This window comes from Mirounga angustirostris, unplaced genomic scaffold (genome assembly GCF_029215605.1).
Source record: "Mirounga angustirostris isolate CCGP_5_RB_7025 unplaced genomic scaffold, mMirAng1.0.hap1 SCAF_10, whole genome shotgun sequence".
NCBI classification, from domain to species: domain Eukaryota; kingdom Metazoa; phylum Chordata; class Mammalia; order Carnivora; family Phocidae; genus Mirounga; species Mirounga angustirostris.
Window position 1 is genome coordinate 84,483,027 of NW_026991718.1, and position 144,179 is coordinate 84,627,205.

General features: G+C 42.6%; 1 protein-coding gene across 1 annotated transcript; it reads right to left on the minus strand.

Annotated features, from left to right (window-relative positions):
- Positions 1–33,246: 33,246 nt before the first annotated feature.
- On the minus strand, positions 33,247–113,128 carry ST6GAL2 (ST6 beta-galactoside alpha-2,6-sialyltransferase 2). Its single transcript, XM_045885301.3, has 6 exons — positions 112,653–113,128; positions 66,593–67,594; positions 57,367–57,464; positions 55,849–55,950; positions 53,353–53,527; positions 33,247–34,825 (listed from the first exon to the last, which is right to left on the minus strand). The coding sequence occupies exons 2-6, from the start codon at positions 67,536–67,538 to the stop codon at positions 34,554–34,556; spliced, it is 1,593 nt and encodes a 530-aa protein (XP_045741257.1). The 5' UTR covers positions 67,539–67,594; positions 112,653–113,128; the 3' UTR covers positions 33,247–34,553.
- Positions 113,129–144,179: the final 31,051 nt, after the last annotated feature.

The following is a 144,179-nucleotide window of genomic DNA, read 5'->3' on the forward strand; positions in this document are numbered from 1 at the left end:
AAAGTCAATTTTAGAGTTCCCTCTGGGTCAGAAGAGGATCTTTCTCAAACTTTGAAGCCGAACTGCTGGCTACAGGCCCTGTTCTCCTCCAGGAAAGATACCTTGTGGGAGAGATTGCTTTCATTTCTGTCTTTTGAGAGAGACTCAGTTTGACAGCCTTGTGATCTTTTTTCTTAATCAATCTGCTCTTGACATTTAATATGAGCTAGATGTTGATAGCAATGATAATTACGCATTTCTGCTGCATGGGTAATTGCATGCCTGAGGAAGAGACAGTGAATATATGAATAAAGATGATTACATTTCTTTTTCTTCTTGGATATAATAGGTGAGTCTCAATTCTAATGATGTGCCTCATGAATCTCTCCTGAAACATTCCTGTGGTACCCATACCTCCATCTCTTATGTGAGCCTTTCACACCTGTCCAGTGTTGCTTTACCTGGAGTTTGACCTCAGCACTTGGTTGCAAGCTCTCACAGGACAGAGGTAGTCCAGCAATTTCTAGCTCCTACCTGCCATCCAATGCCTCTCCCTGCACTGTGCTCATAGAAGGCCCTCAATACATGGTGTTTTGAATGAAGAGCTGAATGGAGGCATTTCTATCTCCCTTAGTGTGAACCAATGTCCGATGCTTCCTTTACCCCTTGACAGCTCATCTTTCAGGAGGTACAGACTCTGGGGTGTCTGTAAGGGACAGACACAGAGTCCGCTGGGCAGGTGGCCACAGGAAGCTGAGGGTTCTCTCTGTGACCCAGAGCCTTTGCTCTTGAGCTATTGCTGCTCTTCCCCTCCGTCACTCCACCCCTCTTATTATGTTCATCCTTCAACGCTCACCATTCACACCTGAAGTTCTGCCCGAATACCCAAGCCATGGCTCTCCACAGGATGATAGACAACCAGCTGTCTCTGATAATATAGGTAATAGGTATGACATAAAGATACGTTAACATATATTTTTGATCTTCAGCATTCTTATTTTTAATATTTTGGATTCAAGTGTAGAACAATATGATTGTTAGTATTGTAACAGAGATGTCCCACTTCATTGGCTTAGGGTGCACATTAGATCACATTACTTTTACTCATTAAATTTAATCCCTAAGAGCCCCCACCCCCTTTGGATGCCAAACCCAGGAAAGCTTTTTTCTCCCTGATCTCCTGTGTGTTAAATGAAACCCAGAGGTCAGCTCTGGTGTTGAGAGTCTTCCAGAGAAAAGTGGGCAATGCACCAAAGCAGAATCTCTTAAACTTCCGTGCGTGTGAAGCACCGAGGACTTGACTGAAATGCAGGTGGTGTGAGTGAAATCGAGACTCAGCACATCTGACAGGCTCCCAGGGGATGGCCGTGCACTGCTCTGTAGACCACACTCAGAGCAGCAAGCCTAGAAGTGCCTGTCCCGGCAGGCTGGGCATCCCTGTCCCCGGAACCCAGCTTCCTGGCACTCGGGGCCTTCCCTGTCCGTGGGGGGATTTGCCCTGGTGGCCGAGCCCTCGGCTGCTGCCACTGTCCTGTCAGCGATTCCTCAAGGCTTTGCTAAAGGAAGCCTCTGGCCCACAGAGCTGCAATCACTCAGTAACACCGAGGATGTCATCTCCACCTCCGCAGCTTTATAGCTATGTGGCGTCTTTAGTACACACACGCACGCACACTCACACTCTTTCCCCAATGGAAGCTCATACAGGTAGCCTCTCCAACATCATCAAGAGCTGTGAGCAGGAGTCTTTTTTCTTCACAATCTAGGCCCTGAGGTTGAACCAAGGAACATTCTAGACTTTCCTTTATCCTGTGCTATAGGGGACTTTGGGGGCTCCTGGTGTCCTTGCAGGCCAGATTTCTTACACCAAGTCATCTCAGTCCATCAGAGGCATGATGACAATATTGAACCTTAAATGTTGCCCCCCGCCCCCGGAAGCTTCTGTGCTTATGCGTGTACCCCTCCCAGGAAGCTGTGAACTGAGCTATGAAGGGAATCCTTCCTAAAACCCAAAGGAAGCCTGGTTACTTTTGTTCCCTGGACAATATCTGTCAACTTCTTCTATAAGTACATGCCACAGGAAACACATGTGCACTTTCTCTCTCTCTCTCTCTTTAAAAGCCAGAAGCAGAATTCTTCTAGATTTGTGCTTTATAATTTGGTAGCCACTGTCATGTGCCAACGAGCCCTTGAAATGTGGCTACTTAGAATGGAGATGAGCTGTAACTTTAAAATCCATGCTGGTTTAAAGACTTACTAAGATGGTAAGAAGAATTTTTAGAACATTGTGGAGTATCTTGTTCATAATTTTTATATTGTTTACCTGTGGAAATTTCCTATACTTCGGGTTAAAGAAAATATATTATGAAACTTTATTTCCCGTGTTTCTCTATTTTTTAAATTTAAAATCACCTTACTGAGGTATGATTGACAAGTGAAAAGCTGTACATATTTAATGTGTACAACTTGATGAATTTGTAGATACGTATACACCCATGAAACCACTGCCAGTCAATGTCATAAACATACCCTTCACCTCCACAAGTTTCCTCCCATTGTATTTATTTATTTAATGGTAATAGCACTCAACAAAAAACTACCTTTTTAGCTATTTTTTTTAAGTAGGCTCCACACCCAGCGTGGAGCCCAGTATGGAGCTTGAACTCACCACCCTGAAATCAAGACCTGAGCTGAGATCAAGAGTCAGATGCTTCACCGACTAAGCCACCCAGGCACCCCAGCAAATTTTTGAGTATACAGTAGTTGCCCCTTATTTGGGAAGGATACATTCCAAGACCCCCAGTGGGTGCCTGAAACCATGGATAGTACCAAACATTATCTGTACTATGTTTATTCCTAGACATACATACCTATGACAAAGTTTAATTTTTAAATTAGGCACAGTAAGAGATTCACACCAATAACAATAACATAGAACAATTAAAACAATATACAGTAATAAAAGATATGGTCTCTCTCACACAAAATGTCTTACTCTGCTGTGCTCAGACCTCTTCTTGTGATGATGGGAAATGATAAGATGCCCGCATGATGAGAGACAGTGAGGGGAATGACATAGGCGTTGTGACACAGCATTAGGCTACGACTGACCTTCTGACAATAAGCCAGAAAGAGGATCATCTGCTTCTGGACCCAGCTGATTGCAGATAAAAATGGAAAGCTAGACAGCGGAAAAGAGGGAACTACTGTAAATACAGGCACTGTGCCGAACGGTGGATTCTAGGACTTGTTCGTCCCCCATAACTGTAACATCGTAGCCTTTGACGGTACCTTCTTCCCATTTTCCCTTCCCTCAGCCCCCGGCATCTGCAAGTTAGTGATGCAAACCTTCTCTGTTCCTCCTGACCTTCAGGAGAGTTTCTGCCCGGAGAGTTTTCAAGGAAAGTCAAAGGCAAGGGGCTAGTTCCAGCTCTCTGTGGGTGTGAAGTGAAGGTACAAAGCCACAGGTTACGAAGTAGAGATGGGAATTCACAAGAAGCAGAAAGTCCAAGTCAGAGACCACTAAGGACCATGTGAGTCTCCAGAAAAATGCAGAATCCCTGGAGATACTACTGGACTCGGAGAAGTTGTGGGATTGGCTTGTGGGTCTTGCCAGCAGTGCAATCTTACAGAGGGGGCCCAGTGAGATGCCCTTCCCTGGACTCTAGGGGCTCTACTAGGGGACACAACATGATTTCTGACACTGTTATGGAAATTTGCAAATATTTGGCAAAGTTGAAATAATTTTACAAATGAACACGTATATATCCATTACCTAGCTTCTACCATTAACCATAACCTGAAAAAATTACGTATCCATTTGATTATCTAATCCTCCATATATCCCTCAATCCATCTTATTTTTGATGCATTTCAAAGTAAACTTCACTTATCCGTATACTTCCCTCTAAATGTTTTAGCATGCATATTGAAGCAGATCAGGATATGTCACCCCAAAATACGCCACCTTGGAATAAGGATTATTTTGAGCTGAAGTCAATTGAGAATCAAGAAATGTATGAATAATTCTCTTCTCTCCCCTTTTCTGCCTAAAAGCAGGGCACAAATTTCCCTTTCCTAGGGTTTCTCTCTCCCATACCAGGAAGAAAAGAGCAACGTTTGTTGCCAGAGATGAAGAATCAGCACTGAGATTAGTCTGCATCAACAGACCTTACCAAAATATCCCTTAACTTCCATCAGTTTCCTGTAATTACTTTCTTATAATCTATCATCCCTCAAACCTAAACTTTTTAAAAAAGGTACATAAGTCCCTGAGTCTAACTACTTCTTTGAGTTTCACTTATTTCCTCATGTGTAAAATGTTAATAAAATGTTTATTTCCCACCCCAGTTAATCTGACTTTAGTCAGTTTAATTTGCTGACCTCAGTCACGAACCTAAGAGCGTAAAGGAAAAGTTTTTCCTCTCTCACAAATATCATTAACCAGCGTTCAATATAAGGTGAAATTTACATACAATGAATGCATAGTTTTGACAAAAATATACACCTCTCAATATATGGAAAATTACATCCCCCAGAATGTCCCTCATGCCCTTTCCCTGTCAATCCTCACCCTCATCCTCTAGAAGCAACTACCTTTCAGATTTTTTCTGACCATAGATTAGTTTTGTCCTTTCCAGAACTTCATGTAAATGGAATCATACAGTGCACACTATTTTGATAAGACTACCTTTACCCAACAAAAATTTTTGAGATTCATCCATGTTGTTGCAAGACACAGCATTCTAAGTCAGCTTCCATCACTAAAACAAGCTCAGTTTTATTTCTACCCACTAAGCATGCGCTATGGAATTTTTTTTTTTATTAGGGGAAATGCATTTATTCATCCTTTATATCGCAACACAAATGTGATTTAAGTTTTCTTATTTGTTCTTTTATTTATTATTGAAGTACAATTGACAGTGTAACATTATATTAGTTACAGGTATATAACATAATCTGGTATTTGTATATACTATCAAATGATCACCACAATGTCTAGTTTCTCCCATCACCATATAAAGTTATGTAATATGCAATACAACATTAATAACTATATTCATCATGCTGTACATTACATTTCCATGACATTTATTTTATGAATGGAATTTTGCACCTCTTGACCTCCTTCTCCTCATTTGTCCACCCTCCCTCCCCTCTGGTAGCTACCAATGTATTCTCTGTGTTTATGAGTTTTGTTTCATTTGCTTGTTTTGTTAGGTTTCATGTATAAGTGAAATCATATGGAATTTGTCCTTCTCTGTCTGGCTTATTTCATTTCTCATAATGCCCTCAATGATGTCCATCCACATTGTTGCAAATGGCAAGATTTAATTTGTTTTTAAAGCTGAGTAGTATTCCAGTGTGTGTGTGTGTGTGTGTGCGTATGTGTGTGTGTGTGTATCACATCTTCTTTACTCAGTCACCCACAATGTATACTTTTGTGGTTTCCATATCTTGGCTAATGTGAATAATGCTGTAATGAACATAGAGGTGTATATATCTTTTTGAATTAGTGTTTTAATTTTCTTCAGATAAATAGCTAGAAGTGAAATGGCTGGATCATGTGGTAGGTCTATTTTCAATTTTTGAGGAACTGCCATACTGTCTTCCATGTAGCTGCACCAATTTATGTTTCTACCAACAGTGCACAAGTGTTCCCTTTTCATCACATCCTCACCAACACTTGATATAGCTTGTCTTCTTGATAATAGCCTTTAGACAGGTGGTAAGATGATACATCCTTATGTTTTTTTTTAATATCAAATGTTAGACTGATTTTATTTAATTCATTATAATTTCTAAAAGAATGCAATTCTTTTTTTCTTTTGTTTGTAATTTTCTTTTTATTATGTTATGTTAATCACCATACATTACATCATTAGTTTTTGATGTAGTGTTCCATGATTCATTGTTTGCGTAAAACACCCAGTGCTCCATTCAATACGTGCCCTCTTTAATACCCATCACCAGGCTAACCCATCCCCCCACCCCTTTCCCCTCTAGAACCCTCAGTTTGTTTCTCAGAGTCCATAGTCTCTCATGGTTCATCTCCCCCTCCAATTTCCCCCCTTCATTTTTCCCTTCTACTATCTTTTTTTTTTTTTTAACATATAATGTATTATTTGTTTCAGAGGTACAGGTCTGTGATTCATCAGTCTTACACAATTCACAATTCACAGCGCTAACCATAGCACATACCCTCCCCAATGTCTATCACCCAGCCACCCCATCCCTCCCACTCCCCACCACTCCAGCAACCCTCAGTTTGTTTCCTGAGATTAAGAATTCCTCATATCAGTGAGGTCATATGATACATGTCTTTCTCTGCTTGACTTATTTCGCTCAGCATAATACCCTCCAGTTCCATCCATGTCGTTGCAAATGGCAAGATGCCGTTTCTTGTTTTTTTTTTGTTTTTGATGGCTGCATAATATTCCATTGTATATCTATACCACATCTTCTTTATCCATTCATCTGTCAATGGACATCTTGACTCTTTCCATAGTTTGGCTATTGTGGACATTGCTGCTATAAACATCGGGGTGCATGTATCCCTTCGGATCACTACATTTGTATCTTTGTGGTAAATACCCAGTAGTGCAATTGCTGGGTTGTAGGGTAGCTCTATTTTCAACTTTTTGAGGAACCTCCATACTGTTTTCTAGAGTGGCTGGACCAGCTTACATTCCCACCAACAGTGTAGGAGGGTTCCCCTTTCTCTGCATCCCCACCAACATCTGTCGTTTCCTGACTTGTTAATTTTAGCCATTCTGACTGGTGTGAGGTGGTATCTCATTGAGGTTTTGATTTGGATTTCCCTGATGCGAAGCGATGTTGAGCACTTTTTCATGTGTCTGTTGCCCATTTGGATGTCTTCTTTGGAAAAATGTCTGTTCATGTCTTCTGCCCATTTCTTGATTGGATCATTTGTTCTTTGGGTGTTAAGTTTGATAAGTTCTTTATAGATTTTGGATACTAGCCCTTTATCTGATATGTCATATGCAAATATCTTCTCCCATTCTGTTGGTTGTCTTTTGGTTTTGTTGACTCTTTCCTTTGCTGTGCAAAAGCTTTTTAACTTGATGAAATCCCAATAGTTCATTTTTGCCCTTGCTTCCCTTGCCTTTAGTGATGTTTCTAGGAAGAAGTTGCTGCAGCTGAGGTCAAAGAGGTGGCTGCCTGTGTTCTCCTTTAGGATTTTGATGGACTCCTTTCTCACATTTAGGTCTTTCATCCATTTTGAGTCTATCTTTGTGTGTGGTATAAGGAAGGGAAACTGGTAAGGTCCAGTTTCATTTTTCTGCATATGGCTGTCCAATTGGAAGAACAAATATTGTGAAGATGTCAATGCTACCTAGAGCAATGTACACATTCAATGCAATCCCTATCAAAATACCATCCACTTTTTTCAAAGAAATGGAACAAACAATCCTAAAATTTGTATGGAATAAGAAAAGACCCTGAATAGCCAGAGGAATGTTGAAAAAGAAAAGCAAAGTTGGTGGCATCACAATTCCGGACTTCCAGCTCTATTACAAAGCTGTCATCATCAAGACAGTATGGTACTGGCACAAAAACAGACACATAGATCAATGGAACAGAATAGAGAGCCCAGAAATGGACCCTCAACTCTATGGTCAACTCATCTTCGACAAAGCAGGAAAGAATGTCCAATGGAAAAAAGACAGTCTCTTCAACAAATGGCGCTATGGAATTTAACATAAAAATATGGATATGCCCATAGTCCTTTGTACCCAACTGTATGTTACTGACATTGATAATAGTACTTACACCCCTAAATATACCACTTCGTCATAATGCCACTTGGTCATTTACTTTAAGCTGAAGGAAATTAAGAAAAAGCAGTTATAGGGATGGCCTTCTGACTTCTTCCTTTCTACCTAAAAGCAGGGCATACATTTTCCCTGAGAATGAGGCCCTCCCCACAGCAGGTAAAGGAGAATATCCTTATCACTGGGGACAAGGAGTTGACACGGAGGTGGATCTGTACAAAAAAGCCTACTAAAATTACAGTAGTTTCCTTGTACATTTCCTAGTCACTTTCCTACAACTTGCCACCCTTACCTCAAACCCCTTTTCCCTTTGTCCTGGCATGTCTGCACAGTTATCATTCTTTTTGAAAAAGGCATATGAACTCTCAAGCTTATCTGCTTCTTTGAGTTTTCATTTCTTATATATGGTGGCTTCCTTGTTCATGCACAAACATCATGTCAAATATGATCCATATGCTTTTCTCCTGTTTATCTGTCTTTTGCCACCATGATTCTCAGGACAGCCACAGACCCCAAGAGAAGAGAGGAAAACTCTTTTCCCCTCTACAGCTGGAAGAAATATCTGTGGCCTCCATAATCTCACTTCAAAAGGTACATAAAGTACAAGAATACCCAAACATCATGTATTCCTTTTGAAGACATTTTATAAATTCCTCAGCCATAAACAGACTGCAATGATTCTTTGTGTATTTTATTTTTATCATATCTTTATATCATTTCAGAAGTTTGTTATCCTCTATGCTGAGTAGAACTTTATCAAAAGCTGCCCCGTCATCTAATATTCTAAAACTGGAAATATACTTTGCCCAAACCCTCCCAAGCTATATGAAGGGTGTAGACCCATTATCCTCTCTTGACTTTCATCTTTCAGAATGGACACATTTCAGCTCTCCATTCCCTTGAGCATTTGATTGCCCTTCTATAGATTTGTTATAGTTTTATTATGCCTTTAGTCAATATGGCAATCAGCTAATGGATATTTATCATGGGTCTCCTATGATTAACATGCTATGGACATGGTGAATAAGACAAATATGGTCCCTTGGGCTGCCTAGGTAGCTCAGTTGGTTAAGCGTCTGCTTTCTTCGGCTCAGGTCATGATCTCGGGGTCCTGGGATTGAGCTGCACGTCAGGCTCCTCGCTTAGTGGAAAGTCTGCTTCTCCCTCTCCCTATGCCTCTGTGCTTGCTCACTCTCTCTATCTCTCTCAAATAAATAAATAAATAAATAAAAATCTTAAAAAAAAAGACAAATATGGTCCCTGCCTACATAAATCTTGATTGATTGATTTTTTAAGTGGGCAAGGTGATATGAAAGAAGAGTTCAGATGCGATGAAAATGTAAAGCAAGGGCCCTAACTTAGTCTTCCTGAGAAGAGGCATCACGCAAGGATGAGGATGATTGAAGTTAGGTAGTCAATGCAAGCATTCATCAAGCTTCAGGAAGTTGTCTCCCACAGTTGCAGAACTGGGGAGCAAGCCCTTGGCTGACACTTGACCACACAGCATGAAGCAGTCTGCTGAGTTTTGGGCTGCCATGATTCTTTGCCACTTCTGGTTTGGTGGTCAGTGATTCCTAATTCTCAATATTACTCCTGGAACATACTAGGCATGCATGTATTAAATGACTTTCAATGCTTTGATGGTTGCAAAAATAAAAATGCTACTTTCCATATCCACAAGGCTTTAATCTGAATGTGAATAAATATGGATGAGTAGTAACTTGTGCATATATTGAAAATATGCCTTCTTGGAAATCTATTACTTTTTTCTCATTCTAGAAGTCTCATCAAAGACAATGGAATGCAGTAGATTTTAAGGATATGCATTTTACCAAAGGTATCAAAGTCATTACTTAATTTCAATCCGTTACTTGAAGAATGTTGTAAAAAAAAAAATCTTGTGAATTGACTCTTGCAAAGTTTGTAAATGATTTCCTTCTTTCTTTTTTCTTTTTCTTCTTTGTCCTTATATAAAGTAGCCAAGTGTTATTCCTATAAGCTATAAATTCTAACAAAGAAAATCACATATACTTATGAACTTTTCTGAATTCTCAACATGGCTTGCTAATCCCTTAAAAACAGTTCCCTCTTGATCTGAAGGTAATGGCAGCAATAAAAATACGCATTATAGCATCATTCAGAATTGTTTGTTTTGTCTTGAGTCCCTCCTGAAACTCCTCCACTGGATTAAGTGATGATGATAACACTCAAACACATACATCATGGAGGCGGGGGACAAAAGAATCCTGGGCAAGACATAGATGATATTCAATTGGGATTTAAGGTTAGATGTGGGAACCAATGATCCAGAAAACAGACAGGGGAGGCTGCTTGTCAATCAATCTGCTGCAGCAGCAGGTGTGAGCATCCACAGAGCAGGGGTCTTAGTTGGGTAGATGTCTGTGCCAGAGTAAGTGAGTGACAGACCAAGACAGGATGGAACAGCCTCCACTCTGGGAAGTGGGTGTTGTCACTGCTTGGCATTGTCTCCTTTTGAGGGGAGTGGTCCCATTTATTTAAGGAAGGAACACTGTAGACAGAGTTAATAAATGCCTAGAGGAGCTCTGCAAATTTTAAGTACACACTGTGGTGTGGTTTTCTTTGTTGAACTATCATATATTGAAATTCGGGAAAGAAATCACCCAGTTGATATAGCACCAGTGTCCTAAGTCACCTGAAATGCATGTTGCCTGCCGAATTATGAGAGACTTCCAGAATTCTTTATTCAATAAACAAACATTGATTGAATGCTTATCTTGTGTCAGGTTTGGGACAATCTTTTGTCCAAGTTGTTAAACAGAAGGGAGGCAAGAAAGTAAGCAGGAAGACCAGATAGAAGGCTCCTAAGTATTTTTCAGAAGAGAGGATGATGTTCAGGATGTTACAAAGGGAGAACAGCCACATTTGCTCATGGACTGGCTATGGGGTGTGAGAGAAAGAGGAGTCAAGGAAGACTTTATTGTTCTTATGCTGGGCAATAGAAGAAAGGAGATTGTATTTAAGATGGGGGATCTGTGGGAGGTATTGAGGAGAAGATGGAGAGCTCACATTGAACATGTTAACTTTGAGAACTCCACTAGACATCCAAGTAGAGATGTCAAGAAAGCATTTAGATATACAAGTCTAGAACCCAAGTGCTGAAGGATCGCTTTGGGGTTTATCAGTGCTTAGATGGTATTCCAAGCTGTGAGACTGGATATGTTACCCAAAAAAGTTATTCAGCTTAGTATTTGAAATGCCTGTTGAGTTGGTCCAATTAAAATGAAAAGGCATATTAACTTAGAAAATCACTACCCAAGGAATAATAAAGATAGAATTTATAATTGGGCTCTTGAGAGTGGTGGATAGATTCGTAGAAGACTGGAGCTGGGAAATATCTAATCCCAAAGACACACAGTGCTCATCTCACTTATGCCTGTACCTCAAAGTATCATAGAACACCCAAAACATAGTCAACACCCATCAATATCTGATGAGTGAATGGATGGTTGGTTAGGTGGATGGATGGATGGATGGATGGATGGATGGATGGATGGATGGATGGATGGATGGTTGGATGGATGGATGGATGGATGGATGGATGGATGGATGGATGGATGAAGCTTGGTGGAGAGGCAGTCAGGCTTCCCAGAGACAGGGCTGGGCTGCTTGGGTCTTTCTCACAGTTCTTTACTGGCTTTTTTCTTAGTTATTTGTGACCATTTCTTAGGATGTGAACTCCTTTCTCTTATTCATGGTGTGAAATTAACCCTACTGTCTCCTTTTCTCTCATAATAGGAATCCACGCATGAACGCTTGGAATCACCAGAAATCACCAGAAAGAGAAGGGGTGAGTAAGCCAGAAAACCCCTAGAACAGCTCTGGGGAAGCAACACTATAGGGTCTTATTTCTATAGTCACCTCTTATTCTGCAACTGTAGTTCTCAGTGAGGAATAGCAATGAGCTGAGGCACGCTGCTAATTTGCCAGATCAACATAACCTCTAGGGAGAAAAGTAAAAAAGCATTCCTATTAGCTTCAGCATTGGGATAATTTGAATCTCCTTCTAAGATGTCTTTCCCTTTTTTGGTTAATTACTGGGGCAAACCTTATTTTCTCTTTAAATCAAGGCTTGGAATGCCTTTAATTCAACTGGGCTGTTACTGGGAGTCTTTCTTCTGAGAAAAAATAAACCTTCTTGGGGGCTGTAGCTTTGCCACTAATCTCAGAGACCATCGTGTCGTGTCGGCCAGCCCGCACTGTGGAGGGGCAGCCCCCCACCGCTTCCTGCCCTGCTTCCAATTAAAAGGTGAGGATGCTTCTGTGTACAGTCACCACTCACTTCTGTTCCTCCCGAAAACCATCATCTTTCCTGTGCAATGTGAAGTGAACACTGTTCAGGACACTTTTGGCTTTGTGTTGGCCAGAGCAGATGCTCTGTGGGCTCTCATCAGGACAGCTCTTGCTTGTTGAGCATGCACTGTGTGCTGAGCACCTTCTGAGCACCCTACCCAGAGGTGATCCTTGAATACAACCACCCCAAAGGTCGGTACTATGGGATAGCGTGACTGCAGAAAAGGAGAGGGAGGGGGCTTACACAATTTACCAGCTGACAGGCTGCTGATGCTGGTGCGGGAGTAGACAAGGCTGCAGGATCCAGACAGTAAACTCAGAATCACAGCAGGTTGGTCCTCACATGCTCTCTACTTGGACATTTTATTTGTTTGGTTATTCAACTGGACTGTCGGCTTTTAGAGGTCAGGGACCCCGTCACAGCACTCATTCTAGGGCTGGGGGAAGCCACCTCTGCTAACGTGGAGCCAGGCACTGGCCAGACGCCCTGCCCCCGGCCCCTTTGCATTGCCACATGCATGGACTGTACTTCCTATGGAAACTCCTATGGCTCTGCAATCCCCCCCCTCTGGAGAGCGTGTTCCCTGAGAGTGCCATCTACAGCTTTCTATCTACCAGCCTGCCTCTTCTCCTAACTACTCTGCAGAATGCTGTATGTACCATGTCCTCTTACTCGTCCTGGATTTGCTGGAGGGGGTGAGGAAACGAGAGATGGTGTCCACTGAACAACTTTTTGTTTACACATATTTATATCTCTCCTGTAAGACCTCCAAAGAGGAGTAACTTTGTGTTTTTCTTCTTTATCAGCTTTATCTCTTCTTTATTAGCTAGAATAATACCTGGTACACAGTGCATGCTTAATACTTTTTTTCTTGTGTGAATACATCACACAAAAATTCACTTGAAATTTTTTGGTTTGTTAAATGCTGATGATTCTTTTCTTTTTCTTTTCTGGTATGTTCCCTTTCCATGGCTAGGTGATGAAAACCAGCATTCTATTCAAGAATTTTTTTTTTTTTAAAGAGTGTGGGAAGAGTAAAATGATCAAAAATGAATTCAAAACCGGTGGTCTTAATTGGGGCACATTTCATAAACAACAGAAAATAATACCTCACCAATAATTTTAATATTTTACCACCTATTGTTATAAATTGTGGCATTTCTTAATAGGTATGCATATATGCAGTTAGTGCTCTTATGAATGCAAAGCTTGGCCTTATAATTGCATATTACTGAGCCATCATGATTAATGAAATGCATGGAAAGAACATCAAGAACAATGCTATTTCATGATAGAGAATAAAGCTGCTTAACTTTCTCTATAGAACTTCTGATGAATGATGTGAATAGAATTTTACCAAGAAACTAAGCTGAGTTTCTAGTTTGAGTCTTATTTTAAAATTCAATACACCACAATAAGAACTCACCATAGACCTTTTGTGTGCTGGGCACTGGAGATACCGTCAATAACACCATGAATAAAACCCTCAGGATGCTTAGACCTTACACTTTCCAACATTATTTACAGATCAGGGTTACATAAAAGAAAAGAGATAGCTGTTTGAACATAGATCTTTTGAAACACAACCAAGGCAGAAGTATTTCTTTTTTTTTTTTTTAAAGATTTTATTTATTGATCTGAGAGAGAGAGAGAGAATGAGAGAGAGAACACGAGGGGAGAGAGGGTCAGAGGGAGAAGCAGACTCCCCGCTGAGCAGGGAGCCCGATGCGGGACTCGATCCCGGGACTTCAGGATCATGACCTGAGCCGAAGGCAGTCGCTTAACCAACTGAGCCACCCAGGCGCCTAGGGCAGAAGTATTTCTATGCAAATAATCAATTTTAATTTCTTTCTGATATGTGGCTTTGTGGGAGCTGGGAGATAATTTTCTGGGTGCATGAATCTTTTCATTGTCCTTTACCAGCATGGAGAAAGAAAATTAACATTTATTGAGCAACTACTAGCTCATGAATGATAGTGATAAGGATCACAGAGAGACTTCTAAACAATGCAGATTCCTGGGCTCTGCCCCCAGAGGTTGTGATTCAGAAGGTCCAGCGAGCTGGCCTGGGAACTGAATTATGATGTGAGTGGCCTGAAAATATTACGAAAAACACTTTGTCCCCCCGCAGCTATTAACCAAATTGACTCTGGCCTTGCCCGAAGAGACTAGCTCCTGATTCTCTAGGTGCCCTCAGCATAGTTTCTACTTCTCAAACTGGTGCTTCTTCCCTTACTCCTTTAAGACTCCTTTTATTTCTAAAACCTAGTACCTTCATTCCCTCTGCTGTGAACTGTTTGCATTATGTGAAGCCAAGGTGTCAGGAGTGACCATGGCCTCACAGCTGGCCTGGACTGCAATGGGATCCAGACACAGATGCCCTCACTTACGGTGTCCCCTGGCCTCCTTGGGAATCACAGGTTCAGCTCGCAGCCTACTCCCTCACTCAAAGCTCCCCCACCTGCCTGGTTTCTCAGCTAGTACCAAGCCACTCCATTCAGGCACTGGGGATTACACCTTCCTTTCTCCCTTGGAAGGTGTTTGAAGAATGCAAATCAAAAAGATTTTCACATGAACATGGATCTCTTTAAGATAATAAAAACACTATAATACCATAAATATAATACCAGTAACATTAATGTGAGCATTTATTGAATACCCACTGTGTCAGGCCCTGTGTTGTTACCTTGTTTCTTCTTCACATGGCCATGTGAGGTAGCTCTGTCACTGTCCCCACATTACAACTGAGGGCTTTGAGGTTCAGAGACCTTCATTGCTTTGTCCAACTTCAAGGAAGTAGCAAACTGAAGGAAGTGTCTCCAGCAGAGCAGTTTTAGGCACTGGAACACAAAGGGGCTATTTGGAGGCAGAAGAAGCCTTCCAAGTATGAGCAAAATTGTCATTGACAGCTGACTCATAAGTTCAACCTTGATTAGTGGCCCCGGAAGTCAGGAAAGCATAAGGAGACAATCAGTATATTACTGAAGGGAGTGTTAGCTGGAATTTAAAAATCAACCCCCAGATACATAATGGCTTACAACAACCTGAGTTTATTTCTTGCTCATGCTCCAGTTCTGAGTGGTTCTGGTCACCGGGGAGCTTGGCTCCATGCAGCCACTCAGGGGCCCAGGCTGAGTGCGGCTCTGCTCTCTTCAACTTTCAAAATTGCCCTGATCATCTCTATCCAATCACGGAAGAGGACAGAATCTGGAGCATCACACAAGAGAAGGGTTGGGTCCCGTCACTTCCTGTCCTAATCCGTTGGCTGGAACTCAGTCACATTGCCCTACCTATTTGTAAAGGAAACTGGTAAATCTTGACTAGCTGAATATCCAAAAGGCAGGACAGAACAAGTTAGGTGTGAAGCTGGCCGTCTCTGTCCCAGTCCCTCTTCCTACTCCCCAGATGTCGTTCATATCTTGTCCTTCTATAGAACACACCCCTTCTCCTCTCTAATGGAGACAATTTAAGTCCTATCCTGCCCTGCGTCAGGCTTAAAGTCCAAGTTCTCAGGGTGCATCCAGCCCACTCCAGTAGATCTGAATGTAGTTCCATATGGTTTGACTAACTTAAAGACTTTTACTACCCCTCGTCACCCCTGCCACACTCACTCCTAATGCCGAAGGAGGGACAAGATAACCACAACAAAAACGTCCCATTTGGAAAAGGGAAAAATCTGACACACACAGCATTTGCTGAGATGATGAAATAAATCCTTTCAGGCAGGCATTACAAGGTCCCTCTGCCTTAGCATGGGGCAAAGTTCTTTGATTCAACACCATTTCTCCTCTCTAGTCTAGAAAGAAATGCCTTGCCCCCTGAGTTCTGTGATTCTGCTTCTGTATGGGTTTTTCTTATCCCCTATTTTATGTGTTCACAATGGAAGGGAACTTCAGGGTATCAGACAGTGGAGGGGAGGAAAACAACACTTTTTCCTCTCCTCTTTTATCTTTCAGTGACTGGGGCCCACAAATTAAACTGACAAGAGACAGATGAAGAGGAGGAAAGGTCTATTATGTATGCATACAGAGGCTTTCATAGAAAAGGAATGTAGACTCAAAGAAGCAGTCAGACCCAGGGGCTTATATTCCATTTTAACAAAGAGTGATAAATTCTGGAAAAGTGACAAGACAAAGGAAAGGGGTTTGGGCTTTAAGGGATGGTACATTGTGGGAAGGTGAATACAAGGGTGAAACTAATGGAAGGTGAGGATTATTTTAGGAAAGTTTGCTATGCAGATCCAACTTGGCGCCAACTTTCTGTCTCCAGGGATGGTGATGGTTGTTCTCTTCCTGATATGGGAGAAGAGGAGAAACCCCTTCACAAACGGAAGTTTATGCCCTGCTTTTAAGCAGACAGAGAGACTGCAGAGATCTTTTTCTATATTCACTGCTTCTTAATGGCCTTGAGCTCAAACAATTCTTATGCCACAGTGGCATATTTCGGGACAGCATGTTCTGGTCTCTTTCAGTAGGACTGTGAGCTTTCATGGCCCACTTTCTGCAAGTTGGGAGGCCAAGATTTCTTCAAGGTTCAAAGGCTTTTGGTTTGGGAACTTTGTTATTTTGTCTATTATCCTTGGCAAGGTAATTCTTCTAATCCTTACGATCTGTGTGAGCCCACTTTGTTCCACATGTCAGGAGCCCCAGGACACTTCCTAGATATAATTCTCAAGACTGCATTGTTTTTTTTCTTTCTGGGTTCCATACCTCTTTCAATATCATGGCAAGGCCACTGAAGCAATTGCTTGGGGCCAGGCCACATCCTTGATCTGATACTTGCCACAGGGATGACTCACTTTATTTAACTAAGGCTTAACGAATTATTATTGCCCAAAGCATTTCTTGGTCTTTCTTCTAAAAGTTTGGAGTCTAGATGTTATCAGCTGTTTTTCACCCTGTTGAGACCCTATATTTATTCACATACTCTCCTCTCTTTCATTTGGCTTGCAAACTGGCCAGACTTTACTAAATTAATCTCTTTCTTGCAACACATTGCTAAATGCAGTGAGAAACAAGCAGCACCCACGAGTGTTCTAGCTCTTTCCCACCACTTTCCATAGGGTCACAGGCTCTAGAAGTCCTCAGCCAACTTTATCAAGTCTCGTTAGGCAATAATTTTACCAAATGTTTTGTCTTGAACTGACAGGATCTATATCGTTGTGGAGCTCAGACTGATAGCAGTTCTGCTATTTTCTTTTCCTTTTTTAAGATTTTTATTTATTTATTTGTCAGAGAGAGAGAGAGAGCACAAGCAGGGAGAGCAACAGAGGGAGAGGGAGAAGGAGAAGCTGGCTCCCTGCTGAGCAGGGAGCCCAATGCAGGGCTAGATCCCAGGATCCTGGGATCATGACCTGAGCCGAAGGCAGATGCTCAACCAACTGAGCCACCCAGGCATCCCAGTTCTGTTGTTTTCACAGGACTTCTCCAGCTGGTTGTAAAAGGGGGAGGAAGAATGCTTATGGGAGGCTTGTAATGACCAGGCTGGGATGTGGTGGGCATCGCCACCACTCACACGCCATTGGCTACCCTCAGTCCTGTGACCACACACAAATGCTGGGGACATTGGGTGATGAAAGCTAGCCAAGCGCTCTGTGTCAGGGTCCCTGGAAAATGACTCATGCCCAGTGACTTCCTGCTCAATCCACTAACATCTGAGTCTGACCACCTTTTAGCCTCAGGAGCACATCTTCATCCTGTGTCAGAATTCAGGTCAACCTTGCCCCTCCCTAATGGATGTATGCTCGAGTTGAGTACCTGGGCTGAATGTGCTCCCTCTGCACAGCAGGGACTGGAGCAGCTCCTTCCTACCTGACAGATGAAGACTGAAGTTCATGTTTTAGTCTCAGAGTAAATTTTGTAAATGCCTGGAGAAGAGAAGAATGTGGATTTTGGAGAACATCTAACAATGTTTGCTACACCTAGAAAAAGAAGTTTGTTCTCACTACATTTGGACGGGCCTCAGGACATCAGAGGAGCAACTTTTGATCTCCCTAGAGCTTTGGGGTATTGTTTTTGTCTTTGGCTTAGTGGGATGAAGGCTGGGGAGAGGAGTTTATTCTCTCCAGAGGCATCTCACGTGTACTTAGGTACTCCTCTGCACTGCCTGCACCGCAAGCTGGGGGACCTTCATAAACCATCAACCCTCTCCTTTGGGAAAGGAATGATAAACTTGACAAGAATTCTTTAAATCCCAAGTGCTGCCTTTTGGAAACTTCTTGGTCAGTTGGCAGTGTCACTATCCCAGTGACCTCTCTGGGAGCTGTGATGGCACATTGAACTCTTTAACCTCCTAGAGTGCCCCCACCCCAAGCACCAAATCAAAATGTTGAGGTCTGATCCTGCATGCGCATCTCATTAACACCTTCATCATTCTTGATAAGCATGTAATTGAGTACAATGAATGTTTTAGCGTGAATCATGGCAGACTATGCACTTGGGGACTCCAGTGGGACAGCTGGGGAGGGAAGGAACATGGACAAGGCATGGATTGTGGTCATCAGCCTTGAAGGATTTGAAGTTATTTCTCAGTGACATGCCAGGACCCACTGCCAAGACCCTAGTCTAAGGAGAGAACATCAATCAAATCCAAATTCAGATTCTGGTAAATCATCTACGCTTCTTTTGGATAGAAGAATAGCTTTTCAGTAATAAGAATTTAAATTCTGGTCTAGCCTTTAAAAGCAGAATTGCTCTAATCAAAGAAATGAGGTTGGAAAAATGCATATCTTGGGCCAGCACACATACGTTCATGTTCCATTGGTCTACGTGAGTCATGTGACTGAAGCCCGCAGTCAGTGAGCTGAAAAGGGGTGCCAGTATTTTGCTTGTGGTTTATGAAGGGTTCCTCGACCCACCTGTGCTAATTCCGGGTCAGAGCATATGCTACATTGCTGTTACCTTACTGATCCTGCCATCTGTAACCACAGGGAAACTGGTGAAACCAAAGGATTCTGAGTATAACTAAGCTTCCTGCACATAAAATGAGTTACCTGGTCAGAAGCCTTGCCCTGTGAAGTGGTATTGAGACAGAGAAACTAAAAGGACCCCATGAAAAACTGCTTTTTTTGGCTCTTTTTCCTACTTCTATGGTTGCTAGGACCTACACCCCTGCCTTACACACACCTTATAGAACAGATAATGTATGTCCTCCTTGTAAAGGTCAAGGAGTTAATGATTTCTTGGGAGTCTTCCAGCACAACAGATAACATCTAAGGAGTGACCACGTGGGGTTGTCATGAATGTTTTCTAAAACCCCTGACTCATCAAGACCCCTGGCTCCAGGGCACAAGTGACTTATAGAAGACCCCTAAACACTCGTCTTTGTTTCCAGACTACTTGGAAGACACATGTATCAGACCACCAGACCACCAGACCACTGTCCTCAATAAAAACCCCAGGCCCCAAGCAAAAATGAGACTCACTCTCCTTTCCTTTCTGAGTCTCCCAGATGCTCTGTCTGTATGTGTACTCTTCCTATATCTTTAATAAACTCTGCTCTTACTTCCTCTCTGCTCGAGTTTGATTTTTATACTGTGAGACGCCAGAGATCCTCTTGGCTGGTCCTTTGGGACATCACTCTGGGTCCTCCGACCCAGCCAGCCAGCCTGCATCCATTAGACAGCAGACGAGGTTTTTAGAAAAGTTCACAGATAGAGGCACTGGCAGACTATTGCAACAGGGAGTGCAAATCCATATTCTGTGAGGGTGAGAATTCCAGTGGAGAATCCTACATCCCTTCCTTCTCCATGATGACCAGGGGGCTAGCTGGACACCAAGAAGACAGAAACAAGAAAAACAGTTCAGAACCATATTTACCTGTATTTTCTCATTTCATGAAAGAAGATTCCTGCAATTTTGTTTAGATCACCTTGAAAACAAATCATCACCACAAAGACTTAGTTTTATTCCTACTTTTGAAGTTTAAACAGATGAAACCTCTCTTAAAAAGTGGCCATCTTCAATATCTAGTGTCCATCAGTGTTTTCTATTAATGATTTAGATGTATTAGACTGAAGAGATCAAAATATAATAATGGTAATACCACCACCACAAATTCATATTCACTAGGTGTTAGGCTCTGTGCTAAATAATCTACATGCACTGTCTAACTTCATAATTGCAATAAATCAGTGAGTAGGTACTGTTATCTCTATTTTACACGTGAGGGAACTGAACTTGAGAGAGTAAGTAATTTATGCAAGGTCACCTATCCAGTGTGGGCGGCAGGGACTGAACCTTGCCTTTCTTTTTTTTTTTTTTTTTTAAAGATTTTATTTATTTATTTGACAGACACAGCGAGAGAGGGAACACAAGCAGGGTGAGTGGGAGAGGGAGAAGCAGGCTTCCTGCTGAGCAGCGAGCCCGATGCGGGGCTCGATCCCAGGACCCTGGGATCATGACCTGAGCCGAAGGCAGGCGCCCAACGACTGAGCCACCCAGGCGCCCCGAACCTTGCCTTTCTAATCAATAATGTGATTCCAGGTGCTTGTCACAAGGTGTGGCTGTTGTTGCTGGTGACATTGCCGGAGAGCTGGGTGCAGTGCTAGCCTGTAAGACTGTGGATATTTGGGGGCTCTAATTTCCAACGCACTTGGATCATATAAATGGAGAAACAAAAAGCAGGGTGTGGATTTTTCCTTTCTGACAACCCATACCACAAAACCTATGCTCTTTCCGCTAGACTACACACGCATAGCGTAATATATACGTGCAAACATATGTACACATATATACACGTATATACAGATGTATCCATAATGCAGGCGCAGACCCTCTGGATTGGAAATTAAAGCGATCGCTTAGATCCCCTCACCCTTATGTTCTTGTCTTTTGCCTACGATCTTGTGCAGTTTTTTTCAAACTGGGATCACAGACTCATCAGCCTCCTCAGATGTATTTTCAGGGTTTTGCGTTTGCTGTATGTGTATTTTAAGTTGTATCGCTTTCATTTCGCTGATGGTCAAGAAATAGGTGTGGTAGATGGAAGGTGCCTGCAAATTCCTTGGTGTTCTTCCCATTGAGGGGTGGGGTCTAATTCTCCTCCCCTTGAACCTGCTTTAGTGACTTGCTTGACCAATAGCAGTTAGCAGAAGTGACATTTTGAGGCTTCTGAAGATAGAGCATATGAGGCCCTCACCTTCCAACCCTGGCCTCTTGGTGTATTCTCCTCGGGGGCTGTGGGCGGCTTTGATGAAGTCTGCCAACCCTCCGACCGCTATGCTGGAGACACCCCATGGAGACCCTCCGGCCGACAGTCCCAGCTGAGCTCAGCCTTCCAATCATCCTTACAAAGTGGCAGGTGTGTGAACGAAGTCACCTCGGAGCCCCTGGAGCAGCCCATCCACAAGCTGAGTACACAGAGCAGAAGAACCATCAGCCAAGTGCTGCATGAATACGTGACTGATGAAATTACAAGATTTAATAAAATGGCTGGGCTTAACTCTCTGAAAGTTAATTCTTAGGCAGCTAAATAGATAACTAGCCCAGTAGTACACATTTATTCTAAATCATCTCAATCCAGATCTACAAACATTTTTGGTAAGCAACAAGATAGCAAATATTTTAGACTTTGAGAGACACATAGTCTCTGATATAATTATTCAGTTCTCCTATTGTATCATTAAAGCAGCCATGGGCAATATGTTAATTAATGAGCCTGGCTATGTACCAAGAAAACTTTATTTACAAAAACAGACAGCAAGCTGGATTTAGCTGCAGAACATCCTTTGCTGGCCAAGCACTGTCATATTTCAGTATTTGCTCTTTTTTTTTTTTTCTGTTAATATTCAAACTGGCATCATGTAGCACTAAATGAAATGTGGGTTATCGAGACAAGAATGCAATTTAATGCTAAGATGTAAAAATACACTATATAAATAAATTTTACATAGAAGAAAGTGACAGGAGACTTGGTCTATAATGGGATGGATACAGGAATTTTAAAGGAATCTGCCCTATTGCAGTCCATATCCAGTTTGTGTGATTCAGCTTTAACAAAACAATATTATGTCACATTAATGCCACTAACAGGGATTTAATTCATTTAATAGCTTATTTCTATTTAACTAAAAAATGTTTCTGATGTATAGTTGTATGAAAACTACAAACACAGGAATTTGCCTAGTTTTATATTGAGGCACATCACGGCATTATTATACTAAGGATAAATTGAGCTGAGGGTGGGAATCCAAGAGAATTTTTTTCTTTACGAGTGCTCTGTACCTTCTCCATGTGAAAAATACAAGAAATACTGCCCTTAGACCTCATGTCCCTGGTGTTGGTCATGGTGGCAATCATTCATTGACCCGTGTTTGGCTAGCACATGCTGCTGCATTTTCAATGCCTGTATACAGTATCTCCACCTAAGGTGCTTCCAGAACCTTCCTTTGATCCAGAACTTCCTATTTGGTGCCCATTTCAGTTGGCTTCCATAGTTCCAACGAATCTTTATAGTTTCTTTTCTGTCTGGTCTGGTTAACACTTTGGTGTAAGTAGTTCGTCAAATTACATTTTCTAAAATCCTGATACCACTCTGAATTAACAGCTGTTGAGCCAGAGACATTACAAGGCTGCTGTCTTCCTGGGAGCACACAGCTAGACTACAACCCCAATGCCTGCAATCAGGCACAGGGCATGTGATTGATTTAGGGTTTGGGGACTGTGGGCAGAAGTAAGACACACCATGTTGAGGCCACTAAAATGTCCCATGGCATCCTGCCAGCACAGTCTTCTCTCATCCTGTGGGGACATGAAGAGAATGCGTGGAGTGCTCTGAAGCCCTCAGGGGATGGAAGAGCCTCAAGTCAGAGCGACCTATGTCCCTTTCACCATGAGGAAGGATGTCAGACAAACAGCCTGTGGAACTTTCACCTAAGCAAAATTCAAATCTGATATTGGGAGTTGTTCCAGCCAATAAATAGAGCAGTCATCCCTAATTTACAGGGAGAAGCAATGGTTACTGGTACTCTCCTCTAAGTAAAGTGCATCATCCATGTTCTTCTCTTCAGTCTTTGGCACCGAGTATTGCTCGTCAGCTAATGATGCCAGCAGATGAGCAAACAAATAAACAAGAAGTGAAGGAAGATCAATTGTAAACCTAAGATATACATTTTCATTCATAGCTCAGCAATTTGTTTTATTGTTCTTCAGGTATGCCCGTGGTTATAATTTTGTATTGAACACATATGAGAGACAGACTTTCTGAAGAAAGAAAGCTTTTCTAGTATATCAGATGAATGTACATATTGATATTTTAAGGTTTCACAAAAGCCTTCAGGTGTGGTAGAATCATTCAGTTAAAGCATGCCCTGAAGAGGGACCAAGTCCCTGAACCATGACTATTTCTGATTTGTGTTTCATTCAAAACTTGGCCATTTTGCAAATTTGGTATGTGGTGATAAAAGCATGAAACAGTAATTTAAGGTTCTCCCCCCATAATTCCTAGTACTCAGCTCAGGGGGTAAGGGCATGTTGCCATCTTTCCTCAAAGATGGAATGTAACTGTAAAATATAGAGAAATGAAGAGTCAGATATTTGGCTTCTGATTTTCTTTAGCCACAGTTGGTTTTAAGACAGAAGATTCAGAAGACTATACCATACAAAGAGCTAGTTTATATCTATATCTAGATTGGCTGAAGGTTCTCTAAAGTGCGGGTGAGGGAGAAGCTAGAGTAGAACCAAAGAGGTAGACACTGGTGGCCCAGCACCAAGAGCCATTTCCCTGCTCCTCCCTCCCTAGGCTGACTCCAGATCAGGGCAGTGAAAGAATCCCAAGGTGGGTTTGAATATCCCCAGAGAGAGGGAACACACGACTTGCTTGTCCTGGGGAACCATGGGAGGAAGCAAGATGTAAGGCACCCCCTACAACTGAGATGGCATAGAATAACAGGCACTCTCTACTCCCCCCTTACCCCAATCTCCAGGAACAATCTCCAGTCTACTTTCTGTCTCTATGGATTTACCTAATTCTGGACATGTCATATAAAAGGAAACATAAAATATTTGTCCTTCTGTGACTAACTTCTTTCACTTGATACAATGTTTTTGGTTTCATCCATGTTGTGACATATATGACCCCTTCATCATTTTTTATGGCAAAAACAACAACAATAACAACAACATTACCTTGTATGGATATACCACATTTTCTTTATCCATTCATCAATATGGATATTTGAATTTTTGTACTTTTTGGCTATTATGAATAAGGCTGCTATGTATATTCATGTATAAATTTTTGTGTGGATATATGTTTATAATTTTTTGAGCTTTTCATTCATTTTCTATGCTTATTACAACAAATTACCACCAATACTGGCTTATAACAAAAATTTATTATCTTACAGTTCCATAGTTTAGAAGTCTGAAATTCATCTCATTGGACTAAAATCAAGATGTCAACAGAGCTTCATTCCCTCCTGGAGGCTCTCCCTTCCTTGCCCTTCTCAGCTTCCAGAGGTTGCCCATAGTCTTTGGCTCATGGCTTTCTTCTTTTTCTTTTTTCCATCTTTGGGCTATACTTTCTTGTTTGTCTTATGTCTCATAATCTTTTGTTAAAAACTGGACATTTTGAATTATATAATATGGCAATTCTGGAAATTGGATTCTTCTGCCTTCTCCATGGTTATTTATTTTTGGTAATTGTTTAGTGACTTCTCTGGATTAATTACGTAAATTCTGTATTCCTTGTTGTACACAGCCATTGAGGTCTCTGCTCAGTTTTAGTGTTCAGCTAGTGATTGGGCAGTGCTTTTCTTCAGTGCCTTGAACCGATAAGTCACCTAGCCTTTGCCAAGGGGTCTGTGTGTGTACTGAAGCATGTCTTCAACACTTGAATCTCGGGTTTTTTTCTGGGCATTCACACATCCCTGCACATGTACATAGTCTTCCAGATTCACAGGAAGATGTCAGAGCTTTTTCAAAGCCTGCTACAGACAACTCATTCCCAGTTTTTTTATTATAAGACTTTGGTCAGCCTCTTGTTAGCCCCAACTGGTATCACTATCTCAGACAGCTGCCATGTTAAAGAATTGCTGCTGGTTGTTTTCAACAAACACCCTAGTGATAAGGTTGTTAGCCCCAGATGGCTCTGAGTCAGGAAAAGTACTACAATCTCTGAGAAAGGTATTTTACAGTTGCAAGAAAGGTCAAATAGTGATGGTTTTCTAGGACTTTCCGGAAGCTCAAAAGCTGTTCTGACCCTTGAGTGGCTGCTAGCATTCTGGTTTTCACAGCTACCATAGTTGTGAGGCTGTTGTTCAAGACTCTCAGGGAGCTGGAGTGAAAGGGAAGAGAATAGGGCAAGGTAAAAATGCCACAAAGTTCACTATTCTTACTGAGATTTAGACATTCTTCTTGAATAAACAGTCCTTGGATTATTGTCAACCCTTACTTAATGTCCTAGTGTCTGAAAAATGTGATTCCTACAATTTCTTCCAGTTCTTGTTGCTTTTATGGAGGGAGTGGATTTCTGGAGGGCCTTACACTGCCATATCAGAAGTGCTCTTCCGCAGTCCAGAATTTAAACACAATCTTGGGGAAAGAATGGGATTAAATCCAAGAGAGATTAGAAATACCGCTTTTCATAATTCCAAGAGTTTTTCCCCTCATATTTTAACGTCGCAGAAGTTGAAACGCAGTTTGCAATCACTATTTGCCAGCTAGGAGTCCTAAGAATTTGTTCTTGTCTCCTTGTGGACATTAAAATTGCAGAATGCATCAGTAGCTCAGAAGAAAATCCTAAAGATGATAGTAGAGCTCCCTTTATTTTTATTATTTTTTAAAGATTTTATTTATTTATTTGACAAAGAGAGGGAGAGAGAGCACAAGCAGGGGAGCAGCAGGCAGAGGGAGAAGGAGAAGCAGGCTCCCCGCTGAGCAGGAAGCCCAATGCGGGGCCCCAATCCGAGGACTCCAGGATCATGACCTGAACTGAAGGCAGATGCTTAACTAATGCCACCCAGGTGCCCCTAAAAAGTGGTGTATTCAACATTACTTCTGATGGTGCAGAGAACGACTGTGGGTCAGAAAATCATAGTAGAAATTAATGACTCTTATCCAAAAAGTGATTAAGAAGAGAGCCTCTGAATATGAATGTTTTAAGGATACCTTAAATAGGGGTGCCTGGGTGGCTCAGTCAGTTTAGCATCTGCGTTTGGCTTATGTCCTGATCCCAGGGTCCTGGGATCGAGACCCGCATCAGGCTCTCTGCTCGGCAGGGAGCCAGCTTCTCCCTCTGCCTCTCCCCCTGCTTGTGCTCTCTCTCAATCGCTCTCTCTCTGTCAAATAAATAAATAAAATCTTAAAAAAAAAGAATATCTTAAATAATCTGTTTCACTTATATTTACCTTTTCTGTATGTACAAGCATGATAATGTAATAAAAATTTGTCTAAATAAGCCTAAAAGCCTTTTCAACCAATTTACAAGTTCAAAGTAAGTATTGTTTTCTGGAGATTTAATGTGAGCACAGATGCTGCAGATCTTCTAGTAAGCATGTTAAAAAGGTATAAAGGAACAAATAAAATTAATTTTCATGTATTTTTATTTAACCCCAAATGTCTAAGATACCATTTCAATGTCATCAATATAACACAATGATTGAGATATTTTACATTCATCTTTTCACAGTAAGTCTTAGGCATTTAGGGTGTACTTTACACTTCACATCTCAAGTCTGATGAGCCCCATTTCAGCTGTTCAATATCCTTATGCGGCATATGGCTGCTGTGTTGGTCAGCACACACCTGAGTTTTCACTAATTTAATTACAGCATTTTTCTCTGTAGTGGTGCATCTTATACTTAAGGATGTTTTCGATGAGATGAAATATGGTGGTTTTTCCCTTGCGCTGGGAAGGGGATTCAAGACAGAAATTAAATTTAGTGATGGAGAAAATAAAGTTACGGTTCTTAGACACACCTGCCATGTAGGTTAGATGAGAGCTGTCCGGGACGCCATTGTTGGCTCGGGATTCCTAGGTCAGCTGAGTCCACCTCTCAGAGCCCCTCTGGTGAGGCTGCCTCGGTATCATGGCTGCTGGGTCTTCATTACTGCCACCCAACATGGCTGCCAAGGTGTCTGCATGTCTCCCCCTAGAAGCTCCGTGCAGGGCTCACTCAAACAGGCTTCATAAATGACAAGAAGCGCAGTTCAAAAAGTACCCTCCCCAATGGCTTCAGGCCAGCATCGTTTTTTTCTAAAATAGCCAAGGGGCATGCTGTTGTTCTAATCCCCCCACCCTCCACCGCCACCCCAGCTGTGTGAGGATCAGGAAATCAACGACAGGAAAGTATTTTTCAAAGTCATTGGTTTTTTCTTTTACTTTTACTTTTGTGATCAGCTTCTCAGCTGGCATCTCATTTTCCAGGTTAAGTATTGTTGTTTCTCCAGTATGATGCAATTGAGTTAGGACAGTAGCTGGGAATAGTCGATGAAATGCCAGTCCTCCATGCCTGCTTTCTCTACCCCACATAAGAGACACTCTACTTGCTGGGTGGGACACACACAGAGACTGGCTTCTAATAACAAAATAAAAGTTGTACTTGACTGATACATGTAGTTCAGATGCATTTCAGTGTTCTGAGGATTTAGAGAACGTGAAAAGCCTGGATCCTCTGTTAATCTCCATAACTTTCATAGCACAGTTTCTCAAAATATTCAAAATATAATTGTCCTCCAGAACTGAGACCTTGGAGTATTGGGATATGGGATACTTGAGTATTAAAGCAGTATCTCTAGGTACTAGAGGCTTCTTTAAAAAGCCTACCATAATGGTTCCAAGCATGAACTGTGAAGTCAGACAAGGATTGCAAGCCTGCCTCTGTCATCTGCTGGCTGTGTGATTATAGGCCGATGAGTCAACCTGAGTCCCAACTTTCTGGGGCTAATAAGATATCTACCTTAGAAGGTGATTTTGTGAGGCCTAAATACAACCATCTACCACAAGGCTTGCCTAAATTGTTCTTGGTAAATTGTGCAGTGGTCCCCATGATCCCCAGGGGATATATTCCAAGACCCCAGTGGATGCCTGGAACCAAAGATAGTACACACCCCTATAAATACTATATTTTTTTATACATATCTATGATAAAGCTTAATTTATAAATTAGGCACAGTAAGAGATTAACAATAACGAATAATCAAATAGAACAATTATAACAATATATAGCAATAAAAGTTATATGAATGTGGTCTAAGTATATGATTGTGCTCTACTCACCCTTCTTCTTGTGATGACATGGGGTGATAAAATACCTATGGGCCGAGATGAAATGAAGGGAATGATGTAGGCACTGGGACATAGCGTTACTCTTGACCTCCTGGTGGTAGGTCAGAAGGAGGATCATCTGGTTCTGGACGGTGGCTGACTTTGGGTAACTGAATCATGGAAAGCAAAACCACAGATAAAGCTGGGACCACTGTATTTATAATGGGAGGTGGGCAAACCTTTTCTGTAAAGGGACAGATAATTCATGTTTTAGGCTTGGCAGGCGGACTATAAGGTCTCTTTATATGTGGCAGCATAGACAAGACGTAAACAAGGGAGCATGGCTGTGTGCCAATAAAACTTTATTTACAAAAATAGGCTGTGGGCCACATTTTGCCAATCCCTGCTCCCAGAGGGGCCAGCAGAGGTTGAGTGCAGGAGGGCCTTCCTCCCGCAGGGTTCTGTGCTCCAGGCTTTCTTGAACACAACATTTCAGTAGTAGGGCTCCCTTAACCCTTTGAGCCTTTAGCCAGGAGGCAGTTTTGTTTCTGAATGGATGCTTTGTTATGCAAATGGTGTTGAAGATCCCTGGCACTTAGATTTCCCTCCCTCTCCCTTTCACTACCCTGACCTTCCTCCCCATCTCCTTCCCCCTGTTCTTCCTTCATCTCTGTGCCTGCTACCTGGCACAGAAGTAATTCCTGGTCTTCCCTGGCAGTCCTGCCAGGAGCATGCAGGCCCGAGAAGCCGCCAGCCAGCCTCCTGGGGAGGCATCTCTTCCCCTGCTGCTCTCTCAGTGGGGGGGGGGAACAGCCTTCTAATCAGGGCCCTCGGAGCCAGGCCTGCGTTTTAATCATCTGGAAGCAGGCAGTCATCTTGTGGGGAAAGAAAAAGGACAGGAACCCAAAGGTGGTGGGAGGACTCTCAGATGCAGCCCAGCTGCCCAGCGTGATTTATGTCTCCCGAAATCCCCAGCTGCTCACAGCAGTCCTCACCTCAAACACCCCGAGCGCCTCCTTTCAAGGCTTCCTTTGCACTGTACCCAGAAGGCACGAATGACTGGGAACTTCTTTCGAGGAACCTAATGAACCAATTTTCCCTTCACACGCAAGCATGAAGATCCCAGGGCTGATCTGACACTGTAGCAGGGTAAGGCGATTTCACAGTCCCTAGTCCTTCCTCTATTAACTTATGGGTGTTTTCTAAGACCTGAAGCCCTGTCAAGCTGGGGATGAGTCTCCCAAGGCAATAAATTAACCGAAATGCTGGGCTACTAACTCAACATAGGGATATGGTAGCCTAAATATGCTTTTCCTGCTTGTTTTTGCCACTGTGGATCTTGATCTTTGGCAATGAGTCCTTGGGTGAAGAAGACTGAGGCTGCCTCTGGTCTCAGGCCCAGGCCGTGTCCATACTCACAGTTCGAGGGCCAGCTGCTGCTACTTCATTTACAATTTCCTAATTAGCTTTCGGCTTTGTGCCATGTTCTCCTAGGATGGATCGTTTTCCTGCCACTCGCTCATTTGTATCTGCAACTTTTACAAATGAAAACAGAGAAACTTCTAGACAAATGAAAACATGTTTTATTTACAAGAAAAAAGTCTGTACACTGTGTATACATAAAAATATACAAAACCAAAATAGAAAATATCAAAGGTGTTAAAATGTATACAAACACTTTTTAAAATGTGACTCCTGGAAAAACCTCAGGCCTTAATTAATTTGAAGAGTACACACTGAGGTTTAAAAATTACCATACAAAAAAATTCCCAAAGCTGTTAAAAAAAGTTCACTGGTTCCCACCGGAAAAATTTCGTAAGTATTTTAGCTAGCATAAAACAAGATGTGTGGTATCAAATATGTTAGGTTTTTAGCATTACCAGTGCAGTTAATTTGTTTGAAACCTACCTGGTAAGAAGACTGTTCTCCACAGAACCAATATTCAGTTTTTCCCCCTAACCTCGTAAAAGCCATGAGCTATAATAAATAACCTTTTCGTCAATGTTCAGTGTTCCATTAGGCTTCCAATGAAGCTATGATGTTCAGGTAGTCGTTCTACCTGCTCAGTGCCTTTTAAATATTTCTGCCATATTTTATACACACCCAGGGTGTGTAGAATACCAGTGTGTGGGAAGACGGAATTTTTTTTAATAGGACATCTAATATTTGCTTTCTTCTATTAAAAAATTGGCATTTGCATAATTAAAATAAAATTTACTGTAAAGTCTTCAGGAATAAAGTTTGATGAAAAAAGACAATATAAAACCAACCATGTGTGTAGATATGTATATATACAGTTATATAACTATATCTACATGCACACTTTCATAACAAAAGAAAGAACTAGAGCAGTGCCTTTAATTCTTTAAATTCTATTATTCCAAGCTTGTAGAGGACTATGCTGGACTACTATTTCTTACTAAAAGGCTTCATTCATTTAATAAAACAAGAATCAGAACTTATATTTTATCCTTGAATTCACAGAGAGATACCTTTCATTTACCAATTGTGTAAATAATGCCCAAGTGACAAGGACATGCAGGATATTTTCACAACGGAAATGTCCAGAGTACAAAAAAAAGAGTTTGAACTCAGGCACATTTTACCTAAGCAATTGATCTCTAAATGCAGCTGCCTTCATTGGCTGTAATAACTGATGAGTAAGAGCTCCAAGCTATCAGAAAGTGGCAAGTCGAATCAGACAACATGACAGAATATAGAGACTATCTGGCCTGTCATGGATTTCTTGATAATTTCCTCCTCCCTTTCTCTGTCTCTTCCCATAGCTAAGCAGAAATGGGACCAGGTCACTTTGCCTACCAGCCTCAAACACGCACTGTGTGTTGATCTCTAAGAGAGGCTGGAGAGAGAACTTTCATCATGTCATTTGTGCATAGAAAATGCTTCCATCATATGCCATTACTCACATGAGACTGATCCCACTTAATGCAGCCAAACAGGACCTAATTAATTCGCTGGTTGTAAGTGCTCCTGCCTGGAAGGGTCAGCCAACCACATAAGGTATTAATCTGTTCCACCAGAATGAACTGGCTCATAAACATGTAATGGAGCAACCCCGTGGTAGCTTTAAACAGTTACTTTTATTTCCCAATTTTGAAAATACTAACGATTATTTCAGCATTGCTTTGTCCAGATGCTACAGCTACAATGACAGATGATTACTGGTGAGTTCAGGATTGATTAAATGTCTGGCTTAGAGAACGAGGGCACGAGACATGCGAAGGGCTGTGACTGAAGCAGGGCTCCCAGAACTCTGCATCCAGGCAGAAAGAAAAGACCCAGTAATTGAAACATACACCAAAGTCCCTCACGTGGCGTAATACATGCCCTTGATGTTGCATGATGCATATATGCAAATTTTAATTGATCGTCTCTTGGCCTATGCACACAGTTCTGGATAAAAGCAGCCCTGTAAGGACTTAGTGGGGAAGGTCAGGTACACGGGGCCAGCACGGGTATTCCCTGTGGACAGTGAGCATCGGACACCTGTTAAACCCACCCTCATAGCTGGTAGAGAGACTGGGGAACTAGTTAGCAAGAACCTAGATAAAAGTGAGTTGTCATTCTTGGTCAACATTTGTTTCTTTGTGATAACAGCAACCACAACAAAAGATGGAGTGAAATTATCTTGAGACACCTAATGGCTTCAGGTTGCACCTTAAAAACTGTATCAGCGTCCCCTCCAGAAGGGGATGGAGCGTTTTGGGAGGGACAGAGCCTGGGAGAAATGTACTAGGATAGCATTTATTGTCCACCACTCCACGGAAGAGCTGTGTGTTTACAGCAGTTCAGTAAATGTTGCCTAGAAGGACTTAATCAATGTCTGGCAAAATACTGCCACTTAGGACCAATTTAGTTAATACTAGATGCAGTCATCATGTTAACTACAATAGCCTGATATTTTTGGGAGGCTAAACAATTTAAACTTTCAAATAGAAGAATGCCCAGCCACGCTATATTAATATGTGTACCACATTTTCTGAATGTTTAACAGACCCTGATTCCCAAGAGTCTTTAAGGCCATAATAAATTCAAAAATTTTAATTAGATTTCCTTTATGCTCTTCAGTCTTTCTTATAACATCAGTGAGACTGAAAGGACCTTTTAAAAGTACATGCGTTATAACAAAATGCTATTTAAAAATCTTTGAAGTGTTTGAAGTGTTTTCTGGGGCTTTTGAACTTGAATATTTATATTGACCCCCAATGAATTTTCCTCTCACCAAGCTCTTATGTCACCAAAGGGGAATGTCCTGGGTAATAAGGTCGGAAGGAAATCCCCCAGGAAGACTGTCAGAGGAACTTCAGTGTCATGGACATTTGAAGGCAGAGCTGGAAGGTCCAGGGAGAACCAAGGCCATGGAAGCACTGCTCACCGTGCTCAGATTGACCTCATGATCTGAACTCCTTACTCACTACACGTGGGGACAAGACTAAGGTCTTTCAGGAAACCAGAGAAAAAAGTGGCTTGACTATGTCAGCTCACAGATAAGCTAATGTGTAGGACAAAATTATTGATTTCTTCTCATAGATCTGGAAAGAAAGCTCTCAAAATGGGCTTCTAGTGGATGCTGTCATGATTGAAACTTTTTTATTACTCCTCTACTTCACTATTATAATAAGCCATAGGAGATGCCTATTACCCAACACGATTTCTGGGGAGTTAGACTCACCAAACAGAAGCTGTCAATTTCTGTAAACCATTCTTGCTCAAGAAAGTAGTTTTGAGAGCACTCAGGAAAAAACCAATCCTGGAACAAAAAAACTTTCCCACTAAACTCTCCTGACATTCATGCACTTGCAAGGGAGAACACATTTAATTTAAAAAGTCTTACCTGTACTGCTGTGTTTTGGTTACATAGAGAGAGAGCATGTTCAATTAATGTATCCCAAAATGTTTGTTTCACCACATTCATAGCAAAAAAATTGTATTTCAATGCATCAGTGATAAAAGTTGAGATTAAAAACAGAACAAAACAGATCTGAATATAGCCAATGTATTGGGGTGATAACTTCCTCCCTTCTAGCTGGCTTTGCCTCTTAAGCATATAGGTATTTACCTTGTTGTTAAAGAGCAATGTTTTCACACAATTTTATTTAATTATATGGCTTGTATGTGGCCGACATAAAATACATCTGTGAAAACAGGGACAGGGTTCCTCAATATCTGTCTGCAGAGAGAATTAGTGAAAATCCAGTCCATCATTGCTGGGGTTCCAGCAGCTGATATGGACCTGAAAGAAATCTCAAGAGAGATAGGTGTGCATCCCTAGAAGCACAGAGTGAAGGCTCCGCATTCCCTCCTTCTAGACTGCGTTCCCTCCTTCTAGATCGGAAGGAAAGAGCCCTCCCCCCGGGGGAGGGGGTCACAAGTGTCCCTGGGTGTAACAGTGTAAGGTCTGTGGGGAGGACTGGCAGCTGAGGAGGTACAATGCAGGAAATCTGGAGCTGGGAACATTCTGGCCCCGGGCCACCCTGCAGCTGGGTGATTCTGTATTTACTTGCCAGAGCAAGAAAATACTGCAGGAAAACAAAGTTTCTCCTCTGTAGTGCTATCCCAGGGTTGGCTTTTTCTTGGACTGCTCGAGATGGATGCTTTCTGGTTTTAGAAATCTGTCCTGATACACAAAGAACAAAGCTTTGGTGGGCAATGGGAAACAGTGGGGGAATGCAACAGTTTGTAAACATGCGCATCTCTCAACATATATGGGGGATTTTGATGTTAAAATAAACACATCTGAGTGATAATTCAGATGCTTGTCATAAAAGCTAGGATCTTTAATAACGAATGAATGTACAAGTAACACAGTAGGTGCTACAGATACTGTACCTCAACAAGAGTGTATAAACCACTTCATAACATCAGGTACATCACGGAAACCTGTAGCCCAAACCAACCCTCATCAGGGATGCCCACGGCATAAGAAAAGGTTAACATTTCTGGAGGTACAATACCCATTTGTCATTCGTTTGCCCCCCCCTCCTTTTTAGCATTTTTTTTGCATCTTTCTTGAGCATTTTTTCCTTTTAAATTCCATTTCTGTATTCAAAGCAGTAATAAATACTCAATGGCTTAGAAAAAGAAGAATTCTCGTGGCCACCGCTGCGTTACAGTCTAAAGGCTGAAGCCTACATTGCCTAAAAGAGATCTTCAAGTATTCTCCTGTGACTCAGAGCACAACAGTAGTACCTTATTGCACATCGCTTCTCAAGAGCCCCTCTTCAGGAGGGCGGCCCGGCGGGGTTGGGCGCGGGGCAGCGCACGGCCCGGAGCCCGGGCAGGACCACCTTGCCCTTGCGGTGCAGGTCGCCCAGGGCGCCGGTGTTCAGCCGCTGCACCAGCAGCTTCTCGTAGAGCAGCGGGTGGTAGGCGCCGAGCGTGCACGCCGCGTCGTAGTACAGCTCGTGGTAGTGGCACAGCTCCGTCTGCCGGACGGACGGGATGTACTCGTACACGTGCACTTCGCTGCACAGGGACATCATGATGAGGATTCCTGCGGCGGGGAGAAAATTAGAAGCCGCTGAACAACTCCAAGCGGGAGCGAGGATGTTTTGGAGCGTGGTGGTGGGAGTGACTGCAGGATGCACACTTGCTCTGCACTCGTTTCCTGTTACTTATACATTTGCAGTGTTGGAACCTCCAGCAGGTGGCCTGTCTGCGGTTCATGGGGTGCGGGGGCCTACGGAGATGTGACACACATTCACAGGTCCGGTTGATTATCGTGGGCGGGGCAGCGAGAGAGGAGGAGACAGAGGTACTGAACTGAACAAGACGGCAGTCTAGTGAGTGACAGGTCTGAATTCCCCAAATTGGACTACCATGCGTCACAGTCCACACGCAGGTCCTGTTCTCATTTGCGAGAGTAGTTTCCAAAGAAACAGGTTAGAAAAAACTGACTATAAAATAGTTGCTTGATTATAACTGATTATAAGACAGTTGTTTGAAAAGAAAGAGATGGGATTGGGGACGCAGATGTTAAGATTCATATTATCAAAATTATTTATCTCCCTGGAACTGTCAGTATTAAAGTTGCTTTAACTAACTTTCTTCCCTTCCTTTTCTTTCTTCTTTCTCTTTCTTTCTTTCTTTCTTTCTTTCTTCTTTCTTTCTTTCTTTCTTTCTTTCTTTCTTTCTTTCTTTCTTTCTTTCTTTCTTTCTTTCTTTCTTTCTTTCTTTCTTTCTCTTTCTTTCTTTCTTAATGTTTCAAATAGAGACCCATCAAACCTTATCCTCACTGAGCAAATCTAGTTCTTGATCTAGAAGGGCTAAATGGCTTTCTTTCTCCCCAGCACCACCAATATCTTTGTTGATATCCTTTAAACTTTAAAAAAATATATGCTTATCCCTTTTATGAAAGAAGGATCCTTTCTTATGAAAAAACATAGTCACAACAGTTAGATCCTGTTAAATGGCAACATCTATCTGCAGAGGACAATCATATTTCTAATTAATAAACCATGAAAATCCTCACAACCAGAGAAAGTCATGCATAAGGGCCACCGGGAGAGAAGAGGGAAGGGGCTGAATTTTGCCTGGGGATCCAGAGGAGTTGCTCAAGGAGGTCAGCCTGAACCTCCTCGGCTGCCTGGCAGACAAGGGAAGGGAGAGAAACAGGAGAAGGGGTGCTGGTCCACAGGTGACAATGGCATCCTGTTTAGAAGCCTTAAAAGGTGTGACTTGAGAGCCAGGACACAGTATTGGGGCTGAAAATAAAACACATTCCTAACAGAGAGAAGGAGGTGCTTCAGTTCAAATTCTAAGAAGCAAAACTGTCCTCAAGAGCTCTGTCAAAACTTCAAATTACTGGTCTGTTCCTTTCCTTTTCCTCCCACAATCTATTTCCTCCTCCTCTTCACTGGCTGACCTACTGCTGGGTTGAGGCCCCTTCCTTGGGATGACCGAAGGTGACAGCGATTCAGGGGGAGCCAAGGACCAGCACTTCACTCCTGAAGTCACCGAGGAGAGTGGTTTTCAACACCTAAACATGCAGCACAGGCGATAAAGAAGTCTCTTTCCTTCTGATGAGCAATTACTGCTCTAGAAATATTTTTTCCCTCCTCCTCATAAAATCATCTACTGATTCACATGGTGAATGAGAAAGCCATGTGCCCAGGGAGCATTAAAATTGCCCCTTTGATCCCGGTTACTTTACACTTGCAACAAACAAGAACCCCTTTGATGTGTGTGTTCTTTCTCGATGAGCGTCACAGGGCCCGTGTCTATGGAGCTGAGGAGGGCGTCGGGGTTTTCTAAGCAGGAGCTATGGAACAAGGTCTTGTATGGCATTGCCCTGAAGCAGGCAGCCCTCCCTCCCCAGGGCATGGTGTGATGTGCGGAGGAACCACATCAAAGGATCCTAGACACCCCTTGCATACTTAGACGCTTTCCATTAATACAATTAATAAAAACAACTTTCAGTTGAAGAGGTTTCAAGGGTGTCTTGCACAAAGGCATCTCAAAAGCTAGCAATGGAACTGTACGTAGAAACCACAGGTCTCTGTTAGCTGGGCTGTGTTGTGAGCCAAGGACACAACCTCCTCCCTGAGGGCTGAAGTCAAACGTGTAAGAGCTGTCACCTTGCGACTCTGGTCCTTAGAGTGGATGGCTTTCAGAAGTTAACCTTATACTTCAGAAATGTATTAGCCACATTATTGGCCTTCCTCCTAAAGCAGTTCTCAAACTTTGGCACGAAAAAGAATGATCCGGGCAGCTCGCTAAATGTCCATTCCTGGGACTTGTCCCCATTTCCAGAGATTTGGGTTCCTCTGGTTTATGCTGGGGTCTAGGAAACTGCATTTTTTAACAGATGTTCCTAAGCTATTTGTGGTGAAGGGCCATTTGGGGGTGGGTGGAGGAAGTCCAATCTATCATAGACCATTACTTTTGTAAAATACAGTACAATGATTTACTAGAAAAATTATCACATATTTGCATGTCATTCTATGTCAAGTTACTACAGAAGTTTGTAAATACTTCCAATTTCTACAATGATCTACTTGTAGACCAATGATAATGTTTCCAGACCAATGCTGGTCCACTTCCCATGCTTTGAGGACCATCTTTGAGGACCATGCTGGTCTAATACAATATTCTTTGAAGAAGTCTGCTCTAAGGGATTCCCATGCTATTTACTAAGTAGCTAGACATTCTACATGTTAGATTAAATCTAGAGCTGAATTGCCACCCACACCCAAGTGAGAAAATCCTTGGGTAGTTTCTCTAGTCCTTGCTATTGTCTTGGTCTCAAAAAGCAACTACTAAGGGGCACCTGGGTGGCTCATTTGGTTAGCGTCCCAACTCTTGATTTTGGCTCAGATCGTGATCTCAGGATCATGAGATCAAGCCCCACATTGGGCTCTGTGCTAGGCATGGAGCCTGCTTAAGATTCTCTTCCTCTCCCTCTCCCTCTGCTCCTCCCTGCTCATGCTCTCTCTCTAAAAAAAAGAAAAAAAAAAGAGCATCTATTAAGATCTTTGAATCTTTTTTTTTAAAGATTTTATTTATTTATTTGACAGAGAGAGGCACAGCGAGAGAGGGAACATAAGCAGGGGGAGTGGGAGAGGGAGAAGCAGGCTTCCCGCGGAGCGGGGAGCCCGATGTGGGGCTCGATCCCAGGACCCTGGGATCATGACCTGAGCCAAAGGCAGACGCTTAACGACTGAGCCACCCAGGCACCCCAAGTTCTTTGAATCTTAATAGATGTTTCCGAGAGAAAATTTTCACTCTTGCTGCTGGTTAATTATTACATTTTTTTAAAGATTTTATTTATTTATTTGAGAGAGAGAGCAAGGGTGAATAAGCACAAGCAGGGTGAGGGGCAGAAGGAGAGGCAGACTCCCCGCCAAGCAGGGAGCTGACTCAGAGCTCGATCCCAGGACTCTGGGATCATGACCTAAGCTGAAGATAGACGCTTAACTGACTGAGCCATCCAGGTGCCCCTAATTATTACATTTTAAGCCATGCGTTTGCTAGATATACAATATAAATTTTTTCAGAAGACTAGGCAAGAAGTTAGTTTCACTGCAAGTAAATAGGTACATTTTAGTGTTCTCATATATAAATACCTTGTATTTGAAAATAACTTCTAGAGCTTCAGAAATGCAGAAACTTGGCAGTTAGTTCATGATAGTCCAAAATGGATGCCAAGAGAGGTTAAGAAAGTGTGGGTTCTTGCCTTGAGTTATCTGCACAATTCCTCCTGATCTTTTCCCTATCTGATACAGACTTAACAATAGCAGTTGTCCATCCCATCGTGCGCTCATATGAACTTGTGGCTTCCGGTAACCGTGAGCCTAGAGCATCCTAAGACTTACTGGCAGAATATGCTCTACATGTTTAAATGGCAGCTAGCTGTAGTGTTAACATCACAACTGGTACGGCAACCCCTTCAAAGGGAAGGGAACATTAATTTACAATTTGTTGGGCACATGTGAAAAGTGGACCAGACCGATGGAACCAAAGCTGCAGAATACTTTTCTTATTTTGAACTTTTTTCAGACAGCATGGTCAGTTCTTTTGGCATATGCATACTCTGCTTTTCCATTTATTCAGGCCATTATTACACATCATTTTGAGTTTAGATTCAGACTCTGTCATATAATAAATACTGAAAATCACTATTACTAAATGTGGTCAAATCTATACATCAGTTATCCAATGAGTGAATAGCCACACACAAAATCCCAAAGACGAAATTTCTTCTTGTTTTGCAAAAAGGAACTAGGCAGACATCAATATTTGGAGTTCTAGAATAGCCCTGGTACAGTTCACAGGGTGTGTGTTAGGGAACAGGGCATGTGGGTGGAGACACCGCAGTGAGGCAAGGTTGGGACAGGGCTGGGAAAGATCAAAGCCTTCACATTCTGCTGGAGGCCTCTTCAATTAAATTCAACATTTATTAAACTGGGCACAGTGCTAATCATTGGGGGATTAAGAGAAAGTTTCTTTAAGGAAAGAAAGAAAGTAAATTAAAGAACTAACCTTTAAATTTTAAAAAGAGGTAGTGAGCACCAACCTACAATTCTTTGGATGACCTGAAGAAAGTGTTTTACAGACTGTACTGGGAAAAAATGTTTGAGCCCTACCACCAACATTGCTTCTGTAAGTGTTGTGAGGCTGAGCCCTATTATCCGCTGGCAACACATGGTCCTCAGACATCCTCTGAATTACTACCAATAGAGTACCGTGTTGAGGGTCCCCAGCCCGCCCCCAGGTTTGATGATTCACTAGGAGGACCCACAGGTCCCAATATTTAGTGATATTCAGCTATGATTTATTAAAGCAAAAGGATACAAGGCAAAATCAGCCAAAGTTCAAGGGGAAACTAAGGCCAAGTTTCTACTCCCAATTGAGTCACATGGGATTTGCTTAATACCCCTAGCAACACGTGAAATGCTGCCAATCAGGGAAGTTTTTGAGAGACTCATTACTCAAGATTTTTGCTGGGAACTGGTCGTGTAGGCAGTCTCTGCTTGGCACATACCAAAATTCCAGACTTCCAGAATGAAAGCAGGTGTTCAGCATAAACCATACTGCTTACATAAACAGTCTAGGCATGGTGAACTACTCTTACAGTTATGGGGTTGGGAACCTTCCCAAATCAAAGATCCCAGATGCCAGCCAAGGGCCAACTTTGTAAGCATGCCTTGCTAAAGATCAGCAGTCAAGCCTGCCAGGTTAAATCTTTTCTGCAAAGATACCAAAAATGGATAAATTCAAAGTATCATGTTACTTCATAATCAGTTCTCCATGCCAGACCAATATGGGGAATTCACATCTGGTTATGCTAAAAATGTTTTTATTCTTTTTTTCATTTCCTCTCTTAGGACTGCTCAGGATTACCTAAAAATCAAAAAGAATATAAATAATTTAATGCTATGCTACTTGGTAAAGAATTTCTAAAAAAAAATCACTTAAACTTTTATGTTAAGTAATTTTAAGGACTACCAGAAAGTAACTGCTTTCATCACTAATAAAATTTTACTGCTTTCACCTAGCATTCAAAGAAGAATTAATACCAATCCTTCTCAAACTCTTCCAAAACACAGAGAAGATCGGAACACTTCCAAATTCATTTTACGAGGCCAGCATTACCCTGATACCAAAACCAGACAAGGACACTGCAATAAAAGAAAATCACAGGCCAATATCCCTGATGAACATAAGTATACACATGCTCAACAAAATATCAGTAAACCAAATTCAACAATACATTAAAAGGATCATACACCACAATCAAGTGGGATTTGTTCTAGGGATATAAGGATGATTCAGCATCAATCAATCAATCAATATGATAGGCCACTTTAACAAAATGAAGGATAAAAATCATATGATCATCACAGTAGATGTAGGAAAGCATTTGATAAAATTCAACATCCATTTATGATCAAAGTTCTCAACAAAATGGGTATAGAGGAAATGTACCTCAACATAATAAAGGCCATATATGACTAGCCCACAGCTACATCATACCCAATGATGGAAAGCTGAAAGTTTTCCTTCTGAGATCAGGAACAAGACAAGAATGTCCACTTTTGCCACTTTTATCCAGCATAGTACAAAGTCTTAGCCAGAGCAATTAGGCAAGAAAAAGAAATAAAAGGGATTCGGATTGGAAAGGAAGAAGTAAAACTGTCACTATTTGCAGATGACATGATACTAGATATACAAAACTCTGAAGACTAGACCAAAATCTGTTAGAACTAATAAATGAATTCAGTAAATTTGCAGGATATAAAATCAATATACAAAAAAATTTGTTGTTTCCCTACACTAATAACAAGCTATCAGAAAGAAAAATTAAGGTAACAATCCTATTTACAATTGCATTATAAACAATAAAATACCTAGGAATAAATTTAACTAAGAAGGTGAAAGATCTGCACACTGAAACCTGTAAGATACTGATGAAATAAACTGAAGAAGACACAAATAAATGGAAAGATGTTCCATGCTCATGGACTGGAAGAACTAATATTGTTAAAATATCCATACTACCCAAAGCAATCTGCAGATTCAATGCAGTCCATATCAAAATCCCAGTAGCATTTTTTTCCACAGAAATAGAACAAAAAGTTCTGAAAATTTGTGTGGAACCACAAAAGACCCCAAATAGCCAAAACAATTTTGAAAAAGAAGAACAGAGCTGGGGGCAACACCCTCCCTTGATTTCAAACTATGTTACAAAGGTATAGTAATCAAAACAGTATGGTACTGGCATAAAATCGGACACATAGGTCAATGGAACAGAATAGAGAACCCAGAAATAAACCCAAACTTATATGGTCAAATAAATTCCAACAAAAGAGCCAAGAATATGCAATGGAGGAAGGAAAGTCTCTTCAATAAATGGCATTGGGAAAACTGGACAGCCACATGCAAAAGATGAAATTGGAGTGCTATCTTATACCATACACAAAAATTAACTCAAAATAGATTAAAGACTTGAACGTAAAACCTGAACCCATAAAACTCCTAGAAGAAAACAGGTATGAGCTCCTTAACCTGGGTCTTGGCAATGAATTTTTGGATTTGACACCAAAACCAAAAAGAAACAAGTAGGATTACATCAAACTAAAAAACTTCTTCAAAGCAAAGGAAACCATCAACAAAATGAAAAGACAACCTACTGGACAGGAGAAAATATTTGTAAATCACATACCTGAAAAGGGGTTAATATCCAAAATACATAAAGAACTCATACAACTTAATAGGAAAACCCCCCAACAATCCAATTAAAAAATGGGCAGAAGACTGAATAGACATTTTTCTAAAGAAAACATACAGATGGCCAAGAGGTACACGAAAAGATGCTCAACATCACTCATCATCAGGGAAATGCAAATCAAAACCACAATGAGATATTATGTCACACCTGTTAGAATGGCTATCAACAAAAAGACAAGAAATAACAAGTTTTGGCAAGGATGCGGAGAAAAAGAAACCCTTGTGCACTGTTGGTGGGAATGTAAATTGATGCAGCCACTATGGAGAACAGTATGGCGATTCCTCAAAAAATTAAAAATAGAATTACATTATGATCCAGCAATTCCACTTCTCATTATTTACCCAAAGAAAATGAAGCCACCTGGAAAAATATCTGCACCCCTATGTTCACTGCAGCATTATTTACAATAGCCAAGATATGGAAACAGCTTATGTGTCCTTGAAGGCATTACTAAGTGAAGAAAGGCAGACCTAGAAGGTATTACGCTGCATGAAATAAGTTAGACAGAAAATGACAAATGCCATGTGATCTCATTTATATGTGGAATAAAAACAAACAAACAAACAAACAAGAAACAAAAAACACCCTCATAAATACAGAGAACAGATTGGTGGCTGCCAGAGGTGGGAGGGTGGGCAAAACAGGTGAAGGGGGTCAAAAGGTACAAACTTCCCGTTATACAATAAATATGTCATGGGATATAACATACAGCATTGAGACTGTAGTTAATAACACTCTACTACATATTGGAAAGTTGCTAAGAGAGTAGATCTTAAAAGTTCTCATCATAAGAAAAAATTCTGCAAACCAGGCATGGTGATGGATGTTAACTAAACTTACTGTGGTGATCATTTTGCAATAGAAACAATCAAATCATCTTGATCTACACCTGAAACTAATATAATGTTGTACATCAATTAAACCTCAATATAAAAAATTCCTGCTTTTAACATGAAGCCAGACTTTTAGATAGGCAGATGAGTATTTAGAAACTTTTTAATGTATTTTTCTAAGCCAATCAGCTGGGCATGTAGTCAGCTTTTTAAAATCTTTAAATATAATTCAATTAACATTCAGTTTCTTTGGCCAGTTTTTATCAATGAGTCCATACTAGGGATTCATCTAAAGAAAAAAAAAAAGGCGCACATTTTTTTCTGGGCAATTATGTCTCAAGAAGCATTCATTTGCCAAATTATATGTCTTTAAGTATTATAATGCAATGTAATTATCAAACCAATTAAAAAGCATTTCAACTGGTCTTAATAAAATGTCACATTATATGACTAGCAGTATAAACACTTATTTGCTCCAAAATCAGCATAAAAAGCAAACTGCAACCCATGTGCAGAGTATCAACAAATTCTGAATTAGGTTTCCCCTATAAAACTCTACTTTGCGTATCTAGCTTTGCATTTGATGTGTTTCCCCATCTAGTATAGTGTAATCATTTATAGCCTTGACTTTAACTGTGATTAAAATTCTCTTGCTTTCACCTGGCAAAATATTTAAAGTAACATCCAAAATCGTTCAGAATGATAGAATTTTCTCCTTAACGAATATATCCTTTCAACACATGGCACAGAAGCTATGGATATAAAAAACACAATGTAAGTGACAGACAAAATACTGGCCTACATCAGTTCCAGTTAACATTTGAACATACATCATATGTAAGGTAAATTAGGAATTTCTGAGAATGACCAATACAACACTGCAAAACATATTTCCGAAGGAAAGGTTAGAGTGAAAGAAAACCTAAGTGTATGGAATATGCCAGTCTAATGGAAATCTAGCAGCTCTGTCAGGTTTCCCCATAAATTCATCATGAAATAGGAAATCGTGAGAACTATACTTAGGATTATTTAAGAGCAAAAGCAACCCTTCAGGGGAGAACTCCAGAAAATATTTGTAATTAAAAGGTGGTTTGGAGACTTAAACTTGATGTACTATAGCAATAGTTTAAGAAGCATCTACCTTATTAGATAAAATCATATCATGCAGGTGTAATACTTGAAGGCCAATTTTTCACTGATTTATATTGTATTATTTGATGGTAATACACATTCAGGATTCACTATTCATAAGGAAATGCAAAAGTTGTTCCTAATCAATATAATTGTGACGTATTTTACACAATCATATATATGAATATTAAATGGCTGATTATTTTGTGCTAAACATCTGAGTTTGGGTGATATACTGGAAAATTAGAACCCCCAAAAGCAATACAAAATGGAAAAGAAAGTTATGACTTGCATTTAAGCCTATTATTCTTATGCATATTTAAGATTTCATTTATTTATTTGATAGAGACACAGCAAGAGAGAGAACACAAGCAGGGGGAGTGGGAGAAGCAGGCTTCCCACAGAGCAGGGAGCCCAATGTGGGGCTCAATCCCAGGACCCTGGGATCATGACCTGAGCCGAAGGCAGACGCCTAACGACTGAGCCACCCAGGCGCCCCTCTTGTGCATATTTAAATAGCCTGAAATTATAGTGTCTGCATTTATGAATTCCAGAAATATTAGTTATAATTATAATCAGTAGTGGCTGCCTTTTAAAAAGTGGCAGGATGTGCTGGTGGTTTGTACAATAAAAATAATGTCAATTGGTCAATTGTAGATTTAAGTAGAGAGTCTCCCCTCTCTGTGCCACTGGTTGGGACCTGTGCTGCCAGGCTTGTCTGTCTGCTGGTCCTCAGGCTATGAGCCAGGGATGGTGAAGCTGGTGCCTCCTGGCTTGGCTGGATGCCCTACTGCATGTAAGTGACAAACCAATCCAGCCATGCTTTATGACCCCAGGTGAGTTCACTGACCTTCTATAAAAATATCTCTCTTTATGAGAACAAAATGGAAGCCGTGGGATTCCAAGTAAATTATTCCTTATCCTCAGTCAGGCTAAGGTACAGTCAAAACGACTTCCAAGTACCAAATAACAAGGTAAATCTCTAGTATCCAACTAGGGATGAAAGAGAGAAATGCTACTCACATGTGCATGAATAGCTGCCCAGTGGGCTGAAGGTAAGGAACCTAATTAGATAAAAAAGTTGTTCCAAAGAAAGAAGTCCTTATGGATCCTCAAAATTAGTTTGATCCATGTTACTTCCTTTTAATTTAAAAAATGCATGTGCTGTCCACCAGGGCCAAGAATCCCTTTACTGCTTCTCTAGAGAAGAGGATGGTTCATGTACCACATTCCCAGTGTATCTACCAGTGTGCCTCTTTCTGTGAACTGTAAGGCTCCAATCAGAAAGTCAAAGAAAAAGCAGTATGTCAGTGTGTAACAAACTGACATCAAAATATCATACATACTCTTTGCTCGGCACTAATACTCTTGGGAATCTATCTTAGGAAATGGTTTAAAGGAAGCAAAGTCTATGTATTCACATACAGAATAAGCTCTAGTATTTTTTGTACATAGATACAATGATGACTCATTAATATAATTGTTTGAGAATATCAAATACTCTGAAACAACTTAAATACTCAACAACTAAAGAGAGGCATAAGTTATGATATTTCTATTTGATGTACTGATATGGCCTCTGTAATATCAAAGAGAACAAGTCTATTTGTTTGATTATGTATCTTTTTTTTTAAAGATTTTATTTATTTATTTGAGAGAGAGACACAGCGAGAGAGGGAACACAAGGAGGGGGAGAGGGAGAGGGAGAAGCAGGCTTCCCGAGGAGCAGGGAGCCCGATGTGGGGCTCGATCCCAGGACCCCGGAATCATGACCCAAGCCGAAAGCAGACACTTAACAACTGAGCCACACAGGCGCCCCTTGATTACGTATCTTAACAAAAGAACAGCATTTTTATATTTGCGAATATGGTCTTATTTGACCGAGCATAACGTTTTAGATGAGAAACATCACAGTAACAGTGAACAGAAAACATTAGCTATTGGGCTAAGCACATGATAATTCACATATGGTACTTCAAACATAAAGGCACCACCTGGATCTTCATTTTCTCGTTGAAAGAACTGAGGCTTGGAGGTTTGGAGTAACTTGCTCAAGATCACATACTTAGTTGACTGGTAGAACCAAGGGTTGGTGTTGGTCTCTGCAGAGCCCAAGGTCTTAACGACAGGACACAGCACACACATCTAGTGACAGGAGAAGACGTGGGCATCCTTCTACATGTGAGACCAGCTGAATCAGAGGTGAGAGTCTTTAAGGTGGCATAAATCACAACTTCTCATTCATTTGTTCATCCCTTCATTCTTTGAGCAAACATTTACTGTGCACCTGTTGCATGGTACCACACACTGATGGAAGCTCATTCATTACAACAATTTTTTTCTAAGATTTATTTATTTATTTGAGAGAGAGAGAGAGTGTGTGCACCAGCGGAGGGAGGTGCAGAGGGAGAGAGAGAGAGAGAATCTCAAGCAGACTCCCTGGTGAGTGTGGAGCCCGATGGAGGGCTTGATCCCAGGATCCTGAGATCATGATCTGAGTCAAAATCAAGAGTCAGATGCTTAACTGACTGCGTCGCCCAGGCACCCCTCATTAAACAATGTTAAGAAAACAGAACTCTGTGGTCATGATTTGGAAGAGTATAGACTAAAATACAACCAGATGGCAGTACTGGAGGTGGTGGTGGGATTATCTGGTGCTTTAAAAAACTGTTTAAATATTTAGTTATAATGTTATTTTCCCCTTTGTATAAGGGCCCACTAAGGAGACTTTTCTGTTACAATGAAAAATCTCATAAAGCAAGACAGCCAGTCTCTTCCTTCAGGTTTCGTGAAAGCTTTGGACCAATATCTATGTTGGGATAAATAATATCTAAATCTCCTTAGACTTATATATGTTAATAATGAGATTTCTTGAGAAGTTAGTCAAGTTTTCACTGATTTTCACATAATGATCTTGTTAACAAAAGTGAGAATATATTTACACAGTTACACTAAAATATTTTGAAAGATAATTATCACTAATCAATGTCCAACTTTGAGTTAGTTTTCATGTTTAATTGCAGTGAATATTCATTTCTTTAGCAGTGACTCTTCAAAATATTTTGTTTGGTAGAGTAGTTTGGTAGTAATATCGGTTTGATGTTATAAAAAAGGGGAAATCATAGTTTAAAATATTCATTTAGAAATATGAGAGTACTACCTTCAGTATATATCATAGATATTAAATCTTTAATAAGTATCTTATTAAATAAAGCTTGCAATGAAAGTATAGTTTAATTCACTTGATCTTAAAATGTATTTACATTGTGTCAATATTATAAAAACTGTTCACATATGTTCTCTAATTTAGTTTAATTATAAAGAAAGCATATTAAAATTATTAGCTTTGATAAGTCCTTTATGTATGTGAATTAGAAGTTTCTGGGGGTGCCTGGGTGGCTCAGTCTGTTGAGTGTCTGCCTCTTGGTTTCAGTTCAGGTCCTGATCTCAGGGTCCTGAGATCGAGCCCCACATCAGGCTCCGTGCTCAGCAGGGAGTCTGTTTGAGATTCTCTCTCTCCCTCTCCCTCTGTCCCTCCCTCCACTTGCACTCTCTCTCTCCCTAAAATAAATAAATCTTTAAACAAACAAACAAACCGAAAAAGAAACTTCTGGGATGCTTTTCCAGCAATAAAATGAGTTTCAGTGAAGAAGCTCTCAGAGTTTGTTTTCTTCAATGCTAGGTCAATGTGTTTGTCAAGTCTTACACAACTTACTGCTCTTTCTTTATAATCAGAAAAGGCAGTTCCTATTATTTGTAGATAAAACAAGAAGAATTTATTTAGGTGCAAGTGAAATATCTGTGCCTGAATCTGATCTTACTAGGACATCTTGCCCATAAGAAAACTTCTCCATAAGAGCTGATAATACACAGATCCCACAGAACCCAGGAAAAATTACAATGCATACTCGGGTATTATGATCAAAGACAATGCTGATACAGAAATATTTCCAAGCTTGCTCTAAGGAATATTCAGAATGGTGCAGTGGACAGAAGTAGCTTCTAGACTCTTCTTCCCTTCAACACTGTAGTCTCCCCTAATCCTGCAGATTCAGTTACTTACAATCACCTGCAGTCTGGAAGCAGATCCTCCTGACATACCATCAGAGGGTCAGTAAGTGGCCAAACGCCAAGTCCCAATGCCCACATCATTCCCCTCACTTCAGCATGTGGGCATTTTATCAAATCTCACAGCAGCACAAGAAGAAAGGTGAGTACAGTACAATAACAGAGTTTGATAGACTGTATTCACATAACTTTTCTTGGGATACACTGTTATAAATAATTTATAATTTATGAATTCAACTTCTTCATCAGTATATATGTACAGGAAAAAACAGTCTAAATAGGGTTTGGGACTATCTGAGGTTTTAGGCATCCACTGGGGGTCTTGGAATGTATCCTCTGCAGATAAGGTTGGGGGGGAGGGACTATGTATTTCTTGCTCTCTTTTCCCCACAGAAAACACACATACCCACCATAGCTCCTATCTACCAGGCAAGCCCTCGAGATTTATGTTCCATCAAGGAGACGGCTGGTCCAGGGTTAGGGGTTCCTAATGAAGGTCCAAAAATGATGTCATGCTTCTAGAATGGGAGATGTTGGCTGAACCATCTGCTTGAATATTCCTGAGGATGGTTTCCTGCAATCAATTGGAGTTGGGACCTTGCTTATTGGTGCCAAAACTTATACCCAAACAATCAGTATATGTAAAGAATCTGGGTCCCAAGATGATAGAGTCAACCAACCAACCAAACAAAAATCCACTTTTAAGAAGACATTTACAGCCAGCTGTTATGTATGACATTTCACGAGTTTTCAAGACATGAAAGAAGTCCATCAGTAATGATAAGAGTAAATTTTTTAGCTATGTCTTCAAAGAAACAAAAAGAATAATGTATTGGTCGCATCCTGTGTTCTCCTGAGCCAAATGCTTATCACCTTGATGGCACGTCTATCAATACAGGATCTGCAGACCAGATTTCTAAAGTTCCTTATAACTTTAAGATTCTAAAACGCTAGAAAGGTGGTTCTCGAAGCACAGAACAAGGACCAGCAGCATTAGCATCACTTAAGAACCGGCAGAAATGCAAATTCTCGCCCCTTCCACCTCCTCAGAAACTCTAGGATGGGCCCAGGTGTCTGTGTGTTAGAAAGGTGTGGGAGCCAGGCTTCAGCAGGGCCCCCAGGATCCCTACCTGGTGTTCCCATCTTGGGGTAGTTCCATCCCACAACAATGGGACTGACTGATGTAACAAACAGAATGTAGCCACGGGGATAATGTACGACACCATAAAAAGTACCGTGGCCTCCTCTTTGCTCTCTCAGATCGCTTGCTGTAGGGAAGCTGGCTGCCAGGTTGTGAGGACTTCCAAGTACACCTAGAGAGGTCCCTGTGGTGAGGATTTGAGGCCTTTGGCCACCAGCCATCTTGTGAGTGAGCCACTTAGAAAACAGAGCAGCCAACCTATGTCCGGACAGCTGGAATGCGACCTCATGAAAGAGCATGCTGAGCCATCCAGCCAATCTGCTCCCACATACTGACTACAGAAACCACAAAATAATAAATGCTGATTCCTTCCAGGAGGTGAGTCTTGGGGTACTTTACTTCATGGCCTTAGCTAACTAATACACAAATCCTCCAGGTGATTCTGACATATGCTGAACTTGAGAACCACTGAGCTAAAACATTCATTCATTCTCCAAATAATTATTTCTTGTACTTCCTATGTGCTGGGCTATGAGCATGAACATGATGGGCAAAATAGACACTTCCCAGCCCTCGAGGCAGCCTGTTCTTTTCCTTCATTGCACAGTTTGTGATTTTATTTTATTTAGGGAACACACACTTCTGTAATGTGGGTCACCCACTGCACCGTGAGTTCGTGGTGAGCAGGACCTTTGCCTGGTTTCTTTCCCACTACCCCTGGGCCTTGCCCTGTGCCTGCTACATAGGAGGTACTTAATTAATATCCACCTAGTGGCTTTTCCCTTCCATCTTCCCCACCTTCCTCCAATATGATGAACTGAGGCCCCAGGAATAGGCCTCTGAATAGCAACCAATCACAATACATTTAAGGGGTTCTAGGTGTGTTCCCCTGGGAATCTAACGGCCATTGGCTATAAATTTCCATAGAAAGAAATGTCTTGTGTGTTCAAAACGGTCAACTTTTAGAGTCCTTCTATTTTACACATGCAGATTCATAAACACATACAAGGAAAATATATGCAGTGGGTTTAGTAATAGAAGTAATTAAATGTGAGACTATTTTCCTGTACAGATGCGCACTTCAATAAAGCACAGGAACTCATCTTGCTTTACCTCCGGGTGGAGCCCTGGGCTGATGAGGAAAGCAGAATATCAGGAAATTACTCTTCTCTGATAGAGGACGTCCTGCTGACCTCCATACTTGCGCAGAACCCTCTGCTGTGCACCCAGAAACATCCTGATCTCACTGACCAGCTCTATGATGGGTTCTTCTGTTCAGTAAGGGACAGGAGAGGTTAGTGTTGGAAATGATAAGGTGGTGAGATAAGAAGTCAATAGTTTTTTTTTCAACATGACCTTAGAACACGAAGGAGTATTTAGAGAACACTTTTTTTTTTTTTTTTAAATGTAGGCTCCACACCTTGCATGGAGAGCCCAACGCAGGGTTTGAATTCATGACCCTGAGATTGAGACCTGAGCTGAGATCAAGAATCAAATGCTTAACCGACTGAGCCACCCGGGCCCCCCTGGAGAACACTTTTTGATAAGAGAAAATAACTCACTGATTTTTAAAAATTCTTATGGCAGAAAGTTTGAGATGTGAGTGACATCATTTTACCAATACTTAGGAACATCAGAGAGGTTATAAAACAGACTCTGGCTCTCAGCATATTTCTGAGCAAGATTCAAGAGGAGGCAGGCCAATTACAACGTCCGCGGGGTCTTCAGAGGGCGAATGGTGCTCTGCTGAGCACAGCTCACACAAGCTGCCTCTCCTGCCCATCCTTCGTGAGGGCTAACGCTGAAATCTGGCCGGGGACAAGAGCAGCAAACAAAGGTGATGATGGCGGGCTGTGGCTTCTGCAATATCGGTGTCTCCAGTCGCAGAGCAGAGCCCACCCAGTGGGAACTGAGACTTCCATAATTACCCGCTTGCTCTTTCTCATTCTTCTGTGACTAGCAGAACTTCACAGTGCCATCCTATACAACTGCGTGTGATGATGGAGATGGTCTCCCTCTGCACTGCCAGAGCACGTGGCTACTAAGAGCTAGAAAGGAAGCCAGTGCTTCCTGGAGCTTCCCTCTTATTCAATCCTAATTAATTTAAATGTAAATAGCCCCCCGTGGCTTGCAGCTGCCAATCTGGGCAGGAAAGTGGTAGAAAACAGTAATCATGGCAAATGGGTGCACCAACTCATCTTGAAGAAGATTTTATCATTCTCATCTCTTCTAAGAGAACAGGGAGGCCCACAGGAGTGATTGACTTGCCCACGATCAAAAAGGTGGTAAATGGCAGAGAACAAGTCACGCTTCACCTGTCCGCCCCAGTCAGCACTCCTGCAACGCCATCAGACTGCATTTCCCCTTCTTCACGTAAAAGACGCCTCAAAGGCAAGCGTCAGTCTCTGAAAACTCCAAATTCTCAGTAAATAGGTATGAAAGGAAGCTAGCCATATGCGGCAGGATTCCGTCCAACAAAAACACATGGGAAAATGTTTCTCTCCAGCTATGAGGATCCAACTTGAATCTTTCAAACTATACTTTGTGGTAAGTATATCTGACAGCCCCCACTGTGCTCGAAAACTTTTGCTCCAAGCAAGTGGTAGCCCCATGAATTCGTGAGAAGGCAATAATACGAAAAAGATTTTATTAAACTTCTGCCACATCCTATTATGCTGTCTAAGCGTGATTTTATCCCACTTAACCTTTGCTGACAAACTAGATTATACTTTCTTTCCTAAATCAACAGGGTCCCATAAAATTGCACAAAAGATAAAGTACCTAGCATTTCAGGACTGATTTGGAAATAGAGTGTCAAAGGCATGACTTTAAAAGGGTGGTTAGCTATGCCTGAGGAAAATAATCTGCAGTCATATTGTAAATTCTGTCTTGAATTCTATGTAAAATATTTCACATTATTGTAATACCAGAAACTCACTCCAAAATCCACAAGCCTCAGTTCAGATACTTGAAGGTCCTGTATCCATAACCAAACCACTACTATCTCCATAAATCTCTCCTTTATTCACAGAGACCCACAGCACAGCCCAAATTAAGATGCAGTGTTGTAAATTCATTGAAATTAGGGTGGAGAACATCACAGTTTTTTGTGGACAAAACTAATATCCTTTGGTTCTATTACAGCTTTCATATTGCCAAGGGGATCGAAGCTATTTCTTAATATTACCCTACTTGGGTAAAATCAAAGAGATAATGGGATGATTAGCTGAGGCATAGGTAAGGAAATGGGGTAAGACCACAAATTTTGAGGATCAAAGTATGGTTGCAAAAAATATATATAATAAGCCAAGTGTGATGATCCTGTTAGATAAAACAATCCATTTTTTAGATTAGAGCTAGTGCACTCTGGTAGCAAGAGCTGTAGAAGGTTCTAGAATTATTCTCATCAAAGCCTGCACCTCTTCTCTTGCAGCACATGACACTATCGTACGGTCACAAATTCACCTCCTCAATCTGGCATCATGTGAACAATGTGAATGGGTAAGTGGATGGTGGCTCATAGATGACCCAGGTGGGGTCTATGTGTCCTCCCCTTGAATCCCATGGGTCCTTAACTATTCTGACCCACAGAATACAGTGCAAGTGGCACTGTGCAGGTCTCTAGGCCTCAGTCATAAGAAGCTTGCCGGGATCCCCGAGTGTCCATTTAAGAGGCCCAATTACCCTGAGACCACCATATAAGAGACCACGTGCAGGCACAGAGTCAACATTCCCGGCTGAGCCCACCCTCCCAGCCATCTGCACCAAGGGGGCCAACCATGGGAGGGAAGCCATCCCAGGAAGCAGATGAGTACCACCAAGTGACTCTCATCGATGCCCATGGAACAGAAGAATCACCCAGCCAAGCCCACCAAAATCAAGACCCACAAAATCATGACAGAAAATAAAATACTTCTTGCTTTACACCCTGAAATTTGGGGGGTACTTTGTTATGCACCAATAGATAATCAGAACAGAGTATTTCTACTATCTTCAGCTAATCTATGCTTCCTCTAAAACCACCTTCTAACTGTTCCGATTAAATAACGTAACTGTACATTTACTAGATACGAAGCCTAATCCTGCCGGCCTGATCATCCGTTCTTATATACACCTACCAATGAAGCCGGAAGATGGTGGGTTGGGCTGAATCTTCTCCTTGGTGTTCTCCTGGATAATGTCCCAAAGCTGCCATATAAATTTTGGATGAAGAATATAAAATGGCTGATTTGGGTTTCTCTGACGGTGCTGAACATATGGAGTGAACAGGTTGTAATCTGGCTTCTTGTACCACTAAGAAAAAAAAAAATCAACACAATCAAGTACAGAGCACCACAGTGCGAAAAGGAAACAGGGCAGCACCCAGGTGGGGGCAGAAGCTCCTTCCAGGCTGAGGGAACAGGAGGGGAATGAGGTGGTGACTGTCGCGTCTTTAGGCACTGCCTCACTGGAAGAGGGAACCAGAACAAAGAAAGATAGGGTTCCAGCCCTGGAGGATGGTACTTTGTTCTTTAGTGAAATATGGGAGATGAGGTAGGGCAGGGGTGCCGGACTCTTCTGTAAAGGCCCAGACAGTAAACACTTGAGGCTTTGTGAGCCACACGGTCTTCTTCAACTAGTCAATTCTTCTGTTGTACTGACAAAGGCACAGCAGAGAGAGCACGAATGGGCATTACTGTATTCCAATAAAACTTTATTTACAAAACAGGGCCACATTTGGCTGATGGCTGTAGTTTGCTGACCCCTGGGCTCAATCAGTGTATTTCAAAAACATATTTTCCTTATCTAATGTATAGTGACAGAAAGCATGCCAGTTGTTGCCTAGGTCTGGGGCCTGGAAGACCCCAGGTGGGGCGCCAGGAACTCTTTGGAGTGATGAAAATATTCCATTTCTTAACTGTGGTGGTGGATACACGGCTATATAAATTTGCTAACACTCATCAAAATGTATACCTCTACTGATTATACATACATTATTGTATGAAAAAATGCACAATAAGGTTGATTGTTTTGTAAATGTCTTTAGAATGTCTCGGGTGCCGTCATGAAATGGGATTTGGAGGTCTGTGGGGGAGATACTTAGCTCGTAAGGCTCTGAGGGCCCCATTATCCCTTCGAACTGACACCTTGGGGAGATAGGAGGTATATATCAATCCCAAGTAATATTCCCTGGTTGGATGGGTTCTGTGGCTTTAACAGTTTTGAGAAGGACTAGGCCCAATCATCTGTAGTACACTTTGCCCCCAAGCCGAGAGGCAGCAGGAGGGAAGCAAGAGGAGTATGGGCCTCAGTTTCCTCAGCCCTTCCTCCTCCAGAGCACAGGCCACACAGAAAGCAGCCCTGCTGCCTGGACTTTGGCACAGTCATGCCCATGTCCTTTGGGTTTGACAGCTCTGTGCCCTGGGCTTGGCTGCTTCCAAAGGAGGAAGAAACAAGGACCAACAGCTAGAGGTCTGAGTCTGTCCACAAACAGCAAGAGATAGGTCAGAACTTAAAGCTAGAGAACTTCAGTCTGGAAAGGAAGCTGAAGAGTTCCAACATGCATTTCACACTTGATTCTTGGTAGACGGTACCTGTGAGAATCAGCTGGAGAGCTTTCTCAAAAAAATACACACTCAGGTTGCAGGCTACATGTCTGGAAATGGGGCTCTGACAGATACATCTGAAAAATCCTCTCCAGGTGATTCTGGTTTGTACTCCTAGTTAACAACCAGTTAGCAATCGTGCTAGGTAAACGTCCAGCTTGGTCTCAAGATGAACAGTGACCAAACACCCCCAGAGGGACCCATGTGACCTTGGACAGCTGCTCTCTTGGAAAGTTACCTCTTGGTGGAGCCAAGAGCTCCCCCACCTTTATCTTAAGAAGGATGCATTCTCCTAGGTCATGGCAGAACAAGTTGAAAGACACTCTTCGGCACAGCTGACAGCACCTTTCACGAGGCTAAACCGTCATACATATTTCCCAGCCCTCCTTAAAAACTGCACTGGCTTTTCTTCCAAGTTTTCACCAAAGTAACTAGCTGCTCCTTTAGATAGGCAATGATTTGCCAGAACGCCATGAATATAACTTGCTTATATTTTGATGGCTAGTAATAATCTGGTTTACACTACACCATGTAAAGTAAAAAAGGGTTTAGAGGCAGAAGCCAAAGAGTGGCACACTCCAGGAAAGGCTGTAACAGGTTACACTTAAAGAATAATGAGCTGCTGATTCACAAAGTTTAAATTCTCTTGACAAGCACTTTGAATTTATTTCAGAAGGTCTTGTAACTGCTTAGAAGTTAAAGTAACCCTATCACAATGGAAACATTCTGAGTTTACTCCACCCAATCTCTAGTGAAATTAGGAATGTCTGAATATTTAGACACTGTAATTTTTTTTGGTTTTTAAATCCTCGAGAGCAAAAGCCCTTTTTCATTAGATAGATCATGTTCACCAAGTATGCCCTGGGAACCGGGTATCAAAATGGTATGAATACACATGTTATTTAAGTAGCGCCCGTGAGTGGTTTCATTCTGTGAAAGCTTAATCCTTGACTTGCTCCCATTATTAATCAGTCAAAGGCACTGTCTGACTGTTAGGGTAGGGGCACTTACCCTAAAGAAAACACTTACCAGATTAAGATTTGCAGAATAAGGAGCAGGGTCCCAGGCCACCAAAATGACATCTTTATATAATGAGCTGTCAATGAAGTGATGGTTGGGGTTGGTCAGAATCTGCAAATACAAACAAAAGTCATTTTAAAATAAGTGTTTGGTTCTTCAAAATTACATCTTAAAAAAAGATGAAAATGTAAAAAAAAAAAGAATCAGAGCAAAAAAAAAAAAAAAAGTTGTTCAGACTTTGTCTTTTCCTCCAGGGGATGGAGAGAGGTGAGCATCGCACGCTTATGTGTGTAAAGAAATGTCTGGGGAAATGAAGGTTAAAAATAAAATCCACTGTCTCCTCCATTTTCACCAGCACCATCTTCATAGCTGATGGCATCGAATCAACTTCTGAAAGATGCAATGCCCTAGCTAATTCGGCACCCCAGCATCATCTCCAGTTACTTTCACAGGTGATTGGAGAGGGAGGTGCAATTGTGGATGACCTGCCTTATGAAGGCGCCTCCAGAGGGCCAGGCTCGGGACAAACGGAACACAGACAGCCGGCGGACGGATGGCAGCCGCAATGTGACTTCCTCCCTCTGTGTCCCTATCTGGTCCTGGAGGAGACCAGGAGATACCTGCCAATCGTCTTTTTAAACTACAGTTTTGGAGGGAAAAAAGTATTGGTTTTCATCAGTTTTCAGGGGCAATTTTTCAGTTTTCGAGATATACTTTCTTTCTTCATATTTGAAGATTTCACAAGCCAGGGCGTATCTTACAGGGGACACGTATTTCAATTTGGTGGGGTTGATAATGTTGAAAAGCTGGGAAGCTGTGACTGAATGAATGGTGGCTCTTACAATCGATGGCATCTGTGAAGTAAGGAAATATGACGATTGTTTCAGGGTACCATGCAGAAAGCTAATCTTTCCTTCTGCAAGCAACCTGTCATAAATCATCCATCACCTCATGTTCTTTCTATATAGTTTGAAACTCTGGGAACTGCTGTGGTTTTGAGAGTAATTTTGCTTTGAACTTGGAAAGTATTCTTATGAAGAACACCAGGAAGAGAAATACTTAACAAAACAATCCATTTTTTTTTTTTTTTTAATTTTTCAAATGATGGACTAAAGTTTGCAAGCCACCTTACTGACCCTTGGATTTTGTAACCTTTGCTTTTCTCCCCTTCATTGCTGGCCTTTCTCACCACTGCGATTTCTTTTAAATTTAACTGTCTTTTCCTCCATTCATAAAATGCAACATGCTAAATCTATGATTATGTATGTACCCCTGTGTATGGATAGACACACATATTTCCATATGTACACTGATTTTTCCTTTTAATCTTATTTACTCATTTCTTCCTATTCATGTCACACATAAGTTCTATTTATCTGCATTTTTTTCTCTGTTCTTTTTAATTACAAGACCCATAGAAATAAGCAAGACCATAGTCATGAATAAATGGGTAATTTCTCTTCACTCATCCAGTTAAACTATTTACCTATAAGATGTACTTCCATGAGAACACACCATCCATCTTACCTGGGAATTAATGATGCGCACAGTGGTTTTATTTCCAACATCTTTCTCATAGCCGCGTGTAGGAGCAGAGTTAAATCTCAAAACTGCGTCATGAGAATCTAAGGACACATAAATGACAAACTTACTGTACTTTTTGCTGTCGAATCGACATAATTTAAAAAAGCATTAAAGCAAAATTTTCAATACCTGAAGCTAATAGAAACAACCAATAAAGTTAAGATACCCATACATATATTTTTCAGTATAGTGTCTATTTAGAATGGGATCCCGGCTAGGGGACAAATCAACATGGAAACATAGGACCATTACAAGTGGTCCTATGTCATCCAAATGTTAAGCTATATTTAGGTACTTGTTATGTGTTCACATTCTTTAAAGGTGACATGCTTTATGCAGCCATTCTCTGAAAGATTCCAGAATATTTCAAAGATGGAATCTGTGGGAGCATGTAAGGATATTGCACATGGGCTGCTTGTGTGGTTCTTACTGCTTGGAGCATGGAGGCTGCTCATGGTGCCTCTAAGACCGCGGCCGGTGCCAAGACCAAGGGCATCTCTCACACAGAAAGAGCCACAGCCTTTAATGCGATTTCTATACCTTGGGGTACTGGTTTGTGCTTAAAAAGAAAACCAGCCCTCGGGCGCCTGGGAGGCTCAGTCTGTTAGGCGTCTGCCTTCGGCTCAGGTTGTGATCCCGGGGTCCTGGGATTGAGCCCCCTTGTGGGGCTCCCTGCTCCGCGGGAAGCAGGGAGACTGCTTCTCCCTCTGCCTCTGCCTCTCTCTCTCTCATGAATAAATAAATAAAAATCTTAAAAAAAAAAAAAGAAAGAGCCCTCTATAACACCGTATGTTAACTATACTGGAATTAAAACTGAAAACTTAAAAAAACCCCAAAAAACCTGGCCAGGATTTCTGTGCTTCACATACTGCTGCTGCTGGCCAGAAGACCCACGGGGGAGCAACCGAGAGCGTTCTGCGTTCCCAGCACTGGTATGACGTCCCGCCGCAGCCCTGCCGGATGGAAGCACCACCGATGGTACTGGCTGCCAAGGCACTTTGTCTTCTGTCAGGGCACACCTTGGTTCACCGAGCCTCAACTACAACATAAATCTATGTCTCTCTTCATTCAACTTGACACTTTTTTAGTTCTCGGAGATCCTGGGTGAAAACAAAGCTCCCATCTCCTGGAGGCCGACAAGGACACAAAGAGCTACAGGTAGAGGAGAGTGGGGTCACCTGTCTATCCGATTAAGGGATGGGAATGGGGACATGTTCCCTTCCCACAAAGCAGTCTATATGCATACATATGTCTGGGAATTTCCTGAGCCAGCTACTGTATTGCCCAGAAACCAGAGTTAATCAGCAATAAGGGAATTTCTGTGGGCTATCTTTAGCTTCAAAAATTCCATGCACATTTCAAGTTTAACTTGGTTGGAACAACAACAATGCCTGTGTATGTGGGAGAGAGAGAGAGAGGTAAGATTACGTATTTCTGATTTGCCAAAGAGCCTGTGGATGTAGCCTGCATTTACTGTGACTATACCCCATGCGAGTCCCTAAAGCAGCCCATCTTCTTCATTTGAGTCCTGCTATCCCCTCTTGAGTAGTCTCCTTGGGAGAGACCTTCCTATTCCCTAAGTAGCAGAGACTCGGCACACATGTCACCATTAAAACAATGTTACATTAGGTACCTTTCTTGAGCTTCTGAGCTCTGAGCTCAGAATTTATGTTCCAGTTTCGAGCACCAAAATTAAATAGAACACAAAGAATGCATAAAGGATTCCTGGCTATGCCATTAAAAACTTCTACAGTGTTGGGGATGCCTAGGTGGCTCAGTCAGTTAAGCATCTGCCTTCAGCTTAGGTCATGATCCCAGGGTCCTGGATCGAGTCCCACATAGGGCTCCTTGCTCAGCAGGGAATCTGCTTCTCCCTCTCCCTCTGCCCTCCCCCTGCTTGTGTTCTCTCTCTCTGTGTGTCAAATAAATAAATAAAATATTTTTTTAAGAATTCTACAGTGTTCTTTTAGGGTAACCGCTGAAGGTGTCAGCAAGCTATGACCTGTCACCTGTTTTAGTAAATAAAGCTGTATGATGACACAGACATACTCATTTGTTTATCTATTGTCTGTAATGGCAGAGGTGAGTTGTGACAGTGACCCCATGACTCACAAAGCCTAAAATATTTACTACTTGGCTCTTTAAAAAAAAAGAAAGAAAAAGAAAGAAGCTTGCCAATCTTTACGTCCTAGGTGATCCATGCTTTGCATATATGATGTCAAAAAACATGAACACTTCTTATTTTCTTTATAAGTACTTGTTCACACATTTTTTATAATGAATGTTTTATTATTTATTTTTATTGAATAGTACTTTGTCATAAAAATTCAAATAATATTTGCACTAGAAAAATTAGATTACCCAAAGCAGTGGTTCTTACTTTTGGGTGTTAGAACACTTTTACACTCTGAAAATTATCGAAAACCCAAAGTTCTTTTGTTTATTTGGATTATATTTTTCAATGTATGTCACCTTAGAAAGCAAAATTAGAAGACGTTTATTTATTTAAAAATAAAATATTTTTATGAAAAATAACCATATTTAAAAAAAATAGAAGACTGGCACTGGTTTAAATGTTTGCAAATTTCTCTAATGCCTGGCTTATCAGAAGACAGTTGGTTTTTCTTATCTGCTTCTGCATTCTATCTGCTGCAATATATTGATTTACTTGAATTATGTCAAGACTTAGATATATTGTTGAAAATGTAAGGAGTACTTTAAGTCTTTCCAGACTACTGGGAATATTCTTTGATACTTCATCAAAACTTGACAAATGCTAGTTTCTTTAAAAAAAAAATCTTTTGTAATATGGAATGTGAAACAATATAAATGAACTTTCCATGCTCTGTTCCATTGAAATCCAACCAAATACTTCTTCTTGCTCTCAAAATGGGAGGATTCACCCAGGCACGATTTTGTAGCATTGAGCAATGATCATTTGGAGCTATCAGTTCAATCAGTTATGCAGATCTTCCAAATATTGATGCATTTCACTATAAAGTATCCCCCCAAATCACATCAGTTAAATCACCATGCATCTCATCAGTCTGGAGTATGGGAGGCTTCCAAGTTTGAAACCATGTGTCCATAGGATTGATGAGGTTGAAACTGGCAGAAAGTTTAAAGCTTGTTTTTCAGAAAATTGTTTCCCCCTAATCAGCTATTGTGTCTTTTCAGACCCCACTAACAAGCCCACTGTCTGTCTCTGCAGAAGCCTGGACTCAAGGTCAACTGATACGGTTCCAGCCTATGAACAAAGGAGGCCCCACATTCCTTACTCAAGATAATAAGCCCAAGACCCCATCCAGTTTAAAATGTCTCTTGGAGCAAACCCATAGCCCCTTCTCCTTGCCTGAAGATAACCTCCTGACGTCAGGGGCTGAATGCTGCCTCATTCTGATGTTAAGTCTACACCCAAAGTGAACACGGGATGTATGTTACATGTACGTTTGTTCAATGTGCATGTTCCATCTCTCCTTATGAGCTGTCGTAAGTTTCCCTGATCTTTTCATCAATATGTATGCAATTTCAACCCCTGTGATTATAAAAAACTCATTCTCTCTCCCTTTGGGGAGGCAGATTTGAGGCTTGTCCTCTCCTCTCCTGGTTTGCCTGCATAAATAAACCCTTCCCTTGCTGCATACCTGATGTCTCAGTGATGGCTTTGCTGTGCATCGGATAGAGGAACGTGGGTTCAGTTCCAAGTTCATGGTTGAAAGCTTGCATTTTATCACTGGCAAAAAATACTGTCAGCTCTTTTCCTACAAGTGACAGGTTCACTCAGATCCTTTATGAGAAAATATCTACCAAATATCCAGGTCTGAATAAAGTATGTCTATCAGTCATTTGTTTCAAGTAAAAATTGCATTTCATGACGCTAGTGCTGCTCAAGACTCCAACCACACAGGGGCTTGTCCACTGTGTTGGTATGCAGAAGTGCGTTTTCACTTTATTGCCCATTTTGTCTTAAAAACACATGTAGTCAAAGATGGATATTAAATAAAACCAACATTCTTTTCATTTTTTTCCTGTTTCATCAAGGACATCCATAAGTGAAACAGGCACTCGATTCTCTTCCTGCTGAGCATGGCCGTGCAAACCAGCAAGACAACTAGTACTGTTGGGTAGGAATGCCTCATTTACACTAACCAGCAGTTTACTCACCTCTGTCTCTGCATCACCAGTGTGAATGTCAAACAGTCCAGAAGATCCCTGTGCATTATTATAAAGAAGTTTTCACCTCATGAGCCCCTGAAAGGGTCTTGGGGACCCCAAATGTGAACCACACACACTATGTGAACTGCTGACCTGGGGCAACCTTCTCCTGAGGCAGTGACAAGAGGCTCCAGACAGTGAGGTGACCCTCAGGAACTAAGATAATCAGGACAACATGAGGATGAGAAGTGTGAGGCCCACACTCCTGAACCACAGTCCTCCCACTAAACCATGCTGCCCTTGGACACAGCCTCTGTCTACAGCGAAGGTGAACAAGCCAAGGCTCCCAAGCAGGGGTGTATTTCAGATTAATTAGGTAGAAATTCCAAATCAACTGTATCGCCCCTGAAAATGTCACAGCTTTGAAATGCCAGAATGCTACACTGAGGTGTGTCAAGCCTTCCAGCAATTGCACAGGGCACAGGGCACAGAAATGGAATCTGGCTTAACTCCTCTGGAAGTGGTGGGAGTCTAAAGAGTTAAAAGGTCAATTTTCGGGGAGGAGGCAGGGAGGTAGAGACGGAGGCTGCTATGGATGGAGAGTGAACCTCCTCAGAGCTGCCAGTAGGATCAGGATGGGCGGGGGGAGCAGGTGTGGGGGGGGCAAGCCCAGAGTGTGTCTATCATGCAGACATGTTTTGTAAATATCTGCCTCGCTGTGCATCTCCTTGACAATGTGCCTGAAAAACTAAGCTGTCCATTCATATTTACAAAAGGAGGAATGGATCAGACAACAAGCACACGGGGAATAAAGTAAAGCCTCATTTCTGGAGAAGGCATTTCCAGGGTAGAGCCATTTCGTGTTGACCTTGAGAACCAAGCCAGGCTACATGCATTCACTGAAGGAAGATTAAAAACACCCTTTAAGGAGCAGCCAGCCAGGAGGGCACGAGCACTGAGTCACTACCCTGCCTCGGGCACTGGCCCCACGGTTCCCTCCCTCTTTCCTGCGCTCCTCCAGAGCACAAAATCGGAAATGGCAAGGGAGCAAAAGCCTCCAGTCTTTAGGGAGCTGCCTGCCAAACAGATGATTCATCCCTCTCGAGACTCTGCCACCCTGGCCTGTCTCACTTCTCCCTGGGACTGCTGCAATGTGACGGACTTCCTTTGTGCCCTCAGGTCCAGGCTCTGGAACACTCTCTCTCAAATGAAAAGCTGACCCATCACTTCCCTGCTTCAAAGATCTCAATGCCTCTCTCTGCACCACGAGTGCAGGGGTCAGAGTTGGAGTTTCTGGAGAGGGAGAGTGGGGTTTAATGGAGTCCAGGCTCCACCCCCTGTGCCTCTAGGTGCCTCCATAAAACAGGAGTCATCATATCCTTGGCTTGCAACACTGAACACAAGAGCATTTAGAAACAGGACTTGGCTGCAGTAGATGCCCGGTAAGTGGCACCTTTTATTACAATTATTATGTGAAGTCTGATTTCTGAAGAATGATGCACGAGGACATCGTGAGCTGCCCGCCTGCCGCTTATCTATTCAGGTCCCTCCCCACTCCCGGCCCCTCGTGCTGCCTGTAGCTCTCACACACCCCCCATCTCCCCTTCCCCTGTGCCCTTCTATGTACCCCCACCTCCCACCCCCAGCGCTCCTTGTGTTGTCTCACCTCCTTGTTATCCTGGCCTTTGGCTTGGATTTCCCTCTTCTGGGCACTTCTTCTTAACCTCCTCTCCCTACCGGCCATCAGCCCTCACAGTGGGTTAGGGTTCTGTTGTCATTTCTTCCCTGTCAGTCTGCATATCACTCTGTCCTTCTAACCATGGAACTGGAATTGCCCATTAGAGTCATTCTCCCCCCGTAGACTGCAGAGGATCTGAGGTCTAGCTCTGTGTCTTATTCATCTTTGCATCACTAGTAGGCCTAACATAGTATCAGGCTTTGGTGAGTTGGGGAATCAATAAATAATCGATGCTTTTTAAATGACTATATGATCTGCTTTCTTACCTTTTCTTACCCTTTAAGGTATCAGGATATGCTAAACCCCAAGCTCTTACCATCAACTACTATATGCCCCTACACAAAAACAGTTCAGTTTGCTTTTCAGTAACATTCAAAGTGGAGGTGTTTACAACTGCTGCACCGTTTTCAGAAACAGTTATACGGTGTGACTCAAGTCTAATAGGGCCGGGAAAGAGGACTGCACGGCCCGCCTGAGCCACCAGCAAGGGGTGCTAGAGGGCAGCCGATAAGCAAACCTGAGGAGGAACTGGCTCTTCCTCTCAGAGACCCCTGGTGGCGGAGTATTTATGGACAGTACAGCCGGGAGGGGCCTCCTGGCAGGGAGCTAGCCTCCGGTACTTCCCTAGCTTCTTCCTCAGATTTTCATGAGACCATGACCTTTTGTAAGTCCTTTGATCTTCACTTAGCCAATTTCACAAGTAGATTTCTAGGGACCAGGATGATTTCAGCTAACTAGCAGAGCAAGCCCCAATATTCCTAGTTCCCTGAAGGAGTCCACGGCATGAATTTGTTTTTATCAAGAGGGCCATTAACAACTCTGTTAATAAGCACGTATGTATCAGGAGAGTAGGAAGGAGATATGTCAGCACCTGGCAGGCACAAGTGCTGAGATGAAGAGACACTCTAGCTTATAAAAAGGAAAGACTTCTTTGTTTTCTCACATTGAACTATGCTCTAATTATGTATCCTTTAAAAAAAAAATCTTTATTTTAGAGACAGAGAGCACACGAGTGGTGGAAGGGGCAGAGGAAGGGAGAAAAAGAGAATCCTGAAGCCAACTCCTCCCCACTGAGCGTGGAGCCAGGGCGGGCTCGATCCCAGGACCCTGAGGTCATGACCGGAGCTGAAAACAAGAGTTGACTGCTTAACCGACGGAGCCACCCAGGAGCCCCTGATTACGTATCCTTAAGATGGTAGTACAAAATTGGATTCAAAGGAACCAAGGCAAAACAATAAAGAGAATTGCTTAAAATTTCTGAGTGTGTTCTTCAATTATGAGTCTATAACTCTAATCATGAAGCTTCACCTAAGTGCAGACAATATAAATTAAATTTGGATGCTAGAAACTAATAAAGATATAAGTGACATTTCCCGCTCCCTGGAAACGTTAATTCCTGGTTTCTTTCACGCTCTCTTCCAAATTCTGAATAGTTTCCAAGACTCTGGTCAGGGATATTTATGCCAGAACAAAGAGCAAGAGAAATCTCCCTGACGTGCAAGAGTAATCCAAATATGCAACTACTACGCAGAGGTGTTTAAAATAAGGCAAAACAAAACCAGAAGCAAGTTACTGCCTGCTTTAAAGCGTAATACTTAAATTCCTTCTTACGTTATTAATAATGGTCCTCGGAAACGGGGAAGAACTTCACCCCAGGGAGCTTAAAAACACTGTTCTTCCCTAATCAATTGCAGACTGTTCCGCTCCAGCTCTGGCGGCATGTGACGCGTGGACAGTGTTATTACGAGCCCGCTGTAATGTCAGCATGGGGATACTGGGACCCTAGACCTCAAGCCCATACTAGTGCCTACTTTTTTTTTGACTTTTTAAAAATTTCACATTCAGCTTCATTCCCAAGAACATCTGAGAGGAGGTCTGGGTTGTGGAGTTGATTACAATGGCATCACCCCATTTCAAGACGTCTCTGGCTTATCAGCCATTCCTCTGGAACACATAACACTAATGGACCCAAGAAACAATGGTTATTCCTTTCGAACAAGTGGGCAATGCCCCTGACTCTCACTTCCAGGTGAGTTATGAGCTATAACTAACACCATCTACTGTGAGAATGTAGTAGACACAGTTGTTTTACACTGGGACTTGAGGCCAAGGCTGTGTCTGATTCATTTTTCTTTTCTTGGCACCTCGCTAACCGGTGCGAGGTCAGAACTCCTTGTTCCAACCGGAAGGGCTCTCCTCTGAGCCCACAACATCCATTGAGTCCCCGGGCTAACTAAAATTACCATCATTTGTACTTCTCTTTGGAGAACTGTCACTGCAGTAGGGACTAAACACGTGTTTATTAAATGAGTGAATGAGTCTGAAGGGTCAAAATGCTCGCTCAATGGTGTGGCAATGGAATGAGCCTGGGAACAGAGGGATGTCTAAGGCCTTACAGCAAAGACTGAAGTTTCCTGGGGAAGAAGGAATTCTGTTTCCAGTGCAACAGAGAGTCCTGCCTCAATTTTCCACCTGCTGGCCTGCCCTACAGACTTCAGGCTCCAGACTGCAATCTCAACTCTTACCTGAGTTTCCAGCCTACTCATCTGCCCTACAAATCTCAGACTTGCCAGTCCCCACAACTGCAGGAGCAAGTCGTTAAAATAAATCTTTCTCTCTAATTCCCATCAGTTTGTTTCTCTGGAGAGGCCTAATACAGGAACTGTGACCCAGATGTTCTCCTGGGCTCTTGACATGGCTCTGAAGGCAGAGTTCAGAAGGAAAGATAGACGCCGAGGTGTGGTCCTGTGATTTACCATCTTGGAGAAGGGCCCTGTGAAGTGCACTGGCCCTCACCCAAAGGGTGGATTGCGCCAACCGGTGCGAGGTCAGAACTCCTTGTTCCGACCTGAAGGGCTCTCCTCTGAACCCATAACATCCATTGAGTCCCTGGGCTAACTAAAATTACCATCATTTGTACTTCTCTTTGGAGAACTGTCGCTGCCTCTCTGGTCCTCTTGCTCCTCTCCCATGATCCTACCACGTATGGGTTCATCAGGCCTCTGTGGGCGAGGTTGGGAGCCTATCCACGTAGAACATAGGGTCTGCAGGAGACGAATTCTGAGCAGCGCCGGCCTCCCACTCTAACACCCAGCTGGAAGGGGAAACACCTCTGCTCTAATCTCCACTCCCCCCGCCCAAAAAAAAGACCTCCGCTGGCACCTCCAACAGGCTCATTCTGCCCCAGGGAGACTCCCCGGCTGGCGTCCGAAACCTCGGGCGCTGAGCCCGACCGGCGCAGCCACCAGCCCGCGTGCGCACGGTGGCGAGACCCACCTATCTCCTCGCCCAGGGAGGAGTTGAGGATGGCGCCGGCCGACATGACCACGGCGCAGCTCCGGAGGCCGCGCGGGTGCAGCTGGCTCAGCGGCACGGCGGGAACCAGCTTCTGCCAGCCGAGCGCCGAGAAGGGCGCCTCCTTGCCGTCCAGCGTGCGCACCCGCACCCGGCTCCGCAGCGCGCACAGCAGCTCGGCGCGGCTCAGCCCCGCCGCCCGCCGCCCGCGGAAGCGCACGCCGTGCTTGTTGGCGCTCAGATAGTCCTGCATGGCCTTCTGCAGCCGCGGGTTGAGCATCTTGGACGAGACGTTTCCCTTCCAGAGCCGGTGGAGGAAGGCCCTGGACATGGACGAGTACAGCCTGTCCCCGTCGTCGCCGTCCTCCAGCACCAGGCTCCCGCCGGCTTTCCGCTGCCTCTTCCCCGCCCGCCTTCTCTGCGCCTGGCGGGCTGGTGCAGCCCCCTCTGACCGGCCTTGGTCCCGGGGGGAGAGGGCTCCCGGCGTGCCCTGAGTGTGGCTCTGCAACCCTGGCTGACCCGCGGCAAAAAAGTAGTCGTCGTCCTCCGGGTAGAAAGCACTTTGCGATTTCCTCCCGATCGGGGATGAAAAGAACTCTTCGTCACTTTCAAACCCATCCTGCACCTGGGCCCACTGCGACAGGTCGCCCGGCGCCCTGTGGAAGGGGCCCGACGGGCGTCCGTCCAGCAGGCCCTTGTGTGCACCCACGCTCTGGAGCAAGGAGGGCTCCTGCGCGGCGCCCATGATGGCCCTCTGCTTCCCCTGCATGGGCAGGAGCCTCCTGGTCTCCAGGAAGGAGAAGGAGCTGGGTGCAGGCTCAGCTGGGTTGCTGTCGGTGAAGTAAATGAACATCACCACGAAGAGGAGCCCCCAAGCGAATATCCCGCAAAGCATTCGTTGTCTCCATTGCTTCAAGTGTGGTTTCATGGCAGGTCCCTGGGGTCAGCACCTTGTGTCCTAAAGCGGTGGGAGTCCGAATGAACCTGAAAAACAGCCAGGTCTACAGTTAGCCACCTGAAGTCACCTGCTCCGATGGTGCGGGCGCTGGGGACAGTCTGGCCTGAGCAGAGCTTCTGCGGGGGAGGGTTAAAAGGGGCATCAGAAACCAGGATCATCTGAGAATTTTGACTAAATTCAAGTGTCACATCCCCTCCCACCCCCCTTCCCCAGACCGGACCTCTCTGCAAGAGGAGGGGTCCCACGGAGAGTCTTGGGAGAGAGGTGGAGGAGTGGCTGTATATTTGGAAAACCTCTGGAGGTATAACCACCTCCCCACCCTGACAGCTGCTTAATTGGGGCCCATCCCAACAACCTCTCTCTGCAATTGCCTTTATAGAATTCCATTTGGTAAAACAAGGCAGCTGAATTAAGAAGTAGAGTTGGCCCTCTCTTCCCTGCTTTATCAGAACACCAAAGGTTCAGTTTCTAAGGGCTGACAACCACATCAGATTCTTCATGGTCTCCCCCAGGCCCTGGAGGCTGCCAGGAACATACCAGAAGACCACCTATGATCCTGAATAAGCAATGCTTCAGAGACTGTGGCCGTGGGCCAGTGTTATACCAGAGTGCCTGTGGACTTCAAAACTACACTCAGATAAATGCCCTCCTACTTCATCCCCATCATGAGTCTCTGATGGAATAGGAGGGAAGTATGTTAACATTTCAAATAAAGGAGGAGATGAGGAGAGAGCTTGCTGTTTCTAGATGAGCCTCCAACAGGGAAAGGATGACAATGGAGGCGGAGATGAAAAGTATAAGATAAAATGTAAGACAGAAGGAACCTCTCCTTCATACACTACTGCAACCCATGTTTATTGCTACATTGCTGTGTGGGATAAGACAGTAATAAGAAATGTACCTAAACTTCAGGAATGTAAGCAAAGCCCCCCAAAGAGGAAAAATATAAGGCATGTGTAATAATACTGGAGCTTACTGGAGCCTAACAATGAGCACAGGGCCCAACGCAGGCAGACACTGAATAAATACTGGCTAAAAGAATGACATGAGCCTCTGTGTGTGTGTGTGTGTGTGTGTGTGTGTGTGTGTGTTGGGGGCTGGAGGCTGTGTGGGTGATGGGATTGGAAGTAGGGAAAACTTAACTGAACAGTGATGCCATTCCAGCCATGGGAGACCTCACAGACCTATCTGGATGTCAGAGCCACAGGTTCTGTGAGAAATGGGGAGGAGTGAAGTTTTCTGAGCAAGGGCATACCGTGCTGGTTGCATGGACTTTCAGATTTCTGTGTAGCAGGTAAGGGGGACAGGGAGGAGTGTAGGGAGGCAACACAGGGCTCAAGGGGGTCATTAGCAGAAATCAGACACTCAAAGTAGATGGGGAGGAACTCAGAGGGGTACTCCTTCCTTAGCATAGGCTGATGGATGCTACTAAAACTCAAAGGCATGTGAGGTGTGACCAAAATCCAACAGCTGGGGTTTGCACTCAGGTAACTCCTATCAAAGTGAGTGATACCGACATAAACCTAGTTACCGTGGAAGCTACACACTGTCTTTGGTGGTTAAAAAGATACGCCAGTGTAAGAAAACCACATTTGCTTTGTGGCTCTGTAGCCGATTAAATATGGACACAGATTCGTTGACTCTCTTCCCATTGAGAGGTGGGGTCTACGGCTCCTGTCCTTGCATTTTGGGGAAGACTCTGTAACTGCTCTGATCAGTTACTGGGCTCAGGTCCAGCAGCTTCCACTGCCTGCTTCTTAAAATGCTCATTCACAGGGGGAAGCTAGCCACCAACAAAGACATCTCTCTGACCTGAGTCCACCATGCAGCCAGGAAACCCAAGCTCGCCATGTGGAAAGGCCACATGGACTGAGCGATGCCCAGACGCACCGAGCTGTTCCAGCTGTCCAGCCCCCGCACCAAACGTGAAGAGTGAAGACGCCCTGTTGCATGTCTAGGCGAGTTGAGCTTTCAGATGACCTAGCCCTGGCCAACCTCTGACTGCAACTGCAGGGAAGACCCCCAGTGAGAACCCGGCCGAGCCCAGTCTGCCCACAGAACCAGAGTGATACTGATAGATGGTGGCTCTAAGCCGCTAGGTTTTGAGGCGATTTGTTATTACATCAGCATAGACCACTGTGACAGGCGCTAACAGAAATGTGAAATGAGAAGTGCCCCAGATGCTTCCAACACTGGGGCATCCTTGAAATGAGAGTCTAGCTTCTCAGAGACGATTTGAAAAGCTATATTCAATTACATGTATAAGTTGTGGCTTTTAAAAAGTGTTTGCGGGGCGCCTGGGTGGCTCAGTTGGTTAAGCAACTGCTTTCGGCTCAGGTCACGATCCTGGAGTCCCGGGATCGAGTCCCGCATTGGGCTCCCTGCTCTGCAGGGAGTCTGCTTCTCCCTCTGACCCTCCTCCCTCTCATGCTCTCTCTATCTCATTCTCTCTCTCAAATAAATAAATAAAATCTTAAAAAAAAAATAAAATAAAAAGTGTTTGCTTTCCCTTGTATTTGCATAAAGGCAAGGCCGTCAGTTTCATTTACAGTCAAAAATCAAACACACATGTACGGAACATGCATTCACCAAGCCAGACATGCTGATGCCAAGAAATTTACATAGAGGAAACAATGCCAGCAGTTAACCTATGTGCCACACCCCATGCTTAGCACTCTTCCTCCAGTACCTCATTTGCTCCTCCCAGCATCTAGCGAGGTGGGAAATACTGCTATCTCCATTTTGTAAATGAGGAAACAAAAGCTCAGAGAGATTGAGTAACTTGCCCAAAACCACAGAGGTAGCCAGCCGTCGGCTTGACTCCAGCCCTCACACTTTTAACACTAAGTTCTGACTCCATTTGATCATACCAACGGAAGCTACAAATAAGGCTCCTTAAACTATCTGTGGGGAAGGATCATTTTTACCCCTCCAAACTGTCACAATCTGATACTTTTATATTTCCATTCCTGAATGTCTTGGCAAGGCCCGATTGCTGTAAGAGATGCTAAATGCTTACTACCAAGTTCCGTACACATCTCATCAGGAGCTGGTAATGAACAGTTTGCAGACGTGCACAGTCTTGGGACCACACTTTGAGGAAGAATCCACTAAATGATCTTTCTAAACCTGTCCCACCCCGGAGCGCATGCTTCAAACTGTAACACCTAACCTGAAGATCTAGAAGCTGTTTCCAGGATTTCTACATTTCTATTAGAAATCAGAAAATCACCCTCAATGACAGTTATTCTGTCTTCACCCCAACTGAGCACACTGAGTACAACTCCGACGCTAACCTCTGGAGTTAGCACCGGTCCACGAGTTAAGGACTCAGTCCCAAAAGACTGCCTGTGCTTCAGACCGCAGCCTTAAGTGGGAACCCCAGGCCACCTGTGCATAATTATGAGCGCTTGGCCAGCAATCTGGGAGGTTCCCATGACACCCCTCAGGTTCCATAATTAGCTGGAATGAACTCAGAAAGGCCCTATACTAATGGCTACAGGGTTTTTTGTAAGGTATACACGTAGTTCGAGGTCTTGGGGGGTGGGTCCCAAACAGATTCTCTCCCCTCTGTCTGCGGTGTCGGAGAACATCACCCTCTCCCAACGTCACTGTGCTCATTAACCATGAAGCTCCACCAAGCCCTGGCATCCAGAGATTTTCCTGGGGTTTCATTTGCTAGGCATGCCTGATTGAATCACTGATTTAAGCATGTGATGGAATTCAGTCCCCAGTCTGCTTTCTGCCCCCAGAGGTCAGGCTGGCCCAAGGTCTTGCTGGTGACCAGCCCCCATCCTGAAGCTATGCAGGGACCCACTTTGACTGTAAAGAGTCACCTCATGAACATAACAAAGACACTCCTGTCACTCAGGAAATTGCCAGGGTTTTAGAAGCCCCATGCCAGGAACCGAGGAAAAAGACCAGACAAATTATTATACCACAATAAGGCTGTAGCTGCTAATTTAAAATGCAGTCTTTTTGCTTCTGGCTGGAAATCCTCATTACTTGGTTGTCCCATACTGAACAACAGCTCTGGGCGCTTACTTGGTGGATTATTAAAGAATGGGGAGTGGAGGTTCTTTGTTCAGCATTTGCTTGAGAGACTATTTTTAAAACACAGAGTCAGAAGGGGAGGGGTGTGCACAGGATTACTGTGGGGGAAATGATGAAGAGGAAGCCTTGATCCTTTGGGGAGGACCTAGAAACCTCTGGGCCTGGGGTTCAGAGCTGAGGGTCCTGCCTCCCCTCCCCCCATGCCAGATGACAGATGACCCTTAGCTGCTTCGGAACTTCAGAGTGGGAGTATCAGACATACAGACTTCATTATACAGAAACGCCCAGTTCCCAACTGAAGCAAGCGAAGACTTTTTTTTTCTCTGTGGGGAAATGACAGACATGGAAGGGAGGGAGAGCAGGTCTCGAGAAAAGAAGAGCCTAAAAGGGAAAAGCAGGAGAGAAGGAGCTGTGGTGGGGCCAGGAGCCTGAGGCAGATTTTGTTCTCTCTGCCCACTTTTTTGGGAAGTAGAAGGGTGGGATTTGTGAAGCTCTCTGAGCACCGTGAAAGCACTAGGGATCCCAATGCAATAAGGAGGATTTTTCACTAGGTAAGATTTTGTGGCTTTTGATGCACAGTAATAATAGAAAGGAGTGGGATCACTGTCTCAACTCATGATTAGGCTGAACTTTTAATAATCCAAAAGCCTTCCCCGCAACCTCTGTCACGGCAAACCTTCTGCTGCCAATTAAGGGAACATTCTCCAAAATGATTAAATCGCAAGGCAAGAGCAAATCCTCTGCCAGCAAAATGCTACAGAAATCATTTTACGTATCACGGGTGCGGTCATCAGCATCTTTATAAAAATCCAGGTGAGAGAGAGATGGAGGATATCGTCAATGCTATATCCATTGGTCATTCTCGTCCTTAAAAGGACCATACAGCCTAATAGGAAGAAAGGTTCAGCTAAGCAACAGAAAAAGGAAAAACAAAAAACCATATTTTTTCCCCTCTAATGTGATATATCTGAAATATTATAATGATATAGCTTAAGCAAAGTAATGTATACTCATTGCTCTATTGTATCATTAGCTGGTGTGATATAAATTGCATCAGGGAGACATAAGAGGTGCATCAGGCGAATCATCTGTCCCCAGGTGCCAATGACAGAGTGTTCCCGGATCTCATCCTCACATGTGCTTCGTTGGGGCTAGTTTAAGTGACTGAGGCGGTTGAGTTCCTGCCAGTTTTCCCCTGGGAAGAGAACTGGCAGGATAAGAAGCACAGTCTGTGTGCTGTGGCCTTCTCTTCTCTCCATAGCAATGCTAACATTACCTGGCCACGCGCTGAGGTTTGCATTCCAAGTAGATGGGTGTTCTCTGCCCACTTGAACGACTGTTTGTCCATCCCCACTTTTCTTCCATTTTCTGTGGCCTTTCTAGACAAGCCTCTAGGAAACCTGTATGGGAACACTAAAGCAATGATCCCAGACACAATGAAAAAATGACCCACGGCCCGAAATTATTTTGATTGTCCCACTTGCTCAGGAATTTCGGTGCCTCTTAGGCACTCATTCTCAAAGAAATGAGTCACTTTTCTGCATGGATGTCCAAAATAATACAAAAGTGTTAATTCTCCTTGAAATCGTTCAGAGAGACATCACATTTTCCAAAAGGTACCATTCATTACAAGTAGTCAGATGAAATTAGGGAAGGGCAAGCCACAGATGAACCTGATGACAATGCAGCGAAGGGTTAATACGGCCAGCGTCTCATTTTGTTCAAGGGTAAAGAGAAGTTAATTCTGGCCTTTGCCACTTGAACGATGTCCCTCTAATGCCCGGAGGTTGACAGGCTGGCTCACCGGTTTTCCTGAATGGAGAGTATTTTTTTAACCCACTTTGATGGATGTGTGTGTTACAGCCGCCATCTGGCCGGGTTTTCTGTTGCTCTGAGAAACACTCGTGTCTGTTCTTGGTGTAGAAGTTGTCTAAAGGATCTTAAACCTAAGTATTTACGTTAACATTGATATAATAAAGAAGATTTAGTCTGTGAGCTATAGTGAGACACTCATGTGTCTTAATAGCCTTCAGGAGTCATTTTCTTCCCAGATTCATTTTCCTAAAATTAGCTCTTGTCACACACCCAAGAAAACATCAAGGCTGCAGAAGAGGGGAGGTACCACCCCCAGCTGGAATGCCTCTACTCTTCACAGCCCCATCGGCTCCTTTCACAAATAATCCCTTTTCTTTCCTTTTCTCATTTTCTGTAAATGTGAGCAAGCCTCCAGACTGCCGCATGCAGGATGCCGGGGGCGGGGGGGGGGGGGCAGGCGGGGGGGGCCCTCTCTAATTCTTTCCCGCTCAGATCTCAGCCCATTCTTAAGCTAATGTCCAGAAGAACAGAAAGAAGAAGGTCAGCCCGGTCAGTAGGGCCGGGTGGCGGGAGGGCTGCCCGCCTTCTAATGGATCCTGGCGGAGCGGCAGCTTCATTGTCCTACGAGGGCGGCCCGGCTGGCCCGTTGTGAGCCCCGAGGGCGAGGCGGCTCGGCTCAGGCCATGTCTCCTTGGGACCAGGAGCCACCGGGCTCCATCATGGAGGTGGCCATCCCCTGTGTGAGGAAGGACACTGTTCCATGAGGGCTGGCCAACTCGAATGAGCTTGCTTGGCAACGGCCTGAGTTTAAAACCCCAGTGCCACAGCTTCGGGTTGATGCAAAACTTAGACGCTTGAATAATCTCAGTGGGGAACAGTGGGGGCTACTTGAGGGTGGGACCACATCACATTCAGTCTCGTACTCCCAGCGAACAGTGTAGGTGGTCCCATGGAAGGTTCCTGATGAATATTTTAAATCAATGAAACTTGAATGACTACAATTCATAAAACAAAATAGACTGACCGGCTGGGGCTCCTGGCTGGGGTCAAAGGGAGGGGATGCACTGCTTGCGGGCCTTCCCAGGCCAGCAGGAGTGTGCGGGGGGCATCCTGCACATGTAACCTGTTGCCATATGGTTAGGTTAGCATGATGAACACCAGTCAGGAGTGGTCGGGGAGATGGAATGAACCAGCAGCAGTGGTAGCAGATGCCACCATTTATCAGATGCCTACCATGGGCCAGGCACTACACCAAGCCCCTCATCTGCACTGGCTCATTTTAATTCTTCGTTCCCAGTGTAATCTTTACATCAAACACCATAGTAAACATTATTATTCTCATTCAGTACGTGGAGAAACTGAAGCTCTAAGTGGTCCGCTTCATGTACATTGTTCCAAAACCCCTGTCTTTCTGCACTAACTAGATCACAAAACCAGGGGATGCTGCACCATGCTTGAAATTTTAATGAGATATTTTCCTCTCTGCCACAAAGTACTTTGCCAAATTTCAGGCTAGCTCCCGACACTGACTGGGCCGTGTGATCCCCTAACATCCCGTTTTCCCTAACATGTTTTTGTCTGCTGGAGAAACTGGTCTTCCTAGTCAGGCCTTGGAATCCACACCTCCCCAGAATCCACCTGCTCGGCAATCATCAGAGACAGCTTAGCCTCGGCCTGCCAACTGAGTGGATTTTGCCCAGTCAGAACGGGATCCCAATTCGTTAACATTTCCAGGGAGGCTACAGGTGTGAAGGTCCAAGAGTCTCAAGGAATTTGTTATATAGGTAGGAAGACCACAATTCTGACTGCTTGGTTCTCTGTCCCAGGATAGGTGGGTGTACAGAGGAACGATACATATTAAAGTAATCGTGGGTTACTTTAAAGTGGCGGCGGGGGGCGGGGGAGACGAGGGTTGGACACTGAGGCCCACATTGGTATGGAAGGGAGTTAGTCATTTCTAGCCAGTGGAACAACTGGGCTAAGTGTGCCTGGGGTGGGAATTTGCATGCTGCAAAGACAGGTGACAAGGAATGGAGGGCTCAGGCTGGACAAGGAGGGCCAATCTTAGGAAGACTATGGTATTCTCTTTCTGGGCGCATAATTGCAGCAATAGAGATTTTTCCTCAAGTGGCAGGGCCGATGGGAAATAGTTTAAAAGGCAAGGACTCACATATGTGAGCCACTCTGGGCAGCTTTTAGCTTTCAGAACTTTCTGCAATGAGGTGCCAGGTGCTGTTGGGGCAGAGGGAGGTGGACATGATTCCAGACGTCTATTACTGGTTGTACAGACAACACAAGCTGCCGACTAGCTAGGGTCTGCTGGCTTCCTGAAACAGCATTCATCTGCTTTGGACACAGCGGCCTGTTTGTTTTACGATAATTAACATTCAAATATTTACACTTTACACCAATAATATGCCAAGGCTCATGACTGAAGCTGTAAATTAGCTTCAGCCGCGATGTTTAATAGTCAAGAAGATGAAATGTTGCCTACCTGCCACTGAGATTTGAAAGTTCTACTCTGTTCCTGCAAACATAAGTGGGCTTCTGGATAAAAGGCTCATTTTAATTCTTCATTCCCAGTGTAATCTTTACATCCAATACCATAGTAAATACTATTATTCTTATTCGGTACATGGAGAAACTGAAGCTCTAAGTGGTCCGCTTCATGTACATTGTTCCAAAACCCTTGTCTTTCTGCACTAACTAGATCACAGTTAGTGATCAGCAAGTGGCTCTTACAGGGAGGCCTCTGTACCAGATGGAGCCACTCCACCCCAGCCCGAGAGGGGTCCAGAGCATCAGTGGGGGCTGGCAGGGACACATGTGTGATGGCAAGGGAGTGCTGGCACCATTCGGGGGACAAGTCAGAGCCACCTTCCGTGGCCTACCCAGTGTTGCAGAGTGATAGTGATGACATTACCTATGAGGAAGAAAGGCAATGTATGGTTAACCGGGAAGCCCTGTGGTCAGACAGCCTGTTCAGAGCTCGCCAGCTGTGTTGTCCTGGATAAATCCTTTGAGCCTCAGTTTCTTTATCCAGTGTGAGTCATAACACTGCCGAGATCCTCACGGCTCTGTGAAATGAATGAGTAAGGCACCGCATGTGACGTGACTGGCCCAGTGCCTGGCCCAAAGTGAAAGCTACATTTTAAATGTATTTAAAAATACAATTTTTTAATCCCAGTTTTGAGAGTCTGTAAAAGTAAAAAGGTGGTGTAACCAGCATGGATTTCGCTGTATGAGTATTGGCCCCATGTATATACACTTGAAGGTTCACCAGTAGGCATCCCTCTCTTTATATGGTCCCAAATGGATGTGCCCTTGTTTAGATAAACCCTAGCACCTGACTCAAGCTAGTAAGTGTGGAATAAACCCCGCTTCAGTAATGGTCTCTCTCTGGTGTCGCAGTCACAAAAAGCAGAACCTGTCAGGAACTGGATGCCTGAGAAGTATCTTCTAATGGTTCATCGTGTTACTTTATTTTATGTTGCTATAATTCAACAAATATTTATTAGACCTAATGTCAGGCTGACTATATATCCTATGATACTTTACCCTCGGGGGAACTGAATGAAGTTCTTGGGGAAATTAAGATTTGAATTCCTGAACACCAAGAGTGAACGATTGAAAAGCATGGGGTAGATTCAAAGTCCAACATGTCTCTTCAGTCCAGACAATGGGGCTCTCACAAGAGCCCAGGAAGAAAGAGCGCTTAGAAGAACCCCCTTTCAGAAAACTTCAAAGGCCCTGCGGGCCACTTGTTTCACCCATCAAGGGAAAGAAAGTGTTTTCTGTGGCAAGAGCCACATCTTAACAAATCACAGAAATAAAAAAGGCTAACTGCTTTAGATCTATCTCCATAGATCTGCACCAGTAGATCTCAAGTGGAAAGCTGGGGGAAAAAACAGAAGCTGCAGAAGCAAACTCACAAGAGTTGTACCATTTATGTAAGATTTTAAAAGGCCAGTACAAACCTCAGCTAGTAGCTACCTCTGAGGAAGAAGGACCGAGACTTGGATGAGTGGAAGGGACAGAGGACACTCGCATCATTGCTCAAAAATGTCCTTTCTTATTTTTTTTTAGTATATATATATATTTTTTTAATTTTTATTATGTTATGTTAATCACCATACATACATCATTGGTTTTTGATGTAGTGTTCCATGATTCATTGTTTGCGTATAACACCCAGTGCTCCATGCAGAACATGCCCTCCTTAATACCCACCACCGGGCTAACCCATCCCCCCACACCCTCCCCTCTGGAACCTTCAGTTTGTTTTTTAAAAATGTCCTTTCTTATAAAGAAAAGATCCAAAGTAGCAAGGCAGAATATTAATAGATTCTAAATCTGAGTATATAAACTCACTTCTTATGTATTCTCTGTGTTTTTAAAAGATTTTATTTATTTGAGAGAGAGAGAGAGAAAGAGAGAGAGCGTACACGGGGGGTGGGGAGGGGCAGACAGAGAGGGAGAGGCAGAGAATCTCCAGCAGACTCCACACCTAGTGCAGAGGCCAACATGGGGCTCGAGCTCACATCCCTGAGATCATGACCTGAAATCAAGAGTCAGATGCTTAACCAACTGGGCCACCCAGGTGCCCCTGTGTTCTCTCTCTCTCTCTCTGAACAGATTTAAACATAACAATTTTACATACAACAAAAGTTGAAAAATAAAAGTTGTTATAAGACTTGGAAAAATAAGAAAGAGAAATCATTAATTGTGTTTATATTACATCTCTATTTCCTAATCTCTTTGGCCAATAATTCCTGCTTACTTTCTTAGCACAAAATATAAATCTAACATTTAGATTCTACACTGGATTCCAGCTTGGTTAAGACTCTCATGTGACACCATCATCAATCCAGAAAAGAATAACTTATAGCTATACTGATTTATGAAAGCACAGAAAAGCACTGAGATTCTGGCCCTCACTCTATGCGATTTGGGCAAGTTACTTTGCATTTTGGATCATCAGCTTCATCATATGAAGATGAAAATAACCCCAACTTTAACAGGTTGATACAGAATAACATATTTTAATGAGAAAAGGCAAATAAAGTTTCTATTATTGCTACCGTGAGTAGTATCTAAAAATAGCTATTGCATGTGGCCCCAGGCTCTGTGTTAAGCACTGATGGGTGCTATCTTGTTTACTCCTAACTACCCGGGAAGATGGAGTCTCTCTGAGTCCTGTGTTGGCTAAATTGAGGGACGTCTCCAGAGGAACATCTTTGGTCTCTGCTCCACCTCTTAATTCTCCCACATACTAGGAGTTCCCAGTCCACTGACAAATAAGGATCATGGTATGAATCTCTGTAGAACCAAACTGAGTTGGCCCTAAGTCTAGATTTGTTAATTGCAGGAAGAAAGGTGGGGGATTGGCAATCCAATGTATTCCCCACACCAGGCACAAATTATGCATGGCCATCAGTAATGCATGTAATAATTTAACCTCCATCTGTCTGACATTCGTGGTATCTTCTAAAGTACTGAACAGTTGTTATTTCAGTGTCTCTCAAAACCTATGATCTAGGAACTATGGTGAAGCCCATAATATAGATGAGAAATATGAGTCACAGTGAAGTTACTTAAAAGTCCCACCATTAGCATGTGTTGGAGCTAGGATAGTACCTGGTAAAACTGTAGCCAGTCAAAGTGAGGACAATGATAATGCTTGCTCTCCTTACCTCCCAGGGTTGTTGAAAATACCCAAGAAAAATGCATTAGTAGGGACACTTAAAATTAGATGTCCTACAAATTCATTCAGTTTTCATGACGTAATTATAAATATTTAGATTCCATTATTGTATCAGAGTTATTTTAGTTGATTTTTTTTGGCCTATAAAATGTGTGTAAATTAAAAAGATGATCCCATTATATATACATTAAAAAAATCACCTTGGCAGATGTAGAGGTGCCAGGGAAAATCATAGATGGTGAATATTTTTCTGAGCAAGTAAAAATGGTAATAGTTTGCCTTGTAAGGCTATTTAGTGGCTTTAGTAATACAGCCTTAACACTGCTGAAATTTGGTTTTAAGAATGAAACTTTTAAAACATTAAGAGAAAGTGTCAAGTTGTTAATGCCCTAACACCAAGTTCCTTACTATAGGACACATTTTCCACTGAAGTAATAGGATAAGGCAGCCATGTCTTCAACATGCGTTAACTTTTATATTAAAACACATACAAACACGCATTATGGAGTCAAATGTAAAACCAACTTGAAGATTTAATAGAAAACATGAGACTTCAAAGAAATTTCTCGGTACGGAGCTTTCAGTGCTGCCCTCTGAACTTCAAAGCTGAATGTCCTTTGCCCTCCTGGAAAGGTCTGAGCAGCTGGGATGAGACCCAAGCAGGAGGGCCCTAGCACACCGAAGACTAACCTAGGAAAAGTTCAAATGTTTCCTCTCTGGTATGCTTCTCTGGTTTGCATTTTTCAAAGCCTGTAGAAAAATTCCAGATTATGAAATAATTTCTGAGGTTTCTAATTCTGAGGATTGGCTCACCCTTAGAATATCTTCCAAGCGCCAGCACACTGCAGTCACGACCACTGAGTCACGAACAACAGCAGAGATACTTTCTGTACCTAGGAGCGCAGTGCTGGTCTTCTGTCACTTCACTCATTCATTCATTCTACAGATAACTGGGCACCTACTACATACTACTATGTCTACCATGCTGAGCAAATCAAATATTACCTGTGCCCCCATCGAGCTTACCGTATGGGAAAGACAGAAATCAAGTACACCAATTTTGCAGGATGTTGTGCAGTCTTAACTGATTTTTTTTTTTTTTACCACATTCCCTTTTAATTCATGACCTTCTTCCATTCACCAAGATAAACATGAGACCTCCCATGCCCAAAGGAACCAGAAGGTGGTGATGTCAATTCTTGCCTTTAAAGTTCAAAAGCTGGTGCACCTGGGTGGCTCAGTCGGTTAAACCTGCGATTCTTGGTTTCGGCTCAGGTCATGATCTCGGGGTCATGAGGTTGAGGCCCGCATCAGGCTCTGCCCTGGGCGTGGAGCCTGCTTAAGATGGTCTCTCTTCCCTTCTGCCCACCCCCTGCTCTCTCTCTTTAAAATAAAGAAATTATAATAAATAAGTAAATAAATAAAAATAAAGTTCCAAAGCTATATTTTAAGGGGTGGGAAAGGGCAGGACAAAAACTGGGAAGCATACTTGCTGACCCAGTTTTCTCCTGCCCAAACGGAGATTGAAAAGATCTCCCAGCTGATGGAAAAGGAGAGTGGGAATTGAAACAGAACAACTGGCCCCTGGCCAAGGCCCCTGCAGATGGTTGTAGAGTCAATGCTAAGAGGAAGAGGACAACAGAACTCTAGGTAAGTTTGTAGAAGAGATCTTGCCGTACTCTGTGCCTCAAACCTCAGGCTGTGGAGGTAGCACAGGGTTGGCTGTGTGAACCCAAGTTTTCTGTACCCAGAATGGCAGGGAAGAACAACCAACTGTGGCCCCCAAAGTAGAGAGAATCCACAGACACAGAGGGGACATGCAGCATGGGCAGGGGGACTAAAGGGGACAGTAGAGAGGACTGTCCTGTAATGTACTATAAGGCAGAAGGCCAGGCAGCTAATTCAGTGCCCAGACAGTCCAAAAGGCATGCACCTTGATGCTAAGGACTAGACAGTTTCCCTGAGGTCATGAAGCTGTCTAAGTTAGAGGAGGAAAAAAAAGAACCTAAATTAAGAACCCATGTTAATGTCAACTTTGGTTACTTTAATCAACTAGAAAAGGTTAGCTGAATTGGCAGTTAGATTTTTCCAACGCTGAGTGGAATAGGGTCTCAAAATACAGTTTAAGTTGAATTGAGATAAGTTGCATTTCTTGAACACTTCTGGACTGAAAATATACACCTGCTATGTAAGCATATGGCTAGAAACATGCTACATTTTCTATCTCCTGACGCTGCCCACATTTATACCCATCGTGTGGGTTTCTCCTCTGACCTGCAAACCCATATAACCAACTACTTGTGTGACAGTTCCTCTTAAGTATTTCCTCGCAATCTCAAACCTCACGTGTCCAAACCAAACACTCGTTACTTTCTTTTCCTCCCTTAGCCTTTCTCCATCTGGTAAACGGTGCGGCCATTCACCCAGGTGCCTGGGTCAAAGACTTTGGTGTTATTCTTGCTCCTTCTTTCCATGTCCAGTCCCAACCTGCAGCCCTGATCTGAAGTAGGCAGCCCTGACCCTAAAACATACCTGCACTCGCACAACTGGTGCCCTTCTCTACTGCCCCGAAGTGGTCCAAGCCACCTCTCACCCGTACCCGTGCAATGACCCTGGGGCCGGTCTCCCTGCTTCCATCTTGCCTGTCCTCTGTGGATGCTCCAGGAGGCAGAGTGAAACCCTTCAAGTGGGAATTTAATGTCACCGGGTCCCTGCCGTCAATTCTTTCTTCCCTTTCCTTCATGTACGTGGTGTGTGTCCCCAGTCATCTCTCGGACCTCATTTCCCACTGCTGATCCCTCACCTTCCCCCCTCCTCCAGGTCCCTGCGGCCTCCTGCGCACTCAGCTCCCACCCGCTGCAGGGCCCGTGCCCGGGCCCTCCCTGCTCCCTGCCCAGGCCCTCCCTGCTGCCTGCAGCCATCCTCCAGAATCTGACCTGCCGTCCTCCAGCTTTATTAAAGTCTCCGGTCTATTCAGAAGGGCTTTCCCTGCAACACTCATCCTCTTGACCTCTCTCGGCTGCCTTTGTCTTCACTTTTGGTACTGTTCACCACTTGATATGTTGTATGTTTAATGTTTTTCTTCTCCAACAGACCCTAAGCTCCAGGAGGGGGACCCGTCTTTCCTCAGTCTCTAGATAGTGCCTGGCACACAGTAAGGGCTCGACCACTGCAGGAGTGAGGTGGGGAAGGAATTGAGAGACTGTAAGACAAAAGACTTTGGGGCATAATTTAGGCTGGGGAGACTGGGCAGGTCATGTGGAGGCAGTAAAATTTAAGCTGAGAACAAACGGATGGTGAGAAGTTAGGTACTGGGGGGCCGGGTGCATTTCAAGTGGAGGAATAGTTGCTGTGAGCGATAGGGCAGGTGGGAATGTGCACGTCTGTACTGTAATTTGGCTGAGTGCACAGGTACACAATAAATCCTCTTTACAAAGATCAAACCACTTGTTACTTAATCTGCAAACACACTGTGAGACGGAAATGCTGGCTTCTATGAAATATACTATCAAGAACTTGTGAGAAACACTATAATTTTAATGCCTTTATCATATGTAATAACATAAATAAAAAGCAGTGGGTTTCAGCCTCCCCATCAGAGCTCAGTAAAAACCTCTCACAGAGAGTTTTAGCTAAAACCCAACCACATACAGTTGGGATATGGGTTCTGGAAGTTCATTTGGTGACAGATGGAACTAGGAAGATGAGAGAAACATGACATCCACCCAGCCTTGATGGATTGCACAAAACTTTTGCAGGGCCTTGGCAGGACTGCTGATGAGGAACCACCGCCAACACTGGAAACTCAGAGGTCAGCCCCACTCCTGACATGTCAGGGACAGAAAAGGAAGGAGGGATGGAAGGGTGAAGTCCAGAGTCATGGCGAAATCATCAGAATATGAACTTAAAGCAACCAGGATGACACAGGACAACACAGCACATCGAGGCAGATGAAAGATGGTGTCTGTGTCTCTGGGATGGCACCACGAATCATAAATCGTTCTGATGAATTCTGCTGCAATATCTATGCTAAACAAGTGCTCTGGTATCTAAACCCCATCCTCCCCAGCCCCCTTGCTTTCCAGCTGTAATTTTTCTCTGGTCTGCAAAAAGCTCTTTTATCTAATTTGTAAATAAGCCATGGCATATTAGCTGCCCACCTACCCTTGATGGGGACACACACACACACACACACACATACACACAAAATGCATACCTTAAGCCTTTATTATATGTTCAGGAACTGTGGTGGGGATTAAAAGAACAATGCAACTCAGTCTTATCCTTCGCGATTCTATAATTTAATGGAAATAACTACTAAGGTTGTCTTCATGGTACCTTTGTCAGCCAAGAACATTTCACTATTAAAGAGAATATATGTTCGTTTATTTTTATTTCTTTTTTTTTTAAAGATTTTTATTTATTTATTTGAGAAAGAGAGACTCAGAGAGAGAGCACATGAGAGGGGGGAGGGTCGGGAGGATCAGAGGGAGAAGTAGACTCCCTGCCAAGCAGGGAGCCCGATGCGGGACTCGATTCAGGAACTCCAGGATCATGACCTGAGCCAAAGGCAGTCGCTTAACCAACTGAGCCACCCCAGGCGCCCTATTTTTATTTCTTACCCTTATGAAAAGATACAAATAGTACTACACTTGGGGTATCTCTATCTAATTTCCATGCTGAAGAAATTAAAGTTCTGTAACTGATAAAAAAAAATGACTGATCCAACATTTATTCACTCAACAAACATCTCTTGTAAGGCACACGCAGACATAAAATTATTAGTGATTGTACCATATACTCCATGTGGCTTAAATGAGATGCTAACACCAGAGCACCACAGTAATAAAACCGTATGGATCTTTATGTTTTCTCTCACTCCACTGTGCATTTGCTCATTTTATTTCTGCTCTTGGCAAGATTTAAATAAAGGCTTTTTTTTCCTTTGCTCTACAAATGTTTCCAGCAACTATATTCCACTGACTTAACACAGCATTAACTACAGTACAAATATATGCTCCTCAGATTGCTTTTGGAAAAAGGAAAATGTTTATGATCTCTGTCACAGAAACACTGAATCCATCAGTCTAAAATTTATTTAAAATGTCAGATGTGTTTGATAAAAAACTATAGCAGGAATTCATTCCTGAACAGTGTGGAGTGACTACTTTGAATTAAAAAGAAAAGAATGTACCCTAAAGTATGATCTGGGTCTCTCAAAATATAAAGTTCAGGTCAAGCCATGTGGACGACTGTGAGTCTACACTGCATCATGTGCTAGAAAAGCATTTCTGACTTGGTTGCCCCTCTCATTTTAGTAAAAATTGTAGTTCTGATTCTATAAGTGAACAAAATATCAGTTCTCCGTAGAAACAAGTGAGAGGCATGTGCCAAGAGGAGCGTAATTTCACCCTGCTTTATGGTGCAGGCTCTAAAAAGAGGCAGGACAAAAAGAAAACCACATTTCTAGATGGAGGCAGGACAGTCAAGAAAAGTGACTCCACATTAGAGAAAACAAATAATTGAGCTATTTTAAGTCTAATTAATGTGATGCATGAAATACATTTCCGTTTTCCCCCAACCCCACGATGAGTGAATACAATAACAGAATCATGAGTTCATGGTTCACAAGGTCAATGTTATTTGTCTTGGAAAAGCGAAAGAACATGAAACCAGTGGTGACATTTACTCACTCCATGCTGGAGACTCGAGAGCATTCGTAAGAGCTGGGACGACATTACAAGGATGCCAGCTTTCTCTTTTTACCAACGAGGAAGCCATGGTGCAGGGAAATGAAGCGCATTACTTGTGTTGCAACGCTAGCTGGAGGCAGACTACTCACAATACATTCCTTGTCATCTGAATAGATCGGATCACGGATTTTACTTCTAGAGTGTTTTAAAGTTCTGTAGCTGAACAGAATGCTGCCAAAATTGGGAATGAGGAATCTGAAGAATATGCCTACATTGTAGTGTCTATAGAATTGTTCCAATGGAGTCCAAAATATTCTGGAGAGTACAGGTGGTCCCCTATTAAAGGCACGTTTCTGAGGCTGGCTGCAGAGCGGATCACCACAAGGTGGCATCCTGGGCACCGGGCCAGCAGCCCCCCACAGGCACCGTGCACCTAAGGAGAATACATTGGCAAGTACCGAGAAGTCTGGGTCCTCAGCCTGCTGATGGTGGGGCCTGGCAGTGCTGGATTAACCTCTGCCATTCTCATTTCTCGCATCTATGGAATAAGAAGAGCAATTAACTGCTCTGAACACCTCAAAGGGTAAATGTGGGGATAGACAGAGACCGGGGATAAAAGCAATGGGAAGCTAAGAAGAACTTTTGTCATTATTATGTACGTGAGCTTTCTTCTTACTGGTAGAGACGGCACAGAAGCTACAGAACAAATGCTTGGTGCAGTCTTGGAGTCTCTAGGGCTGCATGTTCAAAAGGACACTTCCCAGGTTCCACTGCCAACTTGCTGAACCAAAATCAGCGGGGCAGGACCCTGGAGCCTGCACTGTAGATGCTTCCCCTCGGGCCACTCGCCCTTGCCCTTGGCCTTGCCAGGGCTGCAATGAGTGAGCGGTGAGCGGTGGGTGAGCAGAAACCAGGGAGACTGGGAAGAATGGGCCGCTGCATTCCAAGGCAGTTTGGTAGGAATTCCCCAGGCTCCCCGCTGATTCTGGTTTGACCACAATCTCCTAATCCTGTTACTGCTAACAAAACCAACCTGCACCAAAACACCTTAGATCCAGGGGCCACACGCACACATCTACATGCCTTTGAAGAGCGTCACCTTTTTTCTGAGCCAGCTTTGGCATCCCTCTCTGACGCTCCCTCACTTCCCGCGCTGCCCCAGGACTTCGTACATACCCATTCCTCCTTTGGGCAGAACCTCCTCATGACCAATGGGTGGCACATACCTGACTTTCAATGCTTGATGTGCACACAAATGAATAAAAAAAAAAAAATACGGTATTCACTACAGTTACAAAAATCTTACCGTAGCATTAGCAACACTATTTCCTTTTACAAAAGGCATTGGAATTTCCATTCTATGGGGAAAAGATAATGAGTTGAATTACAAACACCTACATTCAAAAACTTCTATATAAGTTTCTTCTGTTATTAACCATATCAACGTGGGTAAGTTATTAAATCCCCGACTAGTTTCTTCAACTGCAAGACTGAGGTAACATCACACAGCTTAGCCAGCCTTTAAGAGGGTTTTAATTGACCTCTATATGAAAGTCAATTAATGTGCTGCCGGGCACAGATGTTTCAAGAATGTTCATTCCTTCCCTTTTTCCTTTTGCACACTTTCTAATTGGTTCTGTACTGCTCTATAGAACTTGTAACACACCTTCCAAAAGAAACTTCTAGGTCAATTTCATTCTTACTTAGTAATGTGCTGATAAATGTTTGACAACTGGCTCTTGAGAAAGAGAAGGAGAAGGTGATTTTTGGCATCCACCCCTTTCCTTGCTGTGTATACTTCCGCCATGGTCAGTTTCAAACTACTAAGGTGACATCACCGAACACGGAGCTGGTAAGAGACACACAAAAGCTCAGCATTTGCTAGTATTAGGACCATGCAGACACAGCAGATGTAAACAACTTTAAGAGCATGGGTGATAGTAAAATTGAAATAATTAGGAAACAATGAGTGTTGAGAATTGACCACCTTTGTTTTTAATGTAGTTTAACAGCTGGCTCACAAAATTCCTGAATATTCACGCGCCAGCTCTCACACACCACTGTATCTTACCTCATCAAGAAAAAGTTGACTACAGGGGTATTAACTCAAGGGCATTAGATTTTTCAGACCATAGAAAGGGCTTTATTTAGCTATTTTTAAAGATTTATTTCTTTGAGAGAGAGCATGCACGTGCACACATGGTGGGGGAAGGGCAGAGGGAGAGAATCTCAAGCAGGCTCCCTACTGAGTGGGAAGCCCCACACGGGGCTCAATCTCAGGACCCTGAGATCATGACCTGAGCCAAAATCAAGAGTTGGACGATTAACTGACTGAGCCACCCAGGCGCCCTAGAAAGCTTTAATTACGCAGGACCCTTCAAAGAGATGTGGCGAGTATATGCTTAGAGTTCCTACAAGGGTGAACTCAGGCTACAGAACGGTATGCGTCTAGATGGTGCTGATATAGTGCCCCGTGCGTGAGTTCCACCGGACACGGCAGTCAGAAGGAAACTCGATGATGCATCGTGCCGGGCCAGCACCCAGCCAGCATGCTGGTAACAAAACGGGTTTATTATCACTCTTCTTTCCATCTTGTCCTTATTACACACATTTGCAAGTCTTTGTTTTTATCTTCGGTCCCTTCCATTTGTAAGACACTCTGCCACAATGTGACAAGATTTAGTATCCATGTCGGACATCTGACACTCACTTTACAGGGGAGAAAACGAAGGCACAGAGGAAGGAAGCAAGTTGTCCACAGGGAAAGAGGTGAGGTGTGGGGCTGGAAGCCATGTTTCAGAGTTTTATAAAACCACTTTGCTCTTCAAAGCCCTCAAGGCACATTTTATTTTCTTAGGCATCTGTACAGACACTGAATCATTTCAGTGGAGATAATAAAATGTATTTGTGACTTAAAATTTTTTTTTTCTGCCTGCTCCATTCTAGAAATGGCATTTCATGACTCCAGCTTGCCTCCACACTAGGTTATCTTTCCAACAATAGAACTGTCTTGTTTGAAGATTTGCGCAGTAGTTCAAAGTTGATGAAGAATGAACTTTTAGTAAAGGCATACTATGTACCAAGTGTGGGACTTCATAACCCACAAGCAGGGCCTCATTTAAACATAAATACAACCTATGAGTTAGGTCATATTATTGCTTGATTTTATCATGAGGAACAGGTTCCTTGAGGTTAAGAACCCATTCGATTGGGGCGCTTGGGTGGCTCAGTGGGTTAAGCATCCGTCTTTGGCTCAGGTCGTGATCCCGGAGTCCTGGGATCGAGCCCCGCTTCTCCCTCTGCCCTTCACCCCGCTTGTGCTCTCTCTCAAATAAATAAATAAGATCTAAAAAGAAAAAGAGAGAGAGAGAGAGAGACAGAATCCATTTGATGTCAGCCATCAGGGCCAGCCTCCCAGGCATGTGACTTGTGCAGTGTGATAGGTCCCCACACTGAGAAGGACCAGGTTTGCATTCACTTTCTCCTGCCTTGGTCTTAAAGTTCTTTTTTTTTTTTTCTTTTTTAAGATTTATTTATTTATTTGAGAGAGACACAGAGCGAGCAAAAGCAGGGGAACTGCAGGCAGAGGGAGAGGGAGAAGCAGGCTCCCCGCTGAGCAGGGAGCCCGATGAGGGGCTCGATCCCAGGACCCTGGGACCATGACCTGAGCGGAAGGCGGCTGCTTACCCGACTGAGCCACCCAGGCGCCCCGGTCTTAAAGTTCTTAATAATAACTTTGTCTCTGAGTCTGTGTTTCCCAAGTAAGATCTGATGGGAACATGGGACAAGAGGATAACGAAGCATGAGTGTGAGCAGAGCAGGTAGGTATAACACACGTGTGATATGGGTGTCCCCCCTTCCTTGCCACGCCATTCACACACAGCATGCGTGATGCACCTCGAGCCCACAATGCACAGGAGTTTAGCATGACTCACAATGCGGACACAGTAAGCATGTTACCTCTGTGACTAAGTAGGGGGATCTGGCAGCCCCGAGCAGCCATGCTTTGTTAGAGCTGGAACTGGCTTCAAAAGCAAAAGTAAGAAACACAGTGGCCCAAAGGCCCTATCATGTCCTTTCTTATTTCCCTGGATGAGCCATCCACATGCGCTAAAAATGATGACGTATAGAAAAGCCCTTCCTTCCTTCTTGGAAAGCTGAAGTTGGTGGAATGGGCGTGTGTCACGAGGCGAAATAAAAACAGCTGAGTCTGTTCTGAGCTGTGTTTCCACTGTTCTGGCAGGAATAAAACATGTAAGCGTGTGCCAGCCATGAAGGGCACATTGTGCAATCTTGGTTATTCTGCACAGGTGTTGAATGCTCTCATATTTGCATTTAAAACTGGATTGCGCAACAGAAAGATGAATGGTAAAATTCATGCTGATCATTAAATTTTAATTTTTCTTTACTTAGAACATTAAAAACACCATGACAAGTCAAGACAGAGAAAAAAAGGGAAGGGAGGGAAAAAAATGTATTGTTTTGGTGCTGATAAGGGCATTTTCGCCCCCATGCATTTTGAATAAGGGGTCCCACATTTGAATTTTGCATGGAGTCCATCCACCAACCCTGGGGATCACGTAGCACGTAACTGACAGAGTCAGGGTCCGAACCCAGGCTGACTCCAAAGCTCTGCTGCTTTGATACCATCTTAGTCAGCCTCTCATTAAAAGCAACAGGGTTCCCACAGTTTCGGAACATTTTTGTCATTATTCCACTTGGTAGAAATCTGGACATCTGACAATTAATTGTTTATTCCCTTTGGCTTTTCTTTTTCTCTTCTTGTTTTCTCCGAATCATTTAGGCTGTATTTTCTCTATTCACTGAGCAAGTATTCACTCTGAGCCAGGAACATATAACTGTTATCCAACAGAGTCTCAGCAAAGCGTACAATTTTAGAGACAAAGAGGGCGAAGTCATTTCTAAGAACCTTAATAAAAACAAATAAATGAGGAGTTTTATGTAACTTCAAAGTCTTTCTGCTTCTTTTCCGCAATACTTAATTACCTCCATAACCGGAGGCTGCATTTTATGGCAGGTGTAATCCTTTAGGGGACTGGGCTGGTTAGGACGGAGGAGGGACTGGAATGAGCACTTGGCTGCTAAACAGGCATTCCAGTGCAGAGATGGAGTGTTGGGTTGAACATCAAATGCGGATGAGAAGCAGCAGATTAACATTCTGTGTGCTTGAGTCCCACGGCGAACTCAAAGTCAGGGAATTTCCATCCCAGGACCTTTCTGCATCCTTAAGACGCCCAAACCATTTACTAGGTTAAGTTACCTCAGCCAAAACTCACTTCAAAGAATAAGGTATTATATAAGAAGGAAATGCAATAGCAAAACCACCACCACCACAACAAAAATCCCCAAACCTTTAGGAGGGCTGATTTAGCAAGGGCCAAAAAAATTTGCTAGACCTGCAGCAAGACCATTACCTTTGACTACGGTGTTGTGGTTCTAATAATAGCCGCAGGTGACCCCCTTCAGCCCAGGAAAGATGTGCTGGTTGGTACTTAAGCATACTGTTTGTCAAAAAAGCCCCAGATGATTTACTCTCATTTTACAAGGGAAGAACCTTAAGAACAAGAAGCAGAAGAAATCACAGACCTAAATCCAAAATGCAGAACTATAAAATGCCTAAAAGATAACACAGGAGAAAATCGTGATGACCTTGGTATGGCAGGGACTTGTTAAATACAACACTGAAGGCATGATCTATGAAAGGAAGAGCTGATAAGCTGAGCTTCATTAAAATAAACAGCTTCTGCTCTCTGAAAAACAATCTCAAGAGGATGAGAAGACAAGCCACAGACTGGGAGAAAATATTTGCAAAAGACACACCTGATGAAGGACTGTGATCAAAATTATACAAAGAATTCTTAAATCTAACAATAAGAAAATAAACAACCTGATTAAAAGATGAGTGAACAACCTTAACAGACAACTCATCAAAGAAGATATACAGATGGCAAATAGGTGTATGCAAAGATGCTCCACATCCTAAGTCCTCACGGAAACGCAAGTTAAAACAACCACAAGATACCCATACACAGAATGGCTGGAATCCAGAACACTGACACCACCAAGGATGGGGAGCAACACGAACTCCCATTCATCAAGTGGTACAGCCACTCTGGAAGACAGTTTGTCCGTTTCTTAGAAAACTAAACATACTCTTCCCATATGCTCCAGTAATCACGTTCCTTGGTATTTATTAGAAGGAACTGAAAACTCAAGTCCACACAAAAGCCTGCACAAGGATGTTTATAGCAACTTCATTCACAATTACCCAAACTCGGAAACCACCAAGGTGTCCCTCAGTTGGCTAAATGCATAAATAATCTACTGGATAATATGAACAGATAAACTATGGTAACCAGACGATGGAATGTTATTCAGTACTAAAAAGAAAGGAACTCTCAAGGCATAGAAAGACAGGAAGGAATCTTAAATGCACCAACTACTAATGAAAGAAGCCAGTCTAAAAAGGTTACAAACTGTATGATTCCAATTATATGATATTCTGGAAAAGGCAAAACTATAGAAACAGTAGATCAGTGGTTGTGGGAGTTGGGGGAGGATGTTTAGGGCAGTACAAATACTCTGTGTGGTCCTCCAAAAGTGGGTACACGTGGACATGCATTTGTCCAAACCCCCAGGAGGTGCAACCTCAGGAGTGCACCCCAATGTGAACTACAGACTCGGGGTGACAGTGATGTGTCAGTGTAGGTTCATCAACTGTGGGGGCTGCTGGTGGGGGAGGCTGTGCACCTGCGGGGGCAGGGGGTGGATGGGAAATCGCTGTGTGTTCTGCTCAATTTTGCTGTGAACCTAAAACTGCTCTGGAAGTCTTAATGTAAAAAATGTAGAAATAAAAGAAAAGAAGAAGAACTCATATAAACCCCCCATACCCCCAAAGTGGACCCCAATGTGAGACTCGGTCTATTGAGTCCAGGCCCCTCTCTCTCCCCGGGCTGCCCTCTACGGTTTACAAAGCACTTTTCACACACTGTGCAACTCAGTGCCATATGGATTTTGGATTAAATGTCCAATTCTGACCTCAGTTACACTGAAAATAAACTTTTCACAGGTCATAAATTTTTAGAACCTGCCATAGTAAACGAAATATCTGTGTACAAGTCCCAAAGCAATGACAACTGTCCAGAAAACCTCCAGCCGTGGTTCAACAGTGCTGCTGTTAATGCGCAAGTCCTGACATCATGTGTCATGCAAAGGGATGGGAGACCAGATGCGGAAGAGGGGTAGGGAGAGAATCCAACATGCAAAAAACTGTCATCAATCTATCATCAGTGTAGAGATGGGGGCTTAAGAGACAATTAGAAGGGGGGCGGAGCAAGATGGCAGAGGAGTAGGAGACCTGGATTTCGTCTGGTCTCAGGAATTCAGCTGGATAGGGATCAAACCATTCTGAACACCTACAAACTAAACAGGAGATCGAAGAAAGGAATAGCAACAACTCTCTGAACAGAAAAGCGGCCACTTTCTGGAAGGTCTTTTCTGATTTGTTTAGAGTATATTTTCTGGGGATGTTGTTACCCTGTTAGCATTTTGTTCTCTCATTCACCTATTCTCCTCTGGACAAAATCACAAGACGGAAAAAATCACCTCAACAAAAAGAACAAGAGGTAGTACCGACTGCCAGGGACCTACTCAATATGGACATTAGTACGATGTCGGATCTAGAGTTCAGAATCATCACTTTAAAGATACTAGCTGGGCTTGAAAAAAGCATGGAAGTTATAGAGAAACCCTTTCTGGAGAAGTAAAAGAACTAAAATCTAACCAAGTCAAAATCAAAAAGACTATTAATGAGGTGCAATCAAATATGGGGGCGCTAACTGCTAGGATAAATGAGGCAGAAGAGAGAATCAGTGATATAGAATACCAAATGATGGAAAATAAAGAAGCTGAGAAAAAGAGAGATAAACAACTACTGGATCACGAGGGCAGAATTCGAGAGATAAGCTATATACCATAAGACGAAACAACATTAGAATAATTGGGATCCCAGAAGAAGAAGAAAGAGAGAGAGGGGCAGAAGGTATATTGGAGCAAATTAGAGCAGAGAATTTCCTTAATTTGGGGAAGGAAACAGGCATGAAAATCCAGGAAGCACAGAGAACCCCTCTCAAAATCAATAAAAATAGGTCAACACCCCGACATCTAATAGTAAAACTTACGAGTCTCAGAGACAAAGTGAAAATCCTGAAAGCAGCTTGGGAGAAGAGATATGTAACCTACAATGGTAGAAACATCAGATTGGCAACAGACCTACCCACAGAGACCTGGCAGGCCAGAAAGGACTGGCAGGATATATTCAGAGCACTAAATGGGAAAAATATGCAGCCAAGAATACTCTATCCAGCTAGGCTGTCATTGAAAATAGAAGGAGAGATAAAAAGCTTCCAGGACAACAAAAACTAAAGGAATTTGCAAACACGAAACCAGCCCTACAAGAAATGTAGAAAGGGGTCCTCTAAGCAAAGAGAGAGCCTAAAAGCAACATAGACCAGAAAGGAACACAGACAATATACAGTAACAGGCACCTTACAGGCAATACAATGGCACTAAATTCATATCTTTCAATAGTTACCTTGAATGTAAATGGGCTAAATGCCCCAATCAAAAGATACAGGCTATCAGATTGAATTAAAAAACAAGACCCATTGATAGGCTGTCTGCAAGAGACTCATTTTAGACCGAAAGACACCCCCAGATTGGAAGTGAGGGGGTGGAAAACAATTTACCATGCTAATGGACACCAAAAGAAAGCTGGGGTGGCAATCTTTCTATCAGACAAATTAGATTTTAAACCAAAGACTGTAATAGGAGATGAGGAAGGACACTATATCCTACTTAAAGGGTCTATCCAACAAGAACATCTAACAATTGTAAATATCTATGACCCTAACATGGGAGCAGCCAATTATATAAGGCGATTAATAATAAAAGCAAAGAAACACATCGACAACAATACAATAATAGTGGGGGACTTTAACACCCCCCTCACTGAAATGGACAGATCGTCTAAGCAAAAGATCAACAAGGAAATAAAGACTTTAAATGACACACTGGACCAAATGGACTTCACAGACATATTCAGAACATTCCATCCCAAAGCAACGGAATACACATTCTTCTCCAGTGCCCATGGAACATTCTCCAGAATCGATCACATCCTAGGTCATAAATCAGGTCTCAACCGGTACCAAAAGATTGGGATCATTCCCTGCCTATTTTCAGACCACAGTGCTTTGAAACTAGAACTCAATCACAAGAGAAAAGTCGGAAAGAACTCAAATACATGGAGGCTAAAGAGCATCCTAATGAAGAATGAATGGGTCAACCAGGAAATTAAAGAAGAATTAAAAAAATTCATGGAAATAAATAAATATGAAAACACAACTGTTCAAAATATTTGGGATGCAGCAAAGGCAGTCCTAAGAGGAAAGTATATAGCAATACAAGCCTTTCTTAAGAAACAAGAAAGGTCTCAAGTACACAACCTAACCCTCCACCTAAAGGAGCTGGAGAAAGAACAGCAAATAAAGCCTAAACCTAGCAGGAGAAGAGAAATAATAAAGATCAGAGCAGAAATCAATGAAATAGAAACCAAAAGAACAGTAGAACAGATCAACGAAACTAGGAGCTGGTTCTTTGAAAGAATTAATAAGATTGATAAACCCCTGGCCAGACTTACCAAAAAGAAAAGAGAAATGACCCAAATCAACAAAATCATGAATGAAAGAGGAGAGATCACAACCAACACCAAAGAAATACAAACAATTATAAGAACATATTATGAGCAACTCTATGCCAGCAAATTAGATAACGTGGAAGAAATGGATGCATTCCTAGAGATGTATCAACTACCAAAACTGAACCAGGAAGAAATAGAAAACCTGAACAGACCTATAACCATTAAGGAAATTGAAGCAGTCATCAAAAATCTCCTGACAAACAAATGCCCAGGGCCAGATGGCTTCCCAGGAGAATTCTACCAAACATTTCAAGAAGAATTAATACCTATTCTTCTGAAACTGTTTCAAAAAATAGAAATGGAAGGAAAACTTCCAAACTTGTTTTATGAGGCCACCATCACCTTGATCCCAAAACCAGACAAAGACTCCATCAAAAAGGAGAATTACAGACCAATATCCCTGATGAACATGAATGCAAAAATTCTCACCAAAATACTAGCCAATAGGATCCAACAGTACATTAAGAGGATTATTCACCACGACCAAGTGGGATTTATCCCTGGGCTGCAAGGTTGGTTCAACATCCGCAAATCAATCAACGTGATACAATACATTAACAAAAGAAAGAACAAGAACCATATGATCCTCTCAATAGATGCAGAAAAAGCATTTGACAAAGTACAGCATCCTTTCTTGATCAAAACTCTTCAGAGTATAGAGATAGAGCATACATACCTCAATATCATAAAAGCTATCTATGAAAAACCCACAGCGAATATCATTCTCAATGGGGAAAAACTGAGAGCTTTCCCCCTAAGGTCAGGAATGCATCAGGGATGTCCACTATCACCACTGCTATTCAACATAGCATTAGAAGTCCTAGCCACAGCAATCAGACAACAAAAAGAAATCAAAGGCATCCAAATCAGCCAAGAAGAAGTCAAACTCTCACTCTTTGTAGATGATATGATACTTTAAATGGAAAACCCAAAAGACTCCACCCCAAAACTGCTAGAACTCATACAGGAATTCAGTCAAGTGGCGGGATATAAAATCAATGCACAGAAGTCAGTGGCATTCCTATACACCAACAACAAGACAGAAGAAAGAGAAATTACGGAGTCGATCCCATTTACAATTGCACCCAAAACCATAAGATACCTAGGAATAAATCTAACCAAAGAGGCAAAGAATCTGTACTCAGAGAACTATAAAATACTCATGAAAGAAACTGAGGAAGACACAAAGAAATGGAAAAATGTTCTATGCTCATGGATTGGAAGAACAAATATTGTGAAGATGTCAATGCTACCTAGAGCAATCTACACATTCAATGCAATCCCCATCAAAATACCACCCATTTTTTTCAAAAAAATGGAACAAATAATCCTAAAATTTGTATGGAACCAGAAAAGACCCCGCATAGCCAGAGGAATGTTGAAAAAGAAAAGCAAAGCCGGTGGCATCACAATTCTGGACTTCCAGCTCTATTACAAAGCTGTCATCATCAAGACAGTATGGTACTGGGACCAAAACAGACACATAGATCAATGGAACAGAATAGAGAGCCCAGAAATGGACCCTCAACTCTATGGTCAACTCATCTTTGACAAAGCAGGAAAGAATGTCCAGTGGAAAAAAGACAGTCTCTTCAACAAATGGTGTTGGGAAAATTGGACAGCCACATGCAGAAGAATGAAACTGGACCATTTCCTTACACCACACACAAAAATAGACTCCAAATAATGTGAGACAGGAGTCCATCAAAATCCTAAAGGAGAACTCAGGCAGCAACCTCTTCGACCTCAGCCGCAGCAACTTCCTCCTAGAAACATTGCCAAAGGCAAGGGAAGCAAGGGCAAAAATGAACTATTGGGACTTCATCAAGATAAAAAGCTTTTGCAAAGCAAAGGAAACAGTTAACAAAACCAAAAGACAACCAACAGAATGGGAGAAGATATTTGCAAATGACATATCAGATAAAGGGCTAGTATCCAAAATCTATAAAGAACTTATCAAACTCAACACCCAAAGAACAAAGAATCCAATCAAGAAATGGGCAGAAGACATGAACAGACATTTTCCCAAAGAAGACATCCAAATGGCCAACAGACACATGAAAAAGTGCTCAATATCGCTCAGCATCAGGGAAATCCAGATCAAAACCTCAATGAGATACCACATCACACCAGTCAGAATGGCTAAAATTAACAAGTCAGGAAATGACAGATGTTGGCGGGGATGCGGAGAAAGGGGAACCCTCCTACACTGTTGGCGGGAATGCAAGCTGGTGCAGCCACTCTGGAAAACAGTATGGAGTTTCCTCCAAAAGTTGAAAATAGAGCTATCCTGTGGTCCAGCAATTGCACTACTGGGTATTTACCCCAATGATACAAATGTAGGGATCTGAAGGGGTACGTGCACCCTGATGTTTATAGCAGCAATGTCCACAATAGCCAAACTGTGGAAAGAGCCAAGATGCCCATCAACAGTTGAATGGATAAAGAAGATGTGGTATATATATACAATGGAATATTATGCAGCCATCAAAAGGAATGAGATCTTGTCATTTGCAATGACGTGGATAGAACTGGAGGGTGTTATGCTGAGCGAAATAAGTCAAACAGAGAAAGTCATGTATCATATGACCTCACTAATATGAGGAATTCTTAATCTCACGAAACAAACTGAGGGTTGCTGGAGCGGGGGGTGGGATGGGAGGGATGGGGTGGCTGGGTGATAGACATTGGGGAGGGTATGTGTTCTGGTAAGCACTGTGAATTGTGCAAGACTGTTGAATCACAGATCTGTACCTCTGAAACAAATAATGCAATATATGTTAAGAAAAAAAAAAAGAAGAGAGCAGGAGGGGAAGAATGAAGGGGGGAAATCAGAGGGGGAGATGAACCATGAGAGACAATGGACTCTGAAAAACAAACTGAGGGTTCTAGAGGGGAGAAGGGTGGGAGGATGGGTTTGCCTGGTGATGGGCATTAAAGAGGGCACGTTCTGCATGGAGCACTGGGTGTTATGCACAAACAATGAATCATGGAACAGTATATCAAAAACTAATGATGTAATGTATGGTGATTAACATAACAATAAAAAATTTTTTAAAAAAAGAGACAATTAGAATAAGACAACATGTTTCCCTTTACAAGAAGGAAGTTTCTAACCTCAGAATGTACCTTTCTTCTATAAATTTCTATCACCACTTGTGTTCATTATGGCTGAAAAGCACGAAGTAGGGAGTGCAAAAGAAAAAAAAACAACACATCAAATACACTATTCGTGGAAGGAATGCCATCACAGTCCACGCTGGGTTCGTAGTGAGATACAGAATGGATGGGTGGGCGATCCATTTCTAGATTGCAACAAGGCCATGTCCAGCATGGCAGAAGCTTCTTTTATTTAGCACTGTCTATGGAAGGAACTGGCTAGCCCCTGGTGACTCAAAGGTAAGTGAGAAAACCACCACACTGAAGAATTTTTGGGGCGGGGGAGGGTGGAGATGGGTGGGTGGTAACTAGAAGTCCAGGACAGCCACCTCAGGAGCTGTAAGCCACGCTGAGAAGCTCCCCGGGAGGGAGCCGTGCCTCAGTGGAATCAGGGACTGCAAGGGCTCCTCTCCGGCAGGTGCAACCACCGAGCCAGCGGAAGTGGATCTGGATCTCTGGCAGCTTCCCTTGTGCACAGAACTTACCTCTTCCCCTCAGATATTCCAGGAAATACCAACCCCGGACAACTCGGTTAATTTCCTTCAGCAAACAGAAAACATATTTCATCTCCTCATTTCACCTTGTCCTCCAGAAGCCCCCAAACAACAGCTGCCCTTTGAACTAAAGGATAACTGTTGCTGTCCTAGGAAGCCTGCCCGAGACGGGGGCCTGAGGACCCCTTTCCTGCCTGTTTCCTGGGTCAGGGAAGGGAGAGCTGACAGGTGACACTGTGCAGAAGCCTCCTCCCACTGCCTCCGCTCTCTGGGCCGGAGTGGAGCCTTCAAAGCAGTCAGTCAGACCCTTCCAGAACACTCAAGAACCCTGGGGAGGGAAGAAAGGATTTGTTTGCTTTTAAGCCCTTCTCATTAACCTGACTGACAGCTGAGGACTCCCTTGGAGTCCAACCATGCAGGGGGTCCAGCCCTGGACTGAGCCCCCTCCCCCAGCTCCAAGTGGGTCCCAGGTGCCCCTCATACCTGCGCCTCACACCTTCCTGACTCATGGCAGGACTGAACAGTGGGCCCAGCTGTTTATGAAGACTATAATCGGGCTGACCTCTGTGTTGAGCCACATTCCACTTCACCTGGTGCGGCCCATGTGATACGCCCATGGCACCTGCTAGGGAGCCCACCTGCAAAATGGCCAGTAAAGGGAGTTCGGGGAGAGCCAGGTCTGTATGGCAGTCACTTGGGGGATCCTTGCACTTAGCCACTGTTTGGCCACGGAATTCTCCCGAACACTGCACGGTCACATCTCCACCTTCCCCTTGGCAGAGAGAGCTGGAGGCCTTAACCATATCACCCTGCAGGATGCTAGTCTTCCATTCCTGGGAGAAGGCTATGCTTTCCAAAAAAAAAAAAAAAAGAATAAAGAATAAAGACAATTATTTTCGTCTGCAAACTGAATGTTTAATAATAATTCACTAAGAGGGCCTGAAAAGTTGAAATTTTGAATTACTTCAGATATGCATGAAATGTAAATAGGAAATGCAGTACTTCTTGTTAGATCCGTATTATTCATCACCAGTTTCTAGGAAGCCAACAAAACTGTGTTTACTTTGAAGCTTACTGTCTGAGAGTAAACCTTATCAAGGAGTCTAAAGCAGTTGGGGAAAAAAAAGAAAACCAAACCAATAAATATGGAAGACACCAAACTCATCAGTGAAGGCACAGGTCAAGTTCACTGCCTCCCCCAAAAGCCTGGGATCCATCTGAAAAGAGTTCCAATATCTAATGATTATGAGTTTCCTGGAGGGTTCAACAAAAGTTGGTGGGGTAGTTTTACTGCAGGGGTAGGCCTTCCTGGCTGGCACCAGATTTCCAGAACACAGTAATAGAATTTTCTAACCACATCCAGTTATCAAAAACCATGTCCGGGACAACAACATAATTAAAAAGTGCAGAGAAACCCACTGGCATAGCATCCTTATTAAGCTGGCATAGCATGACTCATAAGGAAAATTAAAAGGGCTTGGGGGTGTGTAGAGATCTAAGGTCATTAAGAAAAATGAAATAATTTAAACTGGGGCGCCTGGGTGGCTCAGTTGGTTGAGCGACTGCGTTCGGCTCGGGTCATGATCCTGGAGTCCCGGGATCGAGTCCCGCATCGGGCTCCCTGCTCAGCGGGGGGTCTGCTTCTCCCTCTGACCCTCTTCCCGCTCGTGCTCTCTGTCTCTCATTCTCTCTCTCTCAAATAAATAAATAAAATCTTTAAAAAAAAAAAAAGAAAAATGAAATAATTTAAACAGATATTCAAATCTGAATACATTACTTTAAATAACAGCAATGCCCTGATGCTCTGGGACCTAAACCAGACTTCTACCAGGAGATCGAGTTTATTCTTAAAGAGCTTCCTTTTGCCCGGTGTGTGAATGCAGGGACAGATGTGAGTCTGTGTGGATGATGTGGAGATTTACCCACAGCCAAGGACGGCGATGGAGTCTCCAGAATGAACTGCCCGACTGCCACAGTCAGCAGCACTGACAACTGCTAATAGCCAACACACATGAAGTCGTTAAAATCCACTTAGCTTGACTATGAAAGCCATTTAAAGCTATTTCCGTGGGTGAGAGGAAATCCACACTTAGGTTTTTCTTTACTCCCAAGTGGTCCCTTGTATCTTATGCATATGTAAATGGAGCAAGGAAATAGTTTATTCAAATGCTCCATGCATTTCTTTTTTTAATTCCCTGTGCTTTTGTTAAATGCCTGCAATGTTCTATTTGCCACTGAGAACTGCCAAAGGTCTGTAATTTCAACCACGGGTAACATTTTTTATTTTAATTCTAATATGGGTTCAGAGTAAGGGAAAGAGTCCCTTTAATTAAATGACTCATTCCAGGCATGCCCTAGCTGTTACTCAACCTTTTGGGAGACTGCAAACTTTAAAACAAAACTCTCTTACATGGTGGGGAGAGAAATGCACAGCACTTGGCACTCAAGAGGATGCGCATCTGGGAAGACACTGTGAAAATACACTACATTCCACATAAACTTTAATGACCTCAGCCGCACCGCACACTGACCCTCTGTCCTGGGAAGGCACCCCTGAGCCCTGGGGCTGTCTCCTGCAGGGAGCGCTGCAGAGCACGATCAGGGCCACGCCTCTGACAGACCAGGAAGAAGGCACAGCACAGTGCCTTCCCCAGGCTTTCAACTAAAGGTGTGCATACCTTTCCACTTGCACCTGGTTGGACTGATCTCAGGATCAAGGGATTGCATTTATAATTCCTAATGGACAGCTGATATTTAACACTGTCCCCAGTCTAGCAGTACCTTTCCAAGTTTTAACACCTATGGATAGATGATTCATAGGCAGCCAGAAAATAATGCAGCCCGACACCCAAATGCTGCTGAGCCCATTCGCTCCACAGCAGCCTTTATTATCACGCCAGGCGCTGTTAACGTATGTAGCTCTAATTGTTAGAATTTGATACAACACTTACGAATCCTAGATAGAGCGTTTTTATAAAACCTCCTTGGGCAGATCCTACCCAGTTTATTTACTAACCACTTACCAATTACGGGTGTCCCGTACTTCTGAATGCTTTGTTAAAGAGGGGAACAAAGATGCCCAACCACATTTGTAATACTTGTGAAAAGAAATGTGAATTTCCAGTTTTCTCTGTGAGATTCACAAGAGGCATAAAAATTATAAGGTTGAATGGTTTAACTCTGATTTCCTAACATTGCAAGTAAATGTACTTTTCCAGAGTGATTAACAGGAACTCTAAAGATAATGTATGTACAGAACAGTCCACCTGGTCCATGGTCCCTTGTCTTCAGAATGTCCTGTTTATAAATGGATGGTTAGAATTGGGGGAGCTATATACATGGGGATTCAGCTTGGAAAAAAAAGGCAGAAAAGATCCCCCTCTCTCCCCTTCATTTTTAGAAATCAGTTTACAGAGCAGTCAGTAATCCTTTCAAATCTAATAGTACTTTTAGCTCCATTCATTCAGCAAACATTGATCAAGCACCTACTGAGCTCAGTACCTTGAGATGTGCTAAGGAGCTGGGGTCAGAGCCCCACAGGGCTGCCTGCAAGGGCGTCACAGTTAAGCAGGGGAGAGAGAAGGAAAAGGTTAATTTTCATACAGAGTAATAAGTACGACGATGAGAGATGGTGCTGTAGCGCAGGAGAGGACCACGCACCATGTGTGCACGTGTATGACACAGAGATAGAGACAGAAAGAGAAAGAAGCAGGTCCATCCTCAGACTCAGCCCAATATGGTCAGAGAGACCCTCACAGTAGGAAAGTAGAGCCCAAAACACTGGGGCCCAATTCAGAAGCACATGATGTCCTAAAAATTCCAGGCTGTGTCCTGTTTGCAATGGGGGGGGAAGGTCGGGTTGGGGGCGGGGGGGGGGACAGCCCTGGAGCATCTAAGGAGAGAAGAGGGTCACATGATCAAGGTTAGGGTTAGGAAAGATGACTCTTTGCCAATAAGGACAATGGACGGGAGTTCAGGAGGCGAGCAAGAGTGAATGGAGCCATCTGTAAAATGAATTCCTCCTATAATATGCTCCTTCTGCTAACAGGGCAGGGCTTCCCTCCATTTTTTTCTGTGAAGAACACACTAAACAATAGATGCTGAAGTCCAAAATACATTTTGCCTCCCAGAAATGGTAAATGTCAGGAAAGAGACTCTGGACGGTCACATGGAAGTATAATCACAGATTTCTGAGCCACTTCAGTAGCATATGCCCAAGGGCATGCTGAACAAAAGCCAGCATTTTCAGAGGCAGGTAAGAGATCCAGCTTCCTCTTCGGGAGACAGAAACCAAATCATGAGACTCGTAATGCTGTGTGAGCTTGGCTGCCAAAATACCCTGCTCTCTACCAACTGGCTCCATTGGCATCTGGCTTTGGGTTTAAGCCCATCTCTTTGGCTTTGGGCAAATCCTGAATTGATACAACATAATCTGAGGACATTGGACCATTACGAAGCAATCTGCCTGTTAACCTTTTTACTTTTTAAATCACATTTCCAATTTTTATTCTTTTCCTTTCTGGTAAACTTTGAGCTACCATTCTACCTTTTCTTTATATCCCTTTGAACATTAGTTGCTTGGTATAGTGAAAACCTCTCCTCAAGTTGGTCAGTGCCCACTCCAAGTATAGGCCAGGCAACGGATAGCCTGGAACTGAGTTTTTAGATTTTTTAGTTTTTTTTTTTTAAGATTTTATTTATTTATTTGAGAGAGAGAGAACACACGAGCAGGGTGAGGGGCAGAGGGAGAAGGAGACTCCCCGCTGAGCAGGGAGCCTGAAGCTGGGCTCGATCCTGGGACTCCAGGATCATGACCTGAGCCAAAGACGCTTAACAACCGAGCCACCTAGGCACCCCTAGATTTTTTAGTTTTTTTAGTTTATGGATTTTTACTTATTACTTCCAAATTGCGATGTAGAATAGCTCTATGAAGACAAAAACTCTAAAGAATCTATGTGACTTTAATCTTCCATGTCCTGCTGAATTTTTCTGACCTAGTTCCTCAAAAAACATCTCCTAAGAAAGTCTAACTGTATTATGTAAAATATCTCATAGAGCTATCCATTTTTCAGTGTCCACTTGCAGTATTGAAGTATACCAAATTTACAAGCCAAAGAGGTTAAGAGTTGCCAAATGAAATTAAATTCAGTTAGTAAAGAGAGTTTCATTTTGAGTTTTTTTTCCATAGACCGGTCATAAACTGAAATATATTAAAATGTATCTTTGAGATTTAGAACATAATGTTACTAGCCTTTAACACAGTTTAAAATTTATTTCTGATCCTGTCATGTAGTGAACGGAAAGGGAGATCTATAGCATCCAATAAACGGCAAAACTAAGCTCTTACGTTATTAACAACTGGTTGTTAATAACAAAGTGCACTTTACGCAGCATGGAAGTTTCAATGACTGGAACAAACATTAAACGTCTCTAGTTTAAAGCACAACCTATATTTCATTGCTGGTTAACGTCACTTTAATCCTAAAAAAATATATACCGAATTGTTAAAATGTTATTTTATTTAAAATTGAACGTAAGCAGGTAACACAAAACTAATCTGTCTCGTGAGAAATCAGTATAGTGATTACCTTCCACAGGACAGTGACCAGAAGGAGATACGGGAAGCTTCAGGAGGCTGGTAATATTTGATTTTTGATCTAGCTGGTTACATGGGTGTATTTGGTTTACGAAAATTCATCAAACTTTTCACTTGTCTATGCAGAAATTCTCTGGTTAGGAATACAGCTGAAGAACACAAGACAGGGCGCCTGGGTGGCTCAGTTGGTTAAGCGACTGCTTTCGGCTCAGGTCATGATCCTGGAGTCCCTGGATTGAGTCCCGCATTGGGCTCCCTGCTCGGCAGGGAGCCTGCTTCTGCCTCTGACCCTCCCCCCTCTCATGTGCTCTCTCTCTCTCATTCTGTCTCGAATAAATAAATAAAATCTTAAAAAAAAAAAAAAAAAGAACATAAGACAGGTAAAGTAGTTGCCCAAAAGTCAGAGTAAAACTGAACTTGGAGAAGTGACACCGCTTCCCTCCCACATCCCATGGACACAAGAAGTACATGACATACACAGACACGTTTAGAGAACGAAGAAGAAGAAGACAAGAGATTGGAACTCTCTGGAGGAATAAATAAGTGGCATGTGCGGGGGGGGGGGGGGTAGGGTGGAAATGACAGGTTTTTATCTCTTTTCTCCTCCCAGATTCCATCTGATGCCCTCCATCTCTGGTTTCAAGACTAGCATGACAGGAGCCAGTTCTTACTGATTAGTGTCTACGAACCCTGGATGTTTTAGCCAAATCTCTGATGGCCTATTTGGTTTGCAAGGGAATAGCTAAATTTGCCTCTCTGTATCCTCCTGAGACCCTAGAAGGTGGTTTGGGGGCATTGTTCCACTTCTATTGTATTTGAGGTGGATGATATCTGATTTGTGAACATGAAGGTAGCTGACAAGAATAATGTCACATACAAGCAAATGTAATCCTATGAATTGGAAAAAAAAAAAAAAAAAAAAAAAGACATGCTCCAGACCTGTTCTGTGCAATGATGTCACTCTTCCAAGATCCCCGAGTTGAGCAAATGCTTGTGGCTTTAGCTTCTCTTAGTAAAACGTGAACATGTATCTCCCATTCTACCAGTGCAAGCACTGGAGTCGCTGACCCAGTTACTACTTTTTCTCCCTCTACAAGCCATCAGCACCAAGCCAGGGAAACTGTATTTTGAAGTACACACGTGAGTGAACAGTCCAAGGGACTTCCCCTTATCTCGGAAAAAAAGATTTGCTTAGCAACTACACAGAACAAACAAGGGGAATGTTTAAATCCCTAATTGCAATCATCAATCCTTGTTTTCTACCCCTATCATAAAAAAAAAAAAACCCGCACAATATAAAGCAAACAAAACGTACATGACCTTCCTCCTATAATTCTTTTCTCTGTCTACCTTTCCTCACATACAGAACTTGAATTATTTTCCTGAGAGAAAAGACTATGTGGGTTCATAGGAGATATGTATCCTGGAAAGCCAATTAATTGATCTCTGGATGCCTTTCAATTCAACAAGGGATGATTCTAAGGAATGCAACCTTCTAGGCTGAACCTGGCAGAAGGCAGCCCCTGGCTGTCGGTTCCACCAATGCACTAAGCATTCGGGGATGCTGCTATGCACCACGTGGATACCGCAATTCCCAGACCGAATGTGTGGGCCGTGATGCAGGGTAACTTTGTATATTATAAACTCCCCTTTCATTTTCTTTTTTTTTTTTTTAATTTTTTAATTTATTTATTTGACAGAGAGAGAGATAGCGAGAGAGGGAACACAAGCCGGGGGAGAGGGAGAGGGAGAAGCAGGCCCCCCACCGAGCAGGGAGCCCGATGCGGGACTCGATCCCAGGACCCCGGGATCATGACCCGAGCCGAATGCAGACGCCCAACGACTGAGCCACCCAGGCGCCCTACTCCCCTTTCATTTTCAATTCAATGTCTTGAGTTCAAGATAGATCTAATTTGGGCAACTGAGAAGCAGGGACCCACTGGGGGCCCTCTGGGGTCAGCGGAGTTTAGTTTTGCCAGTAAAACCTTCCCATCATGCATCTGATTATACTCATAAAGTTCCATGCTATCATTGGGTTATATACACCATCTAGGAACAACAAGGGCTCCTTGTTCCAGGAGGTTTTTGACTACTCCTCATGAAGCACATTTTAAGGTTTTCTTTTACCCACTTCTGGTTTTACAGCTAATACTATGCCTACCAGTCATGAAAACCGTGAAAACTCCCCAAACCAAAAATTAATTCTGCTCTTTCTGTGTATGCATTACACAGTAATATGTGGGGTATTACTGGGGTATGATTATAATATATTAACGATATGTTTTAATTATGTGAAGATTACAGAGTATGGCCAGTAGAGACATATTTGGGTTTAACTTACGGAAGCACTCCCATTGTTTTCGAGTCACATTTTAGACGTTTTCCTACTACTATCAAGTCAGTTTCTGAAACTCTCCCACCTCAAATAGTTAATGAAGCAATCTATTTAATGGCACTCTCTGAATGTTATTATAAAGTATCAAGTATTTAGCTGGGCAAATTACTTAATTGGTTCAACTCTCCCAGCTACTAATTTTGAACATAGGGCAGAGGACTATAGTTTGTAACTACACTGTGATTCCAAGGAAGAAAACTGCCCTTTGAAAAATGTCAATCAGATACCTACATACATACTATAAACGTACAGATACACATATACTAATATAAAGTAATCCGTGTTGCACTGGTCAGCTTCCCATTATTCATAAATTGCTCCAAAAAAATATCTTGAGCACCAGAGGGTATCAAATGTTTTTTTAAAAAATTAAACACTTGAGCTTGCTATTGTCTTAATTATTTTACCTAAAGTTTAAAGAGCAGAGGTCATTACAATTCAGGGTAACTTCAAATAGGGATTTGTTCTCTCAGAGGGAGACTAAGTCACACACACTGTTTGGCCAACTTCAGATGGCTTCATGGCTTCACTTCTTTCATCCCAGCAAATAGCTAACTAATGTATAGGGCCCCACATCGGTTCTCCCCGCTGCCCTGCCTGAAGAGGCCTCCCTTGTGAGTTAGTGTCAACAGTCAAAAACATTCTGCAAACCACCAAAGGTACCTTGAAGATGCTGTTGTTGTAAATACTTATAGATACACACACTCACACACATAAATAAGTGTGTTTTCCCATATCTAACCTATTAATAATAAATCAAAAGTAAAGTTTAAACCCTAAATGTTTTGATAACCTTCGAGCAAGCCACTGATAATTTGGAACATGCAATTCTCTCAGAGATATGAATACAGGAAAAAGAATGTTCTTCTTTTGGTCAGAAAGTCAGGGCTCTAAGTCCTGATTTTGTTACTCGACAATTGTGAATCCCAACAATTAATGTGTAAGTATCCTAACTCAGGTTCCCACTCCTAATTACGAAAGGCAAACCTTATTAATGCAGGGACATATTCCTTCTGTATTTGCACATGTATGTGCGTACGTGTGTGTGTGCATGTTCTTTTTAAAGACAGTCCTCTTTTCTGTATGGGGGATATAGTTTTCCTAATTCTAAAATATAATTTACACAGCAAGATCCCTCTTCTCATAGTTCAACCAAATCCATCCATTCAATCATGCACTTATAGTTCTATAGTTTAACTGGGTTGACTCCATCATTTAAGAAGCAAATCCAGTATTAGCTGTACTTTTTTTTCTACTGGTTCGTGGTCAGAGGCACAAATACAGGTTTTGAGCACATAATAATATACTTATCTTTCAGAAAAGTCATCACTACACTTTCGAGAAAGCTACTTTTAAAATTTATCTCTGAATAATGAAAGCTCTCAGATTATCTAAGAGATTTACCCTTTTCCAAATTTAATTTAAAGCTAAGTCATTTTAGAAACCACAATTACCAACATGCAAGAACCTCTACTTGAAAAATTTGTATAATTTGAACACAGAAATCCAATTGTTTTAAATTTAATAACGCATTTCCCTCTCAGGCTCAAATACTAGGAGCAGCCTCGAGTAGAACTTAATGTATGAATTATAAACTTCTGAAAACAGCAGCTTATAATCAAGATATCGCAGGATTTTTCTTTACAATGTATTCTCTCATGCTTTAGCCAATATATTTCTAAATGTCCCGAGATATTACTCTCTGAGCTTGCTCTCTTCACTGACCTAATAACTCAGAGCATCGGGATAATTTTCTCAAATCTTAGCTTAAAATTTTCCTTGGAAATTTCACTTGCAAAGACACCCTTCATAGGAGCCTGATTTTCATTCTAATACCGACTGCCCAGATAGTCTCACCTGTGGGGGCCATTTTTAGGTTGCATTTCATGCCCCTTTCTGCTTCCAGGTTCCAGTGAATCCATGCGGGGCTTTGCCTGATGAGTGCCCCTGCCATCCCCTTCCATCCAATACAATCTTCCTCGTCCAGAAAGCTCGGCCATGGTCTGAGACATGAAAGCTCACGGGCACAGTCCTTCTCTGGCCCCAGGACAATGACCACCAGAAGTGTCATGCTTGCTCCTCTACAGAGTCTGAGCGCAATCTCCACAGCACAGACTTCCAAACACACAAACCCAGGTCCAAAACCCAGCTCTGCCACTCTCCCACTATGGGATATTGAGGAAGGCACTTCATCTTTCTGAGGCTCAGTCTCCTCCCCTATAAAATGGGTATAACCATCCACCCTGGGGTTGTGGCTAAGGTGTGCTTTGATAAGCTGTGAAGAGCAAGTGGCAGGGTATAGTCCATAGTCAGTCTGAAGCAATTGCTCTTACTATTCTTTGAGTTACTACTCTCCGCTGGGCCACATGGTGTTTGAAGGGATGTCCAGCATGTTTAACTAAAGGGGAATTCGCTTCTGAGCAGGAGAATTCACTGTTAAGTATGCAAGAATATACAATAGTCAATGGCATGGAATCCCAGCAAGAGACGCCACCTTGGAGATGATTTAATCTGTGTATGGCTTCATTTCCCAGCCCTGGAAACTGAGCATTCCTAAGGCTCAGACTTGCTCCAGTGACTTGCTCTGAAGGGATAGCACTCCCTAGGACTCAGGTTTGGGGGCGCTGGCCAAGAGATTTCCTTGCTGCTTCTTCGCTCTCTGAGAAAGTCCAGTGCAAAACTGCAAACCTAACCCACACACCCTTCCAAGGAGCTTGTTAGAGCCCATGTCTACTTCAAATTCAGAATCCTTTCCTAGGGAAGACCACAGGAGGCAGCAGAACCCAGAAGGGACACAGAGCAGTTCTGTGCAGAGGAATCCCGGGGAGAGGAGGGGGCGTAGCCTTTCTCTGATGCCATTTCCATCCAGAGAGCATTTCCTCCCCAAATCAGAAGGGACGTGGCACTGTGAGATGGCCCGGAACCTGCCACTGGCCAAGTGAAGACAGTGGCCAGGCAACTGCTAGTAACCCGCTTTTACCCAGCAGCAGGTCTAGGATCCACGCTAGTGCTGGACCAAACCACTGCTGTCTGGAAGGCCTTAGGACTGCCAGTTCACACCTCATACCCTTGAAATCCACCACTTCGCCCACAGGTTGGGTGGGTTCCAAGCATTACAGTGGTTCCCCATCAATTCAGCGTGGGGGGAGGACATGGAATTTCAGATCAGGATGGGATTTGGTAACAAATCCATATTTCTCTGATACTCCTGTCTGTGCCCTGTGTACTTAATAATGTTTACAGACAAACCTTTCAAAAGTAGGAAGGAGGGCTTTCAGAAAAATGGCAGATAAATAAACTGGAAGTCTGAAGTTTATCCACTGACAGTGGCTGGTCAACTTCCAAAGCATACTCAGTCCTTGACCTTGACCTCAACCTGTTGAGAACATTGAAAATTGCTATGTAAATGTACACCTGCACTTTCCTGATTCCAAAATTAGCATCTGATTCTATGTAATTATTTCTCTTACAGTCAGTGGTAAACTTCATCCCATAGTTCTTTTTTGAGCAGGAGCTTTCAATGCTTAAAAACTTAAAACTTAACATACACCTATTATTTATGCTTAGACATTTAAGCAAGTTGAATGAAGTATTTCATTTAACTTAACCAATCAAAATTTAAGATCATATAACAGAAGATCCAGGAGGGGGAAAAACACATTACAATTAAAGAGAAGGTGAATATTTAAAAGATTGTCCCCATTATCAATGCATAAGATATTTTTATTCAGAAATATCGGGAATGAGGCATTAAATCTGAAAATCAACTCAGTTTCTCAAAGGGCAAATATTTCCAAGTTTGTGGAAAGGAACTCATCATTTATTTGATCTAGGCACTAGACGCAGAAACCTCAGGACGAGTTTGTCATCTTAGGAAAGACTTAAGCAGCACTTGGCAAACAAACGCTTGGGTACATTCTGGACCTACGGTATACAACTGCAGTTAGTATAAGCAATACATCAGAGACACATTTAAATCATCTCAGAAAGAGGAGAATCCAGGAAAAATCTCTGGAAACAAGCACCTCCAGGACTTTCTCAGCAACCACTTCATTATTTAACCTATATGTGGCTGGCTGATCACAAATCCTCCCCTAGCCCCAACTTAAGTCTTCACCCCCAGAGTAAATAAACCCTTCCTTTCTTTTTTTTTTTTTTTAAGATTTTATTTACTTATTTGACAGAGAGAGACACAGCGAGAGAGGGAACACAAGCAGGGGGAGTGGGAGAGGGAGAAGCAGGCTTCCCACGGAGCAGGGAGCCCGATGCGGGGCTTAATCCCAGGGTTCTGGGATCATGACCTGAGCAGAAGGCAGACACTTAATGATTGAGCCACCCAGGCGCCCCATAAACCCTTCCTTTCTTTCTTAACTGTCCTCACCAGAAAGTAAGCATAGTTGATTGATTGCCCTTCTCTGCCTAATAAATCCATTCATACATATACATTTTTGAAAAAGATTTATTTACTTATTTTAGAGGGAGAGAGAGAGAAAGCAAGCGTGTGATTGGGTAGAAGAGCAGAGGGAGAGGGACAAGCAGACTCCTCGGTGAGTACAGCTCAATCCCAGGACCCTGAGATCATGACCTGAGCCAAAGTCAAGTGAACGCTTAACGCACTGTGCCACCCAGGTGCCCCCATTCACTTATTTTTAGACGTTAAATTATCTCAGCCTTAAACCCTCCAGTCTGCATATCTTCATTTCATTATCTTTACTTCCTAAATAGACTGCACCACCTAAGAAACCCACCAAATGCTGGCCTCTGCTCTGACCACTCTCCAACAGTTTCCACCTTCTGTTTAAATTGTGGGACTCAGAATTCCACTAAGAGCTGAGGCTCACATCACAATTTTGCCAAGAGATTTTACTTAAAACTCCAGAAGCTCCAACTGCACAAAACAAAGAGGTAAAATGCTAAAATTTACATCAATCACAATAAAAACTGGATCAAGATTCCAACATGTTTGAGTGCCCCTGTTTTTAACGTACTTGTAAAATTCAAGGCAATTCACCTATTATTTTAGGTTGCGAAACCTAAAATAGGTTTTAGGTCCCCATTTTGATCATAATATTCATTCACCATTGTCAACAGTTTTTCTCAAGCTTTAGTAGGAAATGCAAGCCTTGGAGTGCTGCAAAAATTCTGGCTGTCAGTTTCAGAAAAATAATGGGAGAAGGAAAGTGGGTAAAAATAAGTTCAAGGCCACACATCATTTTATCTTTTAAAGGAAGTGTTAATCCTAAATTTGCAACAACATGATCACATACAGCATTTCAATTTTTGAAATTCTTCATTAGTCACAATTACTTCAAAATGGCAAAACATATTGAGCCCAATTCCAAAAAAAGTAATTATCAAGTAACCTGCATGAGGCTTTTTAAAATATGCACAATGCACAAAGCACTTAACACAAAATCTGTGGCAAGTGCTCCAACATTACCCTCACCCAAGCAGCCAGTGCCCCGCGCAGAGGATCAGCAAGCCCCTTCGCTGTTAGAACGCAAAAGGCACAGAAAACAAAGATTTCAACCAAATATGGTTTGCTTGTCGTCAAATTTTCAGCATGACCCTGTATAAATAAGTTCACAAAAAACCAGCCAAGCATTACTTTTCTCCTAAAGTGCTTCTCGGATTATAAAACAGCTTTGAAAGTTCAGCCTGACAAAACAAATATGGTACTAGGAGGAGAGACCTGGAAGGCAACCACAAAAAGTCTCATTTAAATTCCTGGAAAGCAGGGCTTCTCCAAACACAGCTATTCAGCTCGCTTTGTAAGGCATCACTTGCTGCGAGCCACAAGTTTAACTTCACTCCGTGCCCCAGCACCGTCAAATCCGAAAGAAATGGGTGTTAACGTTGCTTACCCAAAAGAAGGAACCAAAGCAAAGGTCTTCTCTATACACGGTGAAAAGTACAACTTAAAAGCTAGAGTTTCCCCCGTGCAAGTGCGTTAAGAATTAACACCCGGGTATCTGGGATTCTAAGGATACCTTCTGTCCCTAAACATTATAGCTACAGCAAACTAGAGATCAATAGAACACACTTTACGCTTTAAGAAGTGCAGTTTTGCATGGGGGTGGGGTCGAGGAAGGCAATTAAAAATCTCGATTCCCTCCCAGAGCCAAATTAAATAAAATAAAAGATCGCCGTTTCACTGACTGAACCACAGGAGCACAACTGTGTCCGCCCGTCCCCAAAAGCTCAAGCCCTCCTGTTCGCTCACCCTCTCGAAGAATGTCTTGCTTCTCCCCCAAAACCCTCAACGTTCCCCCGCCCCCCAAAAGGTCTGGCTCCTGGTCGGCGAGCCTAACTCCCTACAGGGCAGCGCACAGGCTGCGGCGACACCGAGGCAGACGTCGCCCCACCGTCCGAGCCCCTGCCCTCTCGGACCAACCTTCTCCGGACGCCGCGCCTCGCAGCGTCCGATCCCGCTGTGCTCGGCGCTCCCCGGCCGCGCGGCGCTGGAGTCGGAGACGTGCGTGTCACATTTTATTCCCCGGCAGCCGCTCGGGCGCGCGCGCCACGCGCTCCCACACTCCCTTGGCCGCTCGCGGGAGCCGGGACCTGGGGCCGGGGGCGCCGGAGGCGCGCCGCGGAACTTAGGGGCTGCGGACGCCGCGCGCGCGGCTCAGATCCTTCTGCTGGTGGCCGCCCCCGCCTCCGCGGAGCAGCCTCCCCGCGCCACCTCGGGACCCCCGAACGACCCGCGCTCGCGTCCCGGGAGGCCTGCGGGATCACCTCCCCGGGGCCAGAGGCGCTCGGCGCCGGGCGGCAGCTGCAGGCGCGGCTGGTGGCTCGGCCTCGGGGCCGGCGCTGCGCTGCGCTCAGCCCCGCGCCGCGCGCCTCATTGTTCCCGGCAGCGCGGCGGCGGCGGCGCTGGCGGCGGGAGGGACCGCAGCCCGGAGCCCCGGGGCTAGGCGGTGGCTCCCGGCCCCCGCGCTGAGCTCGCGCCGCGCCCCGCCCCCGGGCTCCGCGCGCCCCTCCGCCCGCCTCGGGCCCCCCTCCCTCCGCCTGCGCCTCCGTCCTCCCCCTTCCCGGCCTCGGCTCACCTAGCGGCCGGGCGCCGGGAGCTGGGAAGTTGCACAATCCGCTCCCCGCGCCCCCGGCCCGCCAGGCGGGGTGCACGGCGGGGCGCTCCCTGGCTGCGCGCGGAACCCGGCCTCTGGCAGAGAGCGACTGCAGACTCGGGCTGCGTGGGGCGGCGCGGGCGGCGCGGCTGCCTAAAAAGGCATGCCTCTCCCCGGCCGCCGCCTGCCGCCAGCCCTAGTTCCTCCGGGGGTTACCTGCACCGGCACCGAGTGGGGCAGCCGGCGGGCACGCAGGTCCCGCGGGCGGCAGGGATGCAAAAATGTGAACAGGCTGTGAGTGGCGGGCAGGGGAGTCTGGGCGCCTGGCCCCGCGGAAGTGAGTCTTTGTGTTCCCCGCTTGAACACACCCTCCCGCCGCGCCGCAGGCCGGGCTACCTGCGCAGGAGGCAGCGCCCGCGAGCCGGCCGGGTGGGGCGCAGGGAAGCGCAACATCCTCCCGGGCCCGCTGGCTCCCTTTGTTCTTCCCGCGCGACCGCCAGGTCCTTGCTCCCGGGAGCTTCTCCGGGGCGCCCCGGGGTCGGAATTGGACTTGGAGACCAGCCACCTTCCACTTGCGAAGGGCAGCCCACCAAGTCCGGGGAAGGAATTCCGTAGAGGCCCCCACCTACCCGCCCCTCCCCACCGCCGGCCCCTGTCCCCGAAGGATGGGAAAGTTCTCGGGACCGTGACGCCCCCAGGCTGCTCGCTGGGCGCGTGGAGCGGGTGGCGACTGTGGGCCCGGCAGCTGGAGCCGGTGGGTGGGGCCGCCGGGAGCCGCAGATCGGCTGTCCGTCTGCTCGCGTGCGGAATGTCCATTTGTCACCGCGGCCTTCTTGCCCTTCCCGGGCGGCCGCAGCTGGTCCCGGGACCCGAGACGGCGCCGCCCTTTGTTTGCTGATAAAAACGCTCCTTTGAACTTCAACGTGGCTCTCCGCGTGCGTGCGGTGGCGCTGGGTCCCCGCTGCCCCCTCCATGGTTCCTCTCCCTGACCGACAGCGGTACAAGTGTGGGGAAGCCCCCAAGTAGAACTAGGTTGAGGTGGGTGATATTACCACATAGTGCCCATCCATCCCAGAGGGACGAGTTACCCGCTGTCCTCTCCATCCCAGGTCCCTGCAGGGGCTAATAACATTTTGAAGACACAAAGCCTTCACTAAATATACCATTTTAAAATTTGTATTACGTTCATTTAACTAATTAAGGATTTTTAGAATAAAACAATTACCTAGATAGCCAATTCATTCAGTATTCTCAAGTGCCTACTGTGTGCTGGGGACTCCGGGTCCAGCAGCAGACATGTAAAGGTGAATAAAATCTCTTTCCTACCCTCAAAAGGCTTGCAGAAATTTAAAACGTCACGGGCCTTCCAACTAAAACTGGGCAAAATGCATTGTACTCAATCAAAAGCATGGGTCAAAAAAGCTTACTCAGTATTGCCCCTGTTATGCTAATGGTTTCTGACACCTGGAATTGTCCAGAACTGCATGAAGGGATAATGTGTCACAGGATTTAACAACAACGAAGACTATATTCCACTAATGTGAAATATTATAGTGGGGCTAAAAGTAAGTTTAAAAAGGGGGGGGGGACACGATAGAGTCCAGTGGCTTGTGGGGTGGGGGGAGGAAGAAATGCAAGGGGGAAAGTAACCCCCTTTCAACTGAGAGGCCTCAGAGCAGTCACCAACTGTGGACCTTGGTTTTCTCTTCTGTGTAAGGCATATAATGGTACCTACCTTCAAGGTTCCTTGTAAGAAGTAGAGATAGGGGTTAAAAGTGTCTCCCTTAGTGCTTGGAATCTGATGCTTAATAAATTGTAGTAATTAATAAATAATAGTGTTAAAGCACTTTAATGGTGAATGAAAAAATAATTTGTATATACTTGTTGTAGTGTATTTGTATTTTATATACTTCTTGTTTCTTTGCATGAATGCTGCAAAAGTTGACATGTTGACTACCCTAAAGAAATCTTAATGAGAAGTTAAATAAGAGTGGCCAAATAACAATTAACTTGATGCTTGTAGAAAAATTACCACCTGAAGGCAAATATGCAAATCATTGTTGTAAAATTGTAAGTGGATTGAGTTTATTATTTATGATTGGGGGTAGTAAATGAAGTGGTACTGAAGTGGCTTAATCTATTGCTTCCTGAAGAAATCAGAAAGCCAGTTGATGTGCATAAAGCTATCAGTCGATGATTATATCTGTCGAAGTGTAATGGTAAATAAAATATTTTGACATCCTTTAGTTTAATTGCTTAGAGGAATGCCAAATAGGAGCAGAATATTAATGTTTTTTATGAGTCTACCAATTTGTAAGAGATTCCTGGGCTGTTCTGGCACTTTAATATCCCTTTCCTTAAACAAAACAAACCACCACCACAACAAAAAACTAAACGTATTCCTCCAAATAAGAAAATTCCTGCATCAGAAACCTGCTTGCTCTTATCCATTTGCTCATAATAACTTCAATTTCCTTTTCTGTTTTTAAACTCAGGGCTCCCCCACTGACCCATCCACTGTTGACCCATGCTGGGCTATGTTTCACAAGAGACATAAGGAAAACAGAAGGACTGTTTTCAGGAACTTCTTATTGGTTAGCAGTCAAATCAGGAGGCTCAGTGAATCTCCCAGCTGAGAAGTATTTGAGATTGGGTAGGAACTGAAAAGTAAATATTTCCTAACTGTACCATTGCTGAATCTGGGGTATTTGTTTTAACTTAAGTACTGTTCATAGAAAATATTTCTCTCCTGTTTATTTTGCCATTCAGCTGTGACAGTAAACCCATTGATTCCTTTACAGATGGGGAAACTGAGGTTGACCTTTTTTTTTTTTTTTAGGACCGTTTTCTCTAAGCATTTTCTCTTCTGCTTCTGACTTACTTGTGATTGCCATTCTGTAGAATGCATTGAGCACCTCAAGGAGGAAAATCACCTATAGATGCGTTCTTCGTATTTAATCAGTGAAGCAAATCTGTATGTGGTCAGCGTAAAAAATGAATTTCAGATACTCATTCATTTGGAGCCCATTATGCAATGCTAAGATCAGGAAGAAACATTTGTTTTCTAGCCAACCTATAGATTTTTTTTTAATTTAATTAATTTACTGTTTAGAAATGTTAATAAGGAAACAGACCAGTATGAAGAAGAAACAACCTTGGGTATTTGGATGCGTGTAAAGGTCAGAATCCTGGGCATGCAGGAGTACCACCACCACCCCTCACCCCCCAACACACAACATTCCTTCAGTATTTGCAGATGGAGAGAAAAGAAAAATCTTTGCTAGCTTAAGAAAGGTGTCTTTTCAGCATCAGATAGAGAAGGGAGGACACAAATGCAATTGGTTGCCCTTAGGTTTGCCCCATCCACAGTGCGCACCACTTTGAGCCCATCCTTGGGCTCCAGGCAAGGTGACTGAGCTGGCCTCAGGGTGGGGTCAAGGGGTCACAACCTGACCTCTCATAGCCTTTCAGACAGAGCAGGATGAAAAATGTCAGGGTGGGAAAGTTTCCTTTTCCTAAACTTTTCCTTGCTATCTAAAGGAAAGACTGAAAGCCAGGGCTTGACTTCCGACCTTGTCACCTTAGTGAAGTTGGTTGAGCTTTCTGTACCTCAATTACCTCACCAACAAGACTGATTAACCCATTTCACAGTTATCCACAAGAATTGGAGCTCATGTCACAAGCTTAGAAACATTCCCAACGGTACAGCACTTCACAGTTTATATGCAGGATTTCCTGTCAGTTATCTCATTGGATTTTCCACAACTCTGAATGACGAAGGGAGGGTATGAAGGCGCACAGAGAGGTGGCCCTGTCACTTCTTGATTCTGTGGTAGTAAGAATACGTAGTCACAAAAATTTTAGAGCCTATGTTCTATGTTCTCTGTAAGTATTAACTCATGTAATCCTTATAGCAAGGGTTTTAAAACCTTTTTTCATTTTTAACCTTTTATTTTGAAACAATTTCAGACTTACAGGAAAATTGGCTAAATAATACGCTCCCCCACCATTCCCCACATATTGACACTTTACTGTGTTTGCTTTATCATTCCTTTACCTTCTACTTGTTTTTTCCTGAGCTGTTGAAGAGTACATTGCATACCTCATGGTTCTTTGACACCTAAATACTTCCCTTTATTTTCCTAAGAACAGGGACATTCTCTTAGTTAACCAGAGTAGAGCTATCATAATTAGGATAATAAAATTGGTTATACTGTTGTCTAATCTCAGACTTTATCCACATTTCCCCAATTGTCTGCTAATGTCCTTTATAACAGGTGAAGGGGTTTGGGACAGCCCCCCCCCCCCCCAAGAATGTGCCACTTTGGCATGTGGATTATTTTGAGCCGAAGACAATGGAGATCCTGCGGGCTCCAGAGAAAATGTTGCCCCTTTCTTAACTACACAGAAGAATCTAAATTGGAGTAGGTTACCAGAATAAGGGTTATTAGCAAAGATAAATTTTATCTGAGTGACCCGTCTGTATGACAGGGCAAACATCTAATTACCAAACATCTGCTCTTCTTATTGCCCTGTGAAGTACACTCCTTTCCTTTGAAGTCCCAGAACCCTATCCCATTCTCCTTAGTTCAGAATGACATATATCCCTCATTTTGCTGCACTCTCTTTGGAATTTCTATGTCTATGTGGAGTCCCCATACGTATGCCTATTAAATTTGATTTTCTTCTGTTAATCTGACTCCCATTGACTTGATTTTTAGTCGAGCTAGAAGGACCTTGAAAGGGACAGGAAATTCTTACTCCCTGTGAAGGGGGCAAGGTATTCTTGCTCCCTTACACAGGGCATTTGTGAATGATGATGATGATAATAATAATAATAATAATAATAATAATAATAGTGCCCAGAATCCAATCCAGGATCATCTGTTATACTTAGTTATTATGTCTCTTTAGTCTCTTTAATCTGGAACATTTCCTTAGAGTGTCTTTAACCTTAACATTTTTGCAGAGTTCAGACTATTTATTTCCTCAAATGCCCTCAGTTTAGGCTTCTCTATTGTTTCCTTACAATTAAATTAAGATTAGACTCAGGTTATGCTTTTTCTCCCCCCTTTTTGGCCAGGAATACCAGAGTGTTAATGTCTCTTTCAGAGCATCATTTCAAAGTTATGCATTCTGTGCCTTTGTTCTAATAGTGGTGGGCTTAACTTTCATTACTTGGCTAAGGTGGTGCCTGCCACCTTTCTCCCAGTGAAGTTACCATTCCTTCCTTTATAATTACAAAGTAATTTGTGTGGAAATATTATGAGGCCATGTACATATTCTGTTTCTCTTCAAACTTGTATTCACCAGCGTTAGCCACCATTCATGACTCTTATGGGCAATGATGGCGCCATTTTTTCTTTACACTTAGTGGTTGTCATGTTGCCACAGGAAGATCTTTTCCTTTCTCCCATTATTGATTTTATAACAAGCTTTTGATGTGAATATTTTTGTCCCCCTCTTTCTAAAGAAGAGGGAATGACAGGTAATAGAAGGGAAGCAGATGGATGTCACACATCTAGTAATTGTCACTCAGGCAAGATAGCGCTTCTGAATCTCTTTCCTCATCTATAAAATTAAAACAATAAACCACATTATGGGGTTATTCAGAGAATTAAATGAGATCGTGACCTCAAAGTGCTTACCCCAATTGAACATATGGTAATTATTTGGTAAACAATAACTGTCATTAAAATGATGGGAATAAGCCCATTTTGTAGATTTTCTTATTGAGGGTAAGAGAGATGCGTGAGTATTTGTTACCAAGGAACATTCTGACCCTGAATCCACTACTTCAGCAACCATTTTTTGAGTGCCAGCTATCCACCAGGTTTGGTTCTAGGAGTTATGGCTAGAGAAGTCCATGACAGAACAGCTGCTTGCTCTCACTACCTTCTCTTTTTTCCAGGTGAAACTGAACATATAAACCAACAACAGCCAGATCATATATGACAATGAAACTCTGACTCAATCAGCAGCAACCAAACCAGGAAGCCAAACCTTTGTACAGTCCACCCCAACCGGGGCGTAATAACTGCCATCTTCTTCAAATTTTGTCCCCACTTACAATTTAAGAGCATATGTAGAAAGCCAAATATACTCCCCTAACCGATCACATGGAATGTCCCATGTCTAGTTGTTACCCCATGGTTATGGGCTATATTATGTCCCCCCCAAATTCGTATGTTAAAGCCCTAACACCCTGTACCTCAGCATATGACTGTATTTAGAAATAGAGCCTTTCAAGGGGTGATTAAATTAAAATGAAGTCATTAGGATCAGCTCTTAATCCAATCCAACTGGTGTCCTTATAAGAAGAAGGTAGGACACACAGAGAGACACCAGGGTACCCTCTCACAGAGAAAAGACCATATGACAACACAGCCAGAAGCCAGCCGCCTGCAGGCCAGACAGAGAGGCCTCAAAGGAATCGCTCCTACCAACACCTTCATCTGGGACTTCCAGCCCCCAGAACTATGAGAAAATTAATTTCTGTTGTTTAAACCACCCTGTGGTATCTTGTTATGGTAGCCCTAGCAGGATAACACACTACCTGCAGCTTCCCCATGCCAACAGTCTCCCTCAGGGCACACCTGAAATCATCCTTTTCTTCCATTATAAAGCATTCCCCCTTCCTCTGCCTGCTTTGGAGTCTTTGCCAAATGCATATGATGGTGGTTGACTCCCTTGCAAGGGCCAACTCTGAATAAATAGCACTGGGGGTTCTCATTTGGGTGGTCTTCATTTATTTGCACACAGGAAGAGGGAAGACCTATCAGCAAGTTGCCAGAAGGACACCTAATCCCATCCCCAGTCCTTGGCAGGATACGGAGATGGACCAAGGCTAGCTAAGAAACTTCCTTTTTAAACATAGTGATATAGGAACAAACCGCCATATGCGATGTTTCCTTGATTACCTGTTCAAAGTCCCCTCTTCTAACAAACTAGCAATATAATTAATTAAAACCTACCTCAACTACTGGGTAATTTTCCCATTGATTAGCCTTGCGATTTGTTACACGTCTCTCACAAAACACAAATCATTTTAGGGTGAAGCAGCCTGTCCCGACATACAATTACAAAGAGTTGAAAACACCATTCCATTTCAGAGCCTAAATCCTACAGCAATTTACATTTTTTTCAGTCAATGCTAGAAATGGTACAAAATAGCTTCAGCTATAGAAACTAATGGATAATAATGGCACTAATTTAAGAGGCATCTTCTGATGAATACATCATGAATACAAAGTAGAAACTTTGGACCAAATTTTTCTTTTAAAAAACCTACCTGTTAGTTTTCAAAAGAAGTGCTAAGTTGTCTGATATTTCTCTTGTTTGGTTCAAGTTATTCTCTCCAACATATTTCTCATCTAACGTACTTAAAAAATCAATGCGTGCTTCCCAAAGGAACTCTCACATGACCAGGATTGATTGTAAGTTACATATTAAGTAGCACAATTTTAGACAGTCCTACTTTCCTCAATTCAAAAAGCAACAAAAGTAAAAAAGAATCACCAAAGCAAACTGTATCCTCTTACATGCAGGAAATAATTTTTTAAAAGCATTTTGATTGACTTGGCTAAGGAGAACCAATTATCCCATACATGTAAAAATATCAGAGGGACAACAATCAAAGCTCCTTTGCCCTATTCTTTCAGTTGGAGCTTATGGTGGCAGTATTGATGAGATACAATGAATAATTTATTCTTCTGAAAAGGTTAGCACTTTTGAAATCTCAACTAACTTCCTCCCTCCCTCCCTCCCTCCCTCCCTCCCTCCCTCCCTTCCTTCCTTCCTTCCTCCCTTCCTTCCTTCCTTTCTAGTTTATATGGGTTCTGGAAGATGTTCCTATCTATGGAATGACTGAGATATGGTAAAAGGAAAAAATACACATTCACGATTTTACTTTTTTTTTTTTGAGAATTCCTTAAGAACACACTTGAAGGCAGAGTTCCAAGATGTCAGCAGGGGTTGTCCCGGAGGGGGGGGGGTGCGAAGATGGGTCGCCTTCTACAGTTTTCTTCCTGAATGAGTCCCTTCTAAGTGTGGCCAGCGGTCTAGGGGCGTCAAGACCCTCTCAGAAGGGGCTCCTGAGGTCAAAACTATTTTCCTAGTAATACTGGATATGATTGTCCTTTTTCATTCTCATTCTGTCATGACTGTGGAGTGGAGTTTTCTAGAGGCCGTGTGACATGTGATATTGCAACAGACTGATTGCAGAAGCAGCTCTGAGAATTCACCTGTATTTTCAGTCAGACATGAAAGCAGTTTGCAAAAGTGTGTAGCAATGTGGTTCTTCTTCCTAGATTTCACTCTGTTTTGTTTTGAGAAGTACAGTTAATTTTTCACAAAAGGTGATTTATGTTAACATGTAATAGCTTTATATTATTGCTACTTTTTTAACTTAAAAAAAATTCCAGGGGCGCCTGGGTGGCTCAGTCGTTAAGCATCTGCCTTCTGTTCAGGTCATGATCCCAGGGTCCTGGGATCGAGCCCCGCATCGGGCTCCCTGCTCGGCGGGAAGCCTGCTTCTCCCTCCTCCATTCCCCTGCTTGTGTTCCCTCTCTCGCTGTGTCTCTCTCTGTCAAATAAATAAATAAAATCTTAAAAAAAAAAAATTCCAATATAAACATACAGTGTTGTATTAGCTTCAGGGGTACAATAGAGTGATGCAGCATTTCCATACATCACTCAGTGCTCATCATGATAAGTGCACTCTTAATCCCCATCACCTACTTAACCCATCCCCCCCCACCTCCCCTCTGGTAACTATCAGTTTGTTCTCTATAGTTACGAGTCTGTTTTTTGGTTTGTCTCTTTTTTCTTTGTTTGTTTTAGTTCTTAAATTCTACATATGAGTGAAAGCATATGGTATTTGTCTTTCTCTGACTGATTTATTTTGCTTAGCAATGTACTCTCTAGACCCATCCATGTTGTTGCAAATGGCAAGAGTTCATTCTTTTTTATGGCTGAGTAATATTCCTGTATGTGTGTGCATGTGCACGCGTGTGTGTGTGTGTGTGTGTGTGTGTGTGTATCTTCTTAATCTTCTTATCCACTCATCTACACATGGACACTAGGGCTGCCACAGCGGCTGCACCAGTCTGCATTCCCACCAACAGTGCAAAAGTGTTCCTTTTCCTCCACAACCTCTCCAATGCTTGTTTCTTGGGTTTCTTATTTTAGTTATATTATTGTTACTTTTAAACCAACTCAATATTTTTAAAATTTCTGTTTTAATTTTGGTAACTATGCAATAGATATAACCCACATAAAGAAAAGGCCTTTGGGGTCCTCAGTCGTTTTTAAAAATGGAAAGAAGTCCTGAGATGAAAGAGTTCGAGAACCTCTAAGCTAGAGATTTGGGGCACATTTGCCCATGAAAATGCTCTGACATGTGGTGAGGCCCAAGCCGGTCAGCTTTGGGCTGTTTCCTCAGGGCTTGCGTTACCTGGTTCTCCAGCTACATCCCTCTTCCTAGCATGACACTTCCCTGGCTCCCTCTCCTCAGCGGTCTTCTGGCCCCTGGGCCTTTGCTTGCTCACTTTTTAACCTATACATCTCAGTTTCAATCTCATTTTCTCAGGAAAAACTTACTAATAAAATACAACTTCATGGCACACAGTACTTTAATTCTGTTGCTCATAACAAAACTATAATCACATTCAAATCCAACAAATATTTATCAAATGTCTTCTATATGCCAGGGCCTGTTCTAGGTGCTGAGACACATCAGTGAAAGACATAAAAAAGAGTCCCAGGACTTGAGGAACTTACGTTCTGGTGCAGGGTGGTAGGAGACAGGCAATAAGCAAATAAATACAGAAATTATATAGTATGCCAGGTAATAGGAGCTCTAGAGAAAAATAAAACAGGGAAGGAACATAGAGGATCCTGGGAATATGAGGGTTGCTATTTTTAAAAGGCTAATCAGGGAAAGCCTCACAGAGAACAGGAAGGAGCAAACCTAACTGGAGAAGTCTCCAGAAGGGTAGAAGAGGGAGCAGCAAGTAGCAATGATAACAGATGTTATTCATTTCTTAAATATTATAAGGAAGTATACAGTTTTAAAGTACAATTATCTCATTTCTGTGGAGTCTTTTTCCCTGTTTGAATAAGTAAGAGTAAGGATGTCATCTGTTGTGTTCCGTGCTCTGCAAATGTGTGACAGGTGTATGTTGAATCAACAGTTCTAACTCTGCCTCTCCTCACCCCCACCCACCCTTCAGCCCCAGCCGCCATGGGTCCCCCGAACACAAGGCTGTCTGTCCCCTTGTTCCTGAAATCTGTTGCTATTCCTGGAATCTCTGTGGGTCCTTCTCTCAATCCTTGCTATTTAACATTGACAGAAAAATGAAACCGTGATGGAGACCAGCAGCAGTGTTCAACATCACTGGTATGTGGACTAAACCTGAGCGTTTATTCATCCTTCTCATCTAACACTGGGGAAAAGAACTGCAAACTCAAGTCTGAACATAGTTTGGTTAATGGCCTCACCCTCCACCCGGTTACCTGAGCTAGGAAGCTGGAAGTTAAACAACATACACACCCCTTGATTCCTAATAAATAGTTAGCTTCTTTAACTCCTGAATTTGCATCACCTATTAAAATGTTCCTTTCCTTTTCCATTGCTTTGGGTCTGATTCTTATGGTCCTGTGCTGAAAGAGGCTTACAGTCTGGTCTTTCCACCTTTAATTTCTCCCCAATTCAATACATCCTTCATAGTCACCATATTGTGTTCATATATATATTTATATACATTTATTACATATAAATATATCTATTAATTTATAATGTAATATTTATAATTTATACATGATATAATTATTCATTTATTTGTATCATAAATTTTATATAATTTTATAATTAGATTTATTTACATACATAATATATATTTTCATGTATATATTTTTAAAGATTTATTTATTTATTTAAGAGAGAGAGTAAGCGGGGTGGGGTGGAGTGGTCAGAGACAGAGGGAGAGAGAGAGAGTCTCAAGCAGACTCCCTGCTGAGCGTGGACCCTGACATGGTGCTCCATCCCACAACCTTGAGATCATGACCTGAGCTGAAACCAAGAGTCAGATGCTGAACCAACTGAGCCACCCAGGCGCCCCTACATTTTCATATATGTTAAGTATGTATAATATATATGTGAGGGGAGCCTGGGTGGCTCAGTCAGTTGGGCATCCGACCCTTGATTTTGGCTCAGGTCATGATCTCAGAGTCCTGAGATGAAGTCCCACATGGGGCTCCATGCTGAGTGTGGAGCCTGCTTAAGATTTTTCTTTCTCCCTCTCCTTCTGTCCCTGCCCCTCCCCCCACTCACACACTCTCTCTTTCTCATATATATATATGTGTGTGTGTGTATATATATATATATATATGAATTTATCTATCTCTATGTATAGCTATATCTACATATAATTTAAACATATCTATATACAGGTTTGCCAATCTGCCTTCCCCTCTTTAAAATCTTCTTTGGCTCTCTAATGCCCTGAGAATAACAGATAAAGAGTTTTAAAGTCGTGTTCGTAGTCTTCCTCTGCTAGTTCGAATCTCATTTTCCAGCCTCATTTTCTACCATTTCTCATAAGTATACAATTTTTATACATACTGGAAAAATAACCAAATTGGTTATTCCTAAAAAAAATATTCAATTTCACTGAGTCTTTAGTCTTTCTTTAATTAGACCCACGGTTCTAAAATGTGTGCAGAGGTGCTCAGGATGCCACAGCAAACTCCCTTAGATGCTGCAGAATATTTTAGATTTTCAAGGGAAACACAGTGATACTTGACACCTGTAGGATGAGGCAGTTTGACAGTCTTGACATTAGATTGTGCTCTATTGTTACTGGTGATATCACATCATTTGAAATTGTGTTCCCAGCACTTGTTGTGATTAAAAGTAAGTATCATGTAAAAACTAAGGCGGAACCAGAAACCAAAGCTGCAGCATTCAATCTTATTCCAAGTTTGAGAAGTTCTGCAGTGCTCAACAGGAACACACATTATTAAATAATTTTGGATATTTCAGAATGAAGTAAAAATATGTTTTTTCTTCCATTTATATGAATTACTTTTCAAATAGCTATAGTGGATTCTTATTATTTGTGGTAGTTATGTTCCAGAATGTTCCCGCAAACAGTGAATTTGCAAATACTGAATCATTGCTCCAAGAAGAAATACAGGGTTGGTTGCTGCGAGTTCCTGACCACAATATTTTCATCAACTGATCAATTCATAACCTTGTTTACTAGTGTTTTTGTTTAAAGGCATCTTCTTTAGGGGCGCCTGGGTGGCTCAGTTGTTGAGCATCTGCCTTCAGCTCAGGTCATAATCCCAGGGTCCTGGGATAGAGCCCCGCATTGGGCTCCCTGCTTGGTGGGAAGCCTGCTGCTCCCTCTCCCACTCCCCCTGCTTGTGTTCCCCCTGCTTGTGTTCCCTCTCTCGCTGTGTCTCTCTCTCTGTCAAATAAATAAATAAAATCTTTTTAAAAAGATAAAGGCATCTTATTTAATACGCATTGTTGAGTCCTTAACATTGAACTCACACCTGGCAGCATTATAAGACATACCTGAAGGAAGTTTATCTAACACACATCGTCTTTTCTCCATAAGGTACCTCAGAACCTTCCTGTGCTTAGGAAATTTAGTGCTATGCTTGGGGTGTTTTAAACAGAATGTCAGCAGCAAAAAAGCACAGAACTGTGAGAAATATGGCACTTAATAGACCGTGATAAGGACTCTTGCTTACAGTATGAGAGCTGAAACATGAAGGCAGAACATCACCTTGTTTGACCGAAACTGGGAACATATTCTCCAAATTTTGACTCAAGATTTTCAGTGCTCTGTGTATGTCTGCAAATGACCATGGCAGTGCCATGCATATCGATTTGGGGGTTACAAATACATTTGAGCAAGTAGGTGAATGCAAATATGGAAGCCACAAATAATGAGGATTGGCTGTACTAAGATGTCAGACTGTATATACTTTGAAAGTTGTTTGTACCTCATTAATGAATACATGAATCAAAACTATTAGACATTTCTTTTGGTCTAGAGGCATCTTGAAAAATTTCTGAGGGGCACCTGGCTGGAACAGTCGGTTGAGCTGCTGGCTCTTGGTTTCAGCTCAGGTCCTGATCCCGGGGTCCTGGGATGGAGCCCCACGTTGGGCTCTGCACTCAGCGCAGTCTGCTTGTTCCTCTCCCTCCCACTCTGTTCCTCTCCCTGCACGGGTGCTCTCTCTCTCAAATAAATAAATAAAATCTTTAAAAGAAAAGAAAAGAAAAAAATTTCTGAGACACTGTGGGCACTGTAAACTAAGAAAGTTTGAGAAGTTTTGGTTTTTATTTTTCTTTTCCCCTCCCCAGGTTACTGACGTTCGATCTTCTTGCCTATCCCAACTTGGTGCTCTCTTCTTACCTGACTCCTCCCTGCCTTCAGTTGGCATCAGTCACTTTCTCTTTTGGCTCTGATATCACAAGTGGTAAGTGGTGCCATGATGCCACTTATCACAGTACAAAGGATCTGTGTCTGTCATGAGACTGGTAACTATAAAATCTGGGAAAGTATTTCATTCTTTGCCCACCTTTTTTTACCCTCAGGCTATAAAGTCCTGGTTCTGCCAACAATAACAAATAGAATTTTGCCAGATCTTTTTCTAGTTCTCCATTGCTAGACACTGTGAATTGTCTCACAGTCATTCACATTTTATTTTGTTTCCCTAGGTTTGAAGGAATGGAGGAAGGAAGGAGTAGGATCTCATTTGTGCTCAAAAATAAATCTTTTCTGTGTTTCAGCCCTCGCTGGGCACTGGCTATACCTCAGGCGGCCAGTGCCAACGCAGCACCGTGGCAGCATCCTTCCTTATCTTGGGGACCTCATCCTTCTTCTCCCCAGATGATGCCATTGTCATGGGAACAAGATAGCATATTGGCCTCTCTCTAACCTTGGGATAGGAAATTTCTCTGTTTTAAAAGAAGTTCATTCAAAGATATTATTTTTTTAAAAGATTTTATTTATTTATTTGACAGAGAGAGACACAGTGAGAGAGGGAACACAAGCAGGGGGAGTGGGAGAGGGAGAAGCAGGCTTCCCGCCGAGCAGGGAGCCCGATGCGGGGCTCGATCCCAGGACCCTGGGATCATGACCTGAGCCGAAGGCAGACGTTTAACAACTGAGCCACCCAGGCACCCCGATTCAAAGATATTATTTAGAGAATGAAAGGGAAATTCACAAAATGGGAGAAAACACTTGCAACACTTACAAATCAGCAAGAAATAGATAGGCACCCTGTAGAAAATAAAAAAAGAGAATTGAACAGAATTGAACATAAAACAGGATATATAAATGACCAATAAATCTGAAAATGTGTTCAACTTTTACAGTAATCAGAGAAATACAGCTTAAATCTGTAATTATTCTCTACCCCAGAATAACTAACATTAGTAAAAGACTGACAATACCAATAATAAAAAGAGAATTTGTGTAGCAGTATCATTTCTATTACCCCAATCTGGAAGCATTCCAAAGTCCTTCAGCCATAAAACATACATAAATTGTGGTCTTACTCACTATGGAGTATTACACAGTAATAAAATTGAACAAACTGTAGCTACATGCAACAACATGGCTGAGTCTTGCAAACAGTATTGAGTGAAATAGTTCAGAAACAAAAGAATACATGGTATTTGAGGATTGCTCTACCATACCCACCGGCAATGTGTGAGTGACCCAGTTTTTTTACATCCTTTCCAGCATTTGGGATTGTCACCATTTTTGAATTTTTAATTTCAGTTGATATCTCTGTTATCTTCCTGTTACTGATTTCTGGTTTGATCCCATTGCAGTCAGAGAAACTGGTCTTCATGATTTTAATTCTTTTAGGTTTGTTGCAGTTGTTTTTATATTCCAGGATATGGTATAACTTGGTATATATTCCCTGGGTGTTTGAAAATAATGTTTTCTGCTATTGTTAGGTAAAGTGTTCTAAAATATCAATTACATTCTGTTGGTTGATGAAGTAGTTGAGTTCTTCAGTGTCCTTGCTGACTTTCTCTTTAACTGTTCCATCAATTCGGGAGAGAGGTGCTTAAGTTTCCAACTTTAATAGTGGATTTCTGTTTCTCCTTTCAGTTACACTCACACACATTTTGTAGCTCTGTTGTTTGGTTCACACGCATTTAGGATTGTTATGTCTTCTTGATGGATTGACCTTGTTATTATTATGTGATGTCCTTCTCTGTCCCTGATAATTTTTTCTCTGAAAGCCATCTTATCTGATATTAATATAGCCATCTTTAGTTTCTTTTGATTAATATTTGCATAGTATATAATATTTCATCCTTTTACTTTCAAACTATGTATGTCATTATATTTGAAGTGAGTTTCTTGAAGAAAACATATTCTTGGGTAATGTTTTAATCCACTCTGCCAATCTCTGACTTTTAAAATTCATTTACATTTAATGAAATTATTACATGTTAAAATTTAAGTCTGACATTTTATATTTTGTTTTTTATTGATTATCTCTGTTTTTCACTTCTGGTTCTATTTTCTTACTTCCTGTGAGCCACCAACACTTTCTTAGAATTCTATTTTCATTTGTGTATAGTGTTCTTGAGTGTATCTCATTTATAACTTATTTAGTAGTTGCTTTAGATGTTATATTACAGGTACTTATCAAATTCTACTGGTATCAGTATTTTATTAGTGTAAGTGAAGTGTAGTAAATATTTCCTCTACATCTATCGCAAACAACACTAAGCAGTGTTATAATTTTTGCTTCCCCTATCAAACATAGTTTAGAAACCTCAAGAGGAGAGGGAAATTTTGTTGTAGTTACCCAAATTTTTGCTTTTACTATTTTCCTTTGTTTGTCCTGATGTTCAAGATTCTTTTGTTTGTTTGTTGAAATAATTTCCTTTCCATTTGGAGAACTTCTGTTAGCATTTTTTTTTTTCAGGGTAAGTATGCTGGTGACAAATTTTCTTCACCTTCATTTATCTGAGAATGCCTGGATGTCCCCTTCATTCCTGAAGAATAGTTTTCACTAGATACAGAATAATAGGCTGACAGTTCCTTTTTTTTAAAGCATTTGAAAAATTGTTGTGCCATGTCCCTCTGACCTCCATGGTTTCTGATGATCAGAAATTCTGTCATCTGAAAAAAAAAAAAAGAAAAGAAATTCTGTCGTTTGAATTGTTTGCACCCTGTTGGTAATGTGTCATTTCTCTCTGAGTGCATTTAAGATTTTTTTTATTCGTTTTTAGTTTTCAAAAGTTTGCCTATGTATCTTAGAATGGGTTTCTTTGGTTTTATTCTGTTTGGAGATTGCTCATTTCTTGAATTGTAGGTTTATACTTTTGCCAATTTTAGCAAGTTTTCAGTCATTATTTCTTTGAATATTTTTCCATTCTCATCCCTTTTCTGATCTCCTTCTGGGATTTTAATGACATAAATGTGTGATCTTTTGTTATAATCCCACATGTCCCTGGGATTCTGCTCAATCTTTGTGTGTGTGTGTGTATTTTTTCTCTCTGTTGCAGATTGGTAATCTTTGTTATTCCATCTTAAGTTCACTTCTTCTTTCTTCTTTCCTCTCCATTTCGCTATTGAGCCAATCACTGAGCTTTTTATTTTGACTATTGTAGTTTTTAGTTCTAAACTTTTTATTTGGTTCTTCTTATATCCTCTATATATTTTCCAAGATTTTCTAAGTTTTAACTTTGTTTCAAGTTTTTATATTTGATCACTGAAGCATTTTTTATCATGGCTGTTTTAAACACTTGTCAGATAATTCGAACCTCTCGGTGTCTATTGACTGTATTTTCTCATTTAGTTTAAGATATTCCTAATGTTTTATATGACAAGTGATTTTTTTTTGAAACCTGGATATTTTGGGTATTATAGGAGTCAGAATCTCATTTAACTCTTGCATTTTGGAAGGGCTCTTCTGACACAACTCCATTGGGGGAAAGGGGGGGTACTGCCTTGTTACTCTCAGGTGGCAGTAAAAGTCTTAGTTCTCCACTTGACCTCTGTGGGAATAGGTGGGACTCTTGTATTGCTGGGTTGGGGGGTAGGTGCCCCCTAGGCCTCTGCTGATTCCACCTTGGCACCCTGGCATACTTTCTTTTCTTCACATATTAACAATGATAGATCTAAAAGTATTCTCTGTCAGTAATCAAATCATAAGCCAAGAAGGAAACTATGTATTTAGCTCTGATAACTGTTCTGGCTAGTTCATTTTGAGAGGATAAGGTAGCACCCCTGGCAGGAGAGGCCTTTGTGAATGCAAAACGAGCAGTCATTTAGGCAGAGGAAAGTTCTGGTTACTGCTAACTTTGCAAATTGTTTTAGTTTGGTTTTCCCAGAAGCAAACCTTGAGATAAGGGCAAGTTTGTTTGAAGGTGCTCCCAAGAAACATCAGGAGGAGGAGGAGGGGAAAGAAGGACTGTAAGTGGTGGCAGCCAATAAAGAGTGCCTTGTGAAGCAAATAACCAGCATGGGCACTCAGAGCTCAGTCCTGCTGGGGTGCTGTGGGCACCAACATAAGACACACAGCTCAGAGTATGACGGAGCTGGGGTTGTATACATTAGTTCCTGTTAGTCTCTGCTCAAGGGCTGCCTGAAGTGTAGGAGGGGGTGGGAGGGGGTGTTCATTTTTTGATGCCGGCTAAGAGGACTCCAGCTGTCACAGAAAGTCCCCAGGCGCAGAGATTAAATGATGACAGTTGGAAGTCAGCCTGGTGCGCTAGTGTGACGAGGCTTGATGGAGAATGGCAGAGCACCAACAGTATCAGCAACACTAACTAAGCAGTTAACTGGAAGTTGCCTGTAATTCTCCACTAGCACATCTGGGTGGGTATCTGGATGAAAAAAAAAGGGTCCTTTAGCTGGAGGCTCCTCTCCATGATTTTTTCTTTATAAGTTGCAGGAACACTGTTCAGGAGGGGAGCTTATCCTCCTTGTGTCTTGTTTCACCATCTTCACTGTTTTTTTTAATTTTTAAAATTATTTTATTTATTTATTTTTTTAAAACTCATTTTTTTTTAAAGATTTTATTTATTTATTGGAGAGCGAGCGAGAGAGAAACAGCATGAGAGAGGAGAGGGTCAGAGGGAGAAGCAGGCTCCCCGCTGAGCGGGAGCCCGATGTGGGACTCAATCCCAGGACCCTGGGATCATGACCTGAGCTGAAGGCAGTCGCTTAACGACTGAGCCACCCAGGCGCCCTTCACTGCTTTTTTTAAAGAACTTTCCCTATTCCAGCCTTCTTGAAAAGCAGTCGTCGGTGTTCTCTAGTGACTGCGAGTCTCATCTCTCTAAGATAGTTTTGGGTGAATCCAGGATGAGAGGTCGGCAGTTGAGGGTGGTGCCACTGCAGCTTGAGTTGCACTCCAACAGGGGAATGAATGAGCTTCTAATGGGCAATTGCGGCACCTGAGCCTCTAAGAGAGGCTGCCTATGGGAGAGTGGGAGGGCCATGCCAACTGCCCTTTCCTTGGGCCTTGATAGGACACAATAGCCACTGCAGTCGGCTTGCCACCTACAGCTCTTCTGGAACCAGTTCACCTCTGGCTTTAGCTTAAGGACAAGGAGCACCCCTCTGAAGGTTTGGTTTGGCAAGGGAGCCACGTGAACGAGTAAATTAACACTAGGCCTGGTGTTCTAAAGCAGCTGTCTGGGAGGAAGAGGTCTGCCATTTCCTGAGCCACGAAATGCTTTGGGGGAAAATAATTTAGTACTTTCGTTCTTCATCTGTCAGGAAATTAGAAATAATATTGAACTATCTCAGTGGGGCATTGTAAGAATCAATTGAAAATATAATTGTTTAATTTTTCCTATAATCACATAGGATGCTTTCCTTGCTGGGACCCTAAGATGTTTTATAAGAAGGAAGTGTCACTTCTGCTCTTTGGAGGCTTCGAGCCTTAAAGAAATGTAAAAATATGAAGAAACCAATTTAAATGTATGGAGGAGACCATATCCCTTATTTCCTGAAGGATAATAGCAATTTTATCCTTTCTTCATGTTTTTATCTAGGCTCAAAATGTAAGAATATGGAATCAAACAATGAAAACCCTCTTAAATACCTTAAATGTACCTGTCAAAATACTCACACGGTTGGAAACATCCCATCCCACATAAGAAATATGAAATTTATTTGAAGATAAAGATTCCCTTTTGAATGATATTTCTCTGGCACTTTTGTGGTAGTCAAAAATGACATTGCTTTTGACTTAAGAAATAGGATTCAAAGCCGGTCTGTGAAATCAGGCCAGGACTTTCCCCAAATTTGGCTTAGCTTGAAAGAAAATATTTTTGGATGAACTCCAAAGCATTTTGTTTAATATTCTTTTAATGTCAGATAAAGATTTAACATGAACAAGAAATTGGTTTTAGGTGTATACCTCCTATAGCCAAAGTTTTGAATGAGTCAGCAAACTAGGTTTTTTATTTAGCATTTGTATTAGTTTCTTAGGTCTGCTGTAACAAATTACCATAAATATGGTGGGTTACAACAAAAGAAATGTATTCTTTCACAGTTTTGGATGCCAGAAGCCAAGAATTGAGGTTTTGATAGGGTTGTCTTCCCACTAAAGGTTCTAGGGGAGAATCCTTCCTCACCTCTCCCAGCTTCTGGTAGCTCTAGGCTTTCCTTCATCTGTGGCCGCATCACCTCAATCTCTGCCTCCACCTTCACATGGCCTGATTCCCTGTGTGTCTCCTGTGTGACACTCGTCATTGGGTTTAGGGCCCACCCAGAGAATCCAGGATGATCTTCTCTGAAGATCCTTAATTTAATTACATCTGCAAAGACCTTTTGTCCACATAAAGTCACATTTGTAGGTTTGGGGGGTTAGGACTTGGACACATCCTTTTAGGAACCACTATATAATCCATTAGAGTATCTCTTTTTTAATTTTTAATTTTTTTTAAGTAAACTCTACGCCCAACGTGGGGCTCGAACTTACGATGAGCCTGAGATCAAGAGTTGCGTGTTCTACCAACTGAGCCAGCCAGGTACCCCAGTATCTTCTTCTTTAAAAATGTTTTTCGTGGGATTAAAATTGTAGTAAAATTAGGACTATCTCAGGAAAGCAAATACCTTTTCATTCTTTATTCAGTTTCCTTTCTAGCATTTCAGCTTTTTGAGAAGACAAAATTACTTAAAGGTTTACAAATCCACTTAAAGGTGTACAAATCCCTCTAAAGGTCTCCAAATGCCTGCCATCCTCTGTTGGTACAAGAAGGATTCTCCACAAGGTGACAGTGCTTCAGGAATTGAACCACTTCACTTTCAGTCAGCTCCATGATCTTAGAGGTTAGAGACCTCTGGTCACCTCCCTCAGACCAGTCAGGAAGAAGGACTCTGATTTGCCAGGGTCATATGACTACCCCCGCTCAACTCTGCAAGGGAGTGCCTAGTGAGCAAGGATGCTAAGCAAGGAAAAGCATGGCATTACCACAATTTCTGAAAACAGTTCTCGGTTAGAGATTCTAGTGGAAGGGGGTGGTTACTAGAGAAAGAATGAGAGAATATTTCCTTAGCTGATCCCAAACTAAACTTTCAAAAGTGATCTGCTCCCCATTTCCAAGTATTTCCTTGGTATGTCTAGACAGCCTGACGAGTAATTCCTTTTTATGACCATGGACACTCCAGGCCACCTGGGGTTGCTACCACTTCATGCTCAAATAGAATAACTCTGATGCCATGTGCACAAACAAACTTTTGATGCCTGGGCTTCCCATGTAGCTTGCCTACTGGGAGAGAATTTAACAGCAGGGCTGAAATAATTTTATGGTCTGCTTGACTGTAAATGTAAGAGCTGGCCTTCTGGTTGCATGCTTCTGTGTCTTGTGAGCTTTCAAGGGAGAACCAACAACCCCAGTTCTGGTCGAATTTCAGAAGTCAGGCTTCTTACTTCCATTTACAATTCTTGAGGATTAATTTAATTTGAGTCCTTCCTGGTTCTATCAAAGATGGCTGAGAGTGTAGAGTCAGACACAGCTGCCCTGGGCCAACTCCTATACCTGCTAATAATGATGGCAGGGGGGTAGTTTTTTGTGGGGTGGGAAAATATCTTAAAAGTTGTCTCTTTTACCTCCATACTCCTATTTTTTATGCTTATAAACATTCCTTTTTCAAAAGAAGTATATGGAAGTACTGTTTTAATACCTAAAGGGAAAAATGGCCTGAAATATTTTAAAAAGTGGATTGTTAAAAAAATTCAGTGGCTCACGATACATTTTACCTCTGAAAAATTTGTGCAATGAATATGTTATGATTGTTAATATAACATTTTATAATAATTATGTATTCATATACAATGCTTCTTCAACTTCACTGTAAATTTTGTGAGGGCAGGATTGTGTCTTAATAATCTCTGTTTTTAGTTTCTGGCACACACAAAGCTCAACTAAGTTTGCTCAGTTTGTTATTCTAGATAAGTGGTAAGTGATGCCCAACAGAACTTTCTGCAAAGACAGAAATATCCTTTATCTGTGCTGCCTGACCTGGATACTAGACATTGGTGGCTTCTGAATATTTGGGAAATGACCAGTGTGATTATGGAAGTAAACTTTTTATTTATTTATTCTTAATTAATATAAATTGAAATTGAAATGGCCACATACAGGGGTGCCTGGGTGGCTCAGTTGGTTAAGTGTCTGACTCTTGATTTGGGTTCAGGTCATGATCTCAGGGTCATGAGCTTGAGCCCCACATCGGACTGTGCTCAGCATGGAGTCTGCTTGAGATTCTCCTTATCAAATAAATAAATAAATAAAGTCTTTAAAAAAATAAAAAAGAAAGACTACATATAAAACAAGAAGGAAAGAGGGTATTAATGAATAATAAAGGCAATTAGAAAAATAATTCATTTTTACACTTTGTGGCAGATATGATAGGCTCCTAATCCCAAACTAGTTGTTCTAATACTCCCACCTGCTTATTTCTTGCTAACTCTAATTTTGTTCAGCCATTGAGAGGTCCTCTGCTTCTAGGGCTCTTCTCTAGCCCCAGCAATACAGATCTTAATTGATCTAATCCAGAGTTTCTTAACTTTGGCAGCACAATAGAATCACTTGGGGGACTTCCAAGCATCTGGATGCTCAGAATTCATGCAAGACCAGTGAAATTAAAATCACTGGGGATGAGACTTAGGCATCATATTTTGTAAAGTTCCCCAAGTATATGCAAATTTTATGTGTCAACTTAAAGGGTGTTTTTCAATTAGATTAACATTTACATTGATAAACTTCAAATAAGCAGATTGCTCTCCATTATGTGGGTGGGCCTCACCAATCAGTTGAAGGGCCAAATAAAACAAAACAAAAAACTGGCTTTCCAAGCAAGAGAAAATTCTCCAGAAGACCACCTTCAAACAGGAACTGCACCATTGGTCCTTCTGGGTCTCCAGTCTGCCAGCCCACACTACAGAATTTGAATTTCCAGCTTGCATAATCTCATGAGTCAGTTGCAATCTCATGCAAATAACATCCTTTTGGTGCTGTATCTCTGGAGAACACTGACTAATACAGATTTTGGTCCTGAGAGGTTCTCAAGGAACAGAATCTTAAGGATAAATCTTCAGAATTTATTCTGGGATTTCTGGAATTAGCTCTGTAATCTGATTAGATTTAAAGACAACGATGACTTGATTTCAAGTCCTAAAGAGAGCACACAGTCCATGGTATGATCTGACAGTAGAGATACTCAAAATACCACCACTGGATACCCCCAATCAAGCAGTTGTAAGAATAAAGGATCTGAGAGACCATGCGTATGTTATTTTCAAACATTTTCTTTCATCAAATGAATTAGTATAATGGTATAGCTGGTTTCTTCTAATGTTGCTGGACAAAGTGAGAAGAGAAAAAGATGAGCCCAAGGACTTGGATCCCAGCTCATGCATGACATCAATGACCCAAGAGCTTCCATGTCTTTGCTGAAGGAGGAAAGTTACTTCCTGTAACCACTGGGCACATTGCTGAAAACCAAACCCAGAATGTCGTTGTGCAAGTTTTCTGAGTTACAAAATCTTGCAGGATGTCTAGGGTTAAAGTGAGAGCATTAATTGAGAAGGAACTGGATCCTAAAAGTTGGAATGGGGATATGTGAGAAGACCCAAATGAAGTTGGAGACATTGAGCCCTTAAATTCTGGTGAATCTTCTTTGTCAGTAGAAGCAGGCTCTCCATCTCCCTCTGAGTGGATTGACCCTGCCTTGCTTAAGGACACTGCACTGGCCTCCCTTGAGACAGTTGCCATCCAGGACACTGCTGATTTTCCTCAGGACCCTAGCCAGACCTGCACCTAGACTTGAGTTGTGGCAGGCCTCTAAAGGTGAGGTACAAATTGTGACCCATGGGAAGGTGTGCTGTCTTCTAAAGGTTGACTTATCTAATTTATGCAGACACAAAATCCAAGGAATATGTGTGGGGATGGATACAGGTGTGGGATAATAGTTAAGGGAACATTAATTTGGCTGAATTTATAGATATGGGGCCATTAAACAGAGATTTCTTCTTTTAATATTGTAGCTTGGGGGTTATAAAAGGTTCCAACAGTTTGTTCGGTTAGTTGACTGAAACATAAACCAAAAGGTGGCCCATTCTAGGGTGTGGGAGGATCCAAATGGCAGCATCAACCATCAGAGGCAGAGTGGGCACAGCTACTGTAGCATTCAGCAGAATCACTGTAGCACTCAGAAGAGTCAGGCTCACACGGACCTCTGGTGGTGAGTAGTTGATGATGGTGTTCCTAGAAGCGAAATAAAGAGGAAGACTGCTAGATTTTTACTCGCCTTATTTAAGCAGGAAACTTCTAGGTAAAATGAAAAAAAAGCCTAAGCTGAATCATAAAAACTGAGAATCAGCAGCCTCTCAATAATTCCCAGATTTGAGCCAATTTACAGATACAGAACCCTTTGAATGTAGCGTAGGGAGGCCATGCTCTTGAGAAAAGACTCCTGGCATACTACTGAAAATTTATACTATAAATCTTTCTCATAGCTTTCCCCAAATGGACCTACGCCTTTTACCAGGGTAACTGTGCAGTGGGGAAAAGGAGATAGTCAGACCTTTGGGGGATGGGAAACTCTGGATACTGTCTCTGAGATAATATGCGTATCAAGAGACCCAAAATGTCTTTATAGTTCACCAGAGTAGGGGCTAATGGAGGTCAGGTGACCAATGGAGTTTTAGCTCAGATCTATCTCAATGTAGGTCCAGTGTGTCCCTGAAAATATCTTATGGCTATTTCCCCAGCTATGGAGTGCATAATTAGGATAGACATACTCAGCAGCCAGCAGAATCTCACATTCATTCCTTGACCCATGGAGTGAGGGCTATTATGGTAGTAAAGGCCAAGTGGAAGCCACTAGAACTGCCTCTACCCAGGAAAATAGTAAACCCAATGAAATATCACATTCCTGGGGACACTGCAGAGATTAATGCTATCATTAAGAACTGGAAGGATGCAGGGGTGGTGATTCCCACAACATCCCCATTCAATTCTCCTATTTGGCCTGTGCTGAAGACAAATAGATCTTGGAGAATGACAGTGGATTATTTTAAATTCTACCAGCTATTAACTCTAATTGCAGCTGCTGTACCAGATGTGGTTTCCTTGCTTGAGCAAATTAACACATCGCCTGGTACCTGGTATACAGCTATTGACCATGCAAATGCTTTTTTCTCCATACCTGTTCATAAAGACCATCAGAATTATTTGCTTTCACCTGGGGTCTAGAGCAAGAGAAGGCTCTGCAATAGGTTGAAGCTACCTTCCAGTTGTTCGGCGCCTTGGGTTGTCTGATCCAGCAGATCCACTGGTGCTAGAAGTGTCAATGGCAGAAAAGGATGCTATTTGGAATCTTTGGCAGTCCTTATAGGTGAATTGTGGAGCAGGCCTTTAGGATCTGGGGCAAAGTCCAGTCATTTTCCTTAGATAACTACTCTTCTTTTGAGAAACAACTCTTGGTCTGCTACTGGGCCTTAGCAGAGACTGAATATTTAAACCTGGGCCACCAAGTTACCATGTGGTCTGAGTTGCCCAACAGGAAGTGGGTATTACCTGATTCACAAAACTATAAAGTTGGGGGGGCACAGCAGCACTCCATCATCAAATGGAGGTGGTATATACATGATCAAGCCCAAGTAGGTCCTAAGGCCGAAGCAAGTCCATGAAGAAGTGGCACACTGCGCTCTCTTCCCCAGCCTGCGCCTATGATCTCATGGGGATTTCCTTATGATCAGTTAACAAAGAAAAGACTACTCAGACCTGGTTTATGGATGGCTCTGCATGATATACAGGTGCCATTCAAAAGTGGAGAGCTGCAGTGCCCTAGCCCTTTTCTGGGATATCCTTGGGGGAGTGGTGAAGGGAAATCCTCCCAGTGTCCAAAAATTTGAGCAGTGCACCTGGTGGTTCACTTTGCTTGGGAGAAATGGCCAGGCATGTGAATATATACTGATTCACAGGCTCTGGCCAATGGTTTGACTAGATGGTCAGGGACTTAGAAGGAACATGAATGAAAAATTGATAACAAAGAAATTTGGGGATGATTTATGTGTATAGACCTCTCTGAATGGAAAACAAAACAATATGACAATATTTTTGTTCCATGAGAATGCTTACCAAAAGGTGACCTCAGCAGAGGAGGATGTTAATAATGGAATGGACAGGATGACACTTTCTGTAAATAATAGTCAACCTCTTTCCTCAGCCACTCTTGTTATCCAGTGGTGAACAAAGTGGCCATGGTAGCAGGGTGGAGGTTATGCATGGGCTCAGCAACATGGACTTCCACTCACTAAGTCCAACCTGGCTTTGGCCACTGCTGAATGCCCTATCTGCCAGCAGCAGAGACCAGCCCCGAGTCCCAGATATGGCACCATTCCCCAGGGTGATTAGCCAGTACCTGATTACATTGGATTGCTTTCATCATGGAAGGGGCAGCATTTTGTTCTTACTGAAATAGACATTTACTCTGGGTATGGATTTGCTTTCCCTGTGTGCATTGTTTCTGCCAAAACTATCATCTGTGGACTTACAGAATGCCTTATCCATCATCATACTTTTCCACACAGCATCACTTCTGGTCAAGGAACTCATCACACAGCAAATGAAGCGTGGCGATGGGCCCATGCTCATGAAATTTACTGGTCTTACCATGCTCCCCACCATCCTGAAACAGCTGGCTAGATAAAATGGAGAAATGGCCTTTGAAAATTTGTTTACTGTGCCAACTAGGTGGAAATACCTAGCAAAGCTGGGACAAGATTCTCTAGAAGGCTATGTGTGGTCTAAATTAGCATCTAATAGATGGTGCTGTTTCGTCCATAGCCAGGATCCATGGGTCCAGGAATCGAGGGGTGGAAAAGCGAGTGGTATCACTCACTGTTACTCTTATTGACTCACTAGCAAAATTTTTGTTTCCTATCCCTGTGATATTAGGTTCTGCTGGCCTAGAGGACTTATTTCTAAATTTTTTTCAAAGATCTTATTTTTAAGTAACCTCTACAACCAACGTGGGGCTCAAACTAACAAGCCCGAGATCAAGAGTCACATGGTCTACTGACTAAGCCTGCCAGGCACCCCCAAAAGGATTTATTTCTAAAGGGAGGAATGTTTCCTCCAGGAGGCACAGCAATGATTTCTTTGAACTGGAAGTTAAGTCTGCTACCCAGCCAATTGGAAATCCTCATGCTTCTGATTTAACATGCAAAGAAGGGAGTTACAGTGCAGGCTGCAGTGACTCATCTTGATTGGGAGATTGGACTGCTATTCCACAGTAAAGGTAAGGAAGAGTATGTCTGGAATACGGGAGATCCTTCAGGCATCTCTAAATATCACCATTCCCTGTGATTGAAGTCATGGATAACTACAACAACACAATTCAGGCAGGACTAATAATGGCCAGGACTTTTTAGGGATGACAGCTTGGGTCATCCCATTGGGTAAAGAACCACAACTGGCTAAAGTGCTTGATGAGGGGTGCCTGGGTGGCTCAGTCATTAAATATCTACCTTCGGCTCAGGTCATGATCCCAGGGTCCTGGGAGAGAGCCTTGCATCGGGCTTCCTGCTCGGCAGGAAGCCTGCTTCTCCCTCTCCCACTCCCCTGCTTGTGTTCCCTCTCTCACTGTCTCTCTCTCTGTCAAATAAATAAATAAAGTCTTAAAAAACTGTCTCTCTCTCTGTCAGATAAATAAATAAAATCTTAAAAAAATAAAAAAGTGCTTGATGAAAGCAAAGAGAATACAGACTGAGTGGTGGAAGAAGGTAGTTATAGATACCAACTGAGACCATGTGACCACTTAGAGAAATGAGAGATGTAATTGTCATGAGTTTTGACAATTTTTCTTCCCTCTCTTATTCCTTCAGTATGTAACTATGTTATATTGATTTTATATAACATTATTTAAATATTGTAGCTTTATATCATAGTGTTTAAGTTATGGCATATCAGTGAGAAGAGTAAACATCATGCAAGGACTTCGAATCCTCTCTGGGGAAAGACTTTTGTGAGTTTTTGGTTATTGCAGGAATGTCAAGTGGAAGTAAGACCTTGCTGGTGTCTCTACTTGGAGATTAACAATGGTTTAAGGAGTGTCAATTTGACAGGGGGCTAACTCGTGATGGTTAATTTTATGTGTCAAGTTGGAGGGTGTTTGGGTATGAGATTAGCTTTTAAATCAGTGAAATTTGAATAAGCAGATTGCTTCCCATAATGTGGATGGGTCTCATCCAATCAGATGAAGGCTTGAATAGAACCAAATGAACTGCTTAGGGAAATTCTCCATCAGAAGGCCTTTGGCCTAGAAGTGTACCACCTTGGGTCTCCAGCCTGCTAACCCATACTGCAGATTTTGCACTCACCTACCTTCATAAATGTGAGACCCTATTCCTCATTACACATGCACATACATGCACACATGTGCACGTGTGCGCACACACACATACACACACACACACACCCCTCATTGGTTTTGTTTCTCTGGAGAACCCTGACTTGCCTAATATACCAGATGATTCCAATCGTGAAAGAAGTTTGAAAATCAATAGTCAAAACCAATTAGAATTATTCCATTCCTCTTAGCAGAGATTGCTGTAAGAATGCAAATGTCCTTCTGCCTGTTGCCACAACAATCACTGGTAGAAGGAATGGAATAACAATAATTGCAAAATGCAAACTTATAAAATTTCCCAAGGATAAGACTGCAGAAATTCTAGATGGGTTTGGTGATGATTTTTTATTTTTTATTTTATTTTCTATTTTTTAAAAAATATTTTGTTTATTTATCTGAGAGAGAGAGAGAGTAAGCAAGAAAGAGTACAAGCAGGGTGAGCAGCAGAGAAAGAGGGAGAAGCAGACTCCCTGCTGAGCAGGGAGCCCGATGGGGCTGGATCCCAGGATCATGACCTGAGCCAAAGACAGATGCTTAATCAACTGAGCCACCCAGACACCCCTGGTAATGATTTTTTTAGATACAACACTAAAAGCATGATCTGTGAAAGAAAAAAAAAAATAATAAGTTGGACTTCATTAAAATTTAAATCTTCAGCTTTGTGAAAGAGAATGTAAAGATATTCACTGCCTGAGAGAAAATCTCTGCGAAAACATGTCTGATAAAGGATTGGTATCCAAAATATTCAAAGAACTTTAAAAATTCAATAATAAGACAACACTGAATCCGATTAAAAAATGGGTCAAAGATTTGAACAGAATTCATCATTGGTGGTAGTGGTGTGTGTGTGTGTTGCAGGGGGGTAGGTTCTTGTCTCTAAAAAGGTTTTCTTCTTTATTAAAAAGTGATGCAAATAAGGACCGTTCTTTCCCTAGGTCTTGGACATTGCTATATGAAGATGAGATGCTCAGACCTTTTCCAGCCACCTTGCAGCCATGAGGAGACAACTATTGTAAATGGTATTGTGTTTTTAATTTTAAATTTAATTTTAAATTACAATAAAGTAATTTATTGTTGGTATATGAACAATTGACTTTTGTATGTTAACTTCGTATCCTGAAATTTTGCTATAATCACTTATTAGTTCCAGGATTTTTTTTGTTGGTTCTTAGGGATTTTCTACAAAAACAATCTTGTCTGTGTACAAAGCTTATATATTCCTTCTCAATCTGTATATCTTTTCTTTTTTTTTTTATCTGATTGCATTAGCTAGGACTTTCAATAGGAAGTGGTAAAAGAGATATCCCTGACTCATTCCTGATCTCTGGGGGAAAGTTTCTCACCACTGAGTAAGTTGTTACCTGTAGGCATTTCATTGATGTACTTTGTCAAGTTGTGGAAATTCACTTTTATTCCTAGTTTGCTTAGGGTTTTTATCATAAATGTGTGTTGGATTTTGTCAAATACTTTTCTACACCTATTTGTATATGTTTTTTCTCTTTTAATACGTTGATGTGATAGATTACATTAACTGATTTTTATTTTTTATTTTATATTATTAAAGATTTTTTTTTTATTTATTTGACAGAGAGAGAGAGAGAGAGAGAGAGAGAGAGCGTGCACACAGGCAGGGGGAGCGGGAGCAGGAGAAGCAGGGCTCCATCCCAGGACCCTGAGTTCATGACCTGAGCCAAAGGCAGATGCTTAACAGACTGAGCCACCCAGGCACCCCACATTAATTGATTTTTAAATGCTGAGCCAGCTTCCATACCTGGAATAAGTTATGCTTACAGTGCATAATTACCTTTATACATTGTTGGATTCAATTCTCTCATGTTTCATTCCTCATGTTTCATAGGAATTTTGCATCCATGAGAGGTATTGATCTGTAGTTTTCCTTTCTTGTAACTTCTTTGTCTGGTTTTGGTCTGAGGATAATGATGACCTCATAGAATGACTTAGGAAGCATTCTCTCTCTAATTATGAGCAACATATTGATGTCAATTCTTTCCTTAATATTTCCTAGAATCCATCAGTGAACCCATCTTGGTCTGGCATTTGTTGTTTGGAAGATTATTAATTATTCATTGGTTAAGGTTATTAATTAATTATTGATTTAATTTCTTTAACAGATATAAGTCTATTTAGATGATCTGTTTCTCCTTGTGTTAGTTTGGTATATTTTGTCTTTCAAAGAATTGCTCTACTTCATCTAAGTAATCAGATTTTGAGGCAAAGAGGCTTTCAAAATATTCCTTTATTATCTTTTTAATGTCCATGGTATTGGTGGATATCACCTTTAGTTCATTTCTGATACTAGAATTTTATGTCCTCTCTCTCTCTCTCTCTCTTTTTTTCATAGTTAGCCTGGCTAGATAGTTTATCAATTTTATTGATCTTTTCATAGAATCAGGTTTCAATTTGATTGATTTTTTCCTATTGTTTTCTTGTTTTCAGTTTCATCTATTTCTGCTCTAATTTTTATTATTTCTTTTCTTCTGCATGTTTAGATTTGACATGATCTTCCTTTCCTATATTGTAAGATGGAAGCTTTGATTATTGATTTTGTATCTTTGTTTTTTCATTTATGTGCATTAAATGCTATAAATTTCACTTTAAGCACTGCTTTTCGTGTATACAACACATTTTTTGTCTTTTTTTTGTTTACTTTTTTTTAAATTTTTAATTTTTTTAATTTTTTTTAAAATTTTTTTTAAATTTTTTTATTCTTATGTTAATCCCCTTACATTACAACATTAGTTTTAGATGAAGTGTTCCATGATTCATTGTTTGTGCACAACACCCAGTGCTCCATGCAGAATGTGCCCTCCTAAATACCCACCACCAGGCTAACCCATCCTCCCACCCCCCTCCCCTCTAGAACCCTGTTTGTTTTTCAGAGTCCATCGTCTCTCATGGTTCGTC

What these genes read in the sequence shown, in the direction of transcription:
- ST6GAL2 (XM_045885301.3), bottom strand. Translation starts at nt 67,538, where the DNA reads ATGAAACCACACTTGAAGCAATGGAGACAACGAATGCTTTGCGGGATA. An exon ending in CTCCCTGGGCGAGGAGATAG is followed by an intron (nt 57,465 to 66,592) that starts GTGGGTCTCGCC and finishes ATGTGTCCTTAG; the next exon opens with ATTCTCATGACGCAGTTTTG. An exon ending in TGCGCATCATTAATTCCCAG is followed by an intron (nt 55,951 to 57,366) that starts GTAAGATGGATG and finishes TTGTATTTGCAG; the next exon opens with ATTCTGACCAACCCCAACCA.